At 43.6% G+C, this 144,179-nt stretch overlaps 9 protein-coding genes and 1 pseudogene across 9 annotated transcripts; 3 read left to right on the plus strand and 7 right to left on the minus strand.

Annotated features, from left to right (window-relative positions):
• Positions 1-1,461: 1,461 nt before the first annotated feature.
• LOC129339124 (olfactory receptor 11A1-like) lies at positions 1,462-47,262 on the minus strand (annotated as a pseudogene).
• A 3,210-nt stretch (positions 47,263-50,472) lies between these two features.
• Positions 50,473-51,444, minus strand: LOC129339125 (olfactory receptor 11A1-like). Its single transcript, XM_054993730.1, has one exon. The coding sequence runs from the start codon at positions 51,442-51,444 to the stop codon at positions 50,473-50,475; it is 972 nt and encodes a 323-aa protein (XP_054849705.1).
• Positions 51,445-56,566: 5,122 nt separating this feature from the next.
• LOC129339126 (olfactory receptor 5B21-like) lies at positions 56,567-57,529 on the minus strand. The gene has a single exon (XM_054993731.1). The coding sequence runs from the start codon at positions 57,527-57,529 to the stop codon at positions 56,567-56,569; it is 963 nt and encodes a 320-aa protein (XP_054849706.1).
• Positions 57,530-63,633: 6,104 nt separating this feature from the next.
• LOC129340160 (olfactory receptor 2AP1-like) lies at positions 63,634-64,590 on the minus strand. Its single transcript, XM_054994767.1, has one exon. It carries the CDS (start codon positions 64,588-64,590, stop codon positions 63,634-63,636), a length of 957 nt encoding a protein of 318 aa, XP_054850742.1.
• Positions 64,591-73,297: 8,707 nt separating this feature from the next.
• On the plus strand, positions 73,298-74,290 carry LOC129339127 (olfactory receptor 5B21-like). Its single transcript, XM_054993732.1, has one exon. It carries the CDS (start codon positions 73,298-73,300, stop codon positions 74,288-74,290), a length of 993 nt encoding a protein of 330 aa, XP_054849707.1.
• A 6,590-nt stretch (positions 74,291-80,880) lies between these two features.
• On the minus strand, positions 80,881-85,888 carry LOC129339128 (olfactory receptor 1020-like). Its single transcript, XM_054993733.1, has 2 exons — positions 85,193-85,888; positions 80,881-81,831 (listed from the first exon to the last, which is right to left on the minus strand). The coding sequence occupies exons 1-2, from the start codon at positions 85,886-85,888 to the stop codon at positions 80,881-80,883; spliced, it is 1,647 nt and encodes a 548-aa protein (XP_054849708.1).
• A 13,039-nt stretch (positions 85,889-98,927) lies between these two features.
• On the minus strand, positions 98,928-102,024 carry LOC129339129 (olfactory receptor 5B21-like). The gene is made up of 2 exons (XM_054993734.1): positions 101,920-102,024; positions 98,928-99,881 (listed from the first exon to the last, which is right to left on the minus strand). The coding sequence occupies exons 1-2, from the start codon at positions 102,022-102,024 to the stop codon at positions 98,928-98,930; spliced, it is 1,059 nt and encodes a 352-aa protein (XP_054849709.1).
• A 2,932-nt stretch (positions 102,025-104,956) lies between these two features.
• On the minus strand, positions 104,957-109,283 carry LOC129339130 (olfactory receptor 10A7-like). The gene is made up of 2 exons (XM_054993735.1): positions 109,233-109,283; positions 104,957-105,925 (listed from the first exon to the last, which is right to left on the minus strand). The coding sequence occupies exons 1-2, from the start codon at positions 109,281-109,283 to the stop codon at positions 104,957-104,959; spliced, it is 1,020 nt and encodes a 339-aa protein (XP_054849710.1).
• Positions 109,284-115,949: 6,666 nt separating this feature from the next.
• Positions 115,950-116,921, plus strand: LOC129339131 (olfactory receptor 1020-like). Its single transcript, XM_054993737.1, has one exon. The coding sequence runs from the start codon at positions 115,950-115,952 to the stop codon at positions 116,919-116,921; it is 972 nt and encodes a 323-aa protein (XP_054849712.1).
• A 512-nt stretch (positions 116,922-117,433) lies between these two features.
• Positions 117,434-136,476, plus strand: LOC129339132 (olfactory receptor 6N1-like). Its single transcript, XM_054993738.1, has 3 exons — positions 117,434-117,514; positions 122,157-122,451; positions 135,773-136,476. The coding sequence occupies exons 1-3, from the start codon at positions 117,434-117,436 to the stop codon at positions 136,474-136,476; spliced, it is 1,080 nt and encodes a 359-aa protein (XP_054849713.1).
• The last annotated feature ends 7,703 nt before the right edge of the window (positions 136,477-144,179 follow it).

The raw sequence follows: 144,179 nt of genomic DNA on the forward strand, positions 1-144,179 counted from the left end.
TTACCTTGCAAGCTAAATTTCTCTACTACTTTCTGACCAGGCCATTTGGACAGTATTTGTCTTCACACACTGCAGACATTTACCAAGCAGTCAAGAAACATTTCTATATTTGTAATGACTGAATCCTTAAGAGCCATGAGCCTCTTCCCCTCAGCTCCATAAGATTATGGGGCAAAGGTTTATCTGTTCATCATATGAGGACAGGGTCCAGACTGCTTCCCTCCTGCCCAGCTTGATTTCTTTTGACACCAAGACCTAAGCCTCGTTCTCCATGACGGCACAGAAATCTTTTTAGGGCATTTGTTATCCCACTTGCCTCCTCAGTAGAGACCCAACGGGAACCCTGATTTAAACAAATTAAACAAACAAAAAATGCATTGGACCTAGCCAACTTTTCCACTAACTTCTGCCTAGTCTCCTTCTATACTACAGACTTCATCTCACATGGATCTGGGCCATGTAAATCCCATAATGTCCAGAATAGCATTTTTGAATGCCCAAAGGGGACCCTCCATTTTTCTCCACCAGAAACGCTGGTGGGATCCTAACACACCCAGGAAGGAAGGGAGGGAGGGAGGGAGAAAGAAAGAACAAATGAACCCTGGGCCCCCTGGTTTTGTCTGGGATCCACTGGGATCCATTATGGCCACAGGCTGAAATCTATGGGTTAAGAAAGTCAAGGGTAAACTTGCACCAAAAGACTCATCCCTCTGTCCATTCCCAGGCTTTCAGTACATGCAAAAGGAAGGAAAGAAATGCTCAGCCTAGATCTTAAGCAACTGTCAGTCATCATTTCACAATTCCCCTCCCTCTCTGAAGCCTATATACACACATATACACACTTGTGGTGAAAAATGGCTGCACATGCTTTCTCCTGCCAGGAATATAAAGAATCAGTATCAAAGATGCACTCAGGGGCCAACAGGAATAGGTTGCATTGATTGAGGGAGAAACACAATGGGTTGGATCCAGCAGACACCCCCATCCCTATCCCACATTGCTTATGCCCTTGCAGGTCTCATGGTCTCCGGCAAAGGCTTTTTGACAGACAACACAGATGGCCAACCTACCTTTTTAAACTTTGGAAACACTGATCCTCACAGTACAATTTTGGAGCAGAGTTACACACTTCTAAGTCCATTGAAGTCAATGGGCTTAGAAGGATGAGACTGCATACTATTGCACTGTTATAACATGGTAAAAATTAACATCCTCCCATGAATTAAAATAAGTATATTTTGGATATATGAATTGTCAGTATCCACTTAGTTATGAAAATTCTCAACCAATGCATCAAACCTTTATTGTTCACCCAATGCACATCAGTCCACAGCACATCAGAAAGGCATCCTTGCCTAATTCATGGTCAACAAAAAATAGCTCTGCCACAACTGTTAAGATAAAGCTGCTTTCTAAATTTCACAAAGGACGGGTCTCGTATCTGAGTTCATCAATGATACTTTAGGTCTTTGACTGCTGGATAAACTGAAAGGAAAGAGAAGGTTTCTGTTGAATCCTTGCAGCATTTGTCAATTTACTGCAAACTCTCCTGAAAGCTTTGTGTACTTCTTTGTTTCTCAAGCTGTAGATCAGAGGGTTGACCAAGGGTGTCACGACTGTATAGAACACAGAGAAGACTTTATTTAAGTCCCTCAGAGTTGGGGTATTTGGCAACATGTAGACAATCATTATTGTTCCAAAAAAAATGCAGACCACAATGAGATGCGAGGAGCAAGTGGAAAAGGCCTTTTGCCTCCCAACAGTGGATGGTATCTTCAAGATGGTGGTGATGATGCAAATATAGGACATCACTGTCAGGAAAAATGGTGTGGCTGCAAATATAAAGGCAAAGACAAAGGCAGACATTTCTATTGGGGTTGTGGCACTGCAGGAGAGTTTTGATACTGGGGTAAAGTCACAGAAGAAATGATCAATCTCATTGGGGCCACAGAAGTGCAACTTGGACATTTGGAAAGCCAGTACCCAAGTAGCCAGAAAAGCACTGATCCACGCTCCAGTCACTAGCTGGAAGCAAAATTTCATGTTCATGATAGTGCAGAGGTTTGCTGATTGCCAAATACCTGTCATAGGACATTGCTACTAGGAGACATGCTTCTGTAGTGGCCAATGAGCACAAGAAAAAAAACTGTGTAATACATCCACTCACTGAAATTGTTTTGTCCATAGTTATGAAACTGACCACCATCCTGGGAAGAATGTTTGTGGTGTAGCAAGTCTCCAGGAAGGACAAGTTCCCCAGGAAGAAATACATAGGAGTGTGAAGATGATGATCAGCCCCAACCAGTATCATTATAAAAAGGTTTCCAGTCACAGTCACAAGGTAGATCACCAGAAACACCAAAAAGAAAAAGATCTGCAGCTGAGGAAGATCCCCAAATCCAAGGAGGATGAATTCTATAATGGCTGTTAGATTTCGTTGATGCATTCTTGCTCTATTCATCAAGTTACTCAGACTGTAAAATATAATTGGGTGGATGAGATGGATGTGTGTAGGGTTTTTTATCAAGTAAAGAATTTAACTGAATTCAGTTGCAAGTATAGTAAGTGTGTGGGGCAGGTGTTTATGCAACATACACCCAGTAGGAGCTTGTGACGTTTGAAGTTTGTGCGGCCAATTTCTTTTGCTCATGCATGGGACTCATCACTGCAAGTTATTGACTTCCATGAACTTAGAATGGGGCATTTTTGCTAAAATTTCACTGGCAGTCACCTTCATGACAGAATGGGGTTTTCATCGCAGTACTCCCAGATTCTAATCTTACACTTTAACCACTGTACCAGGTGGGCTTTTGGAAGTAACATAAATGTGTGTTTTCATTATTTTTATTTTTTTGTTTAATTTGTAGTCCGCTCTCCCCTCACCCGGACTCAGAGGAGATGAACAATTTGTAAATTCATATAATAAAAACAATTAAGACTCTGGTAGTAATATAATTGTAGCAATAAAAACGTATTAAGACAGATGACCTTGCATTCTTTCTCTAACATCCTTAAGATCCATGGGGCAGGGTGACTGAGATCTAATAAATAAAGGCTGGGAGGGGCTGGTTGGATGTTTGGGGAGGAGGTGTACATGGATGAGGTTTGTTGGTAGCATGAATAAAGATGGACACCAAAATGCACTTCAGAAGCATAGGTCTTTCTTTACCTGCAACCAGTGGCTGTCTCCTTTAGATCAATTCATGTGTCAGCACAGACTTCTTGCATATTCCAGAACTTGGACACGTCCTTTCAGTTTTTGGGACCTCATGGTCTGTTCCTATGCAATTGCAAAACAGCAGACTGAAAGATGATTAGTTGTCTTTCTCTCACTTACTATCATACTACTGCTGTTTCCAAGCTATTTACAACTAGGGATAGGCATGATCCAAAATATTTTAACTATCCAGCGGATTGTGGATTGGCATGGACGATGATCCCGAATTAACGATCCATGCCGATCATCTCCCATTCCTGAGCTGTGGATCATGGATCATGGAAAACGCAGCGGAGGGGCGCCCCGCTGTTCCTAGCGATACAGGAATGGTGGGTCATGCCAAGCTCAACTGTACTCTCAGTCTCTCTCCCCAAAGGCTAGCAAGTGGCAAGCAAGAGCTCTGTCCCACTCCACTGCTGTGTTTGGCCGTCAGAGCTGCCTATCAGGGTTTGCAGGGATGAGATTGGAGTGCCCGTGGCTACAGAACACCCCCTTCCCCCTCCCTCCCCTGGGTGTCTTCTCCCAACTTGTGACGGCTTTGCTGCTCCGTGGTTGGAAGGAAGCCCTGCTGATCAAGGAAAGCTGGGCTTCCATTCGGGTTTCCAGGGTGACAGAAAAAGGACAGACAAGGCTCAGGCATTCCCCTGGCTCTGTTGCCAGGGGAACAGATTGCTGGCGCCTGAGTGTCTGGATCCCTGATCCGAGCCCGAACGCTCCAATCCAGGCCTCTCCCGATTGCTGGATTGTTTGCTTTGGCCGATGACGATCCGTCGGGTCACGATCATGCGATTGCCATTATCGTGGATTTTTTTTATCGTAATGCGGATCGTGTCCATCTCTATTTACAACCCTTCATCTACTCTCTGTCTCTTTCCAGGATACAACTGGAGGCCTCTGCTGCTTCTCCTAAGCAGTGTTTGCTTTGTGTAACTAGCCTGCTCAACCCAAAGGAAATCCTGGTGTTCACGCCTATCCCTTTGGAGGTGACCAGTTAGTCCCATGTTCCTCCTAGTGGGGCACTGGGTCTATTTCTAAAACTGCCCGTCATTCTCTGGAGTAGTGGGAAATGTTATGGAGGAGGCGCCCTTCCTACCAAGCAGCATCAAACAAATCTTTAGCTGTTTTAGAAGCATGTTGGGGGAAGGAGATAAGACTTAATTAGCAGTTAATATGCAGGCCAAAATAAACATAGTTGACAATAGTGCCATTTAGGTTTGGAGAGTTGAAGGAGTTGTCCAAAGAAATGTAGGTTGCCAACTCTCTAGCTGTAACCTGCTTTGAAAAGTTAAGTGCACAGTTGGATAAAGCAGATGAGCCATTTAACTAAGGGTCTCCCTAAGCATGCAAGTTTTTAAGGAGTTTGGTCCAGGTCCCCCAGACCCAACTTGGGTTTTCCACAGCCACACAGTAGCTGTGGGGAACGGCTGTTAAAAATTAAAGGAGACACAAAACATTATTTTTTTTACATTAAAACCATAAATAAATAGTTCAATCATCAAATCAATCCTAGACGGCAGTTCATTTTTCCCTCCCTCCCAAACCATTTTCCAAAAAAGTAAATAGGGGTGTCTTTATTTTTGCTTCTCCATACAAAGTATTCTGTGCATATGGAGCAATAAAAACGGCCGGGCGGGGGGGGGGGGCTTCCCTCATGCTATTTTAACACAGAGAAATGGCTTTCTTTTTAAGAGTCATTCCCCATAGCTGCTGTGTGGCTGTAGGAGCCCGAGTTGGGTTTGGGAAACCCAGAACCAACTCTTTAAAAACCTGCACCTTGAGAGAGACCCTAATAAAACCAAATTTACCTTTATGGTTATTCTGGATCCTCACAGGAGTGTTGCTTGACCAACTTACTAATTGTTGTGTTTCCAACTTTTCAAACAAAGGTCAAATCCACATTACTCATTCTAAGTCGCATGTTCCCCGCATTCCGCACGCAATCCCAAGTGCCGGTCACATTATCTCATTAAACAGACGCATTTCATTCGCATTTCTCCCGAATATGTGGTCACAGGTTTTCAACGGGAGTTTCACGGTGGCCGTGAACGGGCCAATGCGCAATTTACGTGTTTTTTGTAAAAACCACCCCCTTCCTGTCTCTCCGGCCATTCCGAGAGTTCCTATTGGCTGATTCAACTTGCAAGTGCTCCGTAGTCTGCAAAAGACTGTTTTTGACTTCATAGCATTGGATTTATTGATTATGCTGTTTCTGAATCAAATCTGGTATTTTGAAAAATCATTTTGGGGTGAATCCATCCTCAGAACGGACTCGCGAAACTTCCTTTTAAACTGTTTTTTATTTTTTTTATTTTATATTACTGTAATATCGAAATTACAAAATATTGAAATAATAACACTCCAAGGAAGTGAAACTTCAGTAAAATTCAGGCACTTAACTGTCCTGCATAGGAAATGCCCACGAAAGCTTCCCACATGCTTCCAGATTTCCAAAAAAGAAACAGGAGAGAGCCATCAGTGCTGTCAGTGGGGGAAAGAGAGGCATCATTATCTTCAATGATGTTTCTTTATAAAGCAAGATCGAAATAACGGAAAAGTGCGCTCAAAAAAATTTTAAAAAATGGGCGGGAAAAAAAGGTCCCGCCCAAAAAAGCGGTTTTTGAGCGGCCGTGTGACCGGAGGGACGCGCGAGAAAGACGGATTGGAAGCAGGAATGTGAACAAAGAGGAAAAAATCACGGATTGGAGGCAAACGGAAGATATCCGATAAACATGCGGGTAATGGGTGAATGTGGATTTGACCAAAAAAAAAAGTTGTATAGACCCCTTTGAAACTGGAGTTCACCTTTATCTTTCAAAAAGTACTTTTTCCTATTTTATGGATGGACTCTGCATATGGACAGACTCTTACACAATGAAAAAAAACCTTTTGATCTTCTTCCAAAGACCTGGCAGGATGAGATGGATAGAATAAAGGGGTGGGGAGGCTTAATAAAATAATGTTATAAATGAGGGGTGCCTGATAGTGGAAAGAGCACAGAATACCAAGAATAGATGACTCAGCATGGAAATTTGAGCATCCGGTTTTGGGCGGCAACTAGGGGAAATTATATCAATTGGATTGGAAATACATATCTCTCAGAAACCAGAGATTACTGCTGAACTATCTACCTAATTTACCTAAAGATCAGCAAATAATTGCCCTACATATGATTACAGCTGCCAGAATGGTTTTTGCCAGACAAGGGAAACAAAAGAATAATCCTAAATTACAAGATTGGTTATTGAAAATAAAGGAGCTCTATACCTTAGTGAAATTAACTGTGTATCAGAAAAATAGAGATATTTGCAGTATAGCTCTTTTATGGTCATGGAACTAGCAATTTTGTAACTGGAGGAGGTATTGATAGTTTGAGCCAGTGATGTGTGATTTTGTATATTGATGGAGATGAGACAGGAGGTTTTGGATTAGTGATAGGATTGGTGGATATGAGTGTTTTTATCTATATCCTGTATTCTCTTTTGAGTTTTGATTATGTATGTTGGTCCTTCATGTATGTTTATAGTTTGTTAATAAAATTAATTAAAATCTTTAAAAAAGGAAGAGCAAAGAGTAAATGATATGCTGCTGAACCAGAACATTCCTTGCAGAACTTTTTGGAGGAAGAATGGGAGATGACCTGATGGATAAAATAGAGATCTTCCAAGTCAAATAAGCCTGAATGGAGGAGAGAATTGAAAACACAGGAACAAAATGAATGGGCAGAGGGAATTTAGAGCTGATCTGTGCTCCTCTCATAACTTGGATACTGATGAAAATATCACCCCAGTGGCAAGTTTTCCATCTCCAATTTTAACATGGTGAGATAATCATGCAGGAATTTCTCCACTTCCACCAGAAGTCATCATAACATGGGGTAAGAGCAGGGAAAGTCACTAGGTGGTGCTCCAAACCACACTTTGAGTGCTGTTTTGCTTTCTGCTGGGACTCAATAGAAAACTAATCCTTAATTCTCTTTTGATGGAATCCATAGGGCAAGATCAACATATGATCAACAAGATCAAAAGGATAACTGTAGCAGTTTAAATCTAAGGACTGACTGCTTAATGTTAATAGTAAAGCAATGGGTACTTGGAGCAGAGACACAAAGAAAATACAATGGTAGGATGTGGAGAGAAAGAATCTAACTGCAGATGGATTCTTATTAGGAGGAAGAGGAAAGACATGACAGCAAGGAGATTAGAGAAAGAAAATCCAAAATCAGAATGACTATATAATATACTGAGAGCTTTACCATTCCTCATATCCTCACTGTTTCTGCATACTGATCTTTCCTTATGTTTTTTATGAGACAATGTCTCACTTTCCACCACTTGTATAGTTCTTAGTCTCATCAATATCTATCAACTTCTACTCTCAAGAAAAACAGAAGATGTGATCAGATTAAGGAAGGCAAAGTTACGAAAATGTTTGCAGGACTCCTATGGAACGTTGTAGAACCCATTGGTTTAAAAGCCCCTACACATTTTAAATTGTCTCCCATCTCTCGATACAATGACTTGTTGAGATTAGTTCAAGATATGGCTGACCTTTTTTAAAACCCACAGTGATTGCAGTGCCTTAGGTATGAATTGCTGCATACCAGGGGCTTGATCAACATTCAGTGGTTAATGAAGTCATCGCAGGCTGTAATAAATTTATTTATTTAAGACATTCCCCCCGACCTTTCCTCATGGTTCAAGGAGGCTTACAGTATTAGAGTTAAAGCTGATGGGCTGTTTTCAGCAACTTTGATGGCATGTTGGCCATAAACATACATTGATAGTAGTATAAACATATGTTCCATATTTCATATTCAATAGATTGTAATATTACCTTGGAATATTTGAAGTTTTGTTCCGGAAACAAAAGGAATTTTATGCAGAATTTTTTTGTTCTTGTTTCAGTGCTGAGAGGGAAATTTTGCTGCAGTTTGGTTTCCATGAATCCCTCTGAGGTTGCATCCCCTCTGCCCCTGTCCCCAAGAACATGAACAGTGTATTAGCTTCCTTCTACTGGAGTTTCATTGTGTTGACTTTTCATTCATGTAACCTTCACATTAATACCTGTAATACCTATAATCCTGTAATTAGAGGAGGTATTGATATTATAAACTGATGATGAGTGAGATTGCATATTGGTGGAGATGGAATAGCCGGTTATAGATTAGTGACATGGTCAGTAGATACCAGAGTTTTTATTTGTATCCTGTATTTTTGCCGTGTGTATGTTTCTTCTTTTGTAAATGTTTATAGTCTGTTAATAAATTTATTTTAAAAAAGAAGGAAGGAAGGAAGGAAGGAAGGAAGGAAGGAAGGAAGGAAGGAAGGAAGGAAGGAAGGAAGGAAGGAAGGAAGGAAGGAAGGAAGGAAGGAAGACACAAGGCTGAGCAAAACCAGGTGCAAAAAAGGCAGCTTCCTTTCACTGAACTAATTTAGTGTGCGTCTGGACTAGTTTGGAGAAAGGGACTGTAATCACATAGGTATGTGACTAGGGCACATGCATTCTATGATTAATAACAAGTAGGATGTCCAGATAGATGAACTCAGCATTCTAATCCTATTCCACCAATATTCCCCAGTTATTTTCAGGATATTACACATTTCCTGAGAAAGCTACAATTCACAGGAAATTTCCCAATGAATGCCATCCTGGATTCCATGAATATAGTAGAGATTCTGTACCACAACATTCTCCGAAATAGTGACCTACAAGCCATCAGAAATACTATTTGCCTTATCATTATAACTGGCTTCACCACTTTGTACTGACCCAATACTTCAGATTTGGGGACAATTTGAATTGCCAGTATTACAATTGTGTGTACTGGGCGCCTATCAGCCATGTACAGATTTTCCTGATATGTATGTTTTCCATGTTGTGTGAACAAGGGCAGCAAAACACATACTATATGTATACATCTGTGGTTTGCAAGACCCCTAGAATTTTATGGGTTTATCTTCATTTATACCAAGTTTACAACCTTGTATACATGAAGATAAACTCTGGAAATGATAAATATGTGTGTTGTCCTTGTTGGTAAATATGTGTGTTGCATGGTAAATATATTTTGTTGCCCCTCTTTACACAGCATAGTGGCCATGTGTATTTGGAAGATCACAAACGCATACAGATGGTAGGTTTCTACAACATGCTCTTATAACAGGTGAAAAAAGACTTCAGTATATTACAATAGGTACCAACAAGGGCTCCTGCAATATGTAGGCCAACTTTAATAATGCTATTTTTTAATTTTTTAATTCTCTCACTAAACAGTAACATGTCTCCTCTATTGAAAGTGAATCTCATGAAAGGTCCTAGATGAGACTACACCAATGGATCATCTATAAACTACCCATCTTTGATCTTGATGATTCTCACAGGTCTTGAGTGGTAGGCTTTTATTGGCTGCAGCCAGTCCCTTAATTTAAGACTCATCAGCAATAATGAATTTTCTAAACAGAGATATTAACACCTGGGCTAGAGCCCGCAAAAGTCCTGACATCAGCTCTTATTTCATTTGTTTACTGTAGATACTTAAAAGCCCGCTGGTCTCTCAAACATTTAGACCCACCGTAAATAACAGGTGAAAAGAAAAAGAAATTTAAAAACAAAGCCAAGAAGATAAATGCAGCAACAAAAAACATCTATTAAAGTGTTCCCTAACAACCACATATGTCCTCATATGTACTTAGACATGACTATTTCAGCCATGCAATCAGGCTCTCGTTCACCTGCTCATCCCATAACATTTCCTGCTTATCCTATAACATCTGTCAACATTGCATTTCTACAGTCTGCATAGAACAAAGTTGTCAGATTTTGTGCAAAATAATGAAGCAACACAGATTTGAAATATAGCCAGTAACATACAGAAACCAAAGCATGGATATTTTATTCTCCTAGGACATTCTTTTGCTGATATGTTCCTTTAACAAAGGAACTTCAAAGTTAGATTCCAGTGAGAAATTGTTGAATTAGAATTCATCAGTAGGTTTGACTGCATTAAAAAGACTTCACTGAGCTGAGTTCTCATAGTCGTTACATTATTTGTGGGGCAGCTCAAAGTATGGGGGAAGGCGACAAACACAAAGGCATCAGCTTGAGTCAAAAGCAGGGCCGGATCTAGCGTGTCGGCGCCTGTGGCAACCCTTGTTGGGACTCTCGCGCGCGCTCCCAACACGGTGTGATGACGTCATTTTGGTGACGTCATCACACGGGCGCTGGAGGCAGCGTGCGGGGCTGGGAAGCCGCCTGTGCCATTCGCTTCTCTGCAGGCAAATGGCGCGGGCGGCCTTGCAGCCCCCCGCACTGTCTTTCGTCTGGCCCATGGGACAGGGGGCAACCAGCTTGCCGCGCACCCCCTGTCCTGCAGGGCAGGCAAAAGGCAGCGCGGGGGGCTGTGAGGCTGCCTGTGCCATGCACCCACCCCGCAGGACAGGGGACAGCCGGCTGCCCTCTCTCCTGCAGGGCAAGTGAATGGTATGGGCAGCCGCGCTGCCCTTTGCCTGCCCTGCAGGACAGGGGGTGCGCAGCAAGCCGGCGGCCCCCTGTCCCACGGGGCAAGTGAAAGGCAGCATGGGGGGCTGCGAGGCTGCCCGCACATGCACCTGCCCCACAGGACAGGGGGTGGCCGGCTGTCCTCTCTCCTGCATGGCAAGTGAATGGCGTGGGCGGCCATGCTGCCCTTTGCCTGCCATGCAGGACAGGGGGTGTGCGGCAAGCCACCCGCCCCCTATCCTGCAGGGCAAGCGAAAGGCAGTGCGGCTGCCCATGCTGCCACCTGCGCACTCCAGCAGCTGGGAGCTGCTCTCAGCACCCCCTCCCTGGCAGCGCCGGGGTAGACTACCCCCTTGCCCCCCTCGATCCGGCCCTGGTCAAAAGACCACTACTTTATTGGTTACAGTGTTAGGATTATTGAGGCAGCATAGGGCATGGATCCAAGCATCAGCTGGCCTGCCTGCTAGCTGATGCCCCTTGCCCCCTCAGCCTGCCTGCTGAAGTGGGGATGGCAGGAATCCCAATTCCACATGGACATAAACCTCTGTTTTCCCTGTCATCTAGGAGGGGGCATTCTGAGCTGGGCTTGTCCCTGCCATGCCTTTCCCCAAGATCTCTTATGGTCATCTCCAACTGTGGGGAAACACAGGCTGTGTTTTCCTCCAAATAAGCCCTGCCCAATGCAAAAACTGCCTTACCTGAAGTTGTGACTAGAGATGGGTATGGACAGAAAAAAAAACCCTGAACATGATGTTCATTGTTCGTTGCCATCCACAAACAGGGACTCACAAACAACCATGAACGTGACCCTGTTCACGAACATGTTTCTACAACATGCTCTTATAACAGGTGAAAAGAGACTTCAGTATATTACAGTAGGTACCAACAAGGGCTCCTGCAATATGTAGGCCAACTTTAATAATGCTGTAAGGTACCAATAATAAAAAATAGCTTGGCCCCAGAGCCTGGCAGCAGCCCTGGAACGTGAAGAGGTAGCTCCATATCCCACCACATACAAAGAAAATTCAAGCTCCAATGCACTCTCCCTGTCTCTCTATCAAAATGCCAACAGTAGCTGTCTCTCCCTCTTCACTGTCTGTAAAGACTAGCCAGAGCTGGGAGCCCCCCTCCCCCATGGTCTTTGCTCTCTTGTAACAAATTTGGAGCTCCACACTTGGAAGGAAGACCTGCCTATCAAGCTAAATTGGGCTTAGGATTCGGTTTCGTTTTCTCAGCCATGTCGGACGCTCCTCTTCGCGGGTTCGAGAGGAAGCGCCCGAGCACCCTGTCCGGGTGGCTGATCTGCGAAGATTAGCCCCCAAAACTCCCAGTGAGGGAGGCTGGGTCCGGGACGCTGCGGGAAGAGCCCCCCGGAATCAATGCGGGGGGTTAATTGCCCATTTGTCGAGGCCGGCGGACGTGCGCGGCGCCTCGAGTGCTGCCGGGCCATGGAAAACGGCAAAGAGCAGAATTAGGCGAGAGCCTGCAAGTAAGCGAATCCCTTCTGTTACTACAAGCGTATGTGAAGGAGTGGTGGGATCTGAAGCTAAGAAGGCTCGTTCTTCCCCTTTGCTGAGTTTCAGAATCCGGCTGGCGGTTCCCCCCCCCCCCCTAAAATGGCAACAAAAAAACAAAGTCCTGCCCTGGGCAAGTCAGTTTCGGCTGCCCTAAAGGGAGAGCCGTTGGAGGAGGTAGTGCGGAGGGCGGTTGGTGAAGCTATAAAACCCTTTGTTGACAAGCTGAATGAAACAGATCAAAGGGTGGGCTTAATTGAGAGCGAAGTGAAAACCATTAAGGAAGCAGCGGGGGGGGCAGAGAAGTCTGCTCGGGAAAGTGCGTCACTCGTGAAGGCTACGAATAAAGAGCTTAAACTGGTGGAGAATCAGCTGATCGGGCTACAAGTGGAACGAACACAGACAATTTTGCACCTCCAGAATGTGAAAGAGGAGGAAAATGAGGATTTACGGGGTCTGGTCTCGGAACTATTGGCGACACCCGTGAGGGCAACTAAAGAAGAAGTAAAAAGCGCCATTTTGGAAGTCCGTCGGGCTACTTCAAAATATGCAATGAAGCGTCAGTTGCCTCGCGAGATCATCATCGATTTCTCATCTAAGAGGATCCGGGACACTATCCTATATAATTCATACAATGCGGATTTGGACTTTTTGGGTAATAAAGTTAAGATATTGAAAGACGTCCCATTTCTAGTTCGGAAAAGACGTTTTAAGTATAAAAAGTTCGCAGCTCTTCTGAGAGAACGTGGAATAAAGTACAAATGGTTATTTCCGGAAGGAATCTGGTTCAGTCACAAAGATCAAGCTTTCAAGTTATTATCAGAAGATGAACTAAGGGATTTTGAGGATAAAAATCCGGAATTTCAGTGCACCAAGCAAGACGAAAAGGAGAAGTCTGAGGGGGGGGGGAGGAAATGAGCACTGCGGCTGCAGCTGCTCAGAGAGAATTGTGTCCGGGACCCAGGAGGGGAAGAAAAATTTAATTTGAATTTAAATTGTAATTTGCATTTAGTAAGGTCAACCACTCCATCAATATAAAATAAAGCTTTAACTTTTGAATAATGGCAGTATGAAGGGAAAACATTTTGTGTAGCATAACTGTTGCATGTTGTAGTTGTTGTGGTTTTTTTCCTTCCTCCCCTTGTTCCCTTTCTTCCCTTTGTATTGTTAGTTAATGTAGTTAATAAAAAAAAAAGCTAAATTGGGCTTAGATTGGGGTTTCCAGGGCAACACCAGGAGTTCAGACAGAGTTCAGACAATCCCTGCCTACGTTGCCAAGGGAATTGATTGCAGGTGCCAGACTGTCTGGCTTGACGAACAGCAACGAACGAGGCTTGCAATGACCACCTGTTCATTTAGAATGGGGGCCACATGAACAGCTTGTTCTCGAACAGCAGACTGGGCTGTTCATGGCTTTTTTTTTGTTTGTATTGCTGTTCGTGCCCATCTCTAGCTGTGACAATACTAAAGGCCAACCCAACCCCCCAGTACTCTGAGCACCCATTTGTACGGCCTACAAACTTTGGCCCCCAGTAAGTTCTGGGACCAGAGCTTATCCTTAAAACTTCACAGTTTTTCACAGAATGGACAAGATCTGTATTTAAAAGATCAAGATCTGTATTCTCTTTTCCCTCTGCCAGCATCTTCTTTTGTTAACTGAAATTCCATTTTATGCATGAGACAAATGGGATTTAACCCCAAAGCCTATACTTCCATACATCTGCTGGTCTTTAAGTGGCCCAAGAAGAGAACCATATACAGGTCTCTTCTTGAATACAGAGAAGCATTGATCTGGCTAATGAAGATTTAGACAAATCAAATTATGACAAGGAGTATGATAAATACTATTAGTGAAAAAGAAAGGAGGAATCTCATTTGGCAACCTAAAATGCTGTCTTTAGTATCACAGGACCTACATGTGCAAAAACAGCAAGAGTTCAGTAGCACCTACAAGACTAACAAAATTTGTGAGTCACAAAAGCTCATACCCTATCACTAATTTTGTTAGGGCCAAGCTACAAGTGACGAATGACACTTGAAGGGCAAGTGTATTTTTCCCCATTCACTTGCCCTCCACTTGCGCTCCACTCAATCCACTTGCCATTCAAGTGTAATTCGTCACTTGTAGCTTGACCCTTAGTCTTATAGGTGCTACTGGATTCTTGCTCTTTTCTACTGCTACAGACAGAGTAACACAGCTACCCATCTTGATCTATCTACATGTACAAAGGACATATGGGATGGGGAATTGGGAAAGCATGAGTGAAAAAGCTGGCAATTGAGAGCATACATGGTCATATGGCGACTATATAGTACATTTGACAGTTGCTGGTGTTTTCTTTTTGAAAATGGAGATATTTTAACAGCATCTTGAAATATGTATTTATTTTACAAACAATTTTTGTACAGATATTTAGCTACCTTATTCAGATTACCAGTTTCATACTATTGCTGAGAGAGATTTTTTGCTGCCATACAACTAAACTGGTTAAATCCCAGTGGGTTTGAGTCAGTGTGTTTATGCAGATAATCATGTACAGAATTGGAACATATTGTTTCATATTCCATTGTTTCTTATGTAAATATCCCTGAAGATGCTCATACATGGATTAGATTAGCTCATTTTTTTCCTTCCAGAAACAAGCTTCACAAAGTAGATTAGAATGAAAGAGAGTGGCCATCCAATATTCCCATAACCTGAGTGGAGATTCAATCCCAGACTACTATATGACACCATCTTTCATATGGGTTAAAGTAACATAAATGGTTAATGAGTGATATATATTCAAAGTCATGCAGGTCTGGTCTAATTAGTGCCCTATTAAAAATCACTATAATCTATTAGCAATTTCATTTTTACAGTAAATGTATTTGCCCAAGAAAGGATGAGCACAGTTGGACAAAACAGTAGCTTGTATATGATTAATGGCTTTCTGTAAAACAATGTAAGGGTTGAAACTTCTTTGACAAAACGTACAAGAAAATTAAAAATAGAGCCACTTACCAATGATTTCTTCTTCTATTCCCTTGATCAATATGCGTTATCACAATTCGTGAATAGATAACAATGCAAATTCAGTCTATCCATCTCAGTTTTCAACTATTGCCTGTTTGATGGATCTTTTATCATTCTTGCTCACCTAAGTTATGACGTAAGTTAAAAAGCCCTATGGAACTGACCTTTCCATCATCGCAAATAAAATCCTCATTGAGATGTCATCTCTAAAGAATTCATTAACTTTCAATTGTCTCTAATTGTCTTGTGAAAATTATGCAGTTATGAGAAAGTAACCAATTATGAAAAGTTTCCTAAGGGCAATTACTTTTTTGGGTGCTCCACTCTTTCTATGGATTCATATTGCTAACCTACCAGAGTTCTCATAGCATTGAATCTCTAACAGAGATCTGTACAAGTAACTAAGCACAAATCAATGCAATTTGTCATCTATACTGTGTTCTGATCATCCCTTGGAAATATGTATCTGATTCAAATATGTATCTGATTCATCTATTTACGTAATACAATTTATTCACTGCCCTCCGCCCTTTAATGCCTTGTTATTTTTTCAATGAATACTAGACCAGCTAGATTTCCAGGGTATGAATTTTGAGGATCAGAGCTCACAAAGTCTTCAAGGTGCTACTGGACCCGAATCTTGCTCTTCTACTATAGACCAACTCCCACCTGAAACAATCTCTTTGTCTCTCTCTTTCTGTCATTGTCTTCCACCAGTGGGTGAAGATTTTGTTTTCTTTGACGCACCCCCAACAACTGTTATTGGCCCTCTTCCCTGTTCTTTGTGTTACGCATCTGTCTCTGTGTGTTTGTTTTTGTACTATTTTAAATGTTTTTAATTTAATTTTAAATTTTTAAAATGGTTTAATTTTTTGAAATGTTTTAATATTTGCTGCCTTGAGGACCCTATTTGAATAGAAAGATGGTATACAAATACTTTAAATAAATAAATCAATAATGGGGGAAATTCAGCGCATTAAAACAGAAAATGGTGTGCAAAATTCTTATAGGTTTGATTTGTAAAGGGGAGAAAGAAAACAGGGATATTTGAACTAGAAACAGAGTGGAATCCTTACTTTTGTTGCTGCCAGATATAGTCAGGTCAATACAAAGTCTGTGGGCAATAAAATTTTGAGTTGATTTGTCAAAAATGTTGTTTAGTTCCCTAAATTCACTGATTCCCTGAGTTATTAAATTGGTGCCTAAAAAAATCATGATCACTTGAACGTTACTTTGTTGTGAGCAGTCAGCCTGGCCTCTGCTGTTTTAATATTAGCTTATGATATAAAATCATTAGTTCCTTGAAATTGAATGTGCCTTAATTCACATTAGCAAACCAGCCAGCTGAGCAAAGTGTTACCAAATCCCACCTGAAAGAATGAGTCATGAATGAAATGTGAATGTAAATCGACTGGCATAATGATTGGCTCCTGCCTCCCCATGTTGTGGAATGTGCTAGCTTTGACAATAGCGGTAGTCATCATGAGTCACCACACTGAACGTTCCAAACTCCCCTCTTCCCATTGATTAAATCCTGTCCTACAATCGAGGGCCAACAATCAGCTCTAATAAGTTTGAAAATCTTCCTGGGAACATTTAATTAAAACTCTAAATTCATCAGCCAAGCTCTAGGAACATTTAATTAACTGCCATTTCTTTGTAAGGCACCAAGAGCAACCAATCTAAATCCTTTGTCACACCCTCACAGTGGCAATCAAGGTACTCAAACCTTTTGTCCATCTCATTAAGGTTTTTGTACTAACAGCTGGAATCACTCTCCAGCCCCAGGGCCTGATTTGCCCTAGAAGATCCTTAGCTCTGCCCCAATCAAATAGAATAGTGTGGTGGGCACCTACTTTGAATCTTATCACTGCTCCCTCAGATTTCTCTCTGAGCCTTCTGCCCTGGCTGAGGACACTGGACATTAGAATCCCTCTTCCTCCATGGAGTACTCTACTCCTCTGATGGTAACTATCTCCCGAACCCCTCAATCTATTCCAAACTCTGGCTAATTTCTTATGACTCTGTGTGCTTGTGAAAACTATTTATTTGCCTCTTGTGTGTGAGTTTTCCCCTTTAATAAAAACTAATCTTTGCTTTCAAAGAACACCCGTCTCATCAGTTTCCTTAGGAAGGGGATCCTGTAAAAATTGGTGGAGGATCTCATTTGTTATCCCTCTCATTAGTTTTCTCCTTGCTGCTAATTCCCCCTATTCTCAAGGAGACCAATTCGAGTAACACTGTGACAAATGACACACATGAGATCAGAAGTCAGGGCACTCAACTGCTCAGCCTATAGGGGATGGCTGTGGGAAGCCATAATAGAGACTTCCAACTTTCCCCTCACAGGCATTTGCTGTATGCGGTTGGCCCACCATCCTTCACTAGGACGAACATGGGACTGACTGGTCACTTTCAAACAGAACAGGAAGACTAACTTTAGACAATGCACAGTTTTTTAAGGCATTAGTCAGCTGCCAGAGTATTTCTTTCTCATGGATGTATGAATGTAAGATACCCACAGCTAAGCTGCTGTTTGGTAGAACAAATATGATGGGCTAGATCCAGAGGAAAATTTCTGCTGAGGGTCATGTTCTGCCAGTTCCCCTCCACTTGCTGTAGACTTCTGGATGCTGGTTTATATTCTTTGTGGAGGTCCCCTGGGCCCCACATTTAAGGGGTCATTTTGGGCTGCAGTGGGAGAGGGAGGAAAAGGCCTGTTTTGTGAATAGAAATCTCTTCTACCCATCAACAAAGATTTTCCATATGATCCAAGCCAAGGGTTTTCCCAATATCTTTGAAATTACTTAATTCCTCATTGACCACACGTCTCAGATTGCTTGCAATGTATTAAAGGCAAGGGTAATGAGACAAGTATGTTGACTTCACTTTGTAGTTATGTACCTGTAGATGCCATCACTATGAATCTAAAATTGTGGAAAGCCTCTCTTCAGATCAATATGGAACAGCTGAGGTTCCAGACTCTGGATCTGAGTCATACTTGGAAAATCCCTTTAATTGTGAACAAGGTATAAGGGAGTGAAAATTTCAACTAGTATATGAGTGCTGGATTCCTCTTGTGCACCCCCTCCCCCTCAGTCACCTCCATAGGGACATGCGTAAACACCAGGATTTCCTTTGGGTCTAGCAGGCTAGTTACACAAAGAAAACACTGCTTAGGAGACATGGCAGAGGCCTCCAGTTGTATCCTGGAAAGAGACAGAGAGCAGATATAGGGCAATAAATAGCTTGGGATTTGCAGTAGTATGATAGTGAGATATGGACAGCTCATTTTTCAGTCTGCTGTTTTGCAAATGCATAGGAACAGAGCCTGAAGTCCCAGAAACTGGAAGGACATGCCCAAGGTCTGGAGTGTGTGACAAGTCTGTGATGACAAATGAATGGATTTAAATGAAACAGCCACTGGTTGCAGGTAAAAAAAAGACCTTTACTTTTGAAGTGCATTTTCCATTTCTATCCTTATTCATGCTTTTACAAAATATTCATTCACACTAGTCGCAAACATCATCCATGTATACCTTCCCCCCACAAACATTTATACTACTTCCGATAGCCCAGCTGGTGCAGTGGTTAGAATGTTAGACTAGAATCTGGGAGTCCTAGGATGAAAGCCCCATTCTGCCATGAAGCTCACTAGCAGTGAAATCTTAGCAAAAGTGGACCATTCTAAGTCCATGGAAGTCATTAACTGTTGCAGTGATGTGTCCTGTGCATGAGCAAAAGAAATTGGCCGCACAAACTTCAAACGTCACAAGCTCCTACTGGGTGTATGTTGCATAAACACCTGCCCCACACACTTACTATACTTGCAACTGAATTCAGTTAACTTCTTTGCTTGATAAAAAACCCTACACACATCCATCTCACCCACCCAATTATATTTTACAGTCTGAGTAACTTGATGAATAGAGCAAGAATGCATCAACGAAATCTAACAGCCATTATAGAATTCATCCTCCTTGGATTTGGGGATTTCCCTCAGCTGCAGATCTTTTTCTTTTTGGTGTTTCTGGTGATCTACCTTGTGACTGTGACTGGAAACCTTCTTATAATGATGCTGGTTGGGGCTGATCAGCACCTTCACACTCCTATGTATTTCTTCCTGGGGAACTTGTCCTTCTTGGAGACTTGCTACACCACAACCATTCTGCCCCGGATGGTGGCCAGTTTCCTAACTATGGACAAAGCGATTTCAGTGAGTGGATGTATTACCCAGTTTTTTTTCTTTGGCTTTTTGGCCTCTACAGAAACATGTCTCCTGGCAGCAATGTCCTATGACCGGTATTTGGCAATCTGCAAACCTTTGCACTATGCTGTTGTCATGAACATGAAATTCTGCTTCCAGATAGTGACTGGAGCATGGATCAGTTCCTTTCTGGCTTCTTGGGTACTGGCTTTCCAGATGTCCAAATTGTACTTCTGTGGCCCTAATGAGATTGATCATTTCTTCTGTGACTTTACCCCAATGTCCAAACTTTCCTGTAGTGACACAACCTCAATGGAATTGGCTGCCTTTGTCTTTACCTTTATGTTTACAGCCACTCCATTTCTCCTGACAATTATGTCCTATATTTGTATCATCATCACCATCTTGAAGATACCGTCCACTGTTGGGAGGCAAAAGGCCTTTTCCACTTGTTCCTCACATCTCCTCGTGGTCTGCATTTTTTATGGAACAATTATCATTGTCTACATGTTGCCAGATACCCCCACTCTGAGGGACTTAAATAAAGTCTTCTCTGTGTTCTATACAGTCGTGACACCCTTGGTCAACCCTTTCATCTACAGCTTGAGAAACAAAGAAGTTCACAAAGCTTTCAGGAAAATTTGCAATAAATTAACAAGTGGTGCAAGAATTCAACAGAAGCCTTCTGTTTCCTTTCAGTTTATCCGGCAGTCAAAGACCTAAAGTATCATTGATGCACTCTGATGTGAGACCCTTCCTTCGTGAAATTTAGGAAGCAGCATTATCTTAACAGTTGTGGCGGAGCTAGTTTTTCTGACCATTATTTAGGCAAAGATGCATTTCTGATGTGCCATGGACTGATGTGTATTGGGTGAACAATAATGGTTTGATAAATTGGTCAAGAATTATCATAACTACGTGGATACTGACAATTCCTATATCCAAAATATACTTTTTTTAATTTACGGGAGAATGTTAATTTTTACCACATTAAAACAGTGCAATGGTAAACAGAGTCACACCCTTCTAAAGCTCATTGATTTCTTCATATAACTCTGCTCTTAGATTGTACTGGGAGAATAATTAGCAGGTAATTTCCGTAATGGAGTTGGATCCAACTAGTGTTTGGCCATCCCTGTTGACTGTCAAAAATCCTATTGTGGAGATCATGGGACCTGATGAAAATAACTGGAAATGGGTTTTACTGGAATGCTCATTAGGTCAATGATTGACAGGAAGTGAATGTGGATAAGTCATCTCCATTGATCGTGTGTGAGTTTGCACTACCACAGTAACAGTTTGCATTGCCTTACATTGTGTGCTGGCAGAGTCATTCATCTATTTGATTTGACATTTCCTTATTTTCTTTTTGAAAATCTGTGAGTATGTACATATTCATTCCATTTGGTTTTATTGATGTGATTGTAACCTATTGATAGAATTGCTCTTGTGGATTATGTTATTCTATGCAGTGAATGTAACATATTGCTTGTATTGCTCTTGTATTGCTATATATCTTTATTTTTGTATGAACATCATTGTTTAGCATATAGCATATATGCTATGTTTAGCGTATTGAATTTTTTTCTGATTCATTTCATAGTTTGCATATTTGTGTGTAACCGGTGTTTTTTTGTGATTATCATCCCTGTACACTGTGGGCCCTATGTTTTTGGTCCTCAGTAAACTTTGCATTTTGAGATAAGTGAACAGATGTATTAGAAGCTGACAAATTAAGAGGAAGTAAAGGGAAGATGTAAAATAACAGTTAGCATAATGGAGAGAAGTAAAAGTGGTGTGGTTCCCAAGGAACCTGTCTTAGAATTTATACAAGATCTGAAATTAAGGGTGAGCAGTGATGTTGTCAAGATTGTAGATGACCCCAAATTATTCAGCATGTCAATAACTAAATGGCTATTGCAACATGCTCCAAGAAGTTCTCTCCAAATTGAGTGACTAAACAACAGCATACCAAATTATGTTAATTACAAGCAAAAGTGATTTAAACTAGACCAAAACCACACACATATCCCTAATATTACATATATACATTGATGGGGTACAAACAGGTAGTGACTGACCAGGATAAAGACCCTGGATATCTCAATGAAAACATTAAACAATGGCTGTTTCCACACAACTTACCTTCCCTCAGAACTACCTGGAATATCGCACAAAAAACAATGAAGACTGTGCAAATCTCGCGCTACAAAACACGATCTTCTGTGTTTTTTGCGCGGTGTTCTAGGTCATTCTGAGGGAAGGTAAGCCATGTGGAAACTGCCGATGAAGGCCAAAAATGGGCTGGGGGAGGCAAATTCTATGCTGGCTATTATTAAGAAAGGGATTGAATTTGATACCAACATTCCCAGTAATGTAATGTCACTGACTAGATACGTGTGAAAGCTACTTTTGGAATCTTGTTTACCGTCTTGGCCACCCCATCTCAAAAATCATACTCTTGAACTAGAAAATTTGGTAGAAAATTTGGTATAAATAAGGATTAGACAAATTAATGGAGTGTAGGTTTATTAGTGGTTAACAGTTATAGGGAATGAATGCGATTTCCATGTTTGGATCCAGTTTACTTCAATTCTAGTCACTGGGGGGCAGTAAGAGGAGAGGGAAGGCTTTGAAATCTACATGCCTGCTGTGAGTTTACTAGGGCATATAGTAAGCCATTATGAGAGATAGAATGTTGGATTAGGGAAAACATTGTTGTGACTTCCATGAACTTCAGTTATGCATTACCAAGACATTGTACCAGTCCCCTGGGTCAAAAATTTATGCAGGACTCTCTCCTTTGGGTTTAAGATGCTTGTTATGATAGAACTTGCTACAGAACACACTGGAGGATCTATGAAGCGGAAATGAAAGCAGCAAAGAAACATTACTTCTTGGCAACCATTTCATCAGCTAGTTCACAACCATTCCAATTGTTCAGGGTATTCAGACACATTCTAACCCTTAAATCTGAACCTTTACAGTGCCAACAACAGACAATTAGCTGCGAGGCTTTTGCTAAGTTTGTTGCTGATAAAATAGCACAAATGCACTTTGATCTAGATGCTAGTTGGAATACAAATGAGATAGAATAAATGTTTAATACACCATCTTGCCTGCATTTGGAATGCTTTGAACCAATTGCAATGATAGACCTTAACAGGATCCTGGCATCTATGAAAGCTACTACTTGTGCACTTGATCCTTGCCCATCTGGGCTGTTAAAATTAAGTAAAGATCACATAAGTGAATGACTGAGATCTATTGTAAATCAATTGCTAACTCAGGGCACCTTTCCCCGGCCATTCAAGCAGGCAGTTATCCATCTGCTAATTAAAAAAACCATCCCTAGACAAAACTGATGTGGGCCAATTATCATCCAGTCTCTGACCTCCCCTTTTTGGGCAAAGCGATTGAGAGAGCAGTAGCTGACCAACTCCAGATCTTCTTGGAAAACTCTAGTGCTCAAGGCATGGAACAGAGACAGCACTAATAGCATTAGTGGATGACCTCCGTCTGAATATATACAAAGGCCATGCCTCCTTATTTCTCCTCAAGTGATTCCGCACACGTTGGATAATGCACTTCCAATCCTCTTTATAGATCATTTGAAACAGATTTTTTTGTGTGCGGAACAAAAAATCCACCTCAAACAATTGATAAAGTGCATTGAAAGTGCATTATTCAATGTGTGCAGAATCACTCCTCCTGAATCTATCTGCAACCTTTGACACAGTAGACCATGCCATCATACTGAGATGTTTGAAAACAGAAGTGGGCATCAAAGGACATGCCCTGGACTGGTTCAAATCGTTTCTCATGGAACGGACTCAAAGGGTTGCCATTGGAGATCAGCTATCTCCAGAATGGGAACTATCTTGTGGTGTTCTGCAGGGCGCAATCTTATCTTCCGTGTTATTCAACCTCTATGCAAAAGGTTTAATAAGGTTGAATCCCTACAAGAGCTCCAGTCTAGAGCTATTTCCATAGCTAGATCCAAATGGAGGGAAGATGTGGAAAAGACTTCTAGCCAAAGCAAAACAGAACCTCCAAAAGAAACACAGACCTGTATGACCACTAGCCACTCATCAACCTCCCCAAAGCTCTTGGAGCTAAGATCCCCACAAATCAAAGGTGTTTTATGTATTTTATGAAGGTTGTTAGTGCCCTGAGTCCATTTGTGGGGAGGGCAGGGTATAAATAAAATAAATAAATAAATAATCTCTACAGACAGAGATGAACTTTTAAGTACACTGCCAGCAGGGAATGAAGTACTCATTGATCTCCCTCTAGAGAAAGATCATAGAACCAGGCTTATTCAACCTGCAGAGTCCACAAAAGAAATGCTTACATGAAAACCTAGTTCAGTTCTCCTTTCACCAAATATACACATGGCAAATGTTGTAGTTCTTAGCCAAACAGCTAAAAAGATTGATTTTTTAAACCGAGTGAGCCACAAACTGCAAGCAGCACTCTCTTGGGACAAATTAAAATCTTCAGCTGGAACATAGCAGGCTGGAACAAGACTATGTCAGATCCTGAAACTTTTCCTTTCCTGACAAACTTTGACTACATTATCTTGCAGGAATCCTGGCTATGCAATCCCTGTGAATCGAATAGATATAGCTCCTTTCACTTACCTGCCCAGAAGCAAAATGGGTGCTCCAATAGAGGCATAGTCTGCCTTCATTTCAAATAACTTGGACAAACCAACTCTTGTTCCCCCCTGCCCTACAAGCTTGACAATGCCAGTTAAGATCGCCACACGCCCCAAAGAAGTCTTGCTGGTAAATATCTACCTCCCTCCACAAACCACCAAGACTGATATTGACACTCAATATGTGATCTTAGGTTTTGTGTAAGCGTTTCCTTTGTGGACTCTAAATGTCTAAATGAAAGCTCCATATTCAGAGGTAGCAAACCTCTGAATACAAACGGGTAAGGGAACAACAATAGGGCAAATTATTGGATTCCATTACTTGTTTATGGGTTGTCCAAGGACAACTGGTTGGCCACTGTTGCAAACAAAATTCTGGCTGAGATGGCTTTGTCTGTGTATTTGTGGGTTTTTTTGTATGTTCTTAGTTCCTTTTTATTCGAAGGGAAGGCTTAATTTTCTTGGCAAAAGAACAGCATCAGAGATCAGAAATCAGGGCAGTCATGCAGTGCTGAAAGACTAGTGAGGGCCCACTGTTGACTCTTGACCAATCACAGTGCAACAATAGTTGCCGTTGCTTACCCTCATTCACTGACACTGTGCAGTGCCAGCAAAAGGACTGCACTTCCAAGGGTAAACTGGGCCCCCACTCAGCATGTTCGTCTTCTGCTCTGTATGGTGTATTGACACAGCACAGAGAGGTGCTGCAGTGCTGACTGCTTTTCTTTTTGATCAAGGCAGAGATTGCTGTTGGCTTTGTCCAATGCTTTGTACTGCTGCTGAGAGCGCACACAGCAGTAGTGGTTGCTCCTTGACATCATAGTTACTTGGCTCAATAATGCCACTCCCACCTGTGATCACATAAAAAATACTAGAGCATAGCACTGATGTGATGAGATGACATCTCTTCCAATTTCTCACCAGAATTGACATGCATCATTGAATCAGATACCCAATTCCTCCCCGCACAAAGCCTGCCCAGCAAGTGTGGGGAACAGGGGCCAAGGCTGAGAGGTCTCCTGCTATATGCCTCCCTCATCAGAAATCCTTCAATTAGCGTAGCATTAAGAAATGTTTCTAGAAGATGTTGGCAGAGGGAATCTTTCCACACTTTCCTCTTCATTATAGCAGCCTGAAGTTTGTCCTCCATCTCCTCCCTGAGGATCAGCAGAACCTTGTAAGAAAAATGCTCTCCGGATAAGAAGCTAATGACAGTGGAGAAATCAAATGAAATAACCTCATCTCCTTCCTACAAGACAGAAGAATTGATCCTGGTACATCCAACCTGTTGTCCTTTATCAACATACTATCCTTGTACAGCTGGATGTACAATTAAGATGATCTAATAAACATCTGAATCCTCAAAGGCTTGGACCAAATATACAGTCAGAACCAGTCATCTTTTTCATTTTGTCTTGGCCAGTTCCCCTTCTCACTACTCTCCATGTTATAGGCTTTTTGCCCCATGCAGGTCCTGTGACCCCCCTGCAGAGTTTCTACTCTACCATAGGGATGTGCATGCACAGAGGGAAAAAATGGTGAATTCAGTTTGGTAATACCAAACTGGAAAAAAATTCAGTATTCATCAAATGCCAAATTCATTCTCTAATTCGTTTCAGTATTACAGAACACGTTTGGTAAAATTCGGCCATTGTTTCTAATGGAAAACTCAATTTGGTAGACTGATATCCTTGCAAAGACCTGTGTATGTTTTATATAATAAAGTTAGACATTGTCAGTAATGTTTATTTAGCTCTGAAAATTTTCAGTAATGTTCATTCTGCTCAGTAATGTTTATTTAGCTTGGGAAAAAAACAGAGTTCGATCCAAGGAGAGGTCTCCTTGACAACATAAAATGGCTGTGCTGGGGATTGTGGGTCCTCCATGAAGAAAGTATAGTGTGGGCTGTAGTAAGTAGAAGAATTGGATAAGACTAAGTGAACAAGATGGCTGGATCCAATCCAGTGATTAGATCCTCTGGCATTTAATTTTGCACATTTCCTTTGAAGTTTCATCATCTTTCTTCATGCTGAGGGAAAGGACTATGGAAGGAAAATGACAAGAAGCCACTTCCTGACAGAACCAATGAGGCGTAATCGTTAGAGTGTTGGACCAGAGAGGCTTTGTCAGTGTTATACATCCTAGTTTATTTCAGTTGTCCTCAATTTTTCTTTATTGCCTGTTATTTCAGGGCTGGGGATATCGTTACCAACCGGCCTTGCCAATTTGGGTGGATCTGCCCTCTGCCTTTGCTCATGCAATGGTTGTGGGAGCTATTTGTAGTGCTATCAATCAGATTCCCATTTATTTGATTTATTTGTATTGCATTTTGGCATCCTTGGTTGCTCTGGTCAGCTCAGGCTGGTAGTTGCAGTGGCATCAGCAAAGGTATTATGCCATGTCAAAGTTTGATTGGGCTACCTGCTTTGCACTGCCTGTTGGCACTGCTTCTGAATGTCAAGATTGGGTGGGGCAATGCATCAGTGGCAGAACATCTGCTTTGCACGCAGAAGGTCTCAGGCATCTCCAGCCTTAAAAAAAGTTGGCAATGAAAGGTGATGAGATAGTAGATGATGTGAAAGATCTCTGCTTGAGACCCTGGAGAACCACTGCCACTCAGAGTAGACAAGACTGAGCTTGATAGACTTTGCATAAGGCAGGTTCATGTGTCCAAGGTAGCCCAGTGACCAAAGGCAGCCAGTCCAAAGACCTTTCCCTATCAAGCTTACATTGATCAGTAACACATATGCATGAGATACATGTGACTTTCTGTGCAGTCTGAAGCTGAACCCACCTGCTTCATTTACACATTCTGAGTTCTTGCTATGTGCTTAAACTACAATCGTGTCTGAATTGAGAGAGATGATCTGGGTTGGTCCAGAAGTATGTAATGAATACCTGGAACTACAGCTTGGTAAGTACATGTCCCTCTCTCAAAATAATGAAGAACAAAAAAAGGAGGCCCCTCCAACCTAGTCAGTCAAACAAGACGGGTGGAAAACCACACATGGAAGGAAAACGAAAGAGTACAATAGAAATTAACAAAATTCAATTTACTCTATATAAACATACTGTGTTCTATGAACGTGCCTTACATAAAGTGTCAAAGTGCTATATACAATGTATTGTTGAAGGCTTTCACGGCCGGAGAACGATGGTTGTTGTGGGTTTTCCGGGCTGTATTGCCGTGGTCTTGGCATTGTAGTTCCTGACGTTTCACCAGCAGCTGTGGCTGGCATCTTCAGAGGTGTAGCACCAAAAGACAGAGATCTCTCAGTGTCACGGCAATACAGCCAGAAAAACCCACAACAACCATCCCTCTTGCACGATCCACTAATGTTTTCATTATGCCTCTTTTCTGTCGGGGGTGGTGATTGGAGTTTTTGTGTAAGTACCGATCAGTGTGAGTTGGTTTCCTGTAGACCTTGTGACCTAACTGAAAGTTTGCTTTGCGGATGACCAAGGTATCCAGGAATGGGAGTTTTCCCTCGATTTCTTTCTCCATTGTGAATTGTATGTTCAGGTGGATGTTGTTGAGATGATTCAAAAACCCCATCAAGCCTTCCTCCCCATGGCTCCAAATGATAAATGTATCATCCACAAACCGGAACATACACCAATCACCACCCCCGACAGAAAAGAGGCATAATGAAAACATTAGTGGATCGTGCAAGACGGATATGTGAGCTGCTCTTTCTCAATGAGGAAATTAATCATCTAAACCACGCACTTCAGGCAAATGGCTACTCCAGAAATGAAATCCGAAGAGCAATCAAACCCAGGATGAATCAAACAACCAAGGAAAAACAGTCTCCTACAGGAACAGTGTTTTTGCCATATATCAAAGGAATTACTGATCAGATGGGAAAGCTTATGAAAAAGCATAACCTTCAAGCAGTATTCAGACTCACCCGAAAAATACAACAGATGCTACGATCAGCAAAAGACAGTAGAGACCCCCTCACCTCTGCAGGAGTATACCGTATACCCTGCAGCTGTGGACAAGTTTACATCGGGACCACAAAGCATAGCATCCAGACAAGAATAAAAGAACATGAAAGACACTGCAGACTTGGACAACCTGAAAAATCAGCAGTGGCTGAACATAGCCTAATGCAAACAGGGCATAGTATCTTATTCCAGGACACCAAAATACTGGACAACACTTCCAACTACTTTGTCAGACTGCACAGGGAAGCCATTGAAATTCACAAGCATAAGCAAAACTTCAACAGGAAAGAAGAAACCTTAAGAATGAACAGAGCATGGTTTCCAGTTCTGAAAAACACCAGGCTAACAAAACATTCTATCCCCAACAATAGCCCTGCAGAGAAGATTAGCACATCAAGTACCAAACCATGTGCAAAAGAACCTCCTCAGGATACAGTGAAGCCTCCCGCCATTAGCATTCCACACCCTGGGAAACTCTTACAGGATGACTCAGCTCAACCCCACCCCTCCTGAGTAGATACAAATGACCTACATCTTTTCCACACTGTGACACTGAGAGATCTCTGTCTTTTGGTGCTACACCTCTGAAGATGCCAGCCACAGCTGCTGGCGAAACGTCAGGAACTACAATGCCAAGACCACGGCAATACAGCCCGGAAAACCCACAACAACCATCGTTCTCCGGCCGTGAAAGCCTTCGACAATACATAGAGTTGTTACATTTTGGATCCACACATTGGGCACCTTAAAGCCCAAGGGTCTCAACAATGAACTTAGTTTATCTTGTTTTCTATAAACTGAGTGATCCGTTTATACTTAGCATACTTAGTATAACTTCTTAATGTATAGTTGATATATCTAGGTACTATGTCACTTTAAATTGAGGAAGCATGTATGATTGTTGTCGCTTTAAATGAATAATGAGTCTGGGAGGTGTTGCACGTGGCCACTGTTGATGAAACATTGTTGCTGGGTGCTGTAATACATTGATGCATGTAACTGCTAAGTTTTATCTGTTTGTATGTTTCTGCTCTTACATATTTACAAGATACATATTTATTGAGAGGTTACAAGTATTTATTATTTATATTTACTGTACATATTTATTATTTTAGCATGTTATGGGTGGGTCCATTTATCATCCCTGAGGAAGTCATCTTATGAAACATCAGGTTTCTCTTGCCAGCTCTGCTTGCTGCGTGGGTGGGTAGCATCTTTTTGACATCCCGACTTGATTGGAACCACCTAAAAAGAATAAGATAAATACAAGATAAATACAAGATAAATACAAGCTGATTTCAAGAGAACTGTGTTATTTAACTTACTTTCAGCTGTGGGAACTTACTGTTTGGACGTCTTCCTCAGTTTTGATTCCTCCACTGCACCTGTTGGATTATAAAGACTGTGTGGTTATCTTGCAAATGATTGATGTGGTATAGAATATTGGTGGTTTATATTGTAAAGTGGTTGTAGATGCACTTTAATCTATATGCCTGTTCAGTTTCAGTAAGTGGAATGTTTTCTACTCATGCTTAAATGTGTCTGTTCATATTCATGAATATTTATGAATATTGTATATAGCATTTTAACGCTTAATGTAAGGCACGTTCATAGAACACAGTGTGTTTACATAGAATAAATTGAATTTTGTTAATTTCTATAGTACTGTTTCGTTTTCCCTCCCTGTGCATTTTCCACCCGTCTTATTTGCCTCTCTAAAAATAAACAGCTCCATATATAATGGTTAATTAAATCTAAACTTGTACAAGGAAATTGCATATTTTTTTAGGATACATACTTTGAAAGTTTCATATCTGCTGCAGATCTGGATTTCAGGGATGGACTGCTTTCCATTATCCTGAAGTTTCCAGACCCTTGTTACTCTTGTTAGTCTTTTTTTGGGGTGGGGGTACTTTTTCTGGCTTCTAAAAATTTGCATCCATTTTTCTAATTTCCCCCCATTTTCTTCCCCCCAAGACAACAGAAGCACGAACAAAGTGGGGAGCCAGCCCCATCAAACATCTGTTAGTTGGTGCTGCTCTCCCTTTAAATTTTAAAGGTGGTAGAAGCCCTACCTGCACTGACCTGGATAGCTGAGGTGAGCCTGATCTTATCAAATCTCAGAAGCTAAGCAGGGTCAGCTTTGGTTAGTAATTGGATGTGAGATCTCCAACAAAGACCAAGGTTGCAGAGACAGGCAATGGCAAACCCCACCTCTGTTAGTCTCTTGCCATGAAAACCCCGCTTGGGTTGCCATAAGTCAGCTATGACTTGAGGGCACTCTCCACCATCAGAAGCCCTACCTAATAGCTGATGCTGACTAACAGCTGATAGCTGAGTGGACAGAAGCCCGGCCTACTTGCCATTGGAAAATAGAGGAATCATTATTTCCTACTGGTAGACCTGACCTCTCTAGCACCTTTTGCAAATAATGGCTTCATTATTTCCAGTGGTAGCAGACCTGTATCCTCCCATCTACTCCACTATTAGCTGTTAGTTGGCATCAGCTGCTGGAAGAGCTTCTGCTCCCTTTAAATTTTAAAGGATGGAGACACCGTATAAAAGTTGGTTAGCTGGCAAAGTTCCTGTCTCTCCCTCCCCACACTTGCACTTTTCTGAAACCAAAACAAAGGCATCAGCAAAGGTCAAAGCTTGATTGGGCTTTGTGCTGACCCTTGGCACTGCTTCCAAGTGGTAAGGTTAGGTGGAGAAATGACTCAGTGGTAGAATATCTGCTTTGCATGCAGAAGGTCCCAAGATTGGTCCCTGGGATCTCCAGCTTTTTTTTTATAAAGGAGGTGATGAAAGGTGATGTGATAGCAGGTGATGTGAAAGATCTCTGCTTGAGACCCTGGAGAGCCACTGCCACTCAGAGTAGACAAGACTGAGCTTGATAGACTTTGCATAAGGCAGGTTCATGTGTCCAAGGTAGCCCAGTGACCAAAGGCAGCCAGTCCAAAGACTTCTCCCCATCAGGCTTACGTTGCTCAGTAACACGTATGCATGACATACATGTGATTTTCTATGTAGTTTGATACTGAACCCACCTGCTTCATTTACCCATTCTGAGTTCTTGCTATGTGCTTAAACGACAATCATGTGTTAGATGATCTGGGTTGGCCCAGAAGTATGTAATTGATATCTGGAAGTATGGGATAGTAAGCACATACCCTTCTCTCAAAATAAACAGTTCCATATATAATTGCTAATTAAATCTAAACTTGTACAAGGAAATTGCTTTTTTTTAAGGCTTTTTTTTTAAAGTTTCATGTAAATTGCAGATCTGGATTTCAGGCAGGAAATGCTTTTCTCTATTGTGAAGTTAATCTTTTGGGATTGTATGTGTGGGGGGAGTACTTTTTCCAGATCCTGAAAATCTGACATTATTTCTCCAATTCCCCCTTCTCCCCCAGGACAGCAGGAGCACAGACAGAGGGGGGAGCCAACCCCACCAAACATCTCTTAGTCAGTCTGACCCTCCCTTTAAATTTTAAAGGGGCTAGAAGCCCTACCTAACAACTGATGCTAATTAACAGCTGATAGGTGGGTGGACAGAGGACAGAGCTACCTCCCATTGGAAACAGCAGAGCTATTATTTCCTGTGGGTAGATCTGGACTCTGTAGCACCCTAGGAAATAATGGCCCCATTATTTCCAGTGGCAGTAGACCTGTATCCTCCCATCTACTCCACTATTAGCTGTTAGTTGGCATCAGCTGCTGGAAGAGCTTCTGCTCCCTTTAAATTTTAAAGGATGGAGACACCAAATAAAAGCTGGTTGTCAAGCAAGCTTCCTGTCTCTCCCTTCCTGCTCTTGCACCTCCTTGAAACCAAAACAATTCCAACAATCTGGGAGTTAAATTTTTGTTACTCTCAGAATTTCTGTATTGTTTGGAGTCATTTAAGATATCCTTGAGCTGCCCCCAAATAGTTAATTTCAGATTTAATTTCAGTTTGAATATATCTAAATGCACAACCCTGTAGTTTTATAGCAGTTCAGAAGCCATATGAGACTGCAAGTGGTCAGCGCTTTAGAAACAATTAAGAAATCCCCATCCTGAACACAACTCTGTCAGTTGGTGTTAACAGAGACCTCATAGCTGAAAACATTATTCTTCTACATATATGCCCTCAGGGTTCTAGAATGTTCTTAATGTGGTTTCCGAGACACTCTTATCATAAACATCTCTCACTAGTGGACATCCTTGGAGATACATAGAAAACACTGTAATTTTCTGAAGAGGGATCATTAAGTGACATGAAATGAAAACATTAATTTTTAATTACTAATGGGTTCTACTAAGCAAAACAGAGTGGGCATTTACAGCTCTCAACTGTGTACACCATTTGAAATCCAGTTAAGCCAATGGAGACAAATTCCCTCAGAGGTAACAATCCTCCTGGTTTAATTTTCTTAAATGAGGTATTTTTTTCCTCCCTCAACTGTTCCGAGAAGCTTGACTCCCTCAATGGAACATTTGAACACAAACCACCACAATTCTTTCTCCCTGTAGATGGATAACAACATTGTTTTGCATTTCATGATAACTGAATAAGATATATATGGGTTTAAGAGAAAAGGCGACATTTCAGTCCTTAGTAACAATTGCTAGAGCTCGCAACAGACACCTGTTTAGTGAATGAACTGGACTGCACACAGAAGAGAAGAGGAGCTGTGAACCCAGAAATGGAGAGTGGAAGAAATGTTGTTTATCTTCCTAATGAAATTCACTTTGAGGTAAAGCAATTTTATATAATAACTCAACCTCATCCTTCAGCCTCGGGAGACTCACATCTATGGTGTCTTCTACACAGGAACAGGATTTTGCAGTTTCCTTGTTGATGATTGGCTGCAGATAAAATGCAGTAGCAATAGGGCTTCGACATGACTGGTTTCCCCACAGTGTTCTTGCCCCAGTTCCCAGGATGTTCCACCCCCTGTTCCTTGGGCCAACAGACTTGTGCAATTTTCTAAAAAAGTTCACAGTAGAGTATCTTTATATCAACATACCATTGCAACTATAGATGCAGCAGGTTTTCTCCCAGCTTTTGTTTTTTTAAAGTCTCTAGTCCCTTCCATTGAGAAGATACGCCTTTTTCTTTGTATCTCTGCAATTGTAAGGGGCTAGAAACTGACTTCATTAAAAGATGAAAGCTGGGAATTCAGAGAACCTGCTACACCTGTCTTTTCAACAGTATATTGATATACACACTGCAGCCATCCTGGCTTTGCTGAGATCTTTCCCAAACCTTCGGAGAGATGCAGGTTTGAGAAAGATCAGAGAAAAGCTGGAGAAACTCCCAGATGTTCATGAATGTATCATGATGCTGCGGGGAAGGACAAAAATCCCCCTCCCTTCTCAAGAGCTCAGGTCAGATAACCCAAGTGGAAGGCAGCAATATCTATATACCTGTGGAGCTTTATCATCAGCGTGACTTGCATTAGAAGAACCACAATGGTATTGATAACTTTTGCCTTTCAAACTATGTGTATAAATTCTTCTCCACTCTCTGTTTGGTATAATCTAGATAAAGTAATATTACATACTATTCAGTTATTTTAACCCTGGCTGGTCAGTAGGCATCTTAGAAAGAAATACTACCGAGCCTCCAGTGACCTTACCAAATTATTAAGTATACTATTCTTATGTATTGTCGAAGGCTTTCACGGCCGGAGAATGATGGTTGTTGTGGGTTTTCCGGGCTGTATTGCCGTGGTCTTGGCATTGTAGTTCCTGACGTTTCGCCAGCAGCTGTGGCTGGCATCTTCAGAGGTGTAGCACCAAAAGACAGAGACACTGAGTGACACTGAGAGATCTCTATCTTTTGGTGCTACACCTCTGAAGATGCCAGCCACAGCTGCTGGCGAAACGTCAGGAACTACAATGCCAAGACTACGGCAATACAGCCCGGAAAACCCACAACAACCATCATATTATTCTTATTTTCAAATGTTGTGGGGAGAAAACCACAAAGATTTCACATTTCAGTCCTGTTCCTTTCTTTCCATTTTGCATGTAAGATGATAGCTGGCAGCTAGTTAGACAGATTGTAGAGTTTGACCACCCAGGGGAACAGGCTTTATGGCAAAACTTCTGCCCCAAATCCCCTGTCCAGAGAGCAAAGTAGCCTTAAGGAAAGCAGAAGCTGGCTCTGCTCCGTCTCACCTTTTGATTTTAGAAGCCTGGTATCAGGTTGACATACTGTATGTTCAAATGCATGATGAGTCAATAAAACATCCAGGAAGGAAACAGATGAGTCATCCTTGCTGCCATGAGTTGCATTGTGCCTTTGTGGCTCTTTCTAGCAAAAATGACCGAAGGGTTTCCTGGTATAAGACCATAAATCTGAATGATTAAACCACACCCAGGAGAATAACACTAAACTTACGAATCACAATAAAGTCCACTTTATAAAACCGCTATTACAGTTATTAAGTGCATTTTTGGTCAGTATACGTTCCTCTCTTCGACATTCAACTTACAAATTATCATTAATAAATATAATTCAATACATTACAGTAAATATTAATAAATAACATTCATATATACCACACTCGAAAATTTATGGCCACATACATATACAAAACCCCAGCTACAATGTTTTTTTAGCATTCCTGTCAAAAAGACTGTTCTTTTAAATCACTTGTATCGGTTCTGGGGAAAGAAGCTCTGGGGAAGATGCTCAATAGGTAGGTGATAATTCCAATATTGTATTATTTAATGCTGCAATCCCCAGTTAGGGCTAGGAGGGCTTGGACTTTTTGCCATTCTCTTGCGATCTTTTCAACAGCCTCCAAAACTAGCTTATCTTATGAAGAGTTGAGGGCTAAGACAGAATGAGTTGGATCCCACCAGCTTTTCAGCTGGTGAAAAGGGGAGGAGGTGTCTTCTTTGACTGCTCAAAAAAGACTATGCTAAAAATCATGGGACCTGCATGTTCAAAAGTGATATGGGATGGAGGCAATAGTATGGCAGGGAACTGGGTGAGATTGAGTGAAAAAGCTGGCTGGAACCAACATAAAGGATGTTACCTAGGTCCACCTAGCATGTTCATAAAGAAACGACATCTCACCCAGGAACTACTTGGAGCACAGGGCTATCCATAACTCAGTACTTTACACACCTTCCCATCATGCTGGTGAAGTAAACCACATTGCATCTAAGAAGCTAAACTTTGTGTGGCTTGCAGTCTTGCTTCATTTGTTGTTTGTTTATACTCCACCTTTTTCCTCAATGTGGACCCAAGATGCCTTACCTAATTCTCCTCTCTTCCATATTATGTCCTATGCGGTAGGTTAGGATGAGGGTGTGTGACTGGCCCAAGGACACCCAGCAAGCTTTGATGGCAGAATGGGAAATTCAAACTGGGTTCTCCCAGACACTAGTCCAACACTCTATAACCACTACACCACACTGATAGGGTGGCTCACAAGAACAAGCCTGTAAGTACAGAAAACCATGTTAATCGTGGGAGTCTTATTTTAATGCCTTCTGAAATGAAGCCTTTACTTGTCAGTTTATCTGTCCATTCATATCCTATCCTTCCTTGAAGGAATACTTTCACCCACCACCCCAATTTCTTCAAAAAGCAACCTTGTTGAAGTAGGTTGAGCTGAACAGAAGAGCCTGGGCTTATCTGGTGAGCTTCATGAGGATTTGAAACCAGGTATTCCATTCAGATAGTTTTGTGCTCAGCCTCTACCAACTCTTCTCCATTGGCAGATAGATCACAAGGTCAGGGGGAAAGAGGAGAAACTGGGTGAGCTGAGAGAGGAAGCTCTGAGAGGCCTTATGGCAGCATTGGGTTTGCCTTGAAACGTACATGCTAAACATGAAAATAAAATATAAACATTGCAGTGATAACCGATGGGAAATTCTTGTATTTTACATGGGGGGGGGGAGTTGTGGAGTTACTTTGCAAGTGGTTCCTAGAAACTAGAACAACTTTAGAAGTGGGTCTCACTTCAAAAAGTTTGAAAACTATTGTTTTAAAGGTATTATACACCATAACAGGTAGGTCAGGTGGAAATGGATCTGTGCTATTTTGATCAAAGCCAGAAAGGATTATCAAGAGTCATCATACAAAACGTGCTTTAAGTACTATTGACATATCTGCATGGTAGTCACCTGAACATCCAGTCTGGAAGCATTCTGTGCAACAGAAAGCATGGCAAGTTGCTGGGGCAGAAATCCAGGTGGGCCAAAGTCTACTTGATGATCTGCAAGCTTTAAGTGCTCAGTATGAATGTCTCTGACAGACAAAATATGTTATTCTCAGATAGCAAAAACTAAGAATAGTTTAATAAAATCCATTATTTTCTACAGCCATTACAGAATAGAACAAATCTTACTGCTATCACAAACTTTATTCTGGTGGGATTCCGTAATCATCCAGAACTTCAGACTCTTCTTTTCCTGGCTTTCCTCACAATCTATATGATTACCATGGCTGGAAATCTTACCATCGTTGTGCTCGTTATCACTGATCTTCACCTCCACACCCCCATGTATTTCTTCCTTGGGAACTTGTCCGGCTTGGAAATCTGCTACACATCAACCATCCTACCCAGACTGCTCTCCAGTCTTCTGACTGAAGACAGAACCATTTCTGTTCAAGGCTGCATTGTACAGTATTTCTTCGTTTGTTCAATAGCCTCAGTAGAATGTTATCTCTTGGCTATGATGTCATATGATCGATATTTAGCCATATGCAAACCACTACGGTACACATCTCTCATGAATGGCAAGATCTGTCTCTGTCTTATTACTGTCTCTTGGATGAATGGTCTGATAGTTGTCACTATCATAACATCACTATTGGAGAAGTTGTCATTTTGCGGCCCCAATGAAATTGAGCATTTCTTTTGTGACTCAGCTCCTGTGTTAAAGCTTTCCTGCACAAATACCAGCCTGGTGGAACTCGTAATTTTCATTCTGGCCTCTATGGTCACCATACCTCCATTTCTTCTTATCTTGATCTCATACGTCTATATTATCATCAACATCCTCCAAATGAAGACCAAGGCTTCGAGGCAGAAGGCCTTCTCCACTTGTTCCTCCCATCTCATTGTAGTGATACTTTTCTATGGATCTCTGATTTGTGTCTATTTAATTCCTGAAACTAACACAATGAAGGAGCTTCATGAAACCTTCTCTCTATTTTATACTGTTTTCACACCCATGGTTAATCCTTTTATATACAGTCTGAGAAACAGAGAGGTCAAGGCTGCCCTTTACAGAACAGCCAGTAAAGCTGTTAATGTGGTCTTATATCCTTAGCATTCCAATGGTTAATATCATGTCATTGAATTAACATGAAAAAGGAGCTAAATTCTTATGCAACATTACCATATTACTTTTTGTACTTTGGATCATCTTAACGTTGCCACACTTTGCATGATGCAATATAAACTCATTCCTTTCTCATGCTGCAGAAGTAGGCAGAAGCTATATTAGGAGAGGAAAGGAGAAATGTATACGTGCCTATAATACTATCTGTTTTCATATATTACACAATTATTAAGAGTAGAGATGGGCACGGTCCGCATAACGGACCTAATTTCGTCACGAACTTACCCAGTTTGTCCTTCGCGAACACGCGGGCTGTGGCGTGTGTTTTTCTCACGAAACCGCCGAACATTGGGGCTTTCTGTCTGTGTGTCCATTGGCCCGTCATGCCAGGATTCCCGCTCAAACAATTTCCTCAGCAGGGGTGTGGAGCCACCTTCCCCGTTTGGAACACACCAATCTTAGCCCAGGAAACCTTGATTGGCATCTCTGTCAGCCAAACAGAGATCACCAGCCTTTCTGCATAAAAGACAAAGCGCGCGAAGCTCCACTCCATTTTGCTGGTGCGGGGACGCGAGTTAGCTTAGCAACTGCTTGCTGTGGGGAAGGGGTTTTTTTTGTGAGAGTGCGGCTTGTGATTGGGGCTTTGGGGCTTCAGTTGCAAGAGAGCTTACTCTTCTCCATTCCTGTTTAATTTTTTTCTCCTCCTTTCTATTCTAGTTTTCTTGAGAGCACTTTTTAAAAAATCCTTTTACCGCACTATCAGGTTACTCTGTTTTCTTTCTGCGTTTTTCGAGTCCTTGGGTTCTTCTTGGGCTTAATCCCCCCTCCCCCCCAAATCTCTTCCTTTTTTCTGGGTTGCTGGTGGGTTCTATTGTGCTCTGATGCCACCCACTCACAGACCCACAGTGGGTGCAAGGCAGCTTTAGGTGTTGTCTGCCTGAGTTCTTGCCTTCTTTCACCCATGTTCTTTCTTGGCTGCTGATGAGATGCAAGCGGAGGGAGAGTGCTACTAGGCTCTGTGAAACACCCACTCTCTGATGACCAGCAGCAGGTTTTGGGGGGCTCTGTCTGCTTCACTTCTTTCTAAGCCTTTTTCACTCCGTAAATAGTGGGTGACTTGGGGGGATATTTCCAGCCTGGCTTTTGAGGTGCAGGGGGTAGACTGCTACTGGCCTCTGTCAAACACCCACCCTAGAATCACTGGCAGCAGGTTTTGGGGGGCTCTGTCTGCTTCACTTCTTTCTAAGCCTTTTTCACTCCCTAAATAGTGGATTTGTATTTGTATATTGACGAAACAGTGTAAGGCACATGATGACTGAGCTTTACAAACATATATTATCCTCCTCCCAACGACAAGCCCTGTCCCTGGCACCTTCTAAGTACCTCCTCTTTTTCTTGATATGATTTGTATGCTGACAAAACAGTCTAAGGCACATGGTGAGCTTCCTTGATGGACTGCATCACGTTCAGTGAAGTGGGTTTCGTCGGTGACCGTCCTGCTCTTGCGAGCGCAAGGACCCGTCTGAGGGTCAATCCCCAAAGTACAGTGAGAAGTAGGACAGTGGCCCAGGTCAGCTTGCTTGATAGCAAGCAAGCTGACACACCATGTCACTAAGGTGGGACTCGTTGTCCACTGCCCAAAGAGGCTCCCTCTGAACAGGGTAGCATAAGTTTCCTTCCCTCAAGGTGTGGAAGACATCCTTTCCATCCCTCCCATGCCTTCCATTCCAGCAAGGGGCCTTTGAATTGCTACATGATCCTGTTGCGGAGTTGGCTTTCACTCAAGTACATCCATTCATTTCCCATCATGGAGAGTTGGTCTCCCCGCCCCCGGGGAGGGCATCTCTTGTTGATGCAGCCCCATGTAGGTGGGTTTTGTGGGCAGCCACCTCTCCTGGACAGGAGCACAAGTCTCTCTCCTTCCCCCAAGGGTGGGTAAGGGTCAGTCAGAATAGGGGAGGGGAAGTTGTTGTTTGTCTCTTTGGAAAAGTGATAATCGAGGAGCGTTACATGAGAACCTTTGGTGGGGAAAGTCGACTGAAGTGAAAATCTGTGGGAAAACCAAGGCCTTTTCTGACTTGAACTGGTTCTCGAACCGGCCCTGGTCCGTTAAAAGTTCGTGGACCGTGGTCCGTGGAAGCCCACGAACCCCGAACCGGCGGTCCGTAGGCAAATGCCGGTCCATGCCCATCTCTAATTAAGAGAATGTTGAGGGAGTAAAGGACAACTAAGGAAATATTTTAAAATGTTGTCTGAAAAGGCATTCCATTTATTATTCTAAAAGACAAAGTGATTTATAAGAGGAATCTCTTTTTAAAAATTAATTTTAAAAAATAGTCAAGAAAGAGGGGATTCATTTCTAGTCTTACCAGTTTTTTCTTCCAGGTTTCACATTTCTGGAGGGAACCTGTTGTTTCTTCTTTTATAAGCATTTATAATGCAATCAGCCTCCTAAGCCCAAAGCTGTATATTTGATCCTGAGACAGGGGACTGTATACCAGCTATTAAAATGTAAATAATAGCCATTATGAGGTACTTCAAAGTGTCCTCTCCAGTCTCTCAAACTATACAAGGGCACATTGACATGAAGTATGAGGCATTTCAATATTCAGCATTCCTACAGCCAACAGCAGGGACCTCACAGACAATTATATTTAATTGTAAATATTTTATCTGTGTGTCCTAAAATTGTTATAATTGTATGCTTGTGTAGGAGATATTGTATGAAACACTTTGTTTAAACTTTGATTCTAATTATCCAGGTTTCACAGTGGGTTGTTTATTTTGCTAGTATTACACTGTGTCCTGTTGGTTAGCTGGCCCCTTCCTGGCCAGATGAGCAGTGGCTTGGCCAGGGGCTGTATTTGCTGCCCCAGAAGAATGGAAGGCAGTTTGCACCTCTCCTGGGCATCTGGGGATCACTGGGGTGGGTGGAGCAAGAGGCATATAAGCCTGCCCCACCCCTTCTCCTCTGCAGAAATGCTGGGTTTGACTGGGCCGGTGACCCCCTTGGCACATCCTCATTGGTGAGGAATTGGGGTCTGTCTGGAGCAGCTGGTGGGATGCATGGTAGCCAGCTGTGAAGGCAGACTGCTGCACGGCTTCCCTGAACAAGTAAGGCCCTCCTGCTGTACGGCGAGGTGCTTCAGGCTTTGAGGGGGAACCACTTGTCTGGCTGTTGGGTACAGCCATTCATTTGGATGGCTCACCCCTGGGGCAGTGGGGGCTCACCCAGACAGGCCAAGGCAGAGGTCTGGAGTGACCCCATGGCTTGACCTGTACCACTGGTTAGCTAGATCCCTTGTCATAGTGACATGTTGTATTCAATAAAATGGCCCAATTTTACTCCCAAGCCTGGTGTCTGCCTTTCATTTCGACTTGGGGGGGGGCAATTATCTTTACCAGCAGTGCAGCATGAGCTTGCATTTACTTTGAATCTGTACTGTTTTCCCAGAGAATTTCTCCCTTCCAATCAGATTGAGGCAAATGAAGGACTAAAGAACACTCTCAGCCAATCCCAAGATACAGTGAGCTGTCATTCTCCTTCTCCCTTCCTTTCCCCTTCACCCTTCCTTGTGGGCTGGAGCCTTTTTTTCCCCTTGTGAAATGTAGAAAAGCCATGGATTGTTCAAGACCTCATAGAGTTTAAATACTTTGTTCAATTTGTTTGAAATTTGGGAGTTCTTTGAGGGACAGGCAGGAGACATTCCATGGCAATTTTGGTGACATTTAGTAGAAAAATGAATCCACCCCCCTCCCCCAGAATTCCCCCATAGGGGGACAATGTAAGAGTACATTGATTTATGTTTTGTATGTTGATTAGTTGTTTTTGTGTGTTTTATTAGCATATATGTAATCATAGTTTTTTATGTTTGTTTTCAAATATATAAAACTTTAATATAGAAAGAAAAGAAAGTACAATGTTGTGTGTGTGTGTATTTGTGTGTGTGTGTAACAGAAGCCGTCCTCACTTTCTGAAAGGAAACAAACAACAAATCACAACAGGGAAAGAAGGTAAATGCAGTTTTCAGTGGAAAGGTAAAAAAATGTTGTTAGTCATTGTAATAGTGTCAAGTTCTGCCAAGGGTGCCACCCTGTGAACGTTGGCCTGCCTGACTTCAGCCTTAAAGGACCTTCAGGGAGTATGTAGGACCCCACTCTGTGGAAGGAGGGGGGTATACCTCACCCTCACACCCTCTCAGTCCACTCGCTGGTCCCTTTAACCTGATGTTGTCCTGGCTGTTTTCCGTGACAGCTGTCCCCAACCTGCTGTTGGTCTTGGTCTTGGTCTTGGTCTTGGTCTTGGTCTTGGTCTTGGTCTTGGTCTTGGTCTTGGACTTGGACTTGGACTTCGTCCTCGCTGCTCTCTCATTCTCTGTGTGTGTGTCTCTCCTCCACTCCACCACACTCCTACACAACAACCCACCCTGTCTTGTGGGTAGACTTCTCTTATATCCTTTCCCTCATTCCTGGCTCCATCTGCCAGCCACACCCCTCTTTTGCTCTCTAGCCTTGGTCTTGGCTGCCTCAAGCCGCTGAAGCTGGGGTAGCTAGTCTGCAACAAAACAATGGCACTTCCCGTACTATAGCAGTGAAACTAAAGAGAACCCTCATGGGAAGAAACAACAATTACCAATCAATAAACAACTCTATTATAAGTGCCCAAAGGGCCATATGTATTTCCCATACAAATAAACCAATCAGTAGGATGACCAATTGCAAATTATACAATGATTCTTCCTTAAACTTGAAATTACTATTATAATCTCCAATAGTAGTCCAGGAAAATACAAAGGTCCAAACGAAATGTGTCCTGTGTCTTCTTGGAACAAAGTAGCGTTCATACACAGCTATGTCCACACATGGTAAGGGAATCCACGGCTGCACACCCAATCTGGGGCCGGCTGAAAAGCTCAGATTTCGTGCAGAATCTTCCTCAGGGGCGTGGCCAAACACTGCAAAACAAACATCTTACATACCATACCATATGCAATTCTACATGACATTCAATTTATACAAATTCATCATAGTATACAATTGTCAGCAGATATCAACAACAAACCTGTGTGGTAGACCCTTAAACGTTGTGATAATTATTCACTCCCGGACCTGAGCAGCTGTATTTTCTTTAGCAGGGCGGCTGTATCTTCTAAAGCACGCCATTGCAATAAGTAACTAACGTTTATATTGAGCTACCCCCAAAGGCTCGAATTGGTCTTAAAGGGACCCTCAAATTACACATCAAAGGAAACAACTCAAAGTAATCATTATTAAGCCCTAATGGTTATAAAGTTTTCAGCTTATGGATCCAATAGGCTTCCTTCTGCAGTAAATCACTCTGTTTATTGCCCTGTATAGTACAAAGAATTGCTACAGGAAAGTCAGTCTCCGAGTGCTGCTAACTCTGAAAATGCTGGATAAGAGGAACCTCTACAATGTTGTTTTTAATTCAAAATATATATTTTTTACAATCCTAGTCCTAAGTGGCCTTAATGTGCATCCCACATACAAACACTACCATGCCCGTCATATTGTAAAGTATGCAAAACTACGTGCTCCTGGCAGGAGCTGTGCCACACACGAATTGGTTCTCTTTCCAAGTCTGCAATTTCTTTTAGTACGATCTACTCATAAGTGTCAATCCAATGGTCATTGATAGGTGGATAAAATTGTGAGCATCCCTTTAATCGTTTAGATAATGTTCAAACTGAACCAGAAGCCTCTGTAGGTCTGTCCTTAAAAACCGCACGCAGTTTAATCTAAAGATCTATAGCATGTCGTTGGGATAAAGCCCAGTCCTTAATTAAGAACTTAACACTCTACAGGGCTGAGGGGGCAGGAAGATAAATATCGAGGTTTCATTCGGCCCCTCTTGAAGGTTCTTTTATTGCCTCTCTCTAAAAGGGACGACCCTCTCTTGTTAGAAAAAAATAGTTCTACTACATAAATTCCTACTACTGGGGCCCTCGTCCCCAGAGCTATCAGAGACTGCCGAAGTTTCTAATCAGAAAAGGAGCTCACCGGGTCAGCCCAAGTAATTTTCCTCTGGGTGCCTCTACTACCTTTAGACTTGTCCCACCAAAAGTAAATGCGATTATTGGCATAATCTAATGTGTCCCTTTTGAATTTCTAGATTTTAACCTCCTTTGTCCTCACTTCAAATTGTTTAACTTGTTTATCTATCTCATTAATCCGACTCTCATATTCCACTGGAGGGAGAGGAGTCTTTAGGGACTCAGTTAATGCCTGGATCTCCTCCATAAGGGTGGTGCTTTCCTTTTTACATCTCCTAATTACTAGCAGCATAAGGTCAAAGCTGCATTTGTTCAGAATTGAAGCCCAGTCAGACTTAAAGGAATCATCCTCCCCAAACATCCCTGGGGGTTTCTGTATACGAAGCCCTCGCGGAATGCGTTGGGCAGTATAGTAATCATAAAGAGTAGCAGCATGTAAATCAAACTTAGTCATTTTAGATTTCAAGAATTTGAGCGTATCCCACTCATCCTTAGGGGCAGCATTAGTTTCTGTCATTAGAGAGGTCATTACTGAAAGAATTTGGTCCTGTTCTTCTGCTGAAAAGGCTAGCACATTTTTAAAAGATGCCATAATAACTAGAGAGCAACAAAACAATGGCACTTCCCGTACTATAGCAGTGAAACTAAAGAGAACCCTCATGGGAAGAAACAACAATTACCAATCAATAAACAACTCTATTATAAGTGTCCAAAGGGCCATATGTATTTCCCATACAAATAAACCAATCAGTAGGATGACCAATTGCAAATTATACAATGATTCTTCCTTAAGCTTGAAATTACTATTATAATCTCCAATAGTAGTCCAGGAAAATACAAAGCTTGAAATTACTATTATAATCTCCAATAGTAGTCCAGGAAAATACCTTTCTTCCCCTGCCGGTAAAGTTGCTGTCTGGCTGGCTGATGGCTGGCTGTCCCTATCTCTTGTGCCTTCTCCCTATGCCCTAGTCCCCTCCTGGCTGTTCTTACTCCCCCTGTTGGGGCTCTTAGCCTCCCACTGGAGGGTGGGGCTAGCTGGCTTCCACCTGCCCCTTCTGACCCTCTGTGGTTTGGGTGCTTCTTTGTCCCCCTCTGTTGCAGTCCTGTGCAGGGCCTGGGTGACTGCCAGGGTGGCTGGGTAGCTGTCTCCCAGTTGCCTCCTGTCCCCTCCTCCTGGAAAGTCCAGGGGCTGAACCTCTGACTATGGACAAATAGTATAGAGAAATGAATGCAGGAAGGGCTTTCCCCCCCCCCCATTGCTAGTGGCTGTCTGAAGCTCTCCTGCTGGCTGCTGCTTGATGGCCATTTAAGAAATTAGTAGAGAGAACTTAGTGCGGCTGCTCAGAGAGACCTACATTGGGAGTCTCTTCTTGAAACTTAGGGGCTCTTTAGATTACAGGGAGGGCTGTGTTCTGTACAATTTGGGGGTTGTAAGAGCAAAAAAAGCTCCCCAGAGCCTACAATTAATTCATCCTCATTCCCCATTTAAAAGAATGCCATGAAAACCATGAGAATGGGGGGGGGGGATAACAAATTTTGATCCCCAGCAATGAGTTGAATCCAGCCAAGTTTTCTACTAACTTCTGATTAATTTCCCTCCATACTAGAGCCTCCAGTCCATATAGATTTTGCCCATGCAAATCCCATAATGACCAGAATAGCATTTTGAGGTGCCCCAAGGGGACCTTCCTTCATTTTTCTCCATCAGAAAAGCTGGTGGAATCCAAACACATCAAGGGAGGGAGGGAGGGAGGGAGGGAGGGAGGGAGGGAAGTACACTGGGCACCCTGGTTTCATCTGGGATTGACTCAGAGCTAAGCTACAAGTGATGCCTTACACAGGTTCGACACTTGTCAGCTTACCTCAAGTTTTGATGGGAAATGTAGGTGTCCTGGTTTTACAGCTTGGCTCTCCATTACAGCTGCAAGACCAGGATGCCTACATTTCCCATCAAAACTTGAGGGAAGCTGACAAGTGTCCAACCTGTGTCAGGCATCACTTGTAGCTTGGCTCTGAGATGACCATTATGGCCACAGGCTGAAATCTGTGAGTTAAGAAAGCCACAGGTAAAGAGCACTTTGGCTTGCACCAAAAGGCTCGTCCTTCTGTCCATTCCCAGGCTTTCAGTACTTGCAACAGAAGGACTCAGCCTGGATCTTAAGCAACTGTTAGTCATCATTCCACAATTTCCCTCCCTCTCTGAAGCCTCTACACACACACACTTGGGTAAAAAATATATGCACATGGCTTCTTCTGCTGGAATATAAAGAATCAGTATCAAAGATGCTCTCAGGAGCAAACAGGAATGGGTTGCATATATTAAGGGAGAAGTACTATAGGTTGGATCCAGCAGGCTTTTACACTCAATCCTGGCCAGTTCTCCTCTTTGCTACTCTCCCTGCCCCAACATAGCTTATGCTTATGCAGGTCACATGATCTGCAGCATAGGCTTTCTTACAGTCAACAGTGATGGCCATCCTCCCTTTTTTAAAATTGGAAACACTGGTTGGATCCAAAACCATTATGGGAATAAATTGCTGGTGATCTACCCTGTACAATCTAAGAGCAGAGTTACACATAGAAGTCAATGGGCTTAGAAGGGTGCAACTGTTTACTACTGCACTGTTATAATGTGGTAAAAAATTAACATCCTCTCGTCAATTAAAAATAGGTATATTTTGGATATATGAATTGGCAGTGGACACATAGTTATGAAAATTCTCAACCAATGCATCAAACCTTTATTGTTCACTCAATGCACATCAGTCCATGGCACATCAGAAATGCATCTTTGCCTAAATAATGGTCAGAAAAACTAGCTCCACCACAACTGTTAAGATAATGCTGCTTCCTAAATTTCACGAAGGAAGGGTCCCGCATCAGAGATCATCAACTATCTTTAGGTTTTTGACTGGCCGATAAGCTGAAAGGAAAGAGAAGGTTTCTGTTGAATCCTTGCAGCATTTGTCAATTTACGGCAAACTCTCCTGAAAGCTTTGTGAAATTCTTTGTTTCTCAAGCTGTAGATGAGAGGGTTGACCAAGGGTGTCACGACTGTATAGAACACAGAGAAGACTTTATTTAAATCTCTCAGAGTGGGAGTATCTGGCAACATGTAGACAATTACTATTGTTCCAAAAAAAATGGAGACCACAATGAGATGCGAGGAACAAGTGGAAAAGGCCTTTTACCTCCCAACAGTGGATGGTATCTTCAAGATGGTGGTGATGATGCAAATATAAGACATCATTGTCAGGAAAAATTGTGTGGCTGCAAATATAAAGGCAAAGACAAAGGCAGACAGTTCCATTGGGTTTGTGTCACTGCAGGAAAGTTTTGATATTGGGGTAAAGTCACAGAAGAAATGATCAATCTCATTGGGGCCACAGAAGTGCAACTTGGACATCTGGAAAGCCAGTACCCAAGTAGCCAGAAAAGCACTGATCCATGCTCCAGTCACTAGCTGGAAGCAGAATTTCATGTTCATGATAGTAGCATAGTGCAGAGGTTTGCAGATTGCCAAATACCGGTCATTGGACATTGCTGCCAGGAGACATGTTTCTGTAGATGCCAAAGAGCCAAAGAAAAAAAACTGGGTAATACATCCACTCACTGAAATCACTTTGTCCATAGTTAGGAAACTGGCCACCATCCGGGGCAGAATGGTTGTGGTGTAGCAAGTCTCCAGGAAGGACAAGTTCCCCAGGAAGAAATACATAGGAGTGTGAAGATGTTGAGCAGCCCCAACCAGCAGCATTATAAGAAGGTTACCCGTCACAGTCACAAGGTAGATCACCAGAAACACCAAAAAGAAAAAGATCTGCAGCTGAGGGAGATCCCCAAATCCAAGGAGGATGAATTCTATAATGACTGTTAGATTTCGCTGATGCATTCTTGTTTTTTCTTCAAGTTACTTGGAATGTAAAATATAATTGGGTGGAATCATTCATTCATTCATTCATTCATTCATTCATTCATTCATTCATTCATTCATTCATTCATGCATGCAGGGCTGAGCTCAGGGTGGGTTACAACAATTTCAATACATTTTAAAATGACAATAAAAACAACATCAACATCAGTGATTGGAAAAACACAGTCCTAAAACAGTGACCAGTGCTGCCCACTCCTCCTAACTGTGCCTGGGTGAGGGGCTGTCATTCCTGTTCCCACTAAAATTCATCTGAGGGGCCAAGATAACTGTACAGAGGCAGATGCGTGTGTTTTTTTCAAGCAAATAAATTAATTAAAGTCTGTTCCAAGTATGTTTATGCAACATACAACCAGTGGCAGTTGGTGAGGTCTAGATAGCATGGGGACAATATCCTTTGCTCATGCATAGCATACATCACTACAACAGTTAGTGACTTCTATGGACTTTTGCTAAGATTTCACTGGCAGTGAGCTTCATGGCAGAATGGGGGTTTCATAGCAGGACTCCCAGATTCTAGTCTGACACTTTAACAACTGCACCAATGGGCTGTCAGAAGTAGCATAAACGTTTTCAGGAGGAGGTGTACACGGATGAGGTTTCTGAGTAGTGTGAATGAATATTTATGAAAGCATGAATAAGGATGGACACAGAAAATGCACTTCAGAAGCATAGGTCTTTCTTTACCTGCAACCAGTGGCTGTCTCCTTTAGATCCATTCATGTGTCATCACAGACTTCTTGCATATTCCACAATTTGGACATGTCCTTCCAGTTTTTGAGACCTCAGGCTCTGTTCCTTTGCAATTTCAAAACAGCAGACTGAAAGACGAGTTGTCTGTATCTCATTTACTCTCATACTACTGCAGTTTCCAAGCCATTTACTGCCCTATATCTTCTCTCAGTCTCTTTCCAGGATACAACTGGAGGTCTCCGCCACTTCTTCCAAGCAGTGTTTTCTTTGTGTAACTAGCCTGCTAAACCCAAAGGACATCCTGTTGTTCATGCCTGTCCCTTTGGAGAAGATTTTGGAGGAAAAACCCCTCAGAGGAATCCAGCATTCAAATACTGGTTGAGATGTTAACTCCGTTATACTTTTTTCACAATTAAAGGGATCCCCTGCCCTTGGACTGGCTCAAATGCAGAGTCTAAAACCTCAACTGTTCCATATTGATTTCAAAAGAGGCTTTCCATAATTTTTAGATCTGTGGTGATGACATCTACAGATATATAACTACTAAGTGAATTCAACATACTTGTCTCTTGTTATCCTAGCCTTTAATATGTTGCAGTAAGCAAATAGAGAGTCTCACGGTAATATACAGAGAAAATAAGCAAACAAGCCATGAAATCTAACTAATAAATGTTTCTATTGTAATTCAATCAAATTTAAAGCAATATTATAATCAACTTGAACAAGAGAAACAATATATATACAAGGTGGATGATTACAGAGGGCAAGGCATCATATAAATATAATTCAGATATAATTCAACAAGAATTCCTGTGCAATAATGTGCCTAAAATTGACCAGAGGTTTATACAGTAATCACCAAAGTCCCAGTAGGTTTATAGTATGACAATGCAAGAAGGTCTTCAGTGCAGTAAATTTCTTTTGGAGAAATGGTGTATATGGTCTCATATAATGAAACAATGAGAGGCGGCAGAGAAGAAATGATACACAACTGCGACGGGAAGCCAGAAATCTGCCCGTTTCATCTCTTCATCCTGGCAGTTGTTATATCACAGTCCAAGCATATACACTTCCACTAGTCACTCAATATTCTTGCCTTTAGCATCTGCCTTCCATTGATGCACCACATACAGCAAATGCCTGTGAGGGGAAAGTTGGAAGTCTTTTTTATGGCCCCCCAACAGCCATCCCCTATAGGCTGAGCAATTAAGTGCTGCGACCATTCTGACCCCACGTGTGTCATTTTGTCACAGAGCAAAGTTGAAGTGATCACGGTTTCTTTAGGTAGCAAACTAATAACTCAGGAAATCAGTGAATTCAGGGAACTAAACAACGTTTTTGAAAAATCAACTCAAAGTTTACTTTTTTATTGCCCAAAAATTTTATAGTGACCTAACTACATCTGGCAGCAATGAAAATAAGGATTCCACTCTGTTTTTACCTCAAATATCCTTGTTTTCTTTCTCACCTGTCCAAATCGAATCTATAAGTCTTTTATTTACCATTTTTTTTTGTTTTAATGTATTGAATTTCCCCCATTATCCATTCATTTATTTAAACCATTAGTATGCTGTTTTTCTACCCAAATAGGATCCCCAAGGGTGCAAACATTAAACCATTTTTAAAAATTTAAAACACTTTAAAGTTAAATGTAAAAACAACATTTAAAATAGTACAAAAACAATTAAATAAAAACACTCAGAGACACAGCACAAAGAACAGGGAGAAGGGTAACAGTTATTGGGGAGATATACTAAACTAAACTAAACTAAACTAAACTAAATTTTCACCCACTGGTGGAAGAGAATCAGAGAGAGAGAGAGAGAGAGAGAGAGAGAGAGAGAGAGAGAGATCTCCCTGGGGAGGGAGTTCCAAAGTTTTGGTGCCAGTACTGAGAAGGCCCTTTCTCTGATTGCCACCCATGTAGCCCCAGATGGCGGAGGAACGTGCTTTACGTGTGGAAGGTCCCAGGTTCAATTCATAGCATCTCCAGTTTAAGGATCAGGTAGTAAGTGACGTGAAAGATCTCAACCTGAGTTCCAGGAGTTGCTGCCAGTGAATACTGACCTTGTAAGACCAATAGCCAAACTTAATAATAGGCCAGTTCATGCATTCATGTTCGTGTTCAGAGCTTCTCATTGCTCCGTCCTTGTATTTTAAACAGCTAACAGTTCAGTCCATGCTACTGATAGTAACATTTTCCACAAACATCCTGAAACAGGGCAAAAGTGTTATACTTTGAGATACCAGAATCAAAATTGTTCCAAACAGGAAAAAAAATGCTTACAAATGGGTTATATTACCTAAAAAATGAGTCAAAACTTCCTGACCACTTTCCTAGGTTATTGCTTCACACCGTCCCATAATACAACAAAGCTATACTGGTCCATCACTTTCTGTTTAGTTATTATTACAATTCATTACATTATGAGCTATAGAAATATTCAGGGTAAAAGAACCAAGGCTTGCAAGAAGTTGCTACTTCAAAAGCTCTGTTTGTTTTGTACAAAAAAGCTTCAAATTACAGCCAACCCTTCTTAGGGCTTTGTGGACTTCTTTGTTTCTCAAGCTGTAGATGAGGGGATTGACCAAGGGAGTTAAGACTGTGTAGAAGACAGAAAATACTTTATTGAGATGTCTCAGAGTAGAATTGTCTGGCAACATGTAGACAATTATTATTGTTCCATAAAAAATGCAAACCACAGTAAGATGAGAGGAGCAGGTGGAAAAGGCCTTTTGCTTCCCAGTGGTGGAGGGAATCTTCAGGATAGTAGCAATAATGAAAACATAGGATGTGAGAGTTAACAGCAGGGGTATAGCTGTAAAAATGATGGTCAAGAGAAAGGCGACTAGCTCTATCAAGGTAGTGTCACTACATGAAAGTTTTTCTATTGGCCTAAAATCACAAAAATAATGATCAATCTTATTGGGACCACAGAAAGAGAGTTGAACCATCAGAAATATGATGAAAGAATTACCTAGGAGGGAAGTGATCCATGCTGCAGCCACCAGTTGGAAGCATGCCTTTGCATGCATAATAGAAGCATAGAGCAAAGGTTTGCATATTGCCAAATATCGGTCATAGGACATTGCTGCCAGGAGGTATGTTTCCATGCAGATACAGGAGCCAAACAAAGAAAATTGAGCTATACAGCCTGTAAATGAAATGCTTCTATCTCCACGAAACAAATTGGTCAGCATTTTAGGCAGGATGATGGAGCTGTAGCATGTCTCCAAACAGGACAAATTCCCCAGGAAGATGTACATAGGAGTGTGAAGATGATGATCAGCAACAACCAACAGAACCAAGAGGAGGTTGCTAGTCATGGTTGTGATGTAGATCATCAGGAAGATCACAAAAAGAAGAGGCTGCAACTCAGGGTCATTTCCAAACCCCAGGAGGATGAATTCAGTGATGGAAGTCTGGTTTCCTTTCTCTATATCCCACATGGGGTAATCTAGTGAAGGTCAAACCAGCTCTAAAATATAATTAGAATGACATGCATTTCAATGCAAAAGTTGAAAGCAAATTTCAGACATGAAAAGTTTCAACAGAACAATAACTTCAAAGTTGGGTTTTCCATGCACTTTATTCTAGTGTGATCTTTTAAAGCTATGGTCTGAGGGACTCTGGGATAACTTGGAAGCTTATCAGGAACTCTTCAGGGGCAGATCAATAATAGTAGATATTTCATTGATACGTTGATAACATCACTGATGTTGTCCTTCAGAATACTCTCATTAGGGAGATGGTGAATTTCTCTATTGTTAGGGATGGCAAAGAGAGCAATCCTAAACAGATCTTCTTAAGATTGCCGACTCTGGATTGGAAAATTCCTGTAGATTTTGGAGGTAGACCCTGAAGAAGTTAGTCTTTAAAGAGGGGAGGGATCTCAGCAGGCTATTAAGCTACAGAGTCCCACCCTCCAAAACAGCCTGGAAGTCAGCAACCCTAGGTCTACTCAGTATTCTACACAAGCATACTCAATCGAGTCTCCTCCCAGGAAAGAGTCCTTAGGATTGCATAGAAAGAGGCCCAGGTAGCCTGAGCAGTGCCTGTGATTACCTGAGAGTGGCCCCTACTACATATCAAAGGATCATCCAGAAAATAGAGGTGCTTCTCATCAAGTGAATGAAAAGAAACCTGCTCTGAAGACCACCTGCAGACCACTGTTCTAATGGAATCAGCAAGCAAACTGCCTGAAACATTTATGCTAATAACAACAACATTTGATTTATATACCGCGCTTCAGGACAACTTAATGCCCACTCAGAGCAGTTTACAAAATATGTCATTATTATCCCCACAACAAAACACCCTGTGAGGTGGGTGGGGCTGAGAGAGCTCCAGAGAGCCGTGACTAGCCCAAGGTCACCCAGCTGGCTTCAAGTGGAAGAGTGGGGAATCAAACTCGGCTCTCCAGATTAGAGTCCCGCACTCTTAACCACTACACCAAACTGGCTCTCTATGTATTTTGTATTTTGCCATGTATTTTGGGACACCGAGCACAGTTAAGATAGGAATGAAATATTAGTCTGCTTTGTAATAGAAGTCAAATCAAATTAAGAATGGATTTCTAGTGTGACTAGGTGCTCTGTGGTCACCAGTTCAGACAAGGAGCTACTATACAGGAAAGTTGGGTGACTCCCTCCATCCCCGTCTGCCAAATTCTAGCAGCTCCCTCATCCCGTTACATGCCCCTTTTGGGAAAGCACTGTTTGGCTGTGTGCGTTTCCTTCAGTGGAATTAATAGGAGCCTGGGGTTGGGGTGGAAATATAAGGCTGATATTCACCATTCTTGCAGCATTCTGTCTTGTTTGACCTTCAGGCAGAACACAGATCTAGTGAGCTCAATCGTGCTTATTCTGATAGGCTAGGGTCCCAGGCAGATAAATCTATTCCTTAGCACTTGTTTCACAGAAACATTTTGTTTTCCTTATAATATCTATAAATATTAAGTTGGAATTAGCCTGTTTTTCCCCCTTCAGTCTTGCCCAGTTCCCATCTTTATTGCACTTCCCATCCCACATGGCCTTTGTACACGCAAGTCTAGTTGTCCTTAGGATTGCATTTGTTGGTGGTCAAATGGGATCCCTCCTTTTTTCACTCGCAGAAAAGTTCTTTGGATCCGCCCAATTTTCCTCTGAACAGAACCTTCAAAATTCCTCCCAAATTCCATTTTAGGTGAAATTGAGCAGCAGCTTTTAACTTGAGGCTCTCCCTTCTTCCATAGAGTAATTATTGCCAGAACTGGAAGACTGTGGAGCTAATGCTATTGGCTAAAACTGCTCCGAAGGTAATGTAAAATGAATGCAGGGGGACCAAAAGGGGCCCCAGAAAGTGTCACTGCACAGAGAAATAAGAAGTCTTCATTTGTGCCCTTTAAGTTATGACTCAATATTTTTGTTTAACAATCAACACAATCTTTTAAAGTGAGAGAGAGAGCACAAAAAAACTCAAACTTCTATTCTGCAATTGTAATACTTACTTGAAGAAATGTATGGCTAGGTTAAGAGGTATTCCAGAGTCTGATATCAATCTTTCTATAAACTGTTGCTGAAATGCTTTGGAATGGGCTGAAGAGTTCTCAGGTGTGGAATCCATATTGGGAAACAGCTGCTCATAAAGACTTAAAGGAAGTCAGTCTGGGGAATTGCTGCTGATTAGCTAACTTTCTTTTCTTTTAAAAAAAACCCAGTAATGATGCAACGTTAAGGAGATCCCTATGGCGTCCTCACGGCAATGATCCTCTTCCCTGTAACTGCCTATCCAGCAGAGTGGCATTGGGACTTTCTGATGATGGGTGCCCCCCACATTTCCCCTTCATTCCCCCACCACTGCCATTTCCTTCCCTCCACACCGCTGGAGTTTCCCCCCCATTTTTTTCAAACTACAAAAGCTTCATTGTTATAACACTATACCAATATATCTACTATGTGTTCTGAATTCCCAGTTTTCATTTGAAAAAAATGTCTTCATTGAAAAGATAGAAGGGAAACAGTGTCACTGTCAGTAACAAAAAGGGCTAGAGACTTACATTTTAGAAATGAATGTTGGGAATTCAGAGGACCCAACAAGTAGATTGTTACACTATTATAATGCTATAAAGAGCTAGCTACCTATTGCAGATTAAATAAAATAATCTGAAAATGTCCTTGGGTGACACAGAGAAGGAAATGGAACCTATGGGTGAATGGGGTAGACGAAATGGTGCCAAACTGGGCAGCACCTTGTGAAACACAGCATACTTTCCACACAGAAGGCGAACGTGCTTCAACTACATATCTGGCGGAAGCATCAGATCAAAGGTAGTTTGAGAAATCGTGTGAAAGCTATGGAAAGATAACATATACCCAACAAAACTTCACGGAAGTCTGGAAGTAATCCACTGCAGCTGGGAGCCAAAACCAGAGGGAAATATGAGAGTCACTTTTGGTCCATAAAATACTTGTATTTTTCCTAGAATTTTTCTTTATTTAAGCTAAAAACAATAACATAAAAGCTATAAACAATAAACATAAAAGATAAAAAATGACATTCTAAAAAACACACACACACTAACAATACAGAGAGAGAGAAAGAGAGAGAGAGAGAGAGAGAGAGAGAGAGAGACCCTAAAACTAAACTACAAATTGAGTTCCGATTTTCTCCGCCCTGAGTCTGCTGATGTGGGAAAGGCGGAATATAAATAAATAAATAGATAGATAGATAAATAGATAAATAAATAAATAAATAAATAAATAAATAAATATCATTTTCAGAGTCTCACTTACTCTAATTTAAACATCAGAATCTTTTTTCTATTGTTCATGATTCTTAATCCATAAATCCAGATGTCATCATTATTATCTATGTCATGTAAAAAGTCTATAAACGTTTTCCATTCAGTTAAAATTGTAACTAATGTCTTTTTCACTAATCAGTGAAGTAAGTTTTGCCATTGACACAAACTCCAACATTTTTATCCACCATTCCTCCATTGTAGGCAGTGTTGGAGTTTTCCATTTTTGTGCATATAGTACTCTTGCTGCTGTGATCAAATATAAGAACAAAGTTCCAAAGTTTCTTTCCAACTGGCTGTCCATCATTCCTAATAAAAAAGTCTCAGGTTTCAACTGGATTTTAAACTTCAAAATCTTCTGAGTCGATGATTGTATCTGCAACCAGAAACTGTTTGCTTTCTTACATGTCCACCACATATGATAAAACTTCCCTTCTTATTTAACACATTTCCAACATAGATTTGAAACATCCTTGTACATTCTAGTCAATTTTCAGTAGTCATATACCAACAATCTTATAAAAATGTTCCTTAATACTAGAGCTTAATGTAAATTTCAACCCCCTTGTCCACATATTTTCCCATTGCTCCATTAATATGTCATGTTCACAATTATTTTCCCATTTAATCATACATTCTTTTACTTGTAATGTCCAAAGTTTAGTGCTTGTATTAGTGGCTGAAACATTCCAAGTGTTCTTTGGGCAATGTCCCATGTCAGTTCTTAAGGTCTTACTATTGCAAGGAATATAACCATTTCCCTCATAGTGACTTATACAATCGCATCTATGGGTTTTTCCTGCCACTATAATTAGGAATGTGTGGCAAGAAACAAAAATCTGAGTAATCTGGATCCAGGTTTGGGGAGGGGGGGAGGGGCAGGATCCAGGATCTCTGAAATCCATGTCAGATTCTCTGACTGGGTCAGATTCTCTGATCCGAACTAGAGAATCCTGGATTTAACTGGACATTATTCCCTATGGGGGGAAATGTCCGGGGGGGGGAATTCTTATAGCGCAATCCCCCAAATTTGCAAGGAACCTACTCCTGACTGTTCCCTGAAGACCTCCCAAATTTTAGGAGGATTGGACCCTATGGGCCCCTGAACAAGCTGCCTCCAGCCACTCCATTCTTTTCTATGTAGGAAACATTTCCAAAGCTGCTAGCCACCCCCACCCCCCGGATTCTCTGGTTCGACCATAGTTTCCTTGTAAGCTTATTGTTGCCAAACCAGAGACTCCCAATGTCAAACTAGAGAATCCTTCCTGAGAATTGTTTTAATTAATGGGGCAGGGATATAAATCAAGCCTTGGAATTTAAAAGGCAGCTGCCAGTGGCAGCAGAGGAGAGGTGGGCAGAGGAGAGGTCATAAATCCGGCTTTTTTGCCTCTGAACATCTCTTGCTCTGAAAACCCCATACAGTGGAACTTCATGGAATCACCATGAGTCAGTTGCAACTTGACATCACACACACACAAAGATTTGGCTAGTGGAAAGGGGAAATATATTTATTACTTAGCTGGGTTTCATTAAATATATCACCATATTTAAGCTATTATTTTATTGTCAGAGTAACAATCCCATATTTTAATTCCCTGTATTGCTAAATGGAACCTCCATCTTCAGAGACAGTATACCTATGAATACAAGTTTCCTTGTGGGGGAATAAAGGGAGGAAATTTTGGCCTCTATGCCCTTGCTTGTGAGCCTTCTTTATCATCTGGTTGGTCACTATGGGAAACAGGGAGCTAGAATAGTCAGACCTCTGGTGGTATTCAGTGGGGCTTCTCTTACGTTCTTACATTATTGTAAAGTTTCCTGGCACTTTTGTTCAATGCTTCTTTAACTTCTTTGTTTCTTAGGCTGTATATAAGGGGATTAGCAAGAGGAGTCAATATGGTGTACAGAAGAGAAAAAACTTTGTTTAGGTCTCTCAGAGTGCTGGAGTTTGGTAAGACATAGACAATAATCAGAGTCCCATAAAACATGATCACCACTAGAAGGTGAGAGGAGCAGGTAGAAAAAACCTTCTGCCTTCCAGAGGAGGATGGAATTTTCAGGATGGAGATGATGATGCAAACATAGCTTGCCAACGTCAACAAGAAAGGTGGGAAAGCACATACGGATGACAATACGAAACTCAAGATCTCTATTGTCCTTGTGTCACTACAGGACAGACTGACCATTGGGGCAAAATCACAAAAGAAGTGGTCCATCTCATTGGTACCGCAGAAAGCCAGCTGGGACATGAAAGAGGTGGTAATGGTGATGGCCACCCACCCACCCATCCAGGAACCAGTAGCCAGTTGAGCACATAGTTTGCCATTCATGAGAGCAGCATAATGCAATGGCTTACATATGGCTAAGTAGCGATCGATGGACATGACGCCTAGCAGGAAACACTCTGTCGTGACAAGGATGCCAAAGAAATAGAACTGGGCAACACAACCTATGAATGAAATTGACCTGTCCCCTGTCAAGAGGCTATACACCACCCTGGGAAGGATGACTGAGCTGTAGAAGGTCTCCAAGCAAGACAGATTCCCCAAGAAGTAGTACATTGGGGTGTGAAGATGCTGATCAGACAAAACAAGCACAACAATCAAGAGGTTCCCACTGATGGTCACAATGTAAATCACCAAAAACAGCAACAGGAGAGGAATCTGTGCCTCCCGGCCAGTCCCAAACCCCAGTAGAATGAACTCTGTGATTCTGGTTTGATTTCCTCCATGTTGTGTTTGCCAAGGAGGCATGCAGATAAGATCCAGCACACTGGAAAAAGAAAATGGAGGAAAAAGGAAGGGCTGAATTCAAAAGAGAAGCAAAACAAAAGAAGAACTTAATTTCTAGATGTTTTTGTCTTGGTTTGCAATACAAGTTTTGTATCAATGTACTAAACATTTCTCCCCCACAAGATTTCGATTTTGCTTGCCACCAAAATTTTACCAAAAATAAAATAAAAAATCTCGTATCATGTACAAAATAAAATGGGTTGGATGCAAACAGCTTTTCTGCTGGTGAAAAAGGAAGGTGTGATCTCTTCTGAACACCGCCCCCGCCTCCCCCAAGACTAAGAATTATGGATCTGCATGAGGGACAGGGGCTAAAGTAAGGAGGATAATTTGGTGAGTTTAAGCAAAAAACCCCTCCTGACTGAGAGCCTTGCTACAAGTGACATTTTACATGTGAAGGATAAAGGATCATTTTCGCAAGTCTTTCTGGGAACTGAAGTTCCTCTCCCCCACCCCTTTTCCTTCTGTTCCTTCCCCTCGCTGCCTGAAGAGACAGAGAAAGCCTGAGGCAACAGCAACTTTTGCAAATCGTTCCTCCATTCACAACCCTGCTTTCAATGATCTTTGGCTACTCCAAGAGACAAAAAGGAAATGCACCAAACTGATTTGCATAGTATTGTTCTGTTTAAATCACATACACTCAATTGGATTTAACCAGCAGTTTCACTCAATTTTACCCAGCCTTCCTCCTTTCTACAGTCCCCATTCTACATGGTCTTTGTCTGTGCAGGTCCCATAAATGCCAGCACAGCTTTTGGGAATGATCAAAGCAGACTCCTGAATCTGGTCCCTTTTGTACCAGCAGAAAACCTGGCTGGATCCTACCTATTGTGTAAAACAGGAAACACTATTTTCAACAATAGATATGTAGGATCTTGTTTTCGTAAGATGCTCTGTCAGTCTACAGTTATGCAAAATGGTAAAAAAATGTCCTTATTCATCTTCATTTCTTCATTATATCCACACTCTGTATCATGCCTCATATGCTATATGGTAACCCTAGTCTTATTAGATGTGTCCCATTAGATATGTCTTCATATTGATCGCATTAATCTACACTGTGCTTATTAGATGTCTATTTGTATAGAGAGTCATTGACTTGCACTGTGTAATCCACTTTGAGTCTCCGTGAGAAAGATCCACCTTCTTGTGAATCTTCCAACCTGGTCACAATCTGAGACTAAAGGGCTAAAGAGTGAAAATGTCACTTGTCACATGTAAACTTTGTGGTGTTGAAGTCTGGACACTGCCTTTTTCCCCCTTGAGCAAATGTGAGTGAAAAAAGACTGACTTACCATGAAACAGGTCTGGCTATCTAGGATGTGGATTCTAAAGTCTTGCTGGTATCTTATCTCCAGCATCAAGAAGCCAACAAGAAGGTTGCAATAGTAATCAGTAATCAGAATCAGTAATCAGTCTGAACAATCTGACTCATTGTAAAATGCATCACCCTTTCTTCCCATATTTATCAGCCTTCAAAGGAATATTACAACCCCTTCTTTGGTTATTAACGTTTTACTTTCCTAGTGGAAAACATATCCCTAGATACTTGTGCACAGGAGAACAGGAAACTATTTTATACAAGGGATGCTTATTTAAGAAGGAAGGGAGGAATCAAAGCAATATGGCTTCTATTTTATATTATGTTGCATTTTATCCAGATAATTGGGTATGTTCCAATCCAAGTTAACTACTTGATGTCATTTGGGCAGGGCAGATTTCAGGATAGGGATGAGCAAGATGCACCATCAGTGGGCACTTGTATAGGTGTGTAGCAAAAATAGTGCACGGCATTGTCCATGAGTTGCCAAGTACACCACCAAACATGGCCACCCCCAACCACCATATTGTCTTTGTTGTTGTTGTTAGGATCAGGGCTGCAAGAAGATCAAGTTGAAGGATTTCTCCAACCAAACTGGAAACCAAGAGTGCATGTTGCCTAGACTGTGTTTATATGCATGTCTCAACACTATATCCAAAACCTACATTAAAAAGCAAAGCCATTGGTGGCTAAGTGAACAGATGTGGACACTGGCACCCCTGCCTTAGAGCCTACAAGTCCCCTTTGAAGTGTGTGTGTGGGGGTCCACTCACAATGTAGTAGAAAGCTTTCTGATACATCATCAATTGATGCAATCACTAGAGGTGGGCATGAACCAGGAAAATACCAAACCGTGCAGTTCATGGTTTGTCACGTTTCCCAAACCAGAAACCAGGAACTTTCACAAACTTGCCCTGGTTTGCAAATCAGTTCATTTGGATTGTGAAAACGTCACTGCTAGGACAGTAGACGGTCACTTCTGGGGCTGCAGAAAGCCCATCCCCTCCGTTGCCTGATTGAAACTGATTGATTGGCACCAGGTTGTCTGCAGTGACAAACCGAAAAATGAACCAAATGAACTGGCCTACAGTTCATGGAGGTTCATCAGAAATGGGCTCTGATGAACCACTGGTTCATGAACCAGGAACCATCCTGCTTTGTGACAAAATTTGGTTTGTATTTCAGTTCGTGCTCACCTCTACCAATCACCCTACACCAATTTCTCACCCATCCACCCAGACCCATTTGTTTACCTAATTTGGAAACAGCTGAGTTATTAATGCCATCACAGAAGCAGTGGCAATACTGAGCAAACTGCAAAGAGCAACCACTACTGCCGTTTTCTCTCTCCCTCTTGGTGAGTGATTGGTGGCAGCACTCTGCCATGATCCTAAGGGACAAAGCAAGCACCAACATCTGCCTTTACCAGAAAGAAAAGCAGTCAGCAGAACCTCTCTGTGTTGTGCAAATACACCGTACAGAGCAGAAGATGGACATGTTGAGAGGGGGCCCAGTTCCCCCTTGGAAGTCCTTCATGCTGCAGCCACTGTGCAGTATCAATGAATGAGGGTGAGCAATGGCAACTGCTGTTGCACTGTGATATGTCACAAGTCAACAGTGGGCCCTTACTAGTCTCACAGATCTTCATGACTGCCCAGAATTCTGACCTCTGATACTGGTTCTGTATTTTCAACAGGGAAGCTAAGCCTTCCCTTCCAATGAAAGGGAGTTAAGAAGATAAGAAAAATCCTCATGGCAAAAATCTACCATAGCCAGCATCTCGTTTCCAACAGTGGCCAACCAAATGTCCACAAACAGGACATGGAATCCAAAGATTCTGCCATTTGTTGTACTATTACGAATTCATTTTCAGAGGTATGCTACCTCTGAACAGGCAGCTTTCATTTAGATATCATTTAGACTGTCCTCTATGAGAAAAAAATTACAGTGACTTGCCAAAAGCTATCTTGAAAGTTCATGGCTTAGTTGAGATTTGAATCAGTGATCTCCTGGATCACAGCTTATTTAACTGCTCAGCTTTAACTAAGAGGCACCCTTTCATTGATCTACATTTGTATTCTGCCTTCCCCCAAGGAGCTCAAGGCAATGCACATGGTTCTCTTCTTCACCATTCGATCCTCGCAATAACCCTGAGCTGAAGGTCAGTTTGAGAGGGGGTGAAAGACCTAAGGTGACCCCATGATGACCATCACAGCAGAGGGAATCTGAAACAAGGTCATCAGGTCTTAAGCTGACCTTTAATTTAATTTTAATTAATTTAATTTAATTTATTGTATTTATATTCCGCCCTCCCCGCTTTCGCAGGCTCAGGGCGGATAACAGAATACAAATATACACATCATTAAAAACACCTTAAAAAACACAATAATCTCATCTACCAGCTTAAACACCTTAAAAACACAATCATCTCATCTTCCAACTATGACGCCATAATGGCTTAAAGAGCAAATAGCCTGGAATACATAAAGTCAAGGCACAATCCAGCTATGATTTCATAATTTTAAGGTCCATTGATTTTGATGAAAGGGTATTGAAAATAGTTGAAAAGAGGGAGTAATATTTATTTATTCTATAATAATTACTCTATCATATTATCATTTGTTTAATTTTATTTCAATTTATTGCCTAAAATTATTAATGTGCTTGTTAGATATCATATGGGGAAGTCTATGACCTAGTTTAATACCAAATATTATGTAATTACCATTTAATTAATATTAACTGATGCTTGGTAAGGTGGTGAGTGTCATCAAGTCATAGCTGACTTATGGCAACCACTGGAAGGGTTTTCGTGGCAAGAGACTAACAGAGGTGGTTTGCCATTGCTTGCCTCTGCAGCCCTGGTCTTCGCTGGAGGTACCAAATGCAATTTATCACAATTATGGCTATTATATTATATCATATTATCACATAATTGTATTTTTTTCTTTTTTTTCTTTCTTTGCTGATGTTCTGTTTATATTTAAATACATTTAAAAAAACAGATTTTGATGGAAAAGTGATTCATATCTTTTGAAATCAATGAAATCAACATAAGCTAGCTAAAAAACAAGGAATATAAACATTGTGAACACATTTATTATCAAAAGCAAAGGCATCCAATAAATGTGTCCCTTATTTATTGCAACTGTTGTTTACGTTGTTCAGAATTTGGTTCTTAAAAAGCAAAAATTACCATTTTTGTATAGTTGTCATAAGGTTAAAATATTTCCCCCTCTCAAAATACAAATTTCAACACAAAACTTGAAAGGGACAAAAATTCAGTTCATCCTGAGGCTAAATGAACAATCTATAGAGCATAATACATGATATTTAAAAGGTTTTTTAAAAACTAATTTGTTATTACAAAGCAAGCAAGCAAAAACTGAATACTTGATGACAATAATATAAAAAAAGTTGGGCTGGATCCATCCAGTATTTTTCAGTCTGTCTTTCCAAATTCCCTGCCTCCTTATTTTCTCTATCTGTCATGGTGATTAGACATGGTCACGGACCCAAAAAAATTAACAAACCAGTGGTTCGCAGTTTGGTGCCGACAATGATCCTGAGACTACGAACCACAACAAGCATTTTCTGTTACCGAACCGGTTCGCGGTTCGTGGTTTGTTGGGTGCAGAATGGCTCCCGTGGCACTTAGAGAGCCCATATTCCCGGGGAGTCTTTTGCAGGCTCTCCTACAGCCATCACCCAAGTTTCGACAAGATTGCAAAAGGGATCTTGGAGTTATACCCTCTGCAATCCAAGGCCCCCAGGAAACTCTCACAAAAATCCAAGCTCAATTATACTCTCAGTCTCTCTCCCCAAAGGCTAGCAAGTGGCAAGCAAGAGCTCTGTCCCACTCCACTGCTCGCTGAAAGTGAAACCCAGCCTGGGAGCCCACGGCTATTTATAAGCACAGGTCCCATTGAGCAACGCAGGAGGTCTGTGTTTGGCCATCAGAGCAGCCTATCAGGGTTTGCAGGGATGAGATTAGAGTGCCCATGGCTACAGAACACTCCCTTCCCCCTCCCTCCCCTGGGTGTCTTCTCCCAACTTGTAACCGCTTTGCAGCACCGTGGTTGGAAGGAAGACCTGGTGATCAAGGTACTTCCATTTGGGTTTCCAGGGTGACAGAAGGAGCACAGACAGAGTTCAGGCTCTGTTGCCAGGGGAATTGATTGCTGGCACCTGACTGTCTGGCTTCCCGAACCGTGGCTGAACGCACCAAACCAGGCCTCTCCCGAACGTTGGTTCGTTTGCCGTGGACAACCACGAACCACTGGATCACGATCGCCAATTTCTTGGGTTTTTGAAGTTTTGAAGTTTTGTGGTTCCTGCCCACCTCTAATGGTGATGTCCAAGCATGTCCAAAGATCCCAATCACAGCAATTTTTTGTGATCAGATGGAATTCCCTCCTCCTTTTTTAAAATGCAGAAAAACTGGTTGGATCCAACCAACTCAAACAAAAGTAGTTTCAGGTGAATAAACCTGTTGGTCTCCAGTAGAACAGCAAGAGGTCCAGTAGCACCTTAAAGACCAACAAGATTTCCAAGATAAAAGCTTTCAAGAGTCAAGCTTCCTTAATAAGGTATCTGATGAAAGAATCTTGACTGCTGAAAACTTATACCCAGGAAATTTTGTTGGTCTTAAAGGTGTTACCAGTATCAAATCTTGCTGTTCAAACAAGAATGTTATCCTTAATGGTTTAAGAGACACTAAATATGCAAACATAGCTATATAGACTTACATCCGTTCCAGTACACAAAACTTAGCTACTGCCTTTCTGAAGGCCGCCTTTACCTCCCTGTTTCTCAGACTGTATATCAGGGGGTTGAACAAAGGGGTTAAGACTGTATAGAAAAGGGAGAAGACTTTGTTGAGGTCTTGCAGGGCTTCTGTTTTGGGCAACATGTAAACAATCATGATTGTGCCATAGAAAATGGACACCACAATGAGATGAGAGGAGCAGGTTGAAAAGGCCTTTTGTCTCCCAGCGGTAGATGGGATTCTCACAATGGCAGATATGATGTAGCCATATGATGTCAGGGTCAACAGAAATGGGGGGAGGGAACACACAGCAGCTAGGAAGAGAGTTAAAAGTTCGATGTTATGCGTGTCACTGCAAGAAAGCTTTAATATAGGATTAAAATCACAAAAGAAATGGTTGATTTCAGTAGGACCACAGAAGTTTAGCTGGTGCATTAAACATATAGTTATGTTAATAGCCAATGAACCACTTATCCAAGATCCAGCTACTAGCTGCAGGCACACCTTGCTATTCATAAGCACTGTATAAAGCAATGGCTTACATATTGCCACATACCTATCGTAAGACATTGCTGCTAGGAGATAGCATTCTGAAGCTGCCAAGAAACCAAAAAAATAATATTGCGTCATGCAGCCCGCAACAGAAATGGTTCCTTGGCCCCCATGAAACAGGTTAGCCAGCATCACAGGAAGAATGTTAGAGCTGTAGCAGGTTTCCAAGCCAGACAAATTGCCCAAGAAGAAGTACATGGGGGTGTGAAGGTGGTGGTCAGCCACAACCAGCACCACAATAATGATGTTGCCCACCATGGTCACAATGTAAATCATTAAGAAGAGCAAAAACAGAAGCAACTGCTGGTCCCCAAGATCTCCAAAGCCCAGCAGAAGGAACTTGGTGAGAGTGGTTTCGTTTTCATGCTGTGCTTTCTCCATGCCGATAGCTCAAACCTGCAAAGGACAAATAAATTACACTTTAGTGTGGTGGAAATCCCTGTACCTAAGTACCAGGCAATAAAGGCGAGGGCGGGCGATAGGGGAGGATAGACCCTGGGAAGTATCATAGCTCAGTGGTAGAACCCATGGATGGATTGAGCTAGCTTTTTCAATCAGTCTCACTCAATTATCCTTTAGCGCACAACACCCCAAGTTTTTGTCCATGCAGATGATATAATCCCCAGCATAGCCTTTCTTTGGCAATCCAATAGCTTTTGTGGGCAGTCTTTTTATACTACTACTACTACTACTACTACTACTACTACTACTACTACTACTACTAATAATAATAATAATAATAATAATAATAATAATAATAATCAGGTGGAAAAGGTGCTAGAAAATGAACAAGTCAAGATCTTGTGGGATTTCAGAATTCAAACTGATCGGCACCTTGAACATAATACACCAGACATAACAGTCGTGGAAAATCAAAAAGTCTGGATAATTGACATTGCAATTCCTGGGGATGCCAGAGTCGAAGAAAAAGAACAAGAAAAAATGATTAAATGTAGAGATCTGGCAATAGAAACCACTCGACTATGGAATAAGAATTTAACAGTAGTCCCCATTGTCACTGGGGCACTTGAAACCATCTCGAAAAACTTTGCCATTCATATGGAAAAACTGCAGCTTTCTGACATAACACCTACAAACTATAAAAGATGATGCTACATAGAACAACATACATATTATGCTGATATCTGGTTGATACTTAGGTCTCCGGTGGAAACTTGTATCAGCTTAGCAAGGCCAGTCAATAATAACATGCGACCTCTGTTTATTGTTAATTGTGTTTCAGATAACAACAACAACAACAATAATAGCAACAACAGTTGGTTTATATACCACCCTTCAGGACAACTTAATGCCCACCTGGAGCAGTTTACAAAGTATGTTAGCATTATCCTCACAACAATCACCCTGTGAGGTGGATAGGGCTGAGAGAGCTCCTAGAAACTGTGACTGACCCAAGGTCACCCAGCTGGCTTCAAGTGGAGGAGTGGGGAATCAAACCTGGCTTTCCAGATTAGAGTGCCACGCTTCTTATCCACTACACCAAACTGGCTCTCACAGAGAGGCTGACAACATGGTAGCTAACAACTAACTGGCTCTCGCAGAAAGGCTGTTTTCTTCCAGCCCTGTTAGACGTATGCACATAATCCTCAAATAGCAAATGTTGGAAAAAACTCATGTCTGCCCACTCTAATTTCTGGCATCACCAATCCATGCACGACCAGTAAGGACTTCTGGAGTTTACTGGGGGGACTGCTGGTTATCTCTGCCCAGCGCTGCTGAATGTCCAGGAGGATCCAGCAACCTTGCTATGGGCATCAGGAGAGGGCAAAGGAGGCAATATCTGTGTGCAGAATCCAGGTTAGCCGAGCAAGATAACATGCTCTTGAACAAACCACTGAATGAATGAAGGGGTTCAGTCTGAATGCTATCCCACCTCTCATCCTAAGCTCCCATGGTAGCTAACAACAGATTAATCAAGTATTTAAAAAAACACAATGACATAAAAAGATGAAAACAAATACTAAAGGGAATGATAAAAGCAGGAAAAAAACAGCAGTTCCATCCAAAGCAGGCTAAATGTTTGTGAATCTTGACCTGATTATATTATGGAAAATCCTCCTACACCGAGCTTAGAAAGACAATCAGTTTCTTGACTATCCCATCCTTGTTACTCCCTGCATAATAAGAAGTGATCACAGCTCTGGATTTCCTTATTTACCTCCATGCTTCTGTTCAGAACATAGTCAGCCTCCCCTTTTTTCTTTATGACCTCCTTTTCTTCCTGGAAAGGTGTTGTTTCAGCTTTGTTTCCACCTTATATAGCTCATCTAGATGATTCCTTCCATTCCCACAGGAGAAGGCCACATTCTCTTTCTGTGAATTCATGACACATTTGATTTCTAAGGTGATACATAGCTGTCATAAGAGTTCAACTTCTGACCATGGAGAGAACCATAATTTAGAAAAACGAACTTCAAATGATCTAAGAAGATAGAAAAAGCCAAAATCTGAAGGCTTTTCTCCCTGCAATTAAATGAATGAATACTAGATGCAGAAAGAAGGGGCGGGGGCACATGTTAGGTGTGTGACCTGTTTTGTGTGAGAAAGCAGACCTCATCTAACAAAGTGTATGTATTTGTGATATTTTTAACCTTGCCTATAGCAAGTTACAATGTTATGTAAAATATAATAAAGCAAAACTGATAAAATACCATGGATTGGATTCAACCAGCTTTTCTGCTGGTGAAAAAAGCATAAGGGGGTCTCCTTTGACCACCAAAAACAGCAGAAGCCATCTGGACTTAAGGCCATTTGGGACAGGAGTTGTAATGAGAGAGTAAGTGACAAACCTGCTATGATCCAACTCCATATATTTTCCACCACCACTAATGAAACTAGCACAGATTCTTATGGCACTATGGTACCCAACATTCTCCATACCCTACTTCAAAGACCTCTGTGCCTAAATAATTTGATTTTACATTGCTTTTGAAAACACAACAAAGTAGGGTCTCTCCTCTTATTCTTAGGCTGGTGATAACAATAGGGAAAGGCCATAAAAGAAAGTGCTCTGTTTCACACCAAATGTACCCACACACTAGGACTTACAAAAGGATTGGTCCAGCTGAGAGGAAACACCACAGTGCAGCTTATACAAGATACATAAATGTTTTGCCCCTTAAAGAGCACCAGATACTTGAGGTTTGTGAACAATATTGCTGTATCTATTCAGCAGTCCATGTACAGCCTTCTGCTCTTTCCACAATTCCATATTGGGGTCAAAATTACATGAAGCGCTTAGGAAAAAAGCTATATAGGTGTTGCTATGATAGTGTTGACAACTATGATGAAGAGATGCCATTTTCAACCCATTTGAAATAAAGATGGGTGACTACAACTTGTTTGATTCTGTGCTTGCGGGTTGCTTGGTCTTTTGCCTTGAAGGGTTATGTGATTCATGTGCTTCAGGGTAGTGGTCAGCCCTGGACCAAGGACAATTATGAATATCTTATCTCTGCTATTTCAAACCTACCTGCCCATTCTTTAATTTCAGTCCTCCCAAAGTAGGCATGGTTCAGACTGGACTGTGATGAATGAAGTTCCAAGAGACAATCCATAGTAGATGATGGGATCAGAAGAAAGCAAATAATAGACTGAAAATCAGGAACTTTAAGACATGATAGTTGGATGATAGCGGCAATGGGCAAAAGTTAAATAAAAAAAGAGCGAGCTTGAAGATGAAATACCAGCTATCACCACAGGAGGGCATATTCAAAAGAATTACTGAATTATTACGGAAGGAAAAACATCTCCCAGTAATGAGATCGTAGATGTTTAATTTTAATTTAATACACTTAAAAACAATATCTTTAAAACACTACACATGATGATAATATCTTTACAACACGATCCACTCCAATGGAAGTGGGTGGAAACGAAACAGTATTACATTATTAAACCTTAATTTTCTTGAAATCCTCTAGCCAACAGTATCTGAATCAGGGGCCTTGTCTCCGTGTTACAGCACCCACTGCGTATGCAGAAGGTCCCAGCTTCAGTCCTTGGTGTCTCCAGTTTAAATAGAATCCAGCAGTAGATCATTTAAAAACTCTCTCCCTGGGACCCTAGGGTGCCACTGCCGGTTTCAGTAAATAATATTGGGCCAATGATCTGGTTCAATATAATGCAATTTCCTGTATATTTTTTTAAAAAATGCTTACATCCTTTCTGGATGATGTCTGGATCACCAAGACCTTAAATTTCTAATGCTTTATATGGAATAGGAATTTAAGGAAGTGCTTTCAGCCAACAGTTGAAATTAAGAAGGGAGTCAGACTTAGTTCTTACAGGTAACCCAATGTATGTTATCTATACCACTCCACGTAGCACGTGAGGTTCATATTATTGAAAGAATATTCCTTGCACATTTTTGTGCAAGGTATAGTGATTAAGGTGTAATGGTTTGGTGTAGTGGTTAAGAGCACAGGACTCTAATCTGGAGAACCGAGTTTGATTCCTCACTCCTCCACTTGAAGCCAGCTGGGTGACCTTGGATCAATCACAGCTTCTAGAAGCTCTCTAAGCCCCACCTACCTCATAGAGTGTTTATTGTAGGGATAATAATAACATTCTTTGTAAATGGCTCTGAGTGGGCATTAAGTTGTCCTGAAGGGTGGTATATAAATCAAATAGCAGTAGTAATAGCAGTAGTAGTTGTTGTTATTATTAAAATAGAAAGGTTTATGTAATAGAACTCTCCTTCTCAAGGTTGCCAGGGTGTGCCTAGCAACTGGCCGGAGGGTTGGGGGTGGGGACAAGGGCTTGTGTGTGTGTTGTCAATGGTACTACGTCAATTCTGGGTACAACCCAGAAGTGAGTGACTTAGCAATGTCAGTGATGTCACTGTTGAAAAAATTATTATTTTTCTCACACCTTCACTCAGAGCAGGGCTTGCCCACAGGAGGCCTCCTGCTATAGCAGAAAGCCTGGCAAATTTATTGCAGCTATCAATGTTCAGTGACTTTTTTTGGTATGGAAGATCATTTTATCAATCTGAACTTTGATCTATCCCATCTAAGCAGAGTGAATGTCAGGAGCGTTGGACTCTTACAGCAATATTTAAACATAATTCCTAGAACATGATAGTTGCCAAAATACAATTAAAGGGCATTGCGCTTATTCTAGAATATTATCTTGAAGATGAAAAAAAATGTGGTCATTGCTGTCATCTTCATACATAGAATTCATTTATTTTAAATTTACATCTAAGAAGACTATTTTATGAAATGACATATGTTGGACGGCTTACAACACACTTTAAAACTATTGAAATCATGTCAATCGCTTTGAGGTTGATCTTAGATGTCTGATCCAAGTACTCTGGTGATGGCCACGGATTCTGATGGCTTTAAAAAAGGATAGTAGTACATATTCCTGGTCAAGGAGTACATCAGTGTGGCAATTAGCCAAAACGACTAAAAGGAATCTCCATGTTCAGAGTCCTTCTGAATCCCAGTTGTTGAAGGACCTCCAAAGGAAGAGGATTTGGGCTCTGAGCTCTGCTTCTCCATCTTCCAGGGGCATCTGCTTAATCACCATACGAAACAGGATACTAGACGAGATGGCCCATAGGTCTGATCCAGCACGGCTGCTCTTATATTCTTACTTCCTTGAATTTAACTTCATCTTCAAAGTGGAAAGAAGCATTAGAGGGTAGAACAGGTGGAAACATGGTAAAAACTGTGGTAGAATGTGTGCTAAAATTGTGGCAACATATGGATTCAGGGAGATACAAGATGTGTGCATGTGTGCTTGTGTGTATGAGAGAGAGATTTTCTTCTACTTGTATCTTTTCATTATTTTGTTGTTTTGTCTTTTCTTTGAACTCATATGATATGAAGCATTAGTTTTTTTAAAAAATATGCAAAATTCACATATGTGTAGAGCTTTGGGAATAGGCTTGCCAGGCCCCTAGGGGGCAAACCAAGGAATGAGGGGAATGGAGGGGATCTGCACCCATGGGGGTGCTTACTTCGCACTCACAAAGGGAGCAAGTGCTCTGGAGCACCCCATGTCACGCCAGGAATGACATCATTCCTGGTATGATGCAGAAGTAACGGTCCCACTGAAGGCTGATTAAGTAAAAATTGGCCCTGAATTGAGCGGCCTTGGCCCAACTGATTACTTCCAAGTAATGCTATTCCTGGCACGATGTGGACGTGTGTCAGGTGTTCCGGAGTATGTGAAAGCATGCTTCATCCCCAGCACAGCATTCTTACACCTTTCTTCCCCCTGCCAGCCAGGGAAGAGGTGGTAGGAGGAAGAGCCTGGTGGATGGGGATCCCCTGCTCTCACCAGGGGAACAGCAAGCCTATTGGGAATGTAGGCTGTTGGTTGGCCAAAGCAACTACTTAATTTGTATGCTGGGAGGAGTGTATGTATGCAGCTACTTTGTTCACTGTAACCTTGGTGGGTTGTGGAGCATGATACAGTTGGTTCAGAATGCTGCAGCCAGAATGCTGTCTGGAATGGGTCATAGGGTCAATATCACTTCAGTCTTGTTCCATCAGTGACTCCCAATTTGCTTCCAGGTCCAATTTAAGGAGGCAGTCTTGACCTTTAAAGCCCTATTCAGCATGGGATCAGCATGCCTTAAGAACTGCCTTCTCCCACATTCTATCTGGTCATATTTAAAGACTCTGTTTTGGTTCCTCTGTCATCTGGGATTACATAGGTGCCAACCAGAGAAAGCGCCTTCTCAGTCATGACACCAAAACTTTGGAACTCCCTCCCCAGGAAGATTGCTCTCTCTCTCTCTCTCTCTCTCTCTCTCTCTCTCTCTCTCTCTCTCTGTCATTGTCTTCCATGATTTTGGGCTTTCCCCCCCATACCCTTAATAAGTGTTATTGGCCCTCCTGTCAGTTCTTTGTGTTATGTGTCTGTCTCTGTGTTTGTTTTTGTACTATTTTTAACATTCTTTTAAATTTAACTTTAAAGTGTTGTTTTAATTTTTAAAGAAATGTTTTAATGTTTGCTGCCTTGGGGACCCCATTTGGGTAGGAAGACGGCATACAAATAAATACCTGAATGAATAATGGGGAAAATTCACTACATGAAAACAGAAAAGGGTGTACAAAAGTCTTATAGGTTTGATTTGCAAAGGGGAGAAAGAAAACAGGGATATTTGAACTAGAAACAGACTGGACTCCTTACTTTTTATTGCTGCCAAATGTAGTCAAGTCAATATAAATTATCTGGGCAATAAAAAATACAATTTTGAGTTGATTTGAATTCACTTATTTCCTGAGTTATTAAATTGCTGCTAAAGAACTCATGATCATTGTTGTGGATTTTCCGGGCTGTATCGCCGTGGTCTTGGCATTGTAGTTCATGACGTTTCACCAGCAGCTGTGACTGGCATCTTCAGAGGTGTAGCACCGAAGTTCGCTTGAACTTTGCTCTGTGTCAAATGACACAAATGGGGTCTGACTGGTCAGGGCACTTAATTGCTCAGTCTATAGGGGATGGCTGTTGGGAAGCCATAAAAAAAACTTCCAACTTTCCCCTCACAGACATTTGCTGTATGTGGTTGGCCCACCAGCCTTTACTGAGAGGAACATGAGACTAACTGGTCACTTTCAAGCAGAAAGCCGACAACACACAGTGTTTTCAGGCATTAGTTAGCTGCCAGAGTAATTCCTTCTCATGGATGTGGAGTGTAAGATACCCACACCTAAGGTGCTGTTTTGTAGAACAAATATGGACTGGATCCAGAGGAAAATTTCTGCTGAGGGTCACATTCTGCCAGTTCCCCTCCACTTGCTGTAGACTTCTGGATGCTGGCTCATGTTCTTTGTGTATGTGTGGGGGGTCCCTTGTCCCCCCAGGAGCAGCATTTAAGGGGTTGTTTGGGGCTGCAGTGGGAGGGGGAGGGAAGGAAGGCCTGCTTTGTTAATTGAAATCCCTTCCACCCATCAGCCAAGATTTTCCATATGATCCAAGCCAAGTGTTTCCCCAATATCTTTGAAATTACTTAATTCCTCATTAACCACAGCTATGTCTCAGATTGTGTGTAACTTATTAAAGGCCAGGATAACAAGAGACAAGAATGTTGACTTCACTTTGTAGTTATGTACATGTAGATGCCATCACCATGAATCTAAAAATTGTGGAAAGCCTCTTTTCAGATCAATATGGAACAGCTGAGGTTCCAGACTCTGGATTTGATTCATACTTGGAAAATCCCTTTAATTGTGAGTTAAAATTTCAATTAGTATATGAGTGCTGGATTACTCTGGGTTTTTTTTCCTCAGTCACCTCCAAGGAACATGCATAAACATCGGAATTTCCTTTGGGACTAGCAGGCTAGTTACACAAAGAAAACACTGCTTAGGAGAAGTGGCAGAGACATCCAGTTGAGACATCCAGTTGAGACAGAGAAAAGATATAGGGCAGTAAATGGCTTGGAAACTGCAGTAGTATGAGAGTAAATGAGATACAGACAACTCATCTTTCAGTCTGCTGTTTTGCAATTGCAGAGGAACAGAGCCTGAGGTCCCAAAAACTGGAAGGATATGTCCAAGGTCTAGAGTATGCAACAAGTATGTGATGATTCATTAATGGATCTAAAGGAGACAGTCTCTGGTTGCAGGTAAAAAAAGACTTATACTTCTGAAATACATTTTCTGTGTCCATCCTTATTCATGCTTTCAGAAATATTCATTCACACTACTCACAAGCCTCATTTGTGTACACCTCCCCCCATATTTATGCTACTTCTGATAGCCCAGCTAGTGCAGTGGTTAGAGTGTTAGACTAGAATCTGGGAGTCCTGGGATGAAAACCCCATTCTGTCACGGAGCTCAATGGTAGTGAAATCTTAGCAAAAGTGCACCATGGAAGTCATTAACTGTTGCAGTGATGTGTCCTAAGCATGAGCAAAAGAAATTGGCTCCATGAACTCCAAATCTCACCAACTGCCACTGGTTGTCTGTTGCATAAACTCTTGCCCCGGACACTTGCAACTGAATTCAGTTAACTTCTTTGCTTGATAAAAAACCCTACACACATCTATCTCACCCACCCAATTATATTTTACAGTCTGAGTAACTTGATGAATAGAGCAAGAATGCATCAACGAAATCTAACAGCCATTATAGAATTCATCCTCCTTGGATTTGGGGATCTCCCTCAGCTGCAGATCTTTTTCTTTTTGGTGTTTCTGGTGATCTACCTTGTGACTGTGACGGGTAACCTTCTTATAATGCTGCTGGTTGGGGCTGATCAGCATCTTCACACTCCTATGTATTTCTTCCTGGGGAACTTGTCCTTCCTGGAGACTTGCTACACCACAACCATTCTGCCCCGGATGGTGGCCAGTTTCCTAACTATGGACAAAGCGATTTCAGTGAGTGGATGTATTACCCAGTTTTTTTTCTTTGGCTCTTTGGGCACAACAGAAACATGTCTCCTGGCAGCAATGTCCTATGACCGTTATTTGGCAATCTGCAAACCTCTGCACTACGCTACTATCATGAACATGAAATTCTGCTTCCAGCTAGTGACTGGAGCATGGATCAGTGCTTTTCTGGCTACTTGGGTACTGGCTTTCCAGATGTCCAAATTATACTTCTGTGGCCCTAATGAGATTGATCATTTCTTCTGTGACTTTACCCCAATATCCAGACTTTCCTGCAGTGACACAACCCCAATGGAAATGGCTGCCTTTGTCTTTGCCTTTATGTTCACAGCCACCCCATTTCTCCTGACAGTGATCTCCTATATTTGTATCATCACCACTATCTTGAAGATACCATCCACTGTTGGGAGGCAAAAGGCCTTTTCCACTTGTTCTTCACATCTCCTTGTGGTCTGCATTTTTTATGGAACAATAATAATTGTCTACATGTTGCCAGATACTCCCGCTCTGAGGGACTTAAATAAAGTCTTCTCTGTGTTCTATACAGTCGTGACACCCTTGGTCAACCCTCTCATCTACAGCTTGAGAAACAAAGAAGTTCTCAAAGCTTTAAGGAAAATTTGCAGTAAATTGACAAATGCTGCAAGAATTCAACAGAAACCTTCTCTTTCCTTTCAGTTTATCAGCCAGTCAAAAACCTAAAGATAGTTGGTGATCTCTGATACAAGACTGGTCCTTCTTGAAATTTAGGAAGCAGCATTATCTTAACTGTTGTGACCAAGCTAGTTTTTCTGACCATGAATTAGGCAAGGATTCCTTTCTAATGTGTCATGGATTGATGTGCACAATAAAGATTTGATGCAATGGTTGAGAATTTTAATAACTAAGTGCCCATTGATAATTCATATATCCAAAATATACCTATTTTTAATTTACGGGAGGATGTTAATTTTTTACCACATTGTAACAGTGCAATAGTAAACGGAGTTGCACCCTTTTAAGCCCATTGACTTCTGTGTGTAACTGTGCTCTAAGATTGTACTGGGAGGATCACCAGCAATTCATTCCCATAATGGGGTTGGATCCAATCAGTGTTTCCACTGTTAAAAAAGGCCATCTCTGTTGATTATCAAATAGTCTGTCATGGAGATCATGAGACCTTAAGCAGTTCACATTACCTTATATTGTATGCCAGCAGAGTCATTCATCTATTTGATTTGCCATTTTCTTATGTTCTTTTTGACAATCTGTGAGTCTGTACATATTTATTCCATCTCTTTTTATTGTCGTGATTGTAACATATTGCTGGAATTGCTCTTGTGGATTATGTTCTTCTATGCAGTGAAGGTAATATATTGCTCGTATTGCTCTTATGGGTCATTTTTTGACATCTATTAGATATTGTATTTCTATATCTTTATTTTTGTATGAACATCATTTAGCATATAGAAATTTTTTCTAACACATTTCATAGTTTGCATATTTGTGTGTAACCAGTGTTCTTTTGTGATTATCATCCCTGTACACTATGGGTCCTATGTTTTTGGTCCTCAGTAAACTTGGCATTCAGAGAAAGCGAACAGGTGTATTAGAAACTGAGAAATTAAGAGGAAGTAAAAGGAAGGTGTAAAATGACAGCATAATAGAGAGAAGTAAAAGTAGTTTGGTTCCCAAGTAACCAGTCTTTGAATTTATACAGTTTAATAATCTGAAATCAAGGGTGAGCAGTGATGTGGTCAAGATCGTAGATGACCCCAAATTATTCAGCATGTCAGTAACTAAAAGGCTATAGCAACACACTCCAGGAAGATCTCTCCAAATTGAGTGACTAAACACCAGCATACCAAATTATATTCATTAGAAGCAAAAGTGATTTACATTGGGGCAAAACATTACACATATTCCTAATATTAAATATATACATTGATGGAGTATGAACAGGTGGTGGTGGTTAGACATGGGCCCGATCCAAAAAAAATTCCGATTCAGCTGTTCGTGGATCTGGGCTGCTGCCGAATGCAGGCCACCGATTCTAAACGATCAACTCTCATTTCCGGTCCGCAATCGGGAACCGAGGAGGCCAGCGCCCAGGGCAACCGTAGTCAGGCTCTTGCACACGCACGCTCCTGAGTCGTCCCCGCCCACGCAGCAAGCCAGCTGTCCCGGTGTGCTGTGGAGCTGGCGGCAGCGCGAGTGGCTCGGAGGCTGCTCGCGCCATTCACCTGCCCCACAAGAAAAGGGGTGGCCGGCTTGCCCGCGCGCCCCTTGTCCTGGGGAAAGGCGAATGGCACAGGTGGCCTCCCAGCCACCTGCACTGTCTTTTGCCTTTTGCCTTTCCCCAGGACAAGGGGCGGCTGGCTTGCCCATGCGCCCCTTGTCCTGGGGAAAGGCGAACGGCGCAGGCGGCTTCCCAGCCACCCGCACTGCCTTTTGCCTTTCCTTTGTACCCACCCCCTTCCCCCTCCCTCTCCTGGGTTGCTGTTCTGTGGTTGGAAGGAAGCCTGCTAATCAAGGAAAGCTGGGCTTCCATTCGTGTTTCGAGGGTGACAGAAGGAGGGCAAACACAGCTCATTTCCCTGACTCCGTTGCCCCCGGAATAAATTACTAGCGCCAGAGTGTCTGCAATTCTGAACAGAAACTGACCCATCCGATCAAGTCCCGAACAAGCAAACTCCCGACCGCTGGATCAGTTGCCATGGACAGAACCGATTAGCTGAGTCACGATAGCGAAAACACCAAAATCTGGGTTTTTTTGAAATTGTAATTCAGATCGTGCCCATCTCTAGTGGTGATGACGGAGTGGGATAAAGACCCTGGATATCTCAATGAAAACATAAACAGTGAAGGGTGACAATGGGTGGGTGGAAGCAAACTCTGTGCTGGCTATTATTAAGAAAGGGATTGAATTTGATATCAAAATTCCCAGAATGTAATGTCACTGATTAGAATCAGAATCATAGGGTTGGAAGGGACCTCTAGGTTCATCTAGTCCAACTCACTGCACAATGCAGGACATTCACAGCTACGCCCCTCTCCGAACTGCCTCAGTGATCCCTGCTCCATGCCCAGATATGTGTCGAAGCTATTTTTGGAATCTTGTTTAGTGACTTAGTCACTTCATCTCAAAACCATAATGTAGAACTGGAAAAGAGGCAGAAAATCTGGTATAAATGGGAATTAGATAAATTAATGGAGTATAGGTTTATTAGTGGTTAGCAGTTACAGTGACTGAATGTGATTTCCATGTTTACCTCAAGTCTAGTCTCTTGGGGGGCAGTAACAGGAGGGGGAAGTCTTTGGGATCTATGCACCTGCTGTGAGTTTACTAGGGCATATAGTCAGCCATTATGGGGGATGGACTGTTGGATTAGGGAAAACATTGTGACTTCCATGAACTTCAGTTATGTATTGCCTAGACACTGTACCAGTCCCCTGGGTCAAAAACTTATGCAGGAGTCTCCTTTGGGTTTAAGATGCTGCTTAAATCACAAATGTTTTTCTGACAGAAAATAGGCAGCCAATATACAAGCTCACTCTGAGAAAAGTGAAGACGTGAGGAAGAAATACAAAAAGGGATCAACCTGTTTTCTTCTTTCTTAAAAACAAACACCTTTTCCTTGTTTATCAATGGAACAACTAGTAAAATACTAGGGACTTGGAGATTTTGGGATAGAATCTGGGAAGGAGGAGGGGAGCTCAGAAGGGATGTGACACCATGAAGTCCACCCTCTGATGCTGCCATTTTTTCTAGGAGAAAATCTGATCTCTGTCGCCTGGAGATCAGTTATAATTCTGAGAGAATCCTAGGCTCCTCCTGGAGGCTGGCAACCTTTTAGTTTCCCTGTACAACCCCCTTCTCTACTTGTTATTTGACAAAAATAAGGAATGCAGGAAATTTTTAAATTAAAAACAATGCTGAGTTAATGATGGCAGAGGAAAACCTGGGGAGATCATCCTAGCTAACTGGGTAGCAGCAGCTGAGTAACAGCTTTCTGAGTCTCATCTCGGCTTCTCAAATGTATTTAAGGCCCAAGTGTGCCTGGAAGCATAAGAACTTGGGTATAAGCTGAAGGGAAGAGTCAAAGGACTCTTGGTCTTTTGGCTCTAAGCCTGTCATAGCTAAGAGTTGGGAGAAAGATCTGCTGGTAGAGGAAGAAAAAGCGGAAGAACTGCTTTTGTCTCTCCTGTTTGTTTTTCTTGTATTTTTCTTTATTGTACTTTTTATATTTTAAGTTGCTTTGGTTCTCCATGGGGAGAAAAGTAGGATACCAACCTGCCAACGGGCCAAACAACCAACCATCTAAACAAACAATCAAAAAGCAACATTTTAAATGATGAATATAGTTGCCTTTTTATTCCCTCAAAATGAGGTAACATTATAACTATGAGCTGGCTCCAGAAAGCTATTCCAGTAACAGAGCAATCTTAAGCAAGTCTGCTCAGAATCCTACTCAGGTCTGTTCAATCCCCATCGATTACACAGGCATGGAGATTATAGGGCCTATATGGGATCAGTGTTTTTCCCCCCCTTTGAAAAGGCTATTTGGAAAGAGGGAACTCGTCATGAAGCAGAAGGGAAGGGTGCATGGCTAGTTCCTGATTGCCGCTTGCCTAAAGTCCAAGCTGCCCATTCATAACTGACCCCCCACAATGTAGAGTTTCAAACACGATTGCTGCATTGCAAACAAATAGATAGAATAGGTTCATTAACGCAAGTACCTGAAGGAGGGAAAGAACTAAGCATCTGTACCTGTTGCTTCTCTGCTCCAAATAACCCTTTGCTTAAAACAAACAAACATGCAGAACCTCAGGGCAGTAATATACTCACTCGTGCAAACAGCCACCCTTCTTGGATGTCATTTCCCTGCAGCTCCTATCAACCCTTCTGTTAATCTTCTACACTTTTCTTTGCAAATCATTTCAAAATGCTTTGCAAAAAGTCAATAGCAAATTATTCAAAATTGTACATATTATAAGGTTTGTCTGATCATAGAATTTGTAATTTGGATGTCTTTATGCAAAACTTTCCATATTTTGCTAACAGAATAACAGACCATAAATATTGTTATCATGACCTGCTTGAAACATTTAGCAATCTGGATGGGCATTAAAGAAAACAAAGCAATCATCATCATCATCATCATCATCATCATCATCATCATCATCATCATCTTCCCATAGGGAAGATATATGGACTAAGAACATAAAATTTACAGGCTGTCAGTTACTAAGAGAGAATGGTACAAAATGTTCTTCAGATGTTACACTGCTCCCAAAGACATTGCGAGAATTAGTAAGGGTTATAGTGGACATTGTTGGAAATGTGAAAGCATAGACACAATATTTTACCATATGTGGTGGACTTGTTACATAGCATGAAAATATTGGATAAAGATACATGAAGAAATGCAGAAGATTCTCAAACTTAGATCTGAGCTAAATAAAAAAAATGCTCTTAAACATCCTACCAATTAATGTTAGAAAAGAAGAGGGAGACCTTTTCTGTTACATGAGTAGAATTGAGATGGTGCAAAAAAGATGGCTGAATCCAACCTCATGTATTTAAGGCTTTGAGCCTAACTAGATGTTATGAACAGCTTGAGTTTTCCTTTGGGACTTGCAATTGTACTGTAACTGGTAGTTCCCTGTAGGAATTAATGAAACAGAAACATGCAGAAAGACCTGATTCAGATCAGAATCACTGCATGAAAGAAGGGGGAATTCCTTCTTTCTCCTCTGTGCTGTTTTCAGTGGTTGAAACAACCTGGGGGCTATGTGTGGGAGCACTATTTTCTCTATCGGGAACCAGGATGTGCAATCATTTACAAAACTAACAACTCTCCCCCTACCCCATGCAACCTCCAGGCTGTTTCAGCAGCCAAAAATAGCACAGAGAAGAGGGCAGGAATTCCTCCATGTCCCATGCAGTGGACCCATTCCAAATCAGGTCCTGCTGTGCATTTACTCACAAGCTGGCACCAGGAACAAGCAGCAAAATTATAGCTGCAAGTCCCTGTGGTGAATTTGTGTAGTTTGTCATGCTTGTTAGGCTCCAAAGCGTGTGAATACACTTGGACTGCTGTGGCAGAAACAGCCCAAATGGCACGATACATCACTCAGCAGAGTGTAAACAGGCTGTTGCAGCACCCAAGATGGCTGAAGAGTTTCCTTTCTTCTTCATGTCATTGAGTAAGTAAGAATGTTAACACGCCCATCCAATACACCAGCCAGGACCCAGTTCTCTAAAGCGAGTGCTTCTGTTTTCCTTGAGGCCACATTACTCTATGGATAGTGGATTCAGGGTCAGTAGTGTATTTTGACACACAGCCTGACCTTCTGGTCATCAAACCCTGTAGTTGAGCACCTGAAAAACTGTTGGTTTTGCACACAAAATCAAAAGAGAGATGCAGCATTATAATGTGGGATTTCTGTCTCTTTTGTTCACATTTTTTTACAAAATGAAATCTTACCCATCCCCTCTTTGTCTTGATGATAATTTAATAAGGACCTGTGTGCTTAGCTAGCCAAAGGTGTGATTTTGTCACCTCACCTATAAGCCACTTCAGGTAGTGAGACAATTCCAATAACATACAGAAATGAGACTCTACACATTCTGAAGGAAAAAATTAATCTAATTTTTAAAGTTGCTTTACCTCAAAATTAATTTCGTTGAAGAATGTTAGATGCACTCCATCTGCTCTCCATTCCTGGTTTTGGGGACCTCAGAGCATACTCTTCCGAGTCCTTTCCTATGGACACACCAACTAATTCACTAAACAGTTTATGGTTGTCGGCTTGAAGAATCTTTGCTGCTTACTAAAATGTTGCAGTTTCTCCTGACTTCCTATTTAATTTCTACTCTGATATGCAAAGCATTGTCTTTCCTGAAGGGAGAAGGCATTGTGATGGTTTGTTTAAAATATTCCTCTGCTGGAATCATGGTTCTCATTGGCATTGTATACCCAAGTGAAAGAAATTAATGGCCCCATAGAGTCACCATTGCCTGCCTCTGTGTAGTCGCCCAGGACTTCCTTGGCGGTTTCCCATCCAAATACTGTCCAGGGCCAACCCTGCTTAGCTTCCAAGTTCTGATGATCTGCATTCTGCCATTTTAGCATTTCCTAAGGAAGTCCAGGGTCACTACACAGAGACAGGCTGGGGCCCGATGGCATTTTCTACCACTCCAGAGTGTTGTAATATTAGCATGATCTGAAGTTTAATGTCAGCAATATTGAAATGTTATGCAAAGTTTGAGCTATAGCTCTTTAAAAACTAAAACAGCTATCATAAGGCTAGGGATATGCTACAGTGACAATTTTAGTAGCCATTCTATAAAGGGCAGCCTTGATCTCTCTGTTTCTCAGACTGTATATGAGAGGGTTGAGCATGGGAGTGAAGACGGTAAAGAATAGGGAGAAGGTTTTATGAAGCACCTTCATTGTGTTTGTTTCAGGAAGTAAATAGACACAAATCAGAGACCCATAGAAAAGTGTCACTACAATGAGGTAGGAGGAACAAGTGGAGAAGGCCTTCTTCCTTGAGGCTGTGGACTTCATTTGAAGGATGTTGATGATGATGCATATATATGAGATCAGGGTAAGGAGAAAGGGTGGAATGGTGTCTATTGAGGCAAAGATGAAATTTACAAGCTCTACTAGGTGAGTGCTGCTGCAGGAAAGTTTGAACAGAGGTTCTATGTCACAAAAGAAATGTTCAATTTGACTGGGTCCACAAAACAATAGTTGGAACAAAAATGAAGTTATTATACTGATGTTTAGCAGACCACTCATCCAAGAGATGGCAAGAAGCCAGAAGCAGATTCTGCTGTTCATAAGATATGTGTACCTCAGTGGTCTACAGATAGCTAAATATCGATCATATGACATCATGGCCAAGAGGTAACATTCTGTAGATGCTAAAGAACCAAAGAAGAAATATTGCATAATGCAGCCATGAACAGAAATAGTTCTATCCCCAGTCAGAAGACTGAAGAGCAGTCTGGGCAGGATGGTTGATGTGTAGCAGATTTCCAAGCATGACAAGTTCCCTAGGAATAAATACATGGGGGTATGGAGGTGTATATCTGCAACCACCAGTACTATGATGATAATATTTCCAGCCACCGTAAGCAAATAGATTGTGAGGAAAGACACGAAGAGAAGCACCTGCAGTTTAGGATGATCACTGAATCCAAGGAGAATGAAATTTGTGATGATTGTTTGATTCATTTTGTTCTGTCTATGCTGTTGGAAATAAATAATTTTATGAAACAGAGCATGTATTCATAAATCTGGTACAGAATAGAATTTGTCTATGCAATACATAAACAACACATGGAGACGGGATTCATTTTTGCATGCTGCTTAAAGCATGCAGTTAGGACCAAGATTGTATAATGGTCTGAGCAGTTCAAATCCCTCCTCAGCAGTGAAGCTATATGTTAATCATGGCCCAGCAGTCTCTCTCTCTCTCTGCCTAAATTATCTTGTAGAATTATGGTGAGGATGCAAGCAAGAGATGGAAGAAAAGGAACACCGTTTAAGTTCCCCTGTATGCCACGGGGGAAGGTAAAGGTAAAATGAATTAGCCCACATAGATTCCTCCCACAAAATTGAGCTAGATTGGGAATGCCAAACAGATATGCCCATATTCAAAATCAGTTTTGTACCCCTCCTGATACTTCCTTCCACCTTGGATCAATACAAGAATTCTAATCACAGGAAGTCTTTATTCAGCAAGACATTTTTATGCAATCTATTATTTTGGTTTAAAATATCCTTACCCACATTACCTCATTATAATGTAATTGATCCAGCACTTTGATTCTCAGTGCACCAATTGGGAGAAATACATTGTATGCAAAGAGGAGTTGAAAACTTAAGTGCAAACACAATGCCATTCTACTCAATGACACTAACTACACATTGGTAGTTAGTAGTTGGTAGTTGGTAGTTTTTCTACTGGTGGAAAAGGATGGAGCCTTCAACTACCTAAAAATGTTATTCTGGAGACCGTAGGTCTAATGTCTCTCTGTCTGTCTTCCTGTTTAACTTAAAAGCCATGCTGGTCAGTGAAAGTATTAAGGATGGTGAGATTGAGTGAAAATGGTGACTGGATCCATCTCATCATGAATGAGGCACATGGGATAGTGCTAGTGCCCCCCCCCCGTGAAAAATAGCTTTGCAAGGAGGAGACTTAAAGTAAAGGGGGGTAAGGGTGCTAGACCCATTCCAGATGGGTCTTCAGTCCAAGATGCCCATCCACAGACGTTCTCCTCCCTAGTCCTGAAGCTGAAAACATGTAGTGGGAGGCATGCAGTTGGTTGGAGAGGGCCAATTGCAACAAAGAAGCTGCAATAGGCAAATGTTAATTATTGTTGCCTGGTTTCCCAAAGTTTCTTTCAAAGGAAGGAAGGAAGGAAGGAAGGAAGGAAGGAAGGAAGGAAGGAAGGAAGGAAGGAAGGAAGGAAGGAAGGAAGGAAAAGATCCTTTACCAAAACCATTGTTGGAGTTGTAATACACTCAGTTGTGCATACCCAGAGAATTCAGATTTTACTTTATCTCAAAATTTGTGGGGGGTTTGGGGGTCCTAATTTGGATTTATTATATAACACCTTTTCATGCAAAACCTACCAAACTCTGCTGATAGAATAATGGAGCATAAACTGAGGAAGGTCATCATTTCCACAACCTGCTAGAACCTCCTGGCATCTAGATGGCCATGACTGAGAACAAGGCAAGCCAATGCTTATGATGTTATAATGGACTGATTAAACAGCCTGGTTAATATATGTTGCTTTTTCTACAAGTACTAATCCCATGAATTGCAATTAAAGATATTGATTCTATTGTCCATTGGAATTTCCAGTTGCAGAATGTTCCACAAATATATATGTAACCTGTGAAAATGAGTTATGGTGACATATTCCTTCTACTTCAAAAAACCATTAGGATTTAGGTGCTACTATTCTTCAGCATTTTCATGGCATGGAAGACAGTTGCCTCATCTGGTTAAAAATGTTCCATTAAGCCTGTATAAAAAGGTATATTATGTTTCTGCAGGCTAGTTGGCAACATTCCTCCTAATCATCTCTGTGTTTTGGCAATATGGGACTCGCTGATTACTCTGGGGCCAAACAGATCCCCCCCCCCACTTTCAGATTGTCATCAAAGGGGTTTTAAGACTTGTAGAACCTACTGCTGTTCGCTGAAACAGTGGGGCCTTCACTTCATTTAGGAATCTTTGGCATCATGAAACATTTTATGATGAGGGGGGCTTCCCAAACTGTCCTGCTCAATGCTTACCAGTAAGGGGGGTGAAATAGGTGAGAGAGCCCCTCAGGGCTGGGGGTCACCCATTTGAAACCTAGTGTTTGCCATCACGGGGAGAGTAATGGAGCGACACCCATAATCATTATACCTTTGGTATGCATGCCAGAAAAAAAACATCTGGCTAAGAAGACCTCTTTGCACTTGGAGTAAGGGTGGGACAGCTCATTTATGCTGGCGTACCTGTGACAGCCTAGTAGATCAGGTGTCCACAGTGCATTGTAGGTGGCTTATTAATGAAGATCACATCAGATTAATTTTTTTTAAATCACCAGTTTAGCTCATTTATTATTTGTAGCATCTTTATTTGGGGCAAATGTGTTTTGCCACAAAACCTGGCCCATGAGGTTAAGCCTGTAGTTAAATGTCTGAGAAGGGATCAACTGTGGTAGGTATCATAAACAAAATGAAAAACATTTAAATGTAGAATTTTTCTCTCTCCTTTTCACAATGCTTTTGGAAAACATCTTACCATTTTGCTTTTGCCTTGATGATAAGTAGGGTGACTCTAAAGTGCCAAGTCTGTGTCCTTCTAGCACTGTAAAGGGTGCCATTCTGTCACCTCACATGGAAGCCAATTTAGACAGTGGTATATCCATGAACAGACCAGAGATCCTCCATAGGGTGATGAAGCAATCTAAGTTAGTACTGTTTTACCTCAAAGTGAATTTCATTAGAAAGATGAGTGTTAGATATATTCCATCTGTCTTCTGTTCCTGGGGGTAGATATCTCAAGGCACATTGCAGCCTAGGCTGATGGCGCGGAGGATGACAGGCGCTGGCGACAAACTGAGACCACACAATGGCTGGGTGAAAACAGGCCACAACTTTATTGCGAACAGCAGGTAAAGGAGCGAAGGCAGTCATATGAATCGGATCCCAAAGCATTGGCTGGCCCGCCTGCCAGCCGATAAACCCTCCCCCCTCAGACCCCGCTGAGGGGGGGCACCCAAGGAGCGGCATTAAGGGGGGAGATCATCTGGGTGTACACCCCTGCATGATTCCCCTGCCGCCTGGTGGTGAGTCCGACCTGGCAGCCCCCGAGCTGGGCATGCACCTCCGTGACTCACCCCCAAGATTCTTTATGGGAATCCCCTTACAGGAACCAGGGCGGAGACCCTGATTCCTCCAAAGGAGATCCGATCCAATGACCAACCGCCACCAGAGCCCCCCCCCAGGGGGGCTCCCGCCAAAGCTCCTACCGCCGCAACCACTCCAGCAGACCATCCCTGAGGTCCTGCAGCCAGATGTCTTGCCCCCAGCTGGACAGATGAACCCCATCTGGGCGGAACAATGGCTCCATGCGGAACGAAATGTCCGAATGCTGAATGAGCAGGCCCCCGGCAGCGGAGATGTAATGTCCCATGGCGCGGGCCACCCTTTGCCGGATTCCGTCCACCTTCTCAGGGTGGCGCGCGAAGCGCCAGTAGCGCCTCTGGAGCAAGTCTGACCACAGGAAGAAAGTCCGTGGAAACAACCCCCTTAGATAGTCCAGGTCGCTGCACATCGCTCTCTTCAGCTCCGGCGCCTCCCGCCTGCCCAGGTCGTTTTCTCCCAGCTGGATGATCACGGCGTCGGGCGGGCCCTCCCGGCGAGCCTGCCGGATCAAGGTGGGAGCCAGAGACTCCCACAGCATGCCCCGGGAGCCGATCCAGCGAATCTCGAGGCGATCGTCCAACCCGAGGTGTCTTCCCCATCCCGAGGACGCCGCATACTTCCCGGCCCAATGCACGATGCTGTGGCTGCAAATCCAAACGATCCTCCGCTGCCCTGAAACATGAAGCATAAACAAACTCAATGAGCAAGAGCCCGAGCCGGGCGGATGTAGGTGCGAAAGGCCCCGGACCGCCAGCGGCCGAGCCGCTGGATAGCGGCTGAGGGGAGCCCAAGGCCTGCCGCCACCGTGGCTGCGCCAATGCGGAAGGAGTGGGATGCGAAGTCCACTGGCGGGAACCCAGCTGCCTGTAAGCATGCCCGCAGGAGGGCCGCGAACTGGTAGCGTGTAAACGGGGCGCCGCCCCTGTGCACCAGGAAGGGGCCAGGGAGGGGAGGCTGGACTGCTAGGAAAGACTGGACGGCCCTGACTGGACAGATAGACTGCTCCCGGGAGGCTCGCAGGATGACAGAGACCCCCCGGCCCCGTTGGTCGGTTTTGGATTGCCGGACCGAGATGGTGACCCTGCGCCTGGAAAGAACCACGTCCCCTACTCCCAGGGCCCTGCCTGAGGCATCCTGGCGGGACCCTGCCACCAGTTCGCTGACCCTGAAGGCCCCGAAAAAGGCCAGGGTGAAGGCCACACTTACAAGCCGTTCCTCGTACGAAGACCAGCAGATGTCGGGGAGCGCCTGCACAATCGCCCGCAGGATGGGCAGGGTGATGGGCCTGCGCTGGTCAGGAGCCCGCGGGGAGACCCTGCCCCACCCCTCTATGGCCCTGCGAGCCTGGAAACTGTCACATGGGTCAGGGAATCCCTCTGCCTTGCAGACGAAAGAGATGGCTGACAACTCGCGCCGCATGGTTCCTGGAGCGCGGCCGGATCCTCGCAGGTGGGCCAGGTATCGCAGCACCGTGGTCTTGGATGGCGGCCAGGGAACCCGGCCCCCTCGTTTTCCGGCAAAGGTGAAGAAGCGTGCCACTGACTTGGCATAGGCCCGCAGGGTGGCGGGAGCCACTGAGCTGAGAATTCCTTGTGTCACGGTGTCTCGCCAATCCGCCACAGGTTCACCGGGAATGGGTCGGGAATACGCGCCGCTTGAGGGGCCAGCGAGAAGAACCTCTCCATCTGGAAGCGAGACAGCGCATCTGCCAAACAGTTATCCAAACCTGCTACGTGCCGGGCTGAAAACGAGATGTTAGCAGAAAGACAGCATAGAACAAACTGCCGAATAAGCCGCATGACCCGCTCAGAGCGAGAGGACTGCTTGTTAATCACCCGGACCGACGCTTGGTTGTCGCACCAAAAGAGGACCCGCTTGTCCCTGAACTCCTCCCGCCAGATTGTGACAGCGACCAAGATGGGAAATAGCTCAAGGAATGTGAGGTCCCTGAGGATCCCGGAGCCGGCCCAGGATGGAGGCCATCGCTGCGCGCACCACCTCCCTTTGAAGAAGACCCCAAACCCCAGGCTGCCCGCTGCATCTGACTGCACCTGCAGGTCGGAGCCTGGGGAGAGGGTCCCTTGCCACAGTGAAACCCCATTGTAATTGGCGAGGAACTCCCCCCAAACCCTGAGATCTTCCTTTATACCCTTTGTGAGCCGTATGTGATGTTGTGGTGCTGATGCCCCTCTGCACGCCCTGGCCAGGCGAGCACAGAAGGCTCGGCCCGGGGAAACCACTCGGCAGGCAAAGTTAAGATGACCTATGATGGACTGGAGGTCCCTTAAGGTGCACTTCTCCCGAGGGAGCGTGGACTCAATGATGGCCCGCAGCCGGGCTAACTTGTCCGGGGGGAGGCGAGAAAGGCCTGCCTCGGAGTCAAGTTCAATCCCCAGGTAAGTGAGACGGGAGGAGGGGCCCTCCGTCTTTTCCGGCGCGAGTGGGACCCCCAGCTCATCAGCCAAGTCCTGGAAGATCCTAAGCCGAATGGCACAAGTGTGACCACCAGGGGGCGCCATGATCAGGAAATCATCGAGGTAATGAGTGATGTGGGGGGAACCCATGCGATCCTTGGCGGCCCACTCCAGGAAGGTGCTGAATGCCTCAAAGGCGGCGCAGGCAACGGAGCACCCCATGGGCATGGCCCTGTCCACGTACCATTGATCCCTGAACTTGAAGCCCAGGAGGCAAAAATCCTCAGGGTGAACAGGAAGTAGCCTAAAAGCGGATTGAACATCACACTTGGCCAGGAGGGCCCCCCGCCTGCAGGATTGGACCAAGCGGACTGCCTGGTCAAAGGAGGCATATCTAACAGAGCAAAGCTCCTGGGGGATGCAGTCATTGACTGAAGAACCCCGCGGGTATGACAGGTGATGAATGAGTCTGAATTCCCCTGGTGCCTTCTTGGGGACCACCCCCAATGGGGAAACCCTGAGGTTAGGAAGCAGGGGGGAAGAGAAGGGGCCAGAGACCCGGCCAGCCCCCACCTCCTTGGCAATTTTTGCCGCGACCACCTCGGGCAACTCCCTTGCGGACATGAGGTTGCCCGAGGAGGTGGCCACACGGGGGCCCGTGAAAGGAATCCAAAAGCCTTTGGAGAAGCCTTCCATCAGAAAGGTGGCCGCTAGCCTGTTAGGGTATTGTGCCAGGAGGGGGCGGAGGGCCTGCAAGCGGATAGGTGTGTGAGCCAACCCTAACTCCACGCAGACCGGGCTACTTGCTGCTGGTGCTGGACTGGTGAGCAGCGGTGGAACTCGACCCCCCATCCCTATGGGCACCGCCATTGGAGGACCGGCCCCCCCGAAAGGGAGCCGTGGTCTGGGATCCACGCGGGCATGCCTGGCGGGAGTGTGGGGCCCCACAAGACTCGCAACTGTGTTCATAACGACACTTGGACCGCTGGCATTTGCCCTGGTTGAATTCCCAGCAAAGGCCGCGAGGCCTGTCCCGCCGGCTGAACCAGCATCCCCCCCGGGCAGGCTCGGCCCGCCCTTTCATTTGGGGGCCCACCAGCCAGAGCCAGAGCTTCTGGCTGATGAGGTCCCACCTGGCCCTGGGGTTGTGGGAAGCCCTCTTCCGAAAGGCCTCATCATAATCCATAGCCGCCACATCCCCCGCCAGGGCCCGGGCCCGCAGGACGTTGCCCAAATGGTTGGACAAGTGCCACCCTCGTTGCGGATACGCTATCTGGACCACCCCCATGTAGACAGTGAACCCTTCCAGCCAGTTATTAAAGGTGCGTTCAGCTGTCTCCTTTTGTGGCGTCTTTTTATCCCGCTTGCTGGACGGGGCACTCCTCCCATCCTCTGCCTCCGGCCTGAGTAGGGAGAAAATGTCTACATAGAACCCATTTAGGATTCTCTCCCGGGCCTTGCGGGATAAGTGAATCCCTGGGGGATCCTCATCGTCCGTGAAGGACCTAGAGGGGAGGGGGGGTGTTTCGTTGTCGTCCGCCCCCCACACCTCCCGGGTGTCCCCTGTCACGGGCTGGGCCAGCCCAAGCAGGGTGGTTCAAGTCCAAACCTTAATGGCAGAGTCTGAGGGGAGTTCCAAGAGCAAAAGCCAGGTCAAACCGGTGGTCAGAGCACGAGATAACGCCAGGAGTGAGTCCAGAGTCCAAGAGCAAGGTCAGGTACAATCCAAGGTCATTTACCGGTAGTGTCAGGTCCAAAAGCAGGCACAGGCACGGGCAAGGTTCACAGAACACGGAGTGGTTGCAGGCAATAGACACGTTGCTTCCACGCCCAGCAGTTCCTCCAGACTGGCTCTTATAGCCAGGCGTGGTTTTCAGCCAGCTGCTGGGGCTTCATCCTGACACTACTCATCATCACTCTCCAGCAGCTGGCGTTGGCTCAAGAGGCGAGCACTGCGCCGTCTCTCCTGCAGTTCCAGTCTCTGGCGCTGCCTGCGGCGTTCCTTGGGCGTGGGTGAACCTGGGGGGGTGGAGGCTCTTGGCTGCGCTGCACCTGTAGAAGTCCCTGGCTGAGCTTCCCCTGTGGTGTAGGGGCTAGAGGGTGCTGGTGTCTCAGCTGCTGGCTGCAAGCTCTGATCAGCCAGCAGCTGTTGCTCCTGATTGCTGGCTTCTGCTGAATCAGGGCTAGGGCTGGCTACACAGGGCTCCTCTTCTCCTGAGGAGTCCTGGCTGGCTACATGAGGCTCCTCTCCTCCAGAGGAGACCTCACTCTCAGACTGGGCCATGACATCCCCACTGCCAGATGCGACCCTGCGCCGCGAGGCCCAGCCTGGGATCCCAGGGGTGGCAGCCCCTGCCTCCCAAGAGCCCGCCCCGCCGCACTCCTCCTCTGTTGAGGACTCACCTGTGGATCCCCCGCTGTCTGAGTCCTCCTGGAGCCGGCGGCGGCGGCTCGACTTCCTGGGGGCCTTCCTTCTCTTGGCCGACGGGCGCCGTCTGCGGCTGGAGCTCCTGGAGCTGGAGCTCGATGATCTCTCCCCCCGGTCCCCTCTGGCCGAGCCGCTTCTCCTGTTCTTGCGGCGCCGGCTTATGGGGACCTCGACAGGCCCTGGAGGAGGCGCCGCTCCACCAGGCCCGGAGTTCCCCAGGCTCTCCACCCTCGCTGTGAGCAGCTCCAGGGTCCGACTAATACTCTGGAGTGAGGTGGCTGTATTATCTTTATCTGCCCTCCCTCCCAGTTCAGTGCCTTTCTTCCAGGGGGGGACCCTGGGGTGGGCTTCCCTCGCCCGCCCCTTGCTCCTCCCTGTGGGCACTGAGGTGGGGGGTGGCTGTGGGGAGGGCGTGTGGCCCCTTGCGGCTGCCCGTCGGCGGCCCGCCCCCGTTTGGGACCCTTTCTCCCGGCCCCTGGTATTTTGCTTTGGCTTGCCACTCTCCGCGCCCTTCTTGCCCCTGCCACCAGCAGCCCCCTTATTGCTGGCCCTGGGGGGGGGCTGGTGCTGGCCTTGCGCCCCCCCGGGCCTTCCCTCCTGGCCCGCCTGCCCTCTTGGGTGGTGCCATGCCCCGGCTGTAGCTGCCCTCCTGCTGGGGGGAAGGTGGCCCACTGCTCCCACCTGCCCTGTGCTAACAGAGGGGCAGGGAGCAACCCGGCTGGTGAATGGGGGTGTGATTCGCGCAGCGAAGCCTTCCCTCTCATGCCGAGAATCTTCACCGTGGTGGGGCCTGGGCTCAGCTCTGCCCCGAGCCCCAACGACGGCGCTCCCACCTGCCCTGTGCTAACAAGACGGGCAGGGAGCCGCGGTCCACGAGTCCACGAGGCACGCAGCGAAAAGAGAGGCTCAGCTAGACCTCTTCGCCGCCGCCTGCCTTCGTGCTGCACTGTGCTGCTTCGCCGCCGTCGTACTCGTCCTCTCCGATGCCGCCGCCCGAGACGAGTGAAGCGAGGCCGGCCGTGGGCTGAATATATACCCAGCTAGCGGACCAGAGGGAAGACTGCCTCCCCGAGGTCCGGTGGCTGGCCCCGCCCCGGCCTGCCTCCCGGGCGCCGCGGATTGGCCGGCCGGGATTTAAACTGATTGGCTGCTGGCTGCCCGATTGATATCGGGTCAGCCAGCCCGCCGGCCGCCGCACCCGTCCTGACCCCCGCACCTCCCGGCAGCAAACCGAGCGCCCGGTAAGTCGGGCGCTCGCGCGTCCAGTTCTCTTCTTGTTTCTTGTTTCCTTTGCCTACTTGAACTCATTTACTAAACAGCATCCTCTTGTCGGCTCTAAGAATCTTTGCTGGGTATTTAAATGTGTTGGCTTCTTCTGGCTCCCTATTTATTCTCTACACCTTTACACAATGCACTGTCTTTACCCATCTGGAGGGAGGAAGCATTGTAGCGATTGAGTTCAAATATTGCTTTGCTGAAGTCACAGACGTGAAAGGAGAATAAACACTTGTCCTTAGGGGAGCATATGAAACCCAGAGGACTGTTGCTTCTGAGGGAAATTGTCTTCATTGCAGATGTGAGGACTTAAATGAACACCTAACTGTGTATGCAAGTGAGAGAAACTGAAGGCCAACTCTGCCCTTTTAGCAGAATATAATCCTACTAAAAAATTACATTGCAATTGAAAATTAGAGGGTATGCCATGCACCTCAAAGGGTAGCCATATCTTGGAGAGATATTTTTAACTAGGCTTTCTACAAATTCAGGAAGAGAAAGAAGATTCTGGAATCTGGAGGGAGGTGGGAGGTATGATTGCCAAACTCCCTGTGTGGGCTGCAGTAGTTCCCAAACCTCTGTGTCTTGATAGCACTTTCCACCACTTCCGAGTGTCATATCATTAGTATGATCCAAACTATAATCCCAACAATATTGAAATGTTATAGAAAGATTGATCTATTGCCATCAGAAGGCTAAGGAATGTGCTACATTGACAATTTTGGTGGTAGTTCTATAAAGGGCAGCCTTGACCTCTCTGTTTCTCAGACTATATATAAGAGGGTTGAGCATGGGAGTGAAGACGGTATAGAATAGGGAGAAGGTTTTATGAAGCACCTTCATTGTATTAGCTTCAGGAAGTAAATAGACACAAATCAGAGACCCGTAGAAAAGTGTCACTACGACAAGGTGGGAGGAACAAGTGGAGAAGGCCTTCTTCCTTGAGGCTGTGGACTTCATTTGAAGGATGTTGATGATGATGCACATATATGAGATCAGGGTAAGGAGAAAGGGTGGAATGGTGTCTATTGAGGCAAAGATGAAAATTACAAGTTCCACTAAGTGAGTATTGCTGCAGGAGAGTTTTAACACAGGGGCTAGATCACAAAAGAAATGCTTGATTTCATTGGGGCCACAGAACAATAGCTTAAACAACAGTGATGTTATTATACTGATATTCAGCAAACCACTCATCCAAGAGATGGTAATAAGCCAGAGGCAGACTCTGCTATTCATGAGTGACATGTACCTCAATGGTTTACATATGGCTAAATATCGATCATATGACATCACAGCCAAGAGATAACATTCTGTTGATGCTAAGATCCCAAAGAAGAAATATTGTACAATGCAGCCATGAAGAGAAATAGTTCAATCTCCCGTCAGCAGACTGAAAAGCAATCTGGGCAGGATGGTTGATGTGTAGCAGATCTCCAGGCAGGACAGGTTCCCAAGGAAGAAATACATGGGGGTGTGGAGATGCACATCACTGACAACCAGCACCACCATGATGAGATTGCCAGCCACAGTAAGCATGTAGATTGTGAAAAAAGCCAGGCAGAGAAGAGTCTGAAGCTCTGGGTGATCACTGAATCCCAGGAGAATGAAGTTTGTGATCACAGTTTGATTTGTTTTGTTCTGTGTTTGCTGTGGGAAATAAGTTTGTTTTAATTAAATAAATCTTCTATTCATAAAATATTATGTGGAATGAATGTGTACATGCAGTATGAAAAAGAACACATGGAGTTCGGGTACATTTTGTACTGTGTCTGCAAGTATCAAGGTTGCTAAGGTGGCATCATGGTTGCAGCGCTTCACATCCCTTTATGGTCCATTGTTCTCTCTTACTGTGCAATCCTAAGCAGAGCTACTCCAGTCTAAGATTTAGTTTTGCACTGTTAGTCCACCATACCTTGCAGTCTTATTGTGGGATAAAGGAAACAAAAGGGGAACCATTTAAGCTGCCCTGAACTCCTTGGAGGAAGTGCAAGGCAAAAATGAATGAGGGTTTTCGTTCACATGGATTCCTCCCCCTATACCCTGCCAGACCGGGAGTTCAATGAAAGGAAGATAGAATCACGGTAAATACAACAAAAGTACAAAAATCAGCCGTGACAAGCTAACGGTGGCCGTTTCCACATGTTGTTAAAGCAACGGGCTACTTACTCAATGCTGGCGTTTTTTTCCCACAGATTCCAGATGCCTCCGATTTCAAAGCGGAAGCAGGCAGTTTGTCTTTAATCTGATCAGCGTCTTTTCTGAGACCAGATTTTCTCGCTCTTTTCTGTGCCGGGTCAAGGATGCTGATCAGACGAAAGACAAACTGCCTGCTTCCACTTTGAAATCGGAGGCATCTGGAATCTGTAAAAAAACCCGCCAGCATTGAGTAAGTAGACTGTTGCTTTAACAACATGTGGAAACAGCCTATGTTTGTTTCCAAAGTTGTAAATCAAAAACCAAATGATAGAATTATTTATGTCAATATTTATAACAATGTTTTCTTATACAAATTTTTTTACATGTGAGGCTGGAGTGGTATATTCAACCATACTAGTCAGGTGACAAACTTAAGGCAAGCATCTAAAGACTTCTATACAATGCTTTAAGTATATGAAGTTAAAGTCAAAGTCAAAGTCAAAAGAGTTTATTGTCTATAGCCATAGGCCGTCACAATGAATAAACAATTAAGTCCCTTATCACAGTTTATATAGGTTACTAAAATTAATTAAAACAATACAGTATGCCAAACTATCCCAGGGATCACGAAGCAGCCTCATTCCATACCACCTTAGATCTTATGTGAAGTTAAAGTGCAAGAGTGCTATGTAAACAATTTTCAAAATCATTCCTATGTTTGTACACAAAGTGCTAGTGCCTATTTCATAGAATAGAATCATAGAACTATAGAGTTGGAAGGAGCCATACAGACCCCTTCCATATAAGGTTCCATATAAGAACCTGAGATGGAACATAAGATAGCAATAAAGTTAGATACCACTCCAATAATCAAATGACTTATTTAAAGAGATGGTGCAAAAGGTCCAATCCACAGGTCATATACTTCACCAGGCAACTACCAAGGAGTCTTGCCTGCTGTGGAAATCTATTTTACACCCCGGCTCCTGGTGCTTTCTTCTACTTTTGTTCAATAGTAGAGTTTTAATCACACAGAAATTACTGTGATAACTTTTCATTTAATCTATTCTTTATGGTTTAAAATATCCTTATCTGCTTTTCCTCCTTATTGTTCTGGATGACTCTGGCCTTTCCTAATTCAGATAGAGGCATGCACTTAAGAAGCCCTAGTTAGCTTTTGTATATCAAATCATGTAATTCCTGGCAAGAGGTACACCACAAATAATGTTTTAAGTCCATTATCAGGTACTGTACATAAGTACAGAATCTCTGCTTCCATTCTAACGCTTAATTAAAACATGATTATTAATTCTTAATATCAGCCCAATCAACAGAAAATCATACAATTCATTATAACTACATAGATCATTAAAAGACAGCAATTAACCAAATCCAAGAAAGTATCTTACCCAAAGATAAGCAGGTCACAGGCAAAGACACCCTTCTAGGAAGAGGCTTTCAATTGGTTCAGCTTCTTGTATTTAGAGGGTTTCAAAATAATAGCAAAAAATAGCAAAAAAATAGCAAAGCATTATGACACATTACACCAGCAGTCCCCCACACAGAAAAATAACACAACTCACTTAACATCAGAGAATCACCCCAAAAATTGCTGTCAAAAGCACTTTATTTCTTTAACTGCTTTAGGTTACACAGTAGGAAGGCACAACAGGGCATGAAAGCAGTGTACTACACAAAAATAACACAACTCACTTCACATCAGAGAATCACCCAAACACAATTGCTGTCAAAAATGGTGAAAGGGGTTGTATTATTTTGTGTAGTACACTGCTATCATGCCCTGTTGTGCCCTCCTACTGTGTAACCTAAAGCTGTTCAAGAAATAAAGTGTTTTTGAAAGGAATTGTGCTTTTGTGATTCTCTGATGTTAAGTGAGTTGTGTTATTTTTGTGTAAGATACTGCTGCCATGCCCTTTGGTGTGCCCCCCTGCTGTGTAACCTAAAGCTGTTCAAGAAATAAAGTGTTTTTGACAGGAATTGTGCTTTGTGATTCTCTGGTGTTAAGTGAGTTGTGCTATTTTTCTGTGTGGGGGACTGCTGGTGTAATGTGTCATAATGCTTTGCCTACTTGTACTTTGAAGGGGAGAAAATAATTTTTAAAAAACTTTATTTTGTGTTGTTCATGTTTTATTCTTTGTTGTGCAGTTGGTTCCCATCATAGGGAACAATGGGGCTGGCTGGCCAGCCATCTCTGTAGGTGGTGGGGGAATTTGAGGGAGGGTGTCTGTGGTTCAGGTGCTCTTTCACAGGGACCAGCTGGCACTCAGAAGTGTGCCCACCATTGTGGCACCCCTGGGCTGTGCAGAATTGCCCAGGGAAAGAGAGTTTAGAAGTTCCCAGCATAGGGAACAAAGGGAGAGGGCTGGCCTTTGCCAGCCTGTTCCTGGGGTTATGGGTGTGGGGCTGCTGGGGGTGGATTTGGGTCTGTGAGGGGCTAATGTGGGGATTTGGGTCTGTGAGGGGCTAATGTGGGAATTTGGGTCTGTGTGTGGCAGCTGGGGGGGAATTTGGTTTGTGTGAGGCTGTAAGGGGTGGACTTTGGGGGCTCAGAGCACCTACTTGGGGAGGCCATGAAATGCCCCCCCCCCCAAGTGGGAGCAGGCTGAGCCTTGGTGGGGGGTGGGGGGTAAGGTGGGAGAAGGGCCCCTGAGGGTAGGGGGGCATTTTGCATGCAAAATGCCACCCCTGGCAAGACAAGCCTCCCCCAGCTGTCAGTGGTAGAGAACAGAGCACCTACTTGGGGAGGCCATGAAATGCCCCCCCAAGTGGGAGCAGGCTGAGCCTTGGTGGGGGGTGGGTGAAAGGGTGGGAGAAGGGCCCCAGAGGGTTGGGGGGCATTTTGCATGCAAAATGCCACCCCTGGCAAAGGAAGCCTGCCTCTTCATTTTTTCCCCATAGGAAATAATGAAGAAAGATGAGCAGCAGCATGCTAACAATATGCTCACCCTTCGCTTTCTTATGGGAGGATAGGGGGACCTGCTTTGGGGGGCCATGTTATGGCCCCCCAAAGTCCAATCTGTCTGAACCTTGGGGGGATGTTAGAGAGGGGTTAGAGGAAGGTCTCCACCAATTTTGGGCTGATTCGGTGGGAAAATGCCTCCTCCAGGCGTCCGGGAAGATGGAGGCATTTTCCCATTGAAAAAAGCAGAAAGAAAGCCGAAACAAAGCTGAAAGCCGAAAGCCGAAATGGCTAACTGTTTCGGCTTTATCCGAAAGAGATTCTTGTTTCGGCTAAAGCCGAAACAAGAATGCCAAAAATTTTTTCCTTGCACACCCCTAGAGGGAAGCTGACAAGTGTCCAACCTGAGTCATTCGTCACTTGTAGCTTGGCCCTATGTCTTTATTAGGAAAACACAGCAGAGACAAAAGCAAAAGCTCCTAAACAAAATGAAAGAAAATCATGGGTTTCTTTCATTACAGGCTGTTTAGGTAAGAAATTTGTTTAGATTTCATATTAATTACTGTAATTATGAAACACTTCATTTTTGCAATTATTGTTATTAATAACCAAATAAATGCACATGTCTACTAAAAATGACCAACTTTTTTTAATTAACATGGTGGGGCCCCTGCCACAGGACATAGAGTCTCTCTACATGAGACATCTGACACGTGAAGAACACGTATTGGGAGATGCAATGGTAGCTGGGACAGGGAGTTGAAAAAGACAGAGCTGGCGGCAGGGCAAAGGCTTTGCCGTACACTGGAGCTGTGTGAAGGAGCTGTGAAATGCCAGAAGGGAAACTTCAGCCCATTATAACATCTACAGGACCAAGCCCAGCTCTGGAAGGCAGTTACAGCTTATTTTCATTCCTCGCTGCCCTCAGGTTGCAACCCCATACAATTTTAAAGCAGAGAGGAGAAATTGACAGACTTCAGGGAGGTGAAGATGAAATTAACAACCCCTCTGAGGAGCAATCTCTGCTGGCTCTGTCTTTTTAAACTACGCTTCCTGGCTAACATTGCGTTTCCCTACACGTGAGAAATGAGCCAAGGCTTCTCGTGTAGAGAGACTCTTAATTTAGGGCCTATGTATGTCTTAATCCAACCCTGCCCAAACTTGGTCCAGATAATATAAATCTGGGGGGAAAGGTGGGGGAGAGGGAGGGAGGGAAATGACTCCATCTCAGGGTACAAGTTGGGAAAAGAGAGTTTTGCCTGTCCTATCACAACGATGGTCTTATAGAGTGGGTATACTGAATTGCTCAACCAGTTCCTTTAATCATAAAATGAAGTTATGTTGGTAACCATGACAACTTCATGGGCAAAAAGGAGGGAAACTAGGTGAAACTGAGTGAAAAAACTGGTGGGATTCAACCAAATATAAATGTGTTTTGTTTAGATTTTATTTGATTAATTACTGTTTCTAGAATATAGTGTTACTGAGGGCCAAGCTACACATGATGAATGACACTTGAACGGCAAGTGTATTTCTCCCTGTTCACTTGCCCTCCACTCAATCCACTTGCCGTTCAAGTGTCATTCGTCATGTGTAGCTTGGCCCTCAGTTTAATAAACTGGCTAAATCTGGAAGGTGAACTGGTAGCATGTGCAATTTGTTTTGATCTCACAGCAAGTTTGAAAAATGGTGGGCATACCATAAACTATCTGGAGCACAGTGTAACACTACTAAACTAGTTAGAAAAATCTAGCAAGTCTTAATGTTTGTAAAAGCAAGATATATTACATTTATTGAGGCTTCATTATTAGTATTATCAACAAATGTTTAATTTGCATTTTAAAAGGGCATTACACTGACTTTCAATTGAATGTATCCCAGAAGTATGCAATAAAAACAGTAAATGTTACAGTTAAAACAATTTAAACACCATTATCTAAGCAGAGTAAAGATAATAAAAGAGCAACCAAATGCAACATTTTTGTGGTTATGCAATTGCAGACATTGTCACCAGGAACGAGCAATGATATCATTAGACAACCAGTATTACATGCCTCATACTCCATATGAATGTGCCTTTCTATAGTTTGAGAGACTGGAGAAAACACTCTATACACTGAAGTATCTCATAATGGGCACTGTTCATATTTTAATAGCTAGTATACTGTCCCACGTCTCAAGATCTAATATAGATCTTTCGGCTTCGGAGGTTGGTTGCATTAAAATGCTCATTTGTTTATGACAGACAAAACAGCAGATTCTCTCCACAAATGAGAAAGCTGTAGGAAAAAAACTGGTAACACTGAGAAGAATCCCACCCCCACCCCCCGCCATTTCCTGCCTATTATTTAAATTAATTTTTAAAAAGAGATTCCTCTTATAAATCACTTTGTCTTTTAGAATAACAAATGAAATGTATTTTCAGACAACATTTTAAAATATTTGTTTAGTTCTCCTTAACTGCCTCAACATTCTCTTAATAATTGTGCAATATATGAGAACAGGCTGTATTATAGACACATACAGATCTCTGTTTTCCTTTCCTACTATAGAGTCTGCCTTAGTCTGCAATATGGGAAAGAAATGAGTTTATCGTGGGAAATATATCGCATCATGCCCAATGGGGCAACGTTAGGATGATCCAAAGTACAAAAAAGCAATACTGTAATGTTGTAGATTAATTTAGGTGTACCTGTTTTCATATTAATTCAATACCCACATGATAATAACTCTCACAATACTAAGGATATGGGGCCACATTAACAGCTTTACTGGCCATTCTGTAAAGGGCAGCCTTGACCTCTCTATTTCTCAGACTGTATATAAAAGGATTAACCATGGGTGTGAACACAGTATAAAATAGAGAGAAGGTTTCATGAAGGTCCTTCATTGTGTTAGTTTCAGGAATTAAATAGACACAAATCAGAGATCCATAGAAAAGTGTCACTACAATGAGATGGGAGGAGCAAGTGGAGAAGGCCTTCTGCCTCAAAGCCTTGGTCTTCATTTGGACGATGTTGATGATAATACAGACGTATGAGATCAAGGTAAGAAGAAATGGAGGTATGGTGTTTGTGAAGGCCAGAATGAAAATTACGAGTTCCACCAGGCTGGTATTTGTGCAGGAAAGCTTTAACAGAGGGGCTGAGTCACAAAAGAAATGCTCAATTTCATTGGGGCCGCAAAATGACAACTTCACCAATAGTGATGTTATGATGGTGACAACTATCAGACCATTCATCCAAGAGACAGTAATAAGACAGAGACAGATCTTGCCATTCATGAGAGATGTGTACCGTAGTGGTTTGCATATGGCTAAATATCGATCATATGACATCATAGCCAAGAGATAACATTCTGCTGAGGCTATGGAACCAAAGAAGAAATACTGTACAATGCAGCCTTGAACAGAAATGGTTCTGTCTCCATTCAGAAGACTGAAGAGCAGTCTGGGCAGGATGGTTGATGTGTAGCAGATCTCCAGGCAGGACAGGTTCCCAAGGAAGAAATACATGGGGGTGTGGAGGTGCAGATCACTGATAACAAGCACAGCGATGGTAAGATTTCCAGCCATGGTGATCATGTAGATTGTGAGGAAAGCCAGGAAAAGAAGAGTCTGAAGTTCTGGATGATTACGGAATCCCACCAGAATGAAGTTTATGATAGCAGTTAGATTTGTTCTGTTCTGTGATGGCTGTAGAAAATAATGGATTTTATGAAACTATTCCAAGTTTGTGGCATAGAATGTGTACAAACAACATCTCAGAATAACATATTTTGTCTGTCAGAGACATTCATACTGAGCACTTAAAGCTTGCAGATCATCAAGTAGACTTTGGCCCACCTGGATTTCTGCCCCAGCAACTTGCCATGCTTTCTGTTGCACAGTACCCTTCCAGACTGGATGTTCAGGTGACTACTTGAATGCAAGTTTTGCATGATGACTCTTGATAATCTTTTCTGGTTTTGATCAAAATGGCACAGATCCATTTCCACCTGACCTACCTGTTATGGTATGTAATACCTTTAACACAATAGCTTTCAAACTTTTTGAAGTGAGACCCACTTCTAAAGTTGCTCTAATTTCTAGAAACCACTTACAAAATAACTCTACACATTTGCCCTCTCTGCGTAAAATATAAGAATTTCCCATCAGTTATCACTGAAATGTTTATTTTTTTACTTTCATGTTTAGTATCTCCTCGTCAACGGAGGCTGAGGGATAGGGCAGTCAGCCACATCCCCTGCTGCCTCATCCAGATTTGCTGAGCTACCTGCCTCAGCCCCCACCTATCAAGCCTTGCACCATATTCAAATTATCTGGGCCAGGGCAAACTGGTCTATGGCTAAATCCCATAAACCTCACTTCTCTGATCTTTCTCAAACTTACTTTGCTCAGAAGTTTTGGGAAAGATTGCAGTAAAGCCAGGATGGCTGCTGTGTGTATGTGTGTGGGGGGTAAGGGGGGTTGGATTTTCCAGCTCCTGGTAGCTCTCTTCTCTGACTGCATCCCCACAGTAGCCATTCCTACCCTTTGCCATCAAGAAGGATTTTTTGTTGTTGTAAAAATCAGGATATTGTTATATCAATATACTATTAAAAGGATAGGTGTAGGTTTTAATAAAGTCAGTCTCTCTAACCCCTTACCATTGCAGTGATAAAGGAAAAAGGCATATCTTCACAATGAAAGGGGCTAGAGACTTAAAAAAAACAAAAGCTGGGAATTCAGAGAACCTGCTGCATCTACAGTTACAATGGTATATCGATATAAAGACATTCTACTATTAACTTTTTAAAAAACTGCAAAAGCTCGTTGGCTTAAGAGAGGGGTGCTAATGGCACTTGTTGGGAAGTAGGGCAAGAAAACTGTGGGGAAACCTGTCATGTTGTAGCCCTGTTGCTGCTGCACTTTATCTGCAGCCGCACCATCAACTGGGAAAATGCAAAATCCTGTCCCTGTATATAAGACACCATAGATATGAGAGTCTCCAGAGGCTGGAGGATAGGGTTGAATTATTATATAAAATTGCTTTACCTCAAATTGAATTTCATTAGGATGATAAACAATGAACATATTTCCTCTACTCCCCATTTCTGGGTTCATGGCTCTCCAGGTACACTCTTCTTCTCTTCTGTGTCCTTTGTGCACTCCAGTTCATGCCCTAAAAAGGTGACTTTTGCTGGCTCTAGCAAACTTTACTTAGAATTGAAATGTCACCACGTCTCTTAAACCCTATATATCTTATTCATTTATCATGAAATGCAAAACACTCAGGACCTATCTAGAGTGAGAAAGAACTGGTGGTTTGTGTTTAAATGTTGCATTGCTGGAGTCAAGCTTCTCAGAAGAGTTGAGGGAGGAAAACAATAACTCATTTGAGAAAATTAAACCTGGCGGATTACTACCTCTGAGGAAATTTGTCTCCATTGGCTTAATTGGATTTATAATGGTGTACATAAATGAGAGACGTCAATAGCCCACTTTGGTTTATTTACAGAACCCACCAGTAATGAAAAAATATTTTCTTTTTATGTCACTCAATGATCCTGCATCAGAAAATTACACTCTTTTCTATATATCTCCAATTGCATCCACTAGTGAGAGATGTTTGTAATAAAAGTGTCTCTGAAACCACAGTCAGATAGAGCTGGCTGGAACCCTGAGGGCATGTATATGGATGAATAATGATTTGAGACACAAGGTCTCTGATAAAAGGAAGCTGACGACTTACCGGCAAGCTGGTTTGGCACCTGGTACAAGATGGAGTGGAGGTGGGATTAGTTGAAGGAGGAGGGGCGTCCATCCTGTGCTGGTCCAGACGCATGGTCAGCGCCATTTTCATCCGAGCATCCACAAGAGCAGCTTGTCACCCTCCCACCCTCCGCTGATTAAGGACTATTGGGGGGGGGGCACTGTCACAGCTTTATAGGTTGGTGGTTTTTGAGGCATTGGGCTGGATCCCAACAGGGTGAGTGGGCCTTTGGGACAGCTCACCCCAACAGATCTGGAAGCCAGGGTCGCCAGGCAGGGCCGGCGACAGAACGATGTGTGCCGAGGTGCCAGCAGCAGGCTGGCGGGTGATGCATCGATCGGCAGCAAGACCTATGATGCCAATGGGGATCCATGCCCAGATGCCAGGGCAATGCTCCATCCAGCTGTAATCAATAAAGTTGTGGCCAGTTCTAACTCATGCAAGTGCCTGGTGTGATTCTTAGTCTCAACGGAGTCTGACATAGCACATAGGTGAGAACACCTAATGAGAGCATTGTGTTTTGGATGGAGGGATTTCTTATTTGTTTCTAATGCCCTGACCATTTGCCATCTCAAATGGCTCATTCCTTCTGAAATCCTAGAAAAATATAGGGTTGTGCATTTACATATACCAAGCTGGAATTAAACCTGAAATTAGCTGTTTGGGGTCAGATGAAGGATATCTTAAATGACTCCAAACACTAAAGAAATTCTGAGAATAATGAAAATTTATCTCTCAGATTTGTTGGGATTGTTTTGGTTTCAGAAAAGTGCAAGTGTGGGGAGGGAGAGACAGGAACTTTGCCAGCTAACCAACTTTTATACGGTGTCTCCCATCCCTTAAAGTTTAAAGGTACCAGAAGCTCTTCCAACAGCGGATGCCAACTAACAGCTGATAGTGGAGTCGATGGGAGGACACAGGTCTACTGCCACTGGAAATAATGGGGCCATTATTTCCTAGGGTGCTACAGAGTCCAGATCTACCCACAGGAAATAATAGCTCTGCTGTTTCCAATGGGAGGTAGCTCTGTCCTCTGTCCACCCACCTATCAGCTGTTAATTAGCATCAGTTGTTAGGTAGGGCTTCTAGCCCCTTTAAAATTTAAAGGGAGGGTCAGACTGACTAAGAGATGTTTGGTGGGGTTGGCTCCCCCCTCTGTCTGTGCTCCTGCTGTCCTGGGGGAGAAGGGGGAATTGGAGAAATAATGTCAGATTTTCAGGATCTGGAAAAAGTACTCCCCCCACACATACAATCCCAAAAGATTAACTTCACAATAGAGAAAAGCATTTCCTGCCTGAAATCCAGATCTGCAATTTACATGAAACTTTAAAAAAAAAGCCTTAAAAAAAAGCAATTTCCTTGTACAAGTTTAGATTTAATTAGCAATTATATATGGAACTGTTTATTTTGAGAGAAGGGTATGTGCTTACTATCCCATACTTCCAGATATCAATTACATACTTCTGGGCCAACCCAGATCATCTAACACATGATTGTCGTTTAAGCACATAGCAAGAACTCAGAATGGGTAAATGAAGCAGGTGGGTTCAGTATCAAACTACATAGAAAATCACATGTATGTCATGCATACGTGTTACTGAGCAACGTAAGCCTGATGGGGAGAAGTCTTTGGACTGGCTGCCTTTGGTCACTGGGCTACCTTGGACACATGAACCTGCCTTATGCAAAGTCTATCAAGCTCAGTCTTGTCTACTCTGAGTGGCAGTGGCTCTCCAGGGTCTCAAGCAGAGATCTTTCACATCACCTGCTATCACATCACCTTTCATCACCTCCTTTATAAAAAAAAAGCTGGAGATCCCAGGGACCAATCTTGGGACCTTCTGCATGCAAAGCAGATATTCTACCACTGAGTCATTTCTCCACCTAACCTTGCCACTTGGAAGCAGTGCCAAGGGTCAGCACAAAGCCCAATCAAGCTTTGACCTTTGCTGATGCCACTGCAGCTACCAGCCTGGGTTGACCAGAGCAATCAAGGATGCCAAAATGCGATACAAATAAAATACTGCAACCAAATAAAATGAATGGAAATCTGATTGATGGCACTACAAATGGCTCTCTTTGCATGAGAAAAAGCAGAGGGCAGATCCACCCAAATTGGCAAGGCCAGTTGGTAACTATATCCTCAGCCCTGAAATAACAGGCAAGGAGGAAAAATTGAGGACAGTTGAAATAAACAGCTGGGATACATAACCCTGACAAAGCCTGTCTGGTCCAACACTAGCCATTAAACCATGAAGGACCCACGATCCCCAGCACAGCCATTTTAGGTTGTCAAGGAGATTTCCCCCCCTTCCTTTTGCAGCAGCAGAAAAGCTGATTGGATCCAAGTTTCTTTTTTAAAGAGCTAAATAAACATTACTAAGATTTTGTATTGCAATGTATAACTTTATTACATAAAGCATACACAGGACACATAATACTCTTTATAAGGATATCATTTTCAGAAACAATCTAGTGACCTAAGAATGAGTATTTAATGAATTTTTATTTTATTTATATTATTTAGAGTGTTCCTTAATCATTGAGACTCAAAGACAGTGAGACAGTGTAGGCAAGTACATTTAATTTAGAACAATTGCAAGAACTGGAACCTTCTTCCTCTGCTTCTTCAGTAAATAACACATTCAAACTCACCATCTGTTACACATATCCTTTGATATGTAGGAGGTTTTAATGATAAATATTAGCCATAAAATGGTTGTCAGGAGTAACTCCAAAGGCCACACATATGAAGCCATTGAGGTCAGTGTTTGGAATTTCATCACAGAACTTATTGGTAGATGAAAAACTCAATAGGTAGCTACAACATGCAAATATTAACTATATCACCTCCACCTAACATGGAAATAATAGTTACGTTATAACACTATTCATTCCACTGGTCACTTTACAGAGTTTTGTAAACAAGAATAATTCATCTTTCTCCCAAAGAGTTTCAGTCATTTCTGGAAGACAAATCCTTTCTCAAGACTTCAGGAGACCCATCAAGCTTGGACTAAGAAACTCTGTTGCTGAATTTCCTTGCTGTTCTGCAAAGAGCTTTCTTCACCTCTTTGTTTCTCAAGCTGTATATGAGAGGGTTGAGCATGGGAGTAAGAACTGTATAGAACAGAGAGAAACTTTTGTGTAGCTCCTTCAGGGCGTCTGTTTCAGGGATTACGTAGACAATGAATAGGGATCCATAGAAAAGCATCACCACAATGAGGTGGGATGAGCAGGTGGAGAAGGCCTTCTGTTGTGCAGCTTTGGATGGAATTCTTAAGATGGTGAGAATAATGCAGATATAGGAGACCAACGTTAGTGTGAAAGGGACAATAGTTCCCATGCCACCCAGAACATAGGTTGCAAGCTTCACAAAGGAAGGATTGCTACAGGAGAGGTCTGACACTGGAAATATGTCACAAAAGAAGTGGTTGATTTCATGGGGTCCACAGAAGTTCAGCTGTAACATAAAGGAGGTTATTATTGTGCTAGTTATTATCCCAATCATCCAAGATGTGGAAGCCAATTGCAGACAGAGTCTGCTATGCATAAGGGACATGTAGTGAAGAGGTTTGCAGATTGCCAGATACCGATCATAAGACATCATGGATAGAAGGTAACATTCAGTGGATGCAAAGAAAGCAAAAAGATACCATTGTGTGACACATCCCTCAAATGAAATGGCTCTCTGTCCAGTTAAAAAACTGACCAGCATCCTGGGAAGAATGTTTGAAATGTAGCAGGTTTCCAAGACAGACAAGTTCATCAGGAAGAAATACATGGGGGTATGAAGGTGCTGGTCTACTGCAACTAGTAAAATAATTAGGAGATTCCCAACAACAGCCAGAATGTAGATGACTAGAAACAGTAGAAAGAGGAGAATCTGAAATTCAAAGAATTTTCCAAATCCGAGGAGGATGAACATTGTAGTGCTTGACTTATTTCCCCCAGTTTCCGCTTGCTGGTGAATATCAAGCTCATTCTGAAATACAGTTTGAAGAGCATTAGTCCACTGGGGAGCACCAGTTTCCCCTCCTTCCCTGACACAAGCCCATTATTGATATGCATATAGTGCACTGCCTGAATCAGTCTCTACATTCAGAAAGAGTTTGTATGGCTTTCTGATAATTGGACTCTTTTAGAATGTAGCTGATGGATGTTTGTATGTTCCCGAACAGTACTACATTATGAGGAGAGAGGCAGACGAAACTTTTCAGCAGTGTAGAGCTGCCAAAAGCCATGATGTGCCCCCAAACAAAGATTCCATCTGGTCCCCATATGACCCGGATCCAAACCACATGCCATAACAAATTCAATAACTCAACATCCTTCTGTTCATAATATTAAGAAAGGTTTTCTGCTTTATCAAGAGCATTCTATGTTGCCAACTGAGATAGGGTCCATTTCCACACAGCCGTCAATCCCTCCCTTTTTCCGCTTTAGGTGTGTGTTTTGCTGAATCGCTCTGACAACTCATCCTCCATGCACACTCCCCACAAACGCTTCCCTTGCACTGTGAGATTTCAGGACAGCCTTCAAACAGTCTCTGACCAAACTGGTTTTGGAGGGGAGGCTGGGCACTTTCACCATCATAGACTGAAATTGCCTGCCTCACTTTCAATTTTTTTTTTAACTTGGCACATGCATGATTGCATGCAGTTCATTTTGCAAGGAGGCTTCTGCAGAAATGCAATAAGGAAGGGAAAGATCTGGGTGGAGACAGGAGGATTCTTCAGAGCACTTTAACTGTTCAGATACCAAAGAATGCAAAAGAACTGCACTGTCAACCCAGAGCAAAAAAAAGAAAAGAAAAAAGACTGCTGAAAGTTCGGTCCCAGAAAAAACGCCGAGAAAATGGTAACAGGGGAGGGGGGAGGGGAGACAGAAAATTTAAAATGTAGAGAGAAAGAGAAATGGAGGCAGATCATGAAAGGAACAGAGCAAAATTATGGGGGGGGGGAGAGAAATTAAGCAGCAAAGCTGGAAATGCCTTATTTTGCTATAATAAATTAAATTTCAAGATTTTGCAGGGCAGACAAAACTATGGAGCAAGATGGAACAAAAGGAAGAGGGAAACCATAGACGGTGGAAGAAAATGATCCTGTTAGCCGGCTGCATCCTGGCAATGACCAAATCAGCCATCAACTGTGCTGGCTGGTCTTGCTTTGCTCCAAAGCTTAGCAGCATTTCATGAGCCTTGTAATAAAGTTTGCTGCTAGCAGAGCTGCTGCTGTTTTGCTCTTTCTTCCCAGTGCTCCTAGCGGATGTAGTAAAGAAATGCAACAAAAGTAAAATAGATTGAAATTCATTTGCTGAAAGCAGCATGACTTTTGCTTCACAGGCCCTCAAGGTGATTTGGGCTTCCTGAACCCCTTCCCCTCCCCCCCCCCCCGCCACCCCCTTCTTGGCGGCTCTGCAGCAATGTCCTTATTTTCCATGTAGAGTAGGGTTGCCAAGTCCTCTTACCCTCCTGGCACTCAGCTTTTCTGATGTGTGAAAATGTAGACTGGCAGGAATGAATCAATTTGCAAAAGGGAGAAGCAACACCAAAGCCAGGGGGCAGTGGGAGTGAAACAACAGGGATGAGAAATTTGAAATCATCCCTAGCACTGGCCCAGGGAGAAAATTACCTAGTTTTTCCAACCCTTCATAATAATATCAATTGCATTTACAGTGCAATCCTATGCAAATTATTCCAGTCTAATTCCACAGAAATCTGTTGAGACAGACGCAACCCTGGATATGAGATAATGTCAATTGTTTAGACTCTTCTCACAGAGAGGTACACCATGCTCTGGATCACTGTCTTGGCTCTCTGTACTTACTTCAATTCCTTATTTTATTAGACACGACAACCAGAACTAGATGTAGTAACCCATGGATGGTCATGCCACCACTTCATCTAATGGCATAATGCCTGTATTACTGGGAAAAACATCCACACTCCATCCTCGAAATCATCACAGTTTTTTTGCTCACATGCAAGTTAATATAGAGAGAAATTGATTCTGACCCTGCAACAAGCAACGGGCAGACTGGAGTTCAGCATGCAATCATCATGTTAAAAGAGAGAGAGAGAGAAACCTTTTCAGGATACATTCTTGTATTAGCTTTATATTTTGTATTAATTTTACAAATGAAGTTAATTTTACTGGAGTTATATCGGACCTTTAAGATATTTGATAGTAATTCAAGAGTGCAGGTGACCTGCCACAACAAATGCAGCCCAGCAGCCACTTAGTAAAACTGAAGATTTATTTCTGCTTGTCTGGGACTGCAAAAATGGGACATTTCAAGCAGCTCACAGCCTGATGCCTTGCTAGGTGGCCTGCTGTCAGCTTGATAGGTTACAAGTTGCACAGACCTGCGTTAATCCTATGTAAAATGTATCTGAACTGGTTCAAAGTATCTGCGCTGGTCACCAAATCCTGTCTCAAAGTAAGTGTCTGGAAAACTGGTGAACACAAGACTTAAAAATACTAATAAACCAACCTGAACTGAATTCAAATTTTCGAATGGTTTGGCTCCCAATCTGAAACAACTTGGTTTATAGTCTATAGTTTAGTCTATATTCTAGTTGTCCCATTAAGTGAACAGTCTGTGGCATGTACATTGGCAGGAGACAAATGTACTGGATTGTATGTGATCATCCAATTGAGCAGATTATTTGGTATGATGGTGTCTTCTAGCTTTTACTAACATCTGAATTATAAATACATTGCTTTTTTGTTTTTATAAAAAGGTGCTGGTGCTTTTATATAAGGTTGCACCATTTTCCACCATCAGGGACGTGGGAGAGCCCCCTCCCCCCACCGCCCAACATGCTGGTACTTAGTAGTGCCAGTGAGTACCTCCACAAAAAAAGCTATGTATATATTGCCCTGAACATTTAATCTTGAAAAATCTGCATTCCAAAATCATTCTCATAGTATTAAGGACTAGTTATCTCAACAATTCAGGCTAGCCTGATTACATTCTGTGGGAATGTTCTAGAGAAATGGAGAGATTTAAATACTGTAAATCTTATTGATCTGATCTTGGTTCCAGCTGTTCATCTAATCCACAACAGAGAGCGAATCACTGAATGTTTTTTTTTGCTTCTGGTAGGCTCAGCCCTACCAGAAGGAAAAGAAGCAGAATTATATGCTGCCCAAGGTTCAGATTTTTTTGTATTGTTCAGCTTTTAAATTGTCATGAAATTGTGAAGTCTCATGGAATAAATATAAGATATCCTGTCTCAGATACAGTTAATGGGGACATGAGGCTGATACAATGTCAATAAATGTTACCTCTAAGGTGGTTACAGGTAGAATCTCTGATATTTCGCTTCTGTATTCCATTCTTAAACTGCATGTTTCTCTGATGTTTTGACTTTGCACTCCAATCTGTGGTCCAGATGCTCTTTCTGGAGTCTGGTTTCATCTTCCAGTCATTCAAAAGCAAAATGCTGGTAGTCCTCCATCCTTATTTAAATAAATGGTACCTTGACAAAGGATGTGTCAAGTGATTGAGAAGGAAAAGTTAGAAGTTTACTTCTGCTTGGCTTTACATATTCATAGAAAAGTACTCATAACTTGACTCTGTTTAGGGTAAAAGAGGAGGGAGGGCTAAAACTTAGAGAAAGCTTCTAACCTCAGGGACTCATTTGGAAACTTTGCTGCATTTTAAAAGAAGTTAACACTACCTTCAATGTCAACTTTATTTTCTAACAGCAATATTATTACAGAGTGTGGTACTATATTTTTAAAAAGAACCCCTGAGCAAACAAGTCTTCAAAATAAGATTTTTTTAGTATGTACCTTTCATAATTTAGAGGCAGAGAATGACTCACATACTTTAGTATACAGTAATGGTGATATTAACAAAGGCTGCACTCCTAAGAACACTTTCTTGGGAGTAATTCTCCTTGAATAAACCATGACTTCTGATTACATTTGCAAAGGATTCATCTCCAGTCTTGGTATTGTAGGTCTAGGTGATCATGGTAGTCCTTTTTCTGAATGTTTATAAAGGTTGATCCTGGACATCGGTATTCTGAATCCACTGAATTGTGGCCACATCATACATATATTTCCTTGTCAGACACGTAAATAACATATAATGATGTGTTTTTAAAAGAGAGACCTCTGATTTGATATTATTTTGGAGGACTGTAATTATGGGGAATTTTCCTTCAAATCAATGGGTGGGATCCAACTTACTCTTGTGGAAAAAGGAGGAGTAATCCCCTTTGCCACTCAAAAAGTCTGTGCTGGGGATCATCATGAGACCTGTATGGATAAAGACCATGTATGATGGAGGCTGTAAGAAGGCGTATAAATCAGAATGATTGAGTGAAAAAGTTTTCTGGATCCAATCTATCTGATAAGTTATTTTATTTACACAACAAATCTAGTCATGTTCTTTCTGTGCTTTCCATTTACTTATAAAAACATGTTTCTGCCCAAATAGTTTTGCCTTCTTTCCCCTGAGAAAATAAGAGGCACTAGACTTTGAGGATAGGGAAAAAGGAAAGGCTGGATCCTAGAGTTGCCAGACCCAGCCTGACAACCAACAGGAGTCTGGGTGGGCAGGGACATGGGGTGGCCATTAGCACTGTCACTTCTGGGAAAACTTGGAAGTGATATCACACCTCTCTAGGAATCACTGGAAACTTTATGGTAAAAAACTTCTCAATTTTCTCCACCCTGATATGGCAACTATACTAGATACTGCTATGCTGTATGCTCTGATTTATCAGTACCCTGGTCTTCCCTAGAAGTGAATCAGTTCTCTCTAGGAATCACCAAACACTTTTATGGATTTACCACACGGTTTCTAGTGATTCCTAGAGAGGTGTTGGTGAATTTTTTAAAAAATCCATCTGGTGGTGGGAGATCTTCTGCCCTCAGTGGGCAGGGCACTTGGCAACTCTACTGGATCCTGTGATGTACAGAACAGCTCCATAAATATATATTTAAAAGTTACTTTCTGTTTCTCTGCTCTGGATTAGCAGTTCTAGCTTGGTGGCTTCACTTACCAATGTGATCCAAGCCTTGTTATTTATAAGAAGCTGCTGATCTCTAGTTAATAATTGCAACCTCATCTTTTGGTCTTCAATAAAGTTAGTTGAGACTTCATATTGTCATGGGAGTCCAATATTTAACCTATTTGGAAACAAAGGTGACATTTTATTAAAGAAGACCTTTTTGTTTTAAGAAAGGAAAAAGAAAATAGCTACTTATAGAAATATGGAAGGTTTCTTCTTTAATGAAAAGGAGGGGTATATAGGGTTGTCAACCTCCAGGTGGTACCTTGAAATCTTCCAGAATTATAACTGATTCCAAAGGTAAAGGTAAAGGTAGTCCCTGTGCAGGCACCAAGTCATTACTGACCCATGGGGGGATTTCACATCATGACGTTTTCTTGGCAGACTTTTTATGGGGTGGTTTGCCATTGCCTTCCCCAGTCATCTACACTTTACCCCCAGGAAACTGGGTGCTCATTTTACTGACCTCTGCAGTACTGCAGCTTGCCACTCTGCACCATGGGGCTCTATAACTGATCCCTAGACTGCAGTGATTAGTTCATCTGGAGGAAATGGCTACATTGGAGGGTGGACTGTGCAGCATTATACTCCACTGAGGTCCCTCCCCTCCTTAAATCCCATCCTTTTCGGTTTCCACATCCCAAATCTCCATGAAATTCCCAAACCAGATGTAGTAATCTTACCCGAGATTCATGCCCTGTTAACATCTAGATTAAGTTACTTCAATGCATTTTATGTGGTGTTGCCCTTAAAAACTTTATTGATACAGAATACTGCAGCCAGGATGTTGATGGTAGTGACTTACAGGAACTGTATCACTTCACTCCTGGCCCAGCTACACTGTTTCCCAGTTTGTTTCTAGGCTTAGTTCAAAGGGTTGACCTATAAAGCACTATGCAGACTGAGGCCTGAATAGCTTAAGGATCATCTACTCCCATATGAACCTGCCTTCTAATATGACAGGTGGCAACCCAAGAGAGTGACTTCTAGGTTGTGGCACTAGGATTGTGGATCCCCCCCCCCGAGATATTTGTCTGCCCCCTTCGATCACTTCCTTGCACCAGTTCATGAAAAATTGTTGTGTTTATCTTGTTTTTTGACGTGTTTGTATACGGCTTTGTTTTTTGTTGTTCCCCACTACAGTGGCCCTGACTAGGTGGAAAGGCATTAATCCTGTAAATAAATTATATATATATATATATATATATATATATATATATATAATCTGTATGCAGGAACTCTACAGAGAGTTGCAGACCAGAAGGAAGAAAAGAAGTTAACTTTTAAATTGGACACCAGAGGGCAGCAGAAGCCACCCAAATTTAATCATGATTTGTAATGTTATTATTATCAGTATATTATTAAAACATGAGACATAAATAACTCTGACATTGAAACCAGAAAGCAGTTGGCTGCTTTCAGTTACTTCAGATATCTAATCTACCTAGTTTTGGTGAATAAATCTTGAAAGGTCATGTTTGATCATTCATTTCCATATTCTTAATTGTTCAATTTTCCCTGTCAAGATGAAAAACATCTCAGTGGGTATTACTGTGACAAGATTTACCATGATCTGCTTTCAGATATCCAAGAAAAATGCTTACAGATTGCACTTTAGCTGAATTTTGATTCTTTCTCAAGTCCCCCATATTTCTAAAAAAACTAATCGTAAAATTTGAGGAACCTTCAGAAACATGTGGGATGCAATGCAGGACTACAGTGAAGAAGCAACATTGGCAGAAATTCTCCCTGCTGCTTATTTTATTTATTTGGGCATTTAAAAAAACTTCATTGGGGCATTTCTATGCTACTTTTTCTTCAAGTAAACCAATGCGGCTTACAGAAATTTCCAAAACATAATTTATACACATTTTTTAAAAGAAGAAAAAGAAATACTTTCTGGGCTGACTAAGGCAAAACCCCAGACTACAATCCATGGGCTAAGATCCAAGGGTCCAAGGTCCCTTTGGCTCACACCCAAAGGCTCACATCTCTCACCACACCAAGGCTAAATAAAAATCTCAGTGGATCTTTAGAACAGTAGGTTTTCTCCATATGACCGCATCCCTGCAGACTGTGGGGGTCTGGACAACGATGTGCCTTCCTTAATGCTCTTACAATACCACTAAGTTATGTTTTAATCAGCAAGCATGGTGGTCCCATGGAGCAAGAATTAACACAGGTTGCTCCTATGGGTTTAGGAGGCTGTGGTTACATCATGCTCGTTTGTTGAGCAGCAGTGTCAGCAGCCATTCCCCAGGCTCACTTCTTTTAAGCATGTGCAAAAAACAGTTTTAGGGACACCTGTTTTGCGACTGAGACGGTTTCAGTTTGCCCAGCCCAGCCCCTTTATCATACTGACAAAATTTTCATAGAAATCCTGATGCGACTGATTTTGAATGCTGGATTGTCAGTGAACAGAACAGTGAATAGTTGCAGGTGAGTACAAGGCCCATAAGTTGTTCTTCTTTGCAGGAAAGGGATTCGCATATATTGTCTCAGTAATTTTTAAAACAACTCAGTTATATGAATGTTATTATGCACGAGAGAAAATCTGAAAGTTCTTGTACTTTTTTTATCAAGCTAGCCCTTGATTTTTGAGAGTGTGATGAACCCTCAGGCTCAGTTCTTATATTCTGTCCGTATCCCTAGTTGCACTTTCTCATATTTCTATATAGCAGAATCACCTTCCTTCAAATGAGAGTTACCAGTAAGTATAATGTATAGCAAAATCCAAGTCTGTGTGGCCTTGTCAGTGCCTCCAGTTTGGCTTCCTTTTTGGTTTGCCTCAAACTTTGCCTTTACTGTCTTAATTAGTCAGCTTCTGTGTTGCCTGAGCTTGTCTGTTCCCACTGGTTCTCTGTCCATACATCATCCGCCTAGAATTTTTCCACCACCACCCTTCCTGGAGCAGATAAAAATAAAATAGAAAAAGTACAATTTAATATGAGGCTAAAAATGGGACTTTATTCCTATGGTACTTCACTGAATGGCTTTTGGCAAATGTGAGACTCACATCCTAATCAGATTTACATCTAAGTAAGGCAGTAACTATTTAGGATAGCACTGTCAGTGTCTACAAAATTGAATTTCAAAACTAACACACACTATTCTATGTAGTTGAAATGGGATTTATAAGTAAAGGTAGTCCCCTGTGCAAACACCAAGTCATTATTGACCCACAGGGGGGATGTCGCATCATGATGTTTTCTTGGCAGACTTTTTATGGGTGATTTGCCATTGCCTTTCCCAGTCATCTACACTTTACCCCCAGGAAACTGGGTACTCATTTTACTGATCTCAGACGGATGGAAGGCTGAGTCAGCCTCGAGCCGGCTACCTGAACCTGGTTTCCTCCGGGATCGAACTCAGGTTGTGAGCAGAGCTTGAACTGCAGTACTGCAGCTTACCACTCTGCACCACAGTTTATAGAGTGATGAAAAATACACAAATGTCCTGATTATGTTATCGGAATTGGACTCCTTGTGAGTAAGAGAGTGTGGGGGAATTAGCAGCAAGGAGTAAGGCTATGCAAGAGGGGCAACAATGGGATTTCTCCACCAGTATTTATGGGGTCCTTTCCCCAAGGTAGCAGACGAGACTGGTGCTTTTAGATTAAAGGGTATATTTATTTAAAGAGGAAAAACCAACATACGCACAAGAAGCAATTAAAAATCGTCGATGCACACACAGAGAGAGTCCTTGGAAGATAGCAGGTAGTCTGCGGAGGCAGAGAGCTTCAAACATCCAGCATTCTCGGCCAGAGAGACATAGGAAAGAAGTGACTCCAAAGGAGCAGCACTTGGATCCAGTAAGCATGCATACTTTGAATGGAGCAAGAGCCCTGGTTCTTATAGGGCTCCAGCCCTGGGGCTGGACAGCCCTTCAGCCTTTAGAACAAAGACGATAAAGGTCAGTCTTTGGGAATTACAAAGGTTTTGATTGGTGCTGCTGGGGTGTGTGAAAGGAAATGCAAAGCCTCTCCTGGAACTGCATAAAAAAGCAGTTTGCTAATGAGTTCTACCGAGCTAAGTTGATGAATTTAGATGTGAGAAATATAGGTTCTCAAAGAGAAATTAACTTATCGATGCAGATTGATTGTTCTCAATCTTGGGGTAGGAAATGTAATCACAGGAAGAGGACATTGAAATGTGCTAATGGGGTGACACAGAGAAGCCCACTATTGTCATGATCCTGGGCCAGTTCAATCACTCCAGTCCTCTGCATTTAGTATGAACATTCCTTTCACGCCGGAACTCCCAATCGGGTCTCAGCAACTCTCATGCTGGAATTCCCCTGCTGCAGATCAAGCAGCATTAATCCAGGGGTCCTGTGATTTTTATATCACAGGCCTGTATTAAAGGTATATCAAATATGGCAGAGGCCAGAGCTGACCACTTACAATTATATTTTAGGGTTGATGTGACCCTCACAGGATTAATTCAGTGTGGGACACAAAGAAAGGAAACCAGACACTCGTCACGAAAATCACCCTCTTGGGTATTGGGAACATCCCTCAGCTGCCACCTTTCCTGTCCTTGTTTCTTTTGTTGATTTACATTGTGACTGCAATGGGGCAGTGATGGAGAGTGCCTTCAAGTTATAGCAGAATTATGACAACCCCTGGTAGGATTTTCATGGCAAGAGATTAACAGAGGTCGCTTCCCACTGCCTGCCTCTGCAACCCTGGTGTTAGTTGTAGGTGTCCCATCCAATTACTAACCAAGGCAGACCCTGCTTAGCTTCTGAGATCTGACAAGATCAGGCTCGCCTGTATCTCTTCATCATTCTGCTGGTGGTTGCAGATCACCACCTTCAGACCTCCATGTACTTTTTCCTAGGGAATTTGTCCTGCTTGGAGAATTGCTACAGCTTCAACATCTTGCCACAAATGCTGGGCTTTTTTAAACTTTTACATTTAAATGCATGTCATTCTGATTATATTTTAGGGCTGGTTTGACCTTCACTGGATTACTCTATGCACGATACAGAGAAAGAGAACCAGACCTCCATCACCGAATTCATCCTCCTGGGGTTTGGAAATGACCCTGAGTTGCAGCCTCTTCTTTTTGTGATCTTCCTGACGATCTACATCCTAACCATGACTGGTAACCTCCTCATGGTTCTGTTGGTTGTTGCTGATCATCACCTTCACACTCCCATGTACATCTTCCTAGGGAATTTGTCCTGTCTGGAGACATGTTACAGCTCCATCATCCTGCCTAAAATGCTGGTGCATTTGTTCACAGAAGATGGAACTATTTCTGTGAGTGGATGCATTGCCCAGTTTTATTTGTTTGGTTCTTGCCTTGGTATTGAAACATATCTTTTGGCAGCAATGTCCTATGATCGATATTCGGCAATATGTCGACCTCTATGCTATGCTTCCACCATGCATGGGAAATTTTGTGTTCAGCTCATGGCTGGTGCATGGATCGCTTCTTTCTTGGCTAATTCCATTGTACTATTTATGATGGCTCAGTTATCCTTCTGTGGCCCCAATGTAATAGATCATTACTTTTGTGATTTCATCCCATTGGTAAAACTGTCTTGCAGTGACACTACCTTGATAGAACTGTTCACTTTTCTCATGACCTTCATTTTTACAGTCACCCCATTTCTGTTGACTCTCACATCCTATGTTTTCATTGGGGCCACCATCCTGAAGATTCCCTCTGCTCTGGGGAGACAAAAAGCATTTTCCACCTGTTCTACTCATCTCCTTGTGGTTTGCATTTTCTATGGGACCATAATCATTGTCTACATGTTACCAGACAGCCCCACACTGAGAAACCTGAATAAAGTCTTCTCTGTCTTCTACACAGTGCTGACTCCCTTGGTCAATCCCCTCATCTACAGCTTGCGAAACAAAGAAGTCCACAAAGCCCTAGGAAGTGTTGGCTGCAAAGTGTTGGTTTTTGCAAGGACCAAAGCAAATTTATTGTTATAACTTATTGTAAATGTGAGTTCTTTCTTGCTTAGCCAATATTCATAATAACAATGACAATGACAATGACAATAACAATAACATTCAATTTCTATACCACCAGGACAACTTAACACCTACTCAGAGTGGTTCACAAAGTATGTTATTATTATCCCCACAACCAGCATCCTATGAGGTGGGTGGGGCTTAGAGAGCTCCGGAGAGCTGTGACTGACCCAAAGTCACCCAGCTGGCTTCAAGTGGAGGAGTAGGGAATCAAACCCAGTTCTCCAGATTAGTGTCCCATTGTTCTTAACCATTACATCAATCTGGCTCTCTGTTTAGGAGACCAAATTACAGGAATGCTATAAGAGTGATAATTATTTGTTTATTTAATGTGTGTGTCAAACTTCTTCTCCCCAAACAGAGAGATATGTTTAGTTTTATTTATTTATTATGCAGAAGATCCTGCAGATAGCCAGCTAATAGCACATTATTTCCATCTAAGCTGAGCTGGTTCTCCTCTCCTTGCAGGCATGAAGCCTGAATGGAGCCAATGTGGACACAAGTTGAAGAGCAAAGCTAAAGACTTCTTTGTTCTTAGCTCTTGGCTCATGGTTTGCTGAGGCTTGCATTTGGTCTCAGCTTTGTTTGAGTCTTTTTTTTTAATGATGAATAATGCATAAATATTCTACACAGGCTTTATTTAACTCCAACAGGTATATCATAGAATGACTCAATTTTCTTGTAAGTTGTCTGGTTCCATGATCTGGATTAGGAGTAGAGATGGGCACAAATCGGAAAAAAACTGAACCATGCAGTTCATGGTTCATCAAATTTCATGAACCATGAACTATGAACTTTCACATACCTGCCCTGGTTCAAGCACCGGTTCATTTGGTTCATAAAAACAGCACTTCCGGGTCAGAAAATAATCACTTCCGGGCCAGCAGAAGGTCACTTCTGGGTCAGCAGAAGGTCACTTCTGCGTCAGCAGAAGGTCTGCAGGAAGTCCATCCCCTGTTGCCTAGGAAACTGATTGATTAGCACCAGGCTGTCTGCAGTGATGAACCAAAACATGGACCAAATGAACCAGCCTAAAGTTCGTGGCGGTTCATCAGAAATGGGATCTGACGAACTGTGGTTTGCGAACCACAAACCGGCTTGGTTCGTGCTTAATTTTGGTTCATATTTCGGTTCATGCCCATCTCTAATTAGGAGCGAGATTGAAGCCAGCTCACCATCATTGGAAAGGTGTCCGATGGAATAAGAGACAGTTTAAACTCAATTGCTGCTATTGACTTCAATGATCTCAGACTGAAATAACCTTCCATAGGATGCACTCTTACTAATACAAAAAAGCCCCTTAGAATCTTGGCATCTTCCTGTCAGTAGGTAGGCATCAATCTATTCACTTATGTCCTGTTTAAATAAATAATGTTATAGGTGAATACTTTCCAAAAAGGACTATTGTTTTCAGGACCAGATGCCTTCCATAACATAGAGTTATATGATGACTGAATTACTTTACTATGTTCAAACTATCCTATTAACAAAACATAGTTCATCATTTAAAATTGTATTTTAGAATGTGTATTCCACTCAAGAGATTGTCACCACTGTTCTTAATCCAGTGAACTGGGGCTGCATTTAATGTTGCAATATTTCCAACTTTTAGGTAGTGTTTAATTAAAAGAATGAAAGGCACCTGATAATACAACATCCTTCTGGAGTATCCTCTGAGGACATTTTGTCCAAAGGACTACAAGATTCTTAGTGGGCTGCTGTCTGTTCAGTTTTTCTTTGAAATATAGTGATGGTTAATCTGTAAAGTAATTGTCATCTATAAAAAAATTTGTTTAGAAGAAGTTAATGCTACTCCCCCCCCCACCAAATGGATAACTGCCAGATAAATACAACTTCCTCAAGGTCAGAAGTTTCCCACCTTTTCTTTGCCCTCCTTGCCCTCCCATCCTGCTGCTATTAATATAGAAAACCAAGCACTGATAAAGTGTAAACGTTTCCTTCCAAGTCTCATGAAAACCCACTTGTTGAAACACCTTTTGTTTGTTCGTATCAAGTTAAAGTATACAGAATATGAATAAAATGCAAAGGAAGGCTGCAGAACTGCTATCTGAAGCACAGACTGGGGTATAAAGAATACAAACTGGAGACGCTTGTATCTTTGGAATGGGACATGAATGGAACACATCAGAAGTTCCATCCGTAACCACTTTAAAGGTAAATTTTTATGCCTATTAGCCTTTCTTCACTATTTGCTGTATCTGAGACAGAACATTTTAAATTTTTTGTATGAGAGTTTAAAATTTCATGAGAATTTAAAAATGAAACAATAAAAGAAGTTGCGTGGACACTGTGTAGTATATAGACACCAACTTATCTAGGCTAAGTTCATCGAAATCAATAAACTGGCATAACTACAAAAGAGTTTTCTGTGATTCCACCCCTTAAACAGTAAATTATGAGGCTGACCGATCAGAAGCATAGGACAAAAATAATCTGTCAGTCAGTCTAATTGATGGGATCTCTGTTGCAGGTCAGGTGAATGACTGGAACTGAGATCACATCATTGAGATTTATAGGTAATGAATATTCCATTTTTTGTAGAATGGTTGCATGGTTTAGGAAAGCAATGGAGTTGCCTGAAGTGTATTCATACAGCAAGGGCTATCCTATCTTCTATTGATCTAACCAAATGTAAAGCCTGTTTTTGAATTGCGCAGAATACATCTTCACAGGTGTTCTAGGCGGGAAAAAAATATTTTCAGTTTTTCAAACTTTTATGTAGCATTTGTTAACATACTGTGCAACTGAGAAATCTCTCTGGAATTTGTGTACCCCCTTGCAGAAAATGCAAGAACCAGCTTTTATTCCAAATATTCTGGTTTGCCGTTTATAACCTTGGATTTTTCTCGATCATATTTGAATATTATATAATTAGGTCTCGGCTAGCAAAAGGAGAAGGCAATAGGAAAAGAGGAAGACCTAAAATGAGATGGCTTGACTCAATAAAAGAAGCTGCATCCTCCAGTTTGCAGGATCTGAGCAAGTCTGTTAAAGATAGGACGTTTTGGAGGTCGTTTATTCATAGGGTCACCATAGGTCAGGGGCAACTTGACAGCACATAACACACACACATGCATTGCTTGCATTTCATGAACATTTGACCTTGGAGTTTACCTTTTTCCTCTTCCTAATCTCATACATTTGATGAACTTTATGCCACAAAAGCTGTGCTAGAATTAATTTGTTAGTCTTTAAGCCAATTAAGGTGCCACAAACACCTGTTTCTTTCTGATGCAACATTGTACATTGAAATCAAATGGTTTAGGAAGTGTAACCTTCTTTAAGATTGCATTGCTAGACGGTTACCCTTCTGAACAGATCTCAGCTTCCTATTTTCAGCCACAGCCTCATGCACATAACAGAATTGGTAATGATCAACTTGTCCCTGGGCCAGAACTCTTCCTAAGGTTGTCATGCTGGAATCAATCGGATTTTTTCTAGAAGATAAAGCAAAGTCAGATTTGAAGATGATACCAACTTGGGGAACGTTTGTATTAATTATTGGAGGGGGTGTCTCATTTTTAGAACTGAAAGTTTATATCGTATCTATTGATAGCTTTCACTGAGTGCAAATGCGTTAAAGTGCAAGGAATACAAATAGATCCTAAAATCCACCCCAGCACTGTGATATGGTTTATTTCCTCCTCCCCAAAAGTCATTTTCTAGCCCTTATCACTGTAAAAGTTGCAGACCCTGTTATCAAAAGGCAGAGAGGGAGAAGAGGAACATTATTCCATATTAATCTTACTGCTCGTCTGCCCATTTGTATCTCCTGAACAGTCTCATTACACATATTTTGGTTTGTTTCAGTCTTCATAAGATCTTCTAGCACTTCCACCCTTGGTTTTTCTCTTCTCCTATGTTTCTACTTTCTCACTTGCTACTTCTGGGAAATGCCTCCCTCCTCCTTTTACACCTTAAGCCTTTTTTAAAAAGTCTTCCTCATTCACCTTGTCTAGCTTTATCTATCTATTTAGCCCATTTTTATCCAGCTCTTCTTCCAATGAGCTCAGGGCAGGATGCATCATTCTCCTATCCTCCAACTTATTCCCACAATAACCCTGTGAGGTAGGTTAAGCTAAGAAAGAATGGCTGGCCCAAAGTTACCCAGCAAGTTTCCATGGTAGCATGGGGATCCAAACCTGGGTCTTCCAGATCCTAGTCTGACACTCTAACCACTAGATAACTCCTCATCTTGACCCATTCACCTGACCCACAACAAAGATCAGATAAACGGATTGTCTGTGTATGGTCTCCTCCTCCCCTATCCATCTTGGGTTTCCCTGACCTTCAACATCATCTGGCACATGTAAAGAGATAAGAAAAAGTAAGTATTCTGGAAACAGTCACATATGAACTGTGAACAAAGTGTACCATGGGCTATTTGCAGGAGGAGCAGAATTACTGATCAGGAAGACGGATTGGATAGTAAAGATGCCAGAGGGGTAGGGGACCTTAAAAGGAAGCAACAGCAGCAGTGAAAGGTAATCTTCCCCCTTTTCCTCTGCAAATTGCCCTATCCTCATACTTGGTTTCCACCAAAAATGCAGCAGGCAGGATCTGCTCACTCAAGTTGTAAGAGAATATGTAGTTTTGCCCTAAGCTAACCATTCAAATCTTGGTTGGATTTTGATAGAAATTGTTTCTTCATTTATGGATTAGAATATTTATGTGTTGGCTTTCCATTAAAAATGCACACAGGACGCCACAGAATTTTGTGGTGTTGTATAGCACACCATGTAAATAGATGCTCCATACACAAAGAACGAACACCATGAAGATGGGTTCTTGCTTCTCTCCACTATGTGCTCCTGTTTGCTTTGAAGGGTGCTTTAAAAGAAAACTGTGAGGAAGGATTTAGATGTGATCCTTCCATTTACATTCTGAAGTGGTACATCTTATTTCCTAAATGTACTTTCCAGCTGTACCCTGTATATAGTGCACATCAAAAATGGCCATGCATCATTGGCGAGGGAGGAGAGGAAACTTGTGCTGTGCTCTCTAGTAAATTAATACATCTGATGAAGAGAACTGCAGTTCTCAAAAGCTTATGCTACAGTAAAGCTGGTTATTCTTAGAGGTGCTACTGGGCTCTTCTATTTTGCTACTACAGACTAACATGGCTAACTCCTCTGGATCTAGTAAATTAATGCTCTTCAAACTGTATTTCAGCCTCAGAATGATGTTGACATTCACCAGCAAACAGAAACTGGAGGAAACCAGTCAAACAATATAACATTCATCCTCCTGGGATTTGGGAATCTTCTTCAACTGCAAATTCCACTCTTTATATTGTTTTCAGCCATCTACATTTTGGCTCTTATGGGGAACGTCCTAATAGTTTTCCTAGTTACGATAGACCAGCACCTTCATACACCCATGTATTTCTTTCTAATGATCTTGTCCTGCTTGGAAACTGGCTACATTTCAACTATTTTACCAAGGATGCTGACCAGTTTTCTCACTGGTGACTAGGGATGTGCGTTTCGGCATTCAGAATGCCGAAAGAATGCCGAAACAAAAGTGTTTCGGCATTCTTCAAGAATCCCGAAACGTTTCGGGGAATGCCGAAACGTTTCGGGATTGCCGAAAGAAAAACCCGAAACGTTTCGGGATTCTTTCGGCATTCTTTCGGCATTCGAGAATCGCCATTTTGATTTTGCTAGCCGTTTGCCTTAGCAAGCGGCTAGCAAAATCCTGCTGGAAGCAAAGGCTTCCTGCAGGCTCTTAGCAGAGGGGAGGGGGGGAGAAGGAGTGAATCACTCACTCCTTCTGTCACCCCCCACCCCTCTTGCAAAGGAGGATAGGGAATCCTGCTTTGCCTTGCAAATGCAAGGTGCAAGCATTGCATTGCACTTTGCATTTGCAAAGCAGCAGAGATTCCCGCCAAAACTAACAGGTAGGGGAGGGGGAGCAGGAGGAGGGTGGCTCTTGGAGTGTGGGTGGGGAAAGGCAGGGGACTGGGGACTTTAGGAGTCACCAATCCCACTGCTGCATTCTCATGCCAGCCAATAGATTTAAATCTTTGGCTGAGGCTGCAGCAGGGGATTTAAATTTGGAGCAAGACTGTCTGGAACACTTCTGTTGCTGCTGCTGCTGAGCTGTGACCGAGAGAGGAGAAGAAGAGAGACTGCACCTGGAGCCTGGAGGACATCTGCCTGGAGGATCAACTGTGCTGGACATCCTGAGAGGACACCTGGTAGGCCTTTTTAAAATTTTTGTAAATTTTTTTGATGCTGGGCAATGTGCTGCTGTGGCCTGCCTCTGCAAAAAGGTGTTGCAGTTTATTCTTGGCATGGCCTGGGGGACAGGTTGGGCAGACAATGTTTGATGGTGGGGTGGGGGTTTCAGCATTGGTTGTTGTGCTTGCCTTCTTTAAGCTTGATCCACTGTTTTAAGATTAAAACAAGAGTGTGCCAGCTTTGGGCCTACACAGGCCAGAAGCCTTTCTTCTGGCTGGCTCTCACAGTTGTGCTCCACAATCTGGAATGGTGTGGCTTGCTTTTCTGTGTCTGGTCCCCTGCTTGCAAGGATTCCCAACAGGCTCCGTCCTGATCAACTGTGCCAGCCTGTGGGCCACACACAGGTATGGCCTGGGGGACAGGTTGGGCAGACAATGTTTGATGGTGGGGGGGGGGGGGGTTCAGCATTGGTTGTTGTGCTTGCCTTCTTTAAGCTTGATCCACTGTTTTAAGATTAAAACAAGAGTGTGCCAGCTTTGGGCCTACACAGGCCAGAAGCCTTTCTTCTGGCTGGCTCTCACAGTTGTGCTTCACAATCTGGAATGGTGTGGCTTGCTTTTCTGTGTCTGGTCCCCTGCTTGCAAGGATTCCCAACAGGCTCCGTCCTGATCAACTGTGCCAGCCTGTGGGCCACACACAGGTATGGCCTGGGGGACAGGTTGGGCAGACAATGTTTGATGGTGGGGGGGGGGGGGTTCAGCATTGGTTGTTGTGCTTGCCTTCTTTAAGCTTGATCCACTGTTTTAAGATTAAAACAAGAGTGTGCCAGCTTTGGGCCTACACAGGCCAGAAGCCTTTCTTCTGGCTGGCTCTCACAGTTGTGCTTCACAATCTGGAATGGTGTGGCTTGCTTTTCTGTGTCTGGTCCCCTGCTTGCAAGGATTCCCAACAGGCTCCGTCCTGATCAACTGTGCCAGCCTGTGGGCCACACACAGGTATGGCCTGGGGGACAGGTTGGGCAGACAATGTTTGATGGTGGGGGGGGGGGTTCAGCATTGGTTGTTGTGCTTGCCTTCTTTAAGCTCGATCCACTGTTTTAAGATTAAAACAAGAGTGTGCCAGCTTTGGGCCTACACAGGCCAGAAGCCTTTCTTCTGGCTGGCTCTCACAGTTGTGCTTCACAATCTGGAATGGTGTGGCTTGCTTTTCTGTGTCTGGTCCCCTGCTTGCAAGGATTCCCAACAGGCTCCGTCCTGATCAACTGTGCCAGCCTGTGGGCCACACACAGGTATGGCCTGGGGGACAGGTTGGGCAGACAATGTTTGATGGTGGGGGGGGGGGGGTTCAGCATTGGTTGTTGTGCTTGCCTTCTTTAAGCTCGATCCACTGTTTTAAGATTAAAACAAGAGTGTGCCAGCTTTGGGCCTACACAGGCCAGAAGCCTTTCTTCTGGCTGGCTCTCACAGTTGTGCTTCACAATCTGGAATGGTGTGGCTTGCTTTTCTGTGTCTGGTCCCCTGCTTGCAAGGATTCCCAACAGGCTCCGTCCTGATCAACTGTGCCAGCCTGTGGGCCACACACAGGTATGGCCTGGGGGACAGGTTGGGCAGACAATGTTTGATGGTGGGGGGGGGGGGGGTTCAGCATTGGTTGTTGTGCTTGCCTTCTTTAAGCTTGATCCACTGTTTTAAGATTAAAACAAGAGTGTGCCAGCTTTGGGCCTACACAGGCCAGAAGCCTTTCTTCTGGCTGGCTCTCACAGTTGTGCTTCACAATCTGGAATGGTGTGGCTTGCTTTTCTGTGTCTGGTCCCCTGCTTGCAAGGATTCCCAACAGGCTCCGTCCTGATCAACTGTGCCAGCCTGTGGGCCACACACAGGTATGGCCTGGGGGACAGGTTGGGCAGACAATGTTTGATGGTGGGGGGGGGGGGGTTCAGCATTGGTTGTTGTGCTTGCCTTCTTTAAGCTCGATCCACTGTTTTAAGATTAAAACAAGAGTGTGCCAGCTTTGGGCCTACACAGGCCAGAAGCCTTTCTTCTGGCTGGCTCTCACAGTTGTGCTTCACAATCTGGAATGGTGTGGCTTGCTTTTCTGTGTCTGGTCCCCTGCTTGCAAGGATTCCCAACAGGCTCCGTCCTGATCAACTGTGCCAGCCTGTGGGCCACACACAGGTATGGCCTGGGGGACAGGTTGGGCAGACAATGTTTGATGGTGGGGGGGGGGGGGGGTTCAGCATTGGTTGTTGTGCTTGCCTTCTTTAAGCTCGATCCACTGTTTTAAGATTAAAACAAGAGTGTGCCAGCTTTGGGCCTACACAGGCCAGAAGCCTTTCTTCTGGCTGGCTCTCACAGTTGTGCTTCACAATCTGGAATGGTGTGGCTTGCTTTTCTGTGTCTGGTCCCCTGCTTGCAAGGATTCCCAACAGGCTCCGTCCTGATCAACTGTGCCAGCCTGTGGGCCACACACAGGTATGGCCTGGGGGACAGGTTGGGCAGACAATGTTTGATGGTGGGGGGGGGGGTTCAGCATTGGTTGTTGTGCTTGCCTTCTTTAAGCTTGATCCACTGTTTTAAGATTAAAACAAGAGTGTGCCAGCTTTGGGCCTACACAGGCCAGAAGCCTTTCTTCTGGCTGGCTCTCACAGTTGTGCTTCACAATCTGGAATGGTGTGGCTTGCTTTTCTGTGTCTGGTCCCCTGCTTGCAAGGATTCCCAACAGGCTCCGTCCTGATCAACTGTGCCAGCCTGTGGGCCACACACAGGTATGGCCTGGGGGACAGGTTGGGCAGACAATGTTTGATGGTGGGGGGGGGGGGGTTCAGCATTGGTTGTTGTGCTTGCCTTCTTTAAGCTCGATCCACTGTTTTAAGATTAAAACAAGAGTGTGCCAGCTTTGGGCCTACACAGGCCAGAAGCCTTTCTTCTGGCTGGCTCTCACAGTTTTGCTTCACGATCTGGAATGGTGTGGCTTGCCTTTCTGTGTCTGGTCCCCTGCTTGCAAGGATTCCCAACAGGCTCCGTCCTGATCAACTGTGCCAGCCTGTGGGCCACACACAGGTATGCTGCTTTGGCCAAGGTAACCCTTTTTGGTTGCTGGCCTGGCACTCACAGTTGTGCTTCACAATCTGGAATGGTGTGGCTTGCTTTTCTGTGTCTGGTCCCCTGCTTGCAAGGATTCCCAACAGGCTCCGTCCTGATCAACTGTGCCAGCCTGTGGGCCACACACAGGTATGCTGCTTTGGCCAAGGTAACCCTTTTTGGTTGCTGGCCTGGCACTCACAGTTGTGCTTCACAATCTGGAATGGTGTGGCTTGCTTTTCTGTGTCTGGTCCCCTGCTTGCAAGGATTCCCAACAGGCTCCGTCCTGATCAACTGTGCCAGCCTTCGGCCCACACACAGGCCTGCTGCTCCGGCTTTGGTAACCCTTCCCGTTTGCTGGCCTGGCACTCACTGTTTTGCTTCACATTCAGGTTGTTTATCGTTGGTGGACCTCTTCTGGACTGGACTGCACTTGGTGGACATCGGCCTGCAGATCTCTGCGTGGAGGATCAACATTGCTGGACATCTGCACTGGTGGACTGGTAGGGTTGTTGTTAAATTTGGTTTTTGAGCTTATGTCTGCTGCTGTGCCTACCTGCGAGCATATGCTTTGGCTCTGTCTTTATGGCTTGGGCCGGGGGGGGGGGGCATTTTCTGGTTGGGCAAGAGGATATTGTTTGGGGGTTAGGGGGGCCAGCATTGATCGCAGTGCCTGCTTTCTTTCATGTTTCATTTTTCAAGTTTGAGTGTGGGGTGGGCATGAACTGCTGTTTCACAGGACTAAAAAATGAGTGTGCCAGCTTCTGGCCTGCACAGGCCAGAAGCTCTGCTGGGTGGATGTGTTTTGTTTTGCTGCTGGTTGGCCCTAGCCTTTAAGGGGGGGGGGCTGACTTGGCTTGTGCAACGGGGCCTTGAATTTTGGGGTTGCGTGTGCGGCGTGTGGTGTTGACTCTGCTAACATTTCCAATTTTCTTGACAGCATCGTGGAGGAGAGGAGGACCAGCTGCAAGACCGCCTGAACATCGCTGGACTGCAGGACTGGTGTTACTGTGAGCGAGTCCGGGTTCACATTTGGGTGGCCTTGGGGGTGGGTTCTTGCTAGCTTGGGAGGGGGGAGGCTCATCTTCAAAACACCACATCCACACCCCACACCGACATACCACAGATACATCGGTCCCGCTAAATAGTGTCTCTTAGGTAGGTAGGCCAGTTGGTAGGTGATCAGTGGATAATTGCCCTCAACATAATTATTAGGGAAACCGAGCCTAGTTTTTTTTAAAAAACTAAATAGGGACTCAGCAGGGAAAGCATTAGTGAGTGAGTGTTAGGTTTGAATTCCATATATATATATATATATATAAAAATTTGTAATAGCTGTCAATAGGCTTCCCATTAGTGCCCCCATAACTAGGGTTCCACCGCCCATCTCTGGCACCCGTGGTGGTGCCAGGCCGGCCCGGGCATACTAGTGTGTGAGTGTTTAAGGCTTTGTCACCTGTTATTGGGGTTTAGGGCCAGCTCAATTCCAGAGGAATTCAGCTGATTGGCAGGCTCAGGTTCCCTGACATAAATAGGGTTGCTTAAAAAGGCACTTGATTGTTCATCTCCAAGTCACAGAGCCACTAGAAGCACAGATTTAGAGCAGGTTAGTTAGGTCTTGAAAACAAAGTTGACCTTTGTTTTCTAAATCTTTTCTGATTAGTTAGGGTTGAATTTGGGAGGGGAAAGTATGTCGGAGAGGAAAGCAGAGAGGGGCCCCGGGGGAAAGGCTAGGGAGAAATCTAGAGGGGAGGAGGGGAGGGGGAGGGGGACTGCTGCGGCAGCCCCTCCATCTGAGCGGAGGAGGCCCTCCCCTGCGCTGCTGCCGTTCACCAGCCTGGCTTCTGGTGACAGGAAGAGGGTTCGCAAGACTCTCTTTCCTGAGGCAGCTGCTGGAGGGCCACCCCCAACCCGGGTGCGTGAGGCAGGGGCTGGCACTGGGCAGGGGCCTGCTGCTGAGGCTCCTCCTCCTCCAGTGGTTGCGAGCCAGCTGCTGGAGGAGGGGCAGCATGTGGTGTCTCCTGGGATGGGCGCGGAGCACATGACTTTCCCTGCGCTCCCGCTCACCCCAGGAACCCAGAGGATGTTGGAGGAACTGCCCGTGAGACCCCCCCTGGGGCGGTCCACCCCAGTTTCCTCTGAGGCCAGCAGCAGGCCTCTCGCGGCTGTGCAGGAGGAGAGGACGCGGGAGGAAGAGGCAGAGACTGTGGTGGAAGAGCCCACATCTCTGCCCCTTCAGCCTCGTCCATCCCCACCTGCCCGGCCGAGAGTGGGACACGGTGTGTCCGGCCAGAGCACCTCACAGGAGGTGCCGCAGGGTGGTCCCGAAAGCGCTTCTCCTGGGAAGCGTGGGATGCCCTTTTCCTCCGAAATCTGGAAGCACTTCCAGGCAACGGAGGATCCCCGAGCAGCCCTGTGCCTGCATTGTAGGCAGCGCGTCAGCCGTGGCAAAGATGTGTGGCATCTCTCCACGTCTGGGATGAGGTACCATATGAAGAGGCACCACCAGGCGGTGCTTCTTCGGGAGGAGGGTTCGAGTGGCGCCGCACGGCCGCCAGCTAGCCAGAAGGAGGCAGGCTCCTCTGGTGCTCTCCCCCCAAGGGTACCTGCAGGAAAGGGACGCCAAGCCTCTCTCCCGGAGATGCTTGGTATGCAGGGCGCTAGTGTGCCCAGAGAGGGGATCCGGAGGGCGAGCAGGCGCATCACGCGCCACATCGTCAACATGATAGCAGTGGATGGGCAACCGTATTCCGTAGTTGAAGACTTCGGCTTCTCAGGGCTGCTCCAAGATTGCTTTCCCTGGTACGCCGTCCCTGCTCGCACGTCGTTGAGCAGATCGGTGGTGCCCTCGTTTTACAGGGCTGCCAGGGATCATGTGAAGGCACAGCTGTCCCGGGTTGCCGGGAGAACTGTGCACTTCACATCGGACATCTGGACCTGCCCAAGTGTGCAGCAAGCGTACCTCTCGCTTACTGCTCACTGGTGGGAACCCGAGTCGGTTCTGGGTGGGGGCCGGGGGGAGGTGCCTAGCACAGCTAGACAGGGAAGGATGCGAGACCGCCAGGCCGGCTACTGCAAGGCCTTGCTTCACGCCGAGGTGCTCGACGTGTCCCACACGGCGGAGAACATCGCTGCCACCTTAAGGAGACAGTTGGACGAGTGGATAGGCCAGGGACCCGCCACCGTGGGATGCATGGTGACGGACGGTGGCAAGAACATGAGGGCAGCGGCGCATCTAGTGAGCCGAGAGAGCGTCTACTGTGCCGCTCACAAGCTTCACCTAGTGGTGAGAGATGCGCTGGGGTTGGGCTCCTCGAAGGAACCCGTGGATACCCGGACCCGTGAACTCCAGTTACTTGTCCAGAAATGTCGGAGGCTCACGGGTCACTTCTCGCGCAGCGTGAAGGCCACGCACGAACTGCGCCAGACACAGGTCAGGACAGGTGTGCCAGAGCACGCTCTGATCACTGACGTCAGCACTCGCTGGAACTCCACCTGCGCCATGCTTGAGCGCTTGGTGGAGCAGCAGGCCGCACTCCACGCGTGGCTCTCCGAGCACCGCGGTGCGAGTCAGGTGGGTGAGTTCAACCGGGAGGATTGGCTCACCATCACCCAGACAGTGGAGGTCCTGAAGCCCTTCAAGGACTTCACTGTGGCGGTCTCGTCAGACACGGCGACCCTCGGTCTGGTCATTCCCCTGGTGCACACGCTCCAGAGGAATCTGGCCACCCTTGCAGACCGGGTCGCGCCCCGTGCTGACCTTGTTCCAGCGGTGCGCGCATTAGTGAGAAGGCTGCAGCAGGGCATAGCTGCCAGGCTAACTCCTCTCACTAAGGAAGAGTCATACATGTTGGCGACCATGTGTGACCCGCGCATAAAGGGCACTTTCGCCGAGCGGGACGGGAACCTCACCCAAGCCAGAGACGGGCTCTGCTCTTGGGTGAGGCGCAGGCAGGCCAAGAGGGGACGCCTGTCGACAGGGGGGACGCAAGAGGGGCCCTGCCGTGCGGGTCCCTCTGACGCCCCCTCTGCGCAGGCCCCCCCCGAGGCCACCACCGGAGTGCCGATGGAGATGGAGATGCTCCGGTGGGCCCTCGTCCCCTCTGGGGTCGTGAGGACCGTGAGAGAGGATCCGGCGGAGGCGATGGTCAGGGACTACCTCGCGGAGCCCTGCGAGTCGCTCTCCACCGATCCGCTCAGCTACTGGGCCAGGAAGGAGTCGGTCTGGCCGGACCTCTCCCTCGAGGCGCAGCGGCTGCTCTCATGCCCTCCGACGAGCGTGGAGAGCGAGCGCGTCTTTTCACATGCGGGCGACATTGTCGGCCCACATCGCACTCGCCTTCTCCCATGGAGAGTCGAGCAGTTGACCTTCCTGAAGGTCAACTCTCGCCTCTTCGATTTCTCAGGACTGGACTTCCAGAGTGACTGAGGTGAGCCCAACTTGTGGCCTGCATCCTCTATGAGTCCAATCCTTTGGAATCGCGCTCTCCCCTGTATAAAACCCTGTATATACAGTTAAAACCGGCCAGTAGAGGGAGGGTGGTTAGGAACCAGTGGCAAAGGGAAAACACCCAGCAATTTGAAAGCCCCCCCCCCAGGGTATTCAAAACATCTCCCATCACTGAGACATACCCTGTGGGACCAAATTTATTATGAGAAATAATGCCCCAGAAACATGGATTGCTACTGGAGGGAGAAACAGGTTAGATAGGGATTGCTTAGGTGTTTTTATCAGATGAACTCCTTGTAAAAAAAAATTGTAGAAGAATTGTTGTACTGTTTTTTGCAAGTTGATGTTCCGTTCATGTAAAAAAAAGGAAAAAAAACCAAAAAAAAATGTTGTGATTATGTTTTTTAAAAGTTGATTGAATGTTCATAAAAAAAAAAAACCCAAAAAAATGTTGTGATTATGTTTTTTAAAAGTTGATGTTCCGTTCATGTAAAAAAAAGGAAAAAAAACCAAAAAAAAATGTTGTGATTATGTTTTTTAAAAGTTGATTGAATGTTCATGTTTAAAAAAAAAAAAATTTGATGTTAATGTTGGGTTTGCATGGTTGGGGGATGCGGGTAGAGTGGTGGATGGGCACCGGCCAATGATGATCTCTCACAGATGTTCCCAGGTAAATTCTGAGGCTGGTGTGGGGGTGGGGGGAGACCTCTGCAGAACTGCTCCAGAAATACCATTGTCCAGTGCCTTGGAAGTGCCCAGTTCAGCTTTGTGTGTCTGAACTGAAAGCACAGCCACAGGAAATGACATAGGTTCTGCTGGACCCTGTTGCAGTGGTTCCCCCCCCATTTAGTCATGTTATGGAGGGAGAGTTGTATTAGGCTGGTAGTTATTATGATCATCTTCTGTTTCCATGCCCTGTTGTGCCCGCTCACTATGTAACCTGCTGTAATGTTCAAAACTTTACTGTTTGTCCATTTCAAAAGAAAAATTGTGTTTAAGATTCTCTGATGTGTAGTTAATTGTGTTGTGTTGTGCTATGAGGGACAATAAGTGTAATATGTTGTGATTTGTTGACCACTTGTAATTTGAAAATGAGAAAATAAAGGTTTTTTAAACTTAATGATTGTGTGTCTGTGTTCCCTTCTTTGATGGGAGGTTGGTTCCCAGCATAGGGAACAATGGGGCAGGCTGGCCAGCCTGTTCCTGGGGTACTGGGTGTGGGGCAGCTGAGGGTGGTTTTGGTTCTGAGACGGGCTGAGTGGAGGATTTGGGTCTGTGTGTGGCAGCTGGGGTGGGGGAACTGGGTTTGTGTGGGGCTGTAAGGAGTGGACTATGGGGGATGAGAGCACTGGTTGTCCCTTGTGCCCAAGTAGGCCCCTGCTACTGTCCTGGTGTGGGCTTCCATGCCTCCATCAGTTGCTGGCCCTCCTTTGCCATCTTTTTCTGAAATTTTCCTAGGGCTGCCAAACTCCTGGTTGGGCTTGAGTTCAGGTTAGAGAGAGTAGTTCCCTACAGAGAAACTGGCTGCTTCCAAGGGCAATCTCTTTAGAGGGCAAATGCGGACCATGGATTCTGGGGGAGATCCCTACTCAGATTTTCCTTTCCACAAGTCCCACCCCCAAATTGCCAGTAACTTCCAAGGCCAGAGTTTGCCACCCCAGAGAGATCCCGTTCCCACCCTCTTAGCCTTGGCATGAAAGTTGTAGCCCCCATGGAACGCTTCCAGGTTCCTGATTCCAAGCCCAATGACACCAATGTAAGACAATCCAGACCTCCATCAAAAATGGATTTTAAGTAGCAGTGGGATTGGGCTGCATTTCAGTCATTCACATATCTGGTTGTGTTCCCAAACATTTAGCTTATGTTTTTTTAAATCAGCGTATGGCACTGAAGGACACTTTTAAATGGTTCTAAAAACATTTTTTTATTATGAAGTATTTAATGTGGCATTGATCAAGGGCAGGCCTTTTGGCCAAATGAGCAGTATCAGTACAGTAAAATTTAGACTAAGCTCATAGGAGGAAAAAGCATTCACACTGTGAAGTGGGAAGAAAGTTTCAATTTACATGTACCATGGACTCCGAAAAAGACATGTAAGTGGGATCCAGACCAAATCAGGCCTGCTTTCTCCCTTGAAGATATCAATTGATGATAGTGCTTATGTCACATCATGAGAAGACAAGGTTCACTAGAAAAGACAATAATGCTAAGAAAAATTGAAGGCAGTAGGGAAAAGAAGAATACCCTAGATGTGGTAGATTGACTGCGGTTTGCAATACATGGACAAGGTTTTTGGGATACTGTGGAGCTCAATATAATTCTAAAGTACACCACAAGTGATTTGAATGCATAAAACATACAGACACATACACATAAAATGTATATACCCCCTCCCCACCAAATTAAAGGTTTATCTTATGCCCCGGTTTTCTCCCCCATGGGAACCTAGAGTGGTTTACACATTGCTGTTCTCCCTTGATTTGTTTCACCCTCATCACAACCAGGCTAACAATAGACAGCTGCTCCATGCCTCACATTGGAGTGACTCCACCGATGGCCTTCTTAGTTGTTGGAGGGGGTGGAGGGGGGGGAGGAAGGAAACAACGCACTCCTGCCCACTCTATCTGGGGCCTAGGTGACCAAATTGCTTGGCCTTGGCAAGGAGCCAGTGGTGGGGCGGCACTGGTTCTGGGGCCCCGTCCAGAACATTTGTCCAGGGCCCCAAAATCACGTAGACTGCCTCTGGAAAACACAACACAATTGTTTACTTAGGCTGAGCCAAGAACATCCATCAAGCCTACAAGGCACAGAATCAGAGTCTGCCAGATTCTAGACCAACTCTCTAGCCATTGCACTACAGTGGATATCTAAAAACTGTTCATACCCCCACCAGCAACTTGAACATTTTTCTCCAAAAGGCACAACTTGGCTGGGTCTCAAAAAGGACTATGATGCATGGGCCTGTCAATGCATACTGGTACTAAGGCTCTGGCCGGGGGGAGGGGGGCATTGTGCCAATGCCACCCTGGCTTTGGAAGGGGACAGTAAAATAGAAGAAATAATCTAGCTTCAGTGCCTCCCCCCCTTCTCTGTCTCTCTCTCTCTCTATAATGTGAGTGAAAACATTACTATACCATCACTGAAGCCTACAGGATACTTAGGGTCTGTTCACACACGCATGATCATTTAATGGCAATGCTCTGGCATGATGATGTTTGTTCTAGGAGGTGATGTGATCATCACACAAGGCTGGGGAGCACGCACAATTCACAGCAGGCAGATTTGGGCCACAAGGGATCCTGCTTTGGCCTGTAGGGCCCAAATCAGCCCACTGCAAAGCACAGGCATACTCTCAGGGCAGCCAGATGACATCAGTGACATCACGGCAGCAGCCCCTGGAGCGTACCTTGAAGGCTCATTCACTGACTTTCCCCCTTCGGGGTGATAGGTGAGAGTGGGGGATCCCCCACCAAGGGGAAACGGATCCCTAATTGTGTCTGAGGTTGTGGAAATCAAATGGGTCATTACCTCCATATTGCTTCTGTCTTTGAGGGACTTACATGCACATTATATTTAACTCCAGATTTCTTGATTGTCAAGGAATGCATGTGGTGGGGGGTAGGGGGGAAGGGTGGGAGAAGGGCGGCATTTGGCATGCAAAATGCCACCCCTGGCAAGACAAGCCTCTCCCAGCTGTCGGTGGTAGAGATGAGAGCAGAGCACCCACTTGGGGAGGCCATGAAATGGCCCCCCCAAGTGGGAGCAGGCTGAGCCTTGGTGGGGGGATGGGAGGAAGGGTGGGAGAAGGGCCCCAGAGGGTTGGGGGGGGGATTTTGTTGCTGTGGTTCCCCCCCATTAAGTCATGTTATGGAGGGAGAGTTGTATTAGGCTGGTAGTTATTATGATCATCTTCTGTTTCCATGCCCTGTTGTGCCCGCTCACTATGTGACCTGTTGTAATGTTCAAAACTTTACTGTTTGTCCATTTCAAAAAAAAAATTGTGTTTAAGATTCTCTGATGTGTAGTTAATTGTGTTGTGTTGTGCTATGAGGGACAATAAGTGTAATATGTTGTGATTTGTTGACCACTTGTAATTTGAAAATGAGAAAATAAAGGTTTTTTAAACTTAATGATTGTGTGTCTGTGTTCCCTTCTTTGATGGGAGGTTGGTTCCCAGCATAGGGAACAATGGGGCAGGCTGGCCAGCCTTCTCTGCGGGTGGTGGGGGGGTCAGGGGGGTGGTTGTCTGTGTGCCAGGGCAGGTGCTCTTTCCCAGGGACGATTTGGCACTGCCACCATTGTGGCACCCCTTGTCTGTGCAGAACTGCCCTGGGAAAGAGAGTTTAGGGGTTCCCAAAAGGGGAGGGCAGGCCAGCCTGTTCCTGGGGTTATGGTGGGTGTGGGGCAGGTGGGGGTGGATTTGGGTCTGTGAGGGGCTACTGGGGGGATTTGGGTCTGTGTGTGGCAGCTGGGGTGGGGGAACTGGGTTTGTGTGGGGCTGTGAGGGGTGGACTTTAGGGGCTGAGAGCACCTACTTGGGGAGGCCATGAAATGGCCCCCCCAAGTGGGAGCAGGCTGAGCCTTGGTGGGGGGTGGGAGGAGGGGTGGGAGAAGGGCCCCTGAGGGCTGGGGGGCATTTTGCATGCAAAATGCCACCCCTGGCAAAGGAAGCCTGCCTCTTCATTTTTTCCCCATAGGAAATAATGAAGAGAGATCAGCAGCAGCATGCTAACAATATGCTGCTCCTTTGCTTTCTTATGGGGAGGATGGGGGGACCTGCTTTGGGGGGCCATAACATGGCCCCCCAAAGTCCAATCTGTCTGAAACTTGGGTAGTTGTTAGAGAAGGGTTAGAGGAAGGTCCCCACCAATTTTGGGCTTATTTGGTGGGAAAATGCCTCCTCCAGGCGTCCTGAAAGACGGAGGCATTTTCCCAGCAAAAAAACCCGAAAGAATCCCGAAAGAATGCCGAAATAATGCCGAATCCCGAATCCCGAAAGAGATTCTTGTTTCGGCTTTCGGCTAATGCCGGTAGAGAATCTTGTTTCGGGTAATCCCGAAACAAGAAAGCCGAAAGTTTTTTCCTTGCACACCCCTACTGGTGACAGATCCATATCAGTTGGGGGCTGCATCACACAATGGTTTTTCTTTGGTTTCTTTGCAGCCACTGAATGTTACCTTCTGGCCATGATGTCTTATGATCGTTACCTGGCAATCTGCAAACCTCTACACTACACCTCTCTTATGACCGGGAAGCTCTGCTTGCAATTAGCGTCTACATCTTGGTTGAGTGGCCTACTCACCAACATCATTGTGACCTCTCTTATGCTACAATTAACATTTTGTGGACCCAATGAAATTGACCATTTCTTTTGTGACATATATCCTGTCTCAAACCTCTCTTGCAGCAATCCTTACCTTGTGAAACTTGCAACCTTCATTCTTGGCCTCATGGGAACTGTCCCCCCTTTTTTGCTTACTTTGGCTTCCTACGTCTGCATTATCCTCACCATCTTGAGATTCCAATCCAAAAGCGCACAACGGAAGGCTTTCTCCACGTGCTCTTCCCACCTAATTGTTGTGACCCTGTTCTATGGGTCCATCTTCCTTGTCTATACTGTTCCAGCAACAGCGACCCTGAAGGAGCTACACAAAACCTTCTCTCTTTTTTACGCAGTTCTGACTCCCATGCTCAACCCCTTGATATACAGCTTGAGAAACCGAGAGGTGAAGGAAGCTCTTTGTAGGTCTATCAGGAAATTCAGCAACAGAGTTATTTAATTTGAGGATGTCAAGGCAAATCCAATGAAGTATTGAGAAAGGATTTATCACCAAATTATTGAACTTCCTTGTGTCAGAGACCATTTTTGTGTATGAATAAAGGCTATGTTCATTTATCATGTAATTGCACTACAGATTGTGAAATCTTGTGCCTTCCTGTCAATTTTTTCTAGACATACAGTACATGAAAATTCAACACCTGATATTACTTGTCCTTATGTGTACCTTTAAGTAATTCAGTCCACCTACTTTATATCCCATTCTGTGAGTAACATGACGTTGTCAAAAAATCATACCCATATTATTGTAATTCTTTTTATAAATACAAGCTTGGGAGATACTTTTCATTGAAGAACTTGGAAGAGGTCAAAGTTGTCATTTTTTCACAAAACTATGGTAAATACACCATACTGTTTCATTAAAAAAACCTTTATTCATGTAAAGATTTTGAGTGTATCCCATGTATTTGTTTAATATAGTACACATATTCAGTCAGGTGGGAAGCATCTTTTAAGGGTCCCTGGCCCTAGGGAAGCCCGCCTGGCATCAACCAGGGCCAGGGCCTTTTCGGTCCTTGCCCCAGCCTGGTGGAGTGCTCTGTCTTGTGAGACCAGGGCCTGGCAAGATTTGTTAGCATTTCGCCGGGCCTGTAAGATGGAGCTATTCCACCAGGCATATGGCTGATGCCGGGTGGTGCTCCCTCCCCTCTATGGTGGGGAGGATCAAACCATATGCCCTCCTACGCGGATGCAGATGTTATTATTATTGTCCACATTTGATACTGTACATAGTTGCTCTGGAAAAACCGATGTATGGAACATCAAATCTCAATTATGTGCTGCTTTTATCTATTTGTATTTAAATCTATGACATTTATATACATAGCTGTAATTTTAATGATTAGATATAGTGTTTTTAATGTTTTTAATGGTATTAACATTTGTATTTTTGTTATCTGCCCTGAGCCTGCGAAAGCGGGGAGGGCGGAATATAAATGTAATAAATTAAATTAAAATTAAATATTGTAGTATTATTTGTTTACTTACCTCAGTAAATCATACACATTATTTATTGATTTAAAATATTTAATCCCAATTATTCCATCAAATATAGCTTCTGCATGGTGGTTTACAATGAACCAATAAAAAATAAAATAAACAATAAACATAAATTTATAAATCTACAGCATGGGTAAAATAAAATTAGCCATTCAGTTAAAATATTTATTTATTATCATTTTTATAGTACGAGAAAGTGATCTATGATTATCCAAAAGCCTATGCATACTATTAAATTTTAATTTTCCCAAACATGTTTATGATCACACAGATGTTGGACAATTATATAAATCAAATTCCAGTTGCAACCCCTGAAGCCAGAAGTTTTTTTTTAAGACTTCAAGCATCTAGCAAATGTCAGGATCTGTCATGCTAAGAGAACTTAACCTAAGTCACACCATGTTAACTTTTGTAGTTGTTTAGTCTTTCTCTCCCTCCAGGTCCAGCTAAGCCGTGACCGCACTTTCCATGGGAGAGGATACTGCATCTTATCTGTTTTTCTTCAGAGTCGACCTTGACAGACCAGCTTCCCACAGAAGAGCGCCCAGCAATGTGAACTATGGGGGGAGGCTGGGAACGGAGGGTTTGATCTGTAACAACTTTCATTTTGTAACTCATTCCTAACAAAGCTTGTGCTCAGCCAGGATCTTCCTGGTCCTGGAATGTGGACATCTGGGCCTGTATGTTGTCTTTCAAATAAACCTTTTGAAATCAAGAGACCTTGGCTTCTTGCAGAAGGGAGTGAGACAGACTCTGGCTAACTGGGATGCCATAGTCTGATAGCAAAGAGTGCTTTCTGCAATCTCCCATCTGTTAGCCATACCACTGGTATTAACTGAGAAATTGTCTTTATTTGCTAAGCTTTGCTGAGTCATGCTTTAACATTTAAGTAGTTCACAGTTTTTCAGGTTTTAGTAATATTCATTTTGGCATTAAGATACCTTGCAAAGATTGACATTTGTTGTCAATCTTTGCAAATAGCCTTTTAAAAATTTACCTAGAATGACAAGACAGCAAAGCATGGTCCAATAATTGCAATCCTAAAAAGAGTTACTCCAGTTTAAGCCCACTGATTTCAGTGAACTTAGATTGGATAAATGCTCCTTAGGATTGCACTGTAGGTAGCCCAACCTAAGCATTAGAAATCCAAGAAATTAGATCTGCAATTAAAACAAGGTCATTCCTTGAATAAGACTGAAACTTATATAAGAGGTATAATCCTTCTTCTTTGGATTGAAGAATCACCAGATATCATACAGTTGTAAAGATTCTGTGTTAGATCCAACCCGCTTTTGCATTGATGAAAAAAGGAGGAGTGGGTTCCATTTAACCACCAAAAGTCCTGTGATGTGGACTGTGGAACCTGTACGGAGAAAAGCCACATGGGATGGGAGCTAGACTAAGGAGAAGAATTCGATAAGGTTGAGTGAAAAAGCTGGGTGGATCTAACCCACTATTTCATGACTATAGATATTAGATAATATATTTCAGAGTTTCCCCCCCTGTCTTAGTTCTATCTGTGTCGAAATTCTGAGCAGAAGTACAACCATCTAAGTCCACAGACTTTAATTATCTTAGACTGAAGTAACTTTGGAAAGGATGCACTCCTACTTCACGCACACAGGCATTCACTCAAAATGTTCAAATAAATAATGCCATGAGAATGACACCGGAAGTTCCCCATAAAGATACTTTAAAAGGATTCCCCCCCCCCCCCCAGTACTAGATGCCTCTTGAAATTTTCATCGCAGTCCTAAAAAAGTATAGTGTCTAATTGGTAGCAGTGTAATTTCGAAGATGCATCTCTTATACATATGCTCTGGACACGTCCAGTCATTCAGCCCTTTTGAGAGGAAGTCATTCATATTAATTTTGTATTAAAATACTCATTTATTTTTGCAGAGGAGTTAGCCGTGTTAGTCTGTGGTAGCAAAATCAAAGAGTCCAGTAGCACCTTTAAGACTAACCAATTTGACCAGTCTCTGTATCATGCATCTGACGAAGAGAACTTGATTCTCGAAAGCTTATGCTACAATAAAATTGGTTAGTCTTAAAGGTGCTACTGGACAATTTTTCATTTATTTTTGAGGATGTTAATGTGCTTTTAAACGATTTGCCTGTCTCTTGGGACTTAACTGATGGTCAGTGGAAATGGACCCTCTGTGTCCTTACAGTTGCTAAAAGACTTAAACCACAACACAGGAAAGACAAAAGTCCACTTCCTGTAATTCATTGGATTGAGGATCTTATAAATTTATCACTGTTTGAACATATTGTATATAGATGACAATTGTGCATGGACTTATTTTTTAGATATTTAGAAATCTTTTATACAAGTGTATGTATAGATTTGCCAACAGTGTTTTTTTGTTGTTGTTGCCAGTACACTTTTTTGTTTTGCACTACCCACCCACCCCGGTCCGTGTCTTAAATTACTCCAGAGTGCTTATTCCATTCACAAGACTTTGGATTTCAGTGAGAAGGGTGAATTATAAATAACATTTAAAAAAAGAAGAGTTTTCTGAATCAAGTTAGTATTGGCTACTTTGGCTGTTGTAACATTTCAAGCATTTATGCAGCAAGCAGTTCTTTTAAAATGAAAAGGCATCTGATAATTTGACATTCTTTTGGAGAATCCTAGCTATGGTGACATTTTTTTCAAAGAACGACAAGACTCTTAATGGGGTTGTTTGTTGAGCTTTTCTTAAAAATACAGGTATACTGTCATTTAACCTCAAATGTAATTGTTATCTATTAAGAAAAAAGTTACTACTAGGGGTGTGCAAGCCAAAAATTTTCGGCTATAGCCGAAAGTAGAAAGCCGAAAGAAGATTCTCTATCGTTAAAGCCGAAAGCCGAAACAAGAATCTCTTTCGGCTTTCGGCTTTCGGGATTCTTTCGGCATTATTTCGGCATTCTTTCGGCTTTTTTCTATGGGAAAATGCCTCCGTCTTCCAGGACGCCTGGAGGAGGCATTTTCCCACCGAATAAGCCCAAAATTGGTGGGGACCTTCCTCTAACCCTTCTCTAACAACCACCCAAGTTTCAGACAGATTGGACTTTGGGGGGCCATGTTATGGCCCCCCAAAGCAGGTCCCCCCATCCTCCCATAAGAAAGCGAAGGAGCAGCATATTGTTAGCATGCTGCTGCTGATCTTTCTTCATTATTTCCTATGGGGAAAAAATGAAGAGGCAGGCTTCCTTTGCCAGGGGTGGCATTTTGCATGCAAAATGCCCCCCAGCCCTCAGGGGCCCTTCTCCCACCCCTCCTCCCACCCCCCACCAAGGCTCAGCCTGCTCCCACTTGGGGGGGCCATTTCATGGCCTCCCCAAGTAGGTGCTCTAATCTCTACCACTGACAGCTGGGGGAGGCTTGTGTTGCCAGGGGTGGCATTTTGCATGCAAAATGCCCCCCAGCCCTCTGGGGCCCTTCTCCCACCCCTCCTCCCACCCCCCACCAAGGCTCAGCCTGCTCCCACTTGGGGGGGGCATTTCATGGCCTCCCCAAGTAGGTGCTCTGCTCTCATCTCTACCACTGACAGCTGGGGGAGGCTTGTGTTGCCAGGGGTGGCATTTTGCATGCAAAATGCCCCCCAACCCTCTGGGGCCCTTCTCCCACCCCTCCTCCCACCCCCCCACCAAGGCTCAGCCTGCTCCCACTTGAGGGGGGCATTTCATGGCCTCCCCAAGTAGGTGCTCTGCTCTCATCTCTACCACTGACAGCTGGGGGAGGCTTGTGTTGCCAGGGGTGGCATTTTGCATGCAAAATGCCCCCCAGCCCTCTGGGGCCCTTCTCCCACCCTTCCTCCCACCCCCCACCAAGGCTCAGACTGCTCCCACTTGGGGGGGCCATTTCATGGCCTCCCCAAGTAGGTCCTCTCAGCCCCTAAAGTCCACCCCTTACAGCCCCACACAAACCCAATTCCCCCCCAGCTGCCACACACAGACCCAAATCCCCACATTAGCCCCTCACAGACCCAAATCCACCCCCACCTGCCCCACACCCATAACCCCAGGAACAGGCTGGCAAAGGCCAGCCCTCTCCCTTTGTTCCCTATGCTGGGAACTTCTAAACTCTCTTTCCCTGGGCAATTCTGCACAGCCCAGGGGTGCCACAATGGTGGGCACACTTCTGAGTGCCAGCTGGTCCCTGTGAAAGAGCACCTGAACCACAGACACCCTCCCTCAAATTCCCCCACCACCTACAGAGATGGCTGGCCAGCCAGCCCCATTGTTCCCTATGATGGGAACCAACTGCACAACAAAGAATAAAACAAGAACAACACAAAATAAAGTTTTAAAAAAATTATATCCTCCCTTCCAAAGTACAAGTAGGCAAAGCATTATGACACATTACACCAGCAGTCCCCCACACAGAAAAATTAAAACAAAACTCACTTAACATCAGAGAATCACAAAGCATGATTCCTGTCAAAAACACTTTATTTCTTGAACAGCTTTAGGTTACACAGCAGGGGGGAACACCAAAGGGCATGGCAGCACTATCTTACACAAAAATAACACAACTCACTTCACATTAAAGAATCACCCCAAAAAATTGCTGTCAAAAGCACTTTATTTCTGTAACTGCTTTAGGTTACACAGTAGGAAGGCACCACAGAGCAGGAAAGCAGTGTACTACACAAAAATAACACAACTCACTTCACATCAGAGAATCACACAAACACAATTGCTGTCAAAAACGGTGAAGTGGGTTGTATTATTTTTTGTAGTACATTGCTATCATGCCCTGTTGTGCCCTCCTACTGTGTAACCTAAAGCTGTTCAAGAAATAAAGTGTTTTTGCCAGGAATTGTGTTTTTGTGATTCTCTGATGTTAAGTGAGTTGTGTTATTTTTGTGTAAGATAGTGCTGCCATGCCCTTTGGTGTTCCCCCCTGCTGTGTAACCTAAAGCTGTTCAAGAAATAAAGTGTTTTTAACAGGAATTGTGCTTTGTGATTCTCTGATGTTAAGTGAGTTGTGTTATTTTTGTGTAAGATAGTGCTGCCATGCCCTTTGGTGTTCCCCCCTGCTGTGTAACCTAAAGCTGTTCAAGAAATAAAGTGTTTTTGACAGGAATCATGCTTTGTGATTCTCTGATGTTAAGTGAGTTTTGTTTTAATTTTTCTGTGTGGGGGACTGCTGGTGTAATGTGTCATAATGCTTTGCCTACTTGTACTTTGGAAGGGAGAATATAATTTTTTTAAAACTTTATTTTGTGTTGTTCTTGTTTTATTCTTTGTTGTGCAGTTGGTTCCCATCATAGGGAACAATGGGGCTGGCTGGCCAGCCATCTCTGTAGGTGGTGGGGGAATTTGAGGGAGGGTGTCTGTGGTTCAGGTGCTCTTTCACAGGGACCAGCTGGCACTCAGAAGTGTGCCCACCATTGTGGCACCCCTGGGCTGTGCAGAATTGCCCAGGGAAAGAGAGTTTAGAAGTTCCCAGCATAGGGAACAAAGGGAGAGGGCTGGCCTTTGCCAGCATGTTCCTGGGGTTATGGGTGTGGGGCAGGTGGGGGTGGATTTGGGTCTGTGAGGGGCTAATGTGGGGATTTGGGTCTGTGTGTGGCAGCTGGGGGGGAATTGGGTTTGTGTGGGGCTGTAAGGGGTGGACTTTAGGGGCTGAGAGGACCTACTTGGGGAGGCCATGAAATGGCCCCCCCAAGTGGGAGCAGTCTGAGCCTTGGTGGGGGGTGGGAGGAAGGGTGGGAGAAGGGCCCCAGAGGGCTGGGGGGCATTTTGCATGCAAAATGCCACCCCTGGCAACACAAGCCTCCCCCAGCTGTCAGTGGTAGAGATGAGAGCAGAGCACCTACTTGGGGAGGCCATGAAATGCCCCCCTCAAGTGGGAGCAGGCTGAGCCTTGGTGGGGGGTGGGAGGAGGGGTGGGAGAAGGGCCCCAGAGGGTTGGGGGGCATTTTGCATGCAAAATGCCACCCCTGGCAACACAAGCCTCCCCCAGCTGTCAGTGGTAGAGATTAGAGCACCTACTTGGGGAGGCCATGAAATGGCCCCCCCAAGTGGGAGCAGGCTGAGCCTTGGTGGGGGGTGGGAGGAGGGGTGGGAGAAGGGCCCCTGAGGGCTGGGGGGCATTTTGCATGCAAAATGCCACCCCTGGCAAAGGAAGCCTGCCTCTTCATTTTTTCCCCATAGGAAATAATGAAGAAAGATCAGCAGCAGCATGCTAACAATATGCTGCTCCTTCGCTTTCTTATGGGAGGATGGGGGGACCTGCTTTGGGGGGCCATAACATGGCCCCCCAAAGTCCAATCTGTCTGAAACTTGGGTGATTGTTAGAGAAGGGTTAGAGGAAGGTCCCCACCAATTTTGGGCTTATTCGGTGGGAAAATGCCTCCTCCAGGCGTCCTGGAAGACGGAGGCATTTTCCCATAGAAAAGCCGAAAGAAAGCCGAAAGAATCCCGAAACGTTTCGGCTTTTTTCTTTCGGCTACCCGAAACGTTTCGGCATTCCCCGAAACGTTTCGGCATTCCCCGAAAGAAGCCGAAACACTTTTGTTTCGGCATTCTTTCGGCATTCTGAATGCCGAAACGCACATCCCTAGTTACTACTGAAGTTTGTATTAGCATTTTTTATAAGAAATGGACAACTGCCAGCTCAGTCCCTGAGGTTTGAAATTTCCTCTC

The sequence above is a fragment of the Eublepharis macularius genome, chromosome 12 (assembly GCF_028583425.1).
Source record: "Eublepharis macularius isolate TG4126 chromosome 12, MPM_Emac_v1.0, whole genome shotgun sequence".
NCBI classification, from domain to species: Eukaryota; Metazoa; Chordata; class Lepidosauria; order Squamata; family Eublepharidae; genus Eublepharis; species Eublepharis macularius.

Coding starts and splice junctions, on each gene's coding strand:
- LOC129339131 (XM_054993737.1), top strand. CDS start 115,950: ATGCACGATACAGAGAAAGAGAACCAGACCTCCATCACCGAATTCATC.
- LOC129339129 (XM_054993734.1), bottom strand. CDS start 102,024: ATGGCGCTGACCATGCGTCTGGACCAGCACAGGATGGACGCCCCTCCT. Junction 99,882..101,919: donor GGTGCCAAACCAGCTTGCCG/GTAAGTCGTCAG, acceptor TATTTTCTACAG/CCATCACAGAACAGAACAAA.
- LOC129340160 (XM_054994767.1), bottom strand. CDS start 64,590: ATGGAGAAAGCACAGCATGAAAACGAAACCACTCTCACCAAGTTCCTT.
- LOC129339127 (XM_054993732.1), top strand. CDS start 73,298: ATGCATCAACGAAATCTAACAGCCATTATAGAATTCATCCTCCTTGGA.
- LOC129339125 (XM_054993730.1), bottom strand. CDS start 51,444: ATGTGGGATATAGAGAAAGGAAACCAGACTTCCATCACTGAATTCATC.
- LOC129339128 (XM_054993733.1), bottom strand. CDS start 85,888: ATGCTTACAGGCAGCTGGGTTCCCGCCAGTGGACTTCGCATCCCACTC. Junction 81,832..85,192: donor CATTGTTCCGCCCAGATGGG/GTTCATCTGTCC, acceptor TATTTCCAACAG/CATAGACAGAACAAAATGAA.
- LOC129339126 (XM_054993731.1), bottom strand. CDS start 57,529: ATGCCTCCTTGGCAAACACAACATGGAGGAAATCAAACCAGAATCACA.
- LOC129339132 (XM_054993738.1), top strand. CDS start 117,434: ATGAAGCCTGAATGGAGCCAATGTGGACACAAGTTGAAGAGCAAAGCT. Junction 117,515..122,156: donor TTCTTAGCTCTTGGCTCATG/GTTTGCTGAGGC, acceptor ACTGTATTTCAG/CCTCAGAATGATGTTGACAT. Junction 122,452..135,772: donor GCTGACCAGTTTTCTCACTG/GTGACTAGGGAT, acceptor GAAAGCCGAAAG/TTTTTTCCTTGCACACCCCT.
- LOC129339130 (XM_054993735.1), bottom strand. CDS start 109,283: ATGGAATACAGAAGCGAAATATCAGAGATTCTACCTGTAACCACCTTA. Junction 105,926..109,232: donor TACCTGTAACCACCTTAGAG/GTAACATTTATT, acceptor ACTGTATTTCAG/AATGAGCTTGATATTCACCA.